The 130,272-nt window shown below is 34.5% G+C and overlaps 1 protein-coding gene across 1 annotated transcript; it reads left to right on the top strand.

Annotated features, from left to right (window-relative positions):
- Positions 1–28,964: 28,964 nt before the first annotated feature.
- On the top strand, positions 28,965–70,812 carry LOC129222467 (protein obstructor-E-like). Its single transcript, XM_054856981.1, has 5 exons — positions 28,965–29,102; positions 60,647–60,865; positions 63,457–63,642; positions 64,807–65,008; positions 70,648–70,812. Exons 1-5 carry the CDS (start codon positions 29,048–29,050, stop codon positions 70,664–70,666), a joined length of 681 nt encoding a protein of 226 aa, XP_054712956.1. The 5' UTR covers positions 28,965–29,047; the 3' UTR covers positions 70,667–70,812.
- The last annotated feature ends 59,460 nt before the right edge of the window (positions 70,813–130,272 follow it).

Genomic DNA, 130,272 nt, shown 5'->3' with positions numbered 1-130,272 from the left:
AGGGAAGGCCGGACTTTTCCTTTTCGGAAAAAAGCCGGATTTTGATCGCAACCAGTCATTGCGTGTAAAGCAACCAAGGCGGAACAAACGGTTTCTCCTAAATTCTAAAGTTCAGAGACATTGTTACATCTTAAAGATTTTCCAACGCCAACTTCCATCCAGGCCTTTATTTAAGAATTCAAAAACTTCATGTTAGCCAATATTATAACTAATACATCAGTATCTGAACATCGTAGGTGGACGTCATATGGAGGCTGCAGCTCTTCAAAACTTAGCAAAGATGGTAAATCATTTTTGTGTCGGATTCTTCGCGGTCTGGGGCACGATTGAATATGATCTACTATTTTTACAACTTTTCTGTTGATGGTTTCAAATCTATAACACTGTTTGTAGTTAATATACACAAATTTATCTTCAAAATAAATCGCTTTGTTATCTCGTTCCCAGTTTTTTAATAAATATTCTAGCAAATCTTCTTTAAAAGTAATATTTTTTAATTGATTCAAAAAGTCAGAGGGACGTGCTGCAGAGTCTCCTATCTGAATTTTTTGACCTCTGTGAGTTCCGCTTATTATATCGTCGCCTTAGAACAACAGTAAGATATCTTAGTGTTATTTCTGGGATTAGTTATCTTGCTGTTGCTCTGAGGCGACGATATGTTCCTTATCTTTTATGGAAGGAGACGGGGTACGTGTCGAAAACAATTACTACGAATACTGCAGAACATACTTAATAATTTTCTCAATATCATAGCATAAGATGATGGAATTTCTTTCATTAGATGTAATAAAAAGAATCCATCATGGATGAGAAATTTTGGTGGTTCAGAATTGATGTTTTTTTAAGCACTTTTATTACACTTGGCCTGATTGTCATGGAGTAATCTGAGGCTGTGCTTTTGCTTATATTTCAGCGAACTAGATCACTAAGAGACTTCTGGATTTTACTAAATGATTTGCTTAATCTTAAAATACAACTTAAGGCTGAAAATTTAAAATTCTGAAATAACATCATTATTTCGGTTAGGATGGGAAATAGCAAATTTAATGTAATTTCCCCATTAAATGTTTAAATATAAAATCCATTGTTACAAATTTTGTTGCCTTGCAAATGTAATGTTAATAGTAATCATAATGAAAATTTTGAATCAAGTCCTCTCTGGAGCAAGAATGAAATTTATTCACAGTCGTTGCTTTCTTAAAGTTTTTATCCTCATCTATGCACCTATGCCAATAATCGATAACGGGTCTAAGTAAAAAGACGTATTAGGATCTTTATCCCAAGTTACTTATATGTTGTGAACCATTCTTTTGCGTATACTCAGCAACTAGACCACTTACAGACTTCAGAATTTCATTAAATGATTTGTTTAACCTTAAGGTACAACTTAACGCTAAAAAATCAAATTCTAAAGTAAAATTTTGTTTGAAAATGAAAAACTTTCAAATAACAGATTTTTTTTAAAAAATTACTATGCACTTTTCATAATGCACTCAAAAGAACAAAATAATTTTTCTGGGTCAGAAAGGACTATTTAAGTATTCCTGTAGTTTTTAATTCTTTGAAGAAAAAAGATTTCACAAACGAAGAAAAGTGCGCTCAAGTCATTTTAAACCAAACTTTCCCATTAAGAAAAAAAAAATGCGTGTTTCAACACTCAAATTTATGATTGAAAGCTAGATAATGGTTAAAAACATTCTCTACATGACTAGAACCGCACTTTTCTTCGTTTTGTGGTGTCATTTTCTTGGAAATTTTAGAAAACTACAGGAATTCTTAAATTGTCCTTTCTGACCCAGAAAAGTTATTTTGTCCTTTTGAGTGCATTATGAAAAGTGCTTATTATTTTTTAAAAAATCTGTTATTTTCCAGTAAATGCAGTAAGGCAAATTTTTTTAGTTCTGCAGATGACTATTATCTGTTGACTCAATTTAACATATGCTAAAGAAATATAAACATCAGCAGCAATGCTATCGCCGCGAAGCACTGGATCAATTTTGCTCCAAAATGGGGGATGCGTCGGCTCCTCCACTATAGGGGCCTTACTCAGGCCCAGGCCCCAGACCCAAGGTTATTATAGGCGTGTCCTTCCCCTCTCCCCTCTTCTTTCTTCGCAGTAGATGAATAAACAGCTTTACTTCCCCATTTACGAAATGTATTTGAAAAGGTGGTGATTCAAAACTATTTTTGAAGAAGTTCAATATATATATATATATATATATATATATATATATATATATATATATATAATATATATATATATATATATAATATATATATAAATATATATATATATTTATATATATATATATATATATATATATATATATATATATAATATTTATATATATATGATAGAAAATTGTAATCATTAAAAAATAATAATAATTTAAAAAATTTCCTTTTATAAAGAATGAAAAGATAAAATAATCATACTTTTCCAACTACCTTATATTTTAATCAACGGTCTACCAAAGACTGCAACCTCTTAGTCACGGTAGGCTAAAAATTTTAGTGAAAATAGGATTTAAACTATTTATTAAAAAATAAATCAGCTTTTATTTATTTAAATTTCGGGACGATAAGCAAACTTTTTTGAGAGAGTGATAAGCAGCCCGATTAACGGTACATAGATGTACGAGGTCGACATTCCGTGGCGTCTATCATGCCTTTGCAACACAACACAACTGGTAGACTTTTGTTTTTATATTTTATACATTATAAACAATTATTTAAAAAGAATTTAGGCTTATATATTTAAGTCAAAATTGACTGATTTTTTTTCGCACCTTGCGTGGGTGGTAGACACGGCACGGCAACGCTTCGGACGCGGTAGACATATTTTTCGTTATGTTTATACGTAATCAATAATATTACCGAGTTTCAACCGTATATATATAAGACAATTTCACAAGTTTTTGCAACATATTGCAAAATTTTTTATTAATTATTGCAACGATATCTTTTTGGTAGACTCGCGTTTTCTTCTTTTAAGTAAACTAATCTAAGATTTTGAAAAATTCTGGTTTTATATAAATAATGTATTAAAAACTGTCGCTATCTCCCCTACTATTAGGTTATGAACGTTAAGGAGCAATCACCTTATACGGTATAGAGATAGACTAGGGTGCCGCGAAAGAATTGAAATTCACCAAAAGGGATGTCGCTGGTCAAAAAAGTTTGAGAACCCCTGCTGCTGAAAGACATATGTAGTTACCTTAGGTTAAACAACTGTGTGAAGTAGTAATAAAGTCTCCGCAGAGCCGAACTTTATGCATAATTTGATTAGTAAAGCTCCTTTCAAAAATTTTGTTGTGTCGCCACGCTCAGCGTTTTAATAGGGTTCCGTGAAACCCTAAGGTTTCGCCGAATGAAGAAAAAGGTTCTGCCACGAAGTAGTTATTACACAAAACTATTTTTTTTTTTTTTTTAATATGAGAAACAGGAAATTCATCAAAGTCCGATTACTATTAGCATTGGAGCTATATCATACAAATGTCTTTTAGAAAGAAATATCAACCAGAAGTTGCAAAATTCATTTCTTTGGCGATAGTTCAGGCCTCTATGTTCATGTTAGTTCTATTCAAAGCCGTTGGCCGCCTCATTCCTTTATCTATTTCAAAATTCAGCACTGGTTATAGTTTAAAAATATGGCTCATAAATAATAATTCTATTTTGTTAATCTGCTATTCGAGTTACATCAAAGCAAGAGCCCTCAAGTCTTTTAGTCTGTTTCATTGAAAAATATAAAATAGAACAAACTACGGTGACCAAATATTTTTCGTTTCAATCAAGCAAGCTCTTCGTTATTAAATTCCACCAAACAAAATCCTTCTAGAAGCAATGTTTTTGCATCGTTCCGGACATAAAATTCCGTACATTTGTTTTCAATGCCATATTTAAATTGGTAATATGAATTAACATCAAGAGTTTTAAAGGATGTTTTTTGCACCCCCCCCCCCCGTTGATCCCTTGTTTGTCATAATTACATGAAATTGTGTAGATTCGTTTCTGAAAAATGTATTTCTTCTTTCTTTTCAGTAAACTTAAGACGCGATTGTATTGGAAGTTTTTATGAGCTTCAACATGCTGGTAATAGCAACGTAAGAAATCATTACTAAAACTCCTAGGTGAGTGGTTTCCAAGCTTTTTATACCTACGTTCCCCGTTTTTAATGCAAAAATTATTTGTGCCCCCTTCCATTTTCGAAAAACAGTAGTTTTCCAACATCGCTTTTTTTTTTTGTTCAGAAGCTTATGGTAACTGGTGCGCGCCTCCTTACAATACTTCTATTCCTCCTTAGGGAGACTTGCCCCACACATTGGAAGCCACTGATTTAGTTAATACAGTCGAACTCGCTTGTAACGAGTGCGAAAAGGGACCAGGATATTTGCTCGGTATAAACGAATGCTCGTAAAAAATGAGTTCGTGAAAAAAAAAATAGTTATTTTTCCATTTTTTTAGTGCCGAAAAAGTTGGTTTTTTGCTTTGACTTGTCTTATTGTATCTTTTTTGTTGTTTTCAAGGAACGTATAGCATAGAGCCGCTATATAGACAGGCCGACGCATCAGCTTAAGTTTAGCCATTTTGGATCAGATTTTTCATTGTTCCACTGCTAGGGTTACCACAGCAAAGTTTCGAGTTTCGCCAAATTTGCCGAAAATAATACTTCATTTAATAAACAATTCATGTGATGCTGCTGCTAATAATCGCTCGCAGTGAACAATCACCAAACTCGATTACTCGCCAGAAAAGACAACAACTCAAACCCGCGCTCCGATCCAAAAAGGCTGATCTTAAGCTGATGCGGCGGCTCGTATATATAGGGGCCTTAGTATAGTCCGAAAAACCTCGTCATTTGCATCCGTGGCTTCAAAATAGTTTGAAGCTTTTCTGCACTTTAGAAGCCGCATTTGGTATGTCGAGGGCTGTTGTTTTCAGGATTTATGTCTTATTTATAACTTTCGGTTTAATTCAAAAGGTTTATGGAATTTTTCCAAAAATTGGGTAATGGCACCACTAACAGCCAAGGTTCCAGTAACAGACTGTCGTAAGTTTGGATTTAAGAAATAATAATTTTAGGCGGTAAAACTGATGTTGCTGCTACCCATGAATACGGTGCAACTATCTAGTGTTATCAGAGTGAATTTTATGAGTCAGTTGTTATTTTCAAGGCAATGGTGGAATGTTTTGAACAGCCACCACAAGGTCTGCCGGTGTTTCATGTTCATTTGAATTTAATAAGGTTTTAGATCTAAAAATAACGAACTTTTGCACATTTTGAAGAGAAAAGTGGAGTTCTGTTCTTTACCCATCCTTTCCTCATCCTGTCTGTTACTGGTTAGCATCAGATTTACCGGTGTCTGTTACTAAGGGTTGGACTTTTTTCAGAAATTGAGCGAATAAAAATAGAATTAACTAATGCAGAGGATCCAGAAGCAGCCAAACGTTCGATGAGATGCAGTTTCATGAGAGAAAAATAGTTTCAAAAGTCTGAATACATTAAAAAGCTCAGAAAATTGAATTAACCTGAGAGCGATGTCTTAAGCATGTCTGTTACTGGTGCCGTTACTTTAATATAATCTTTTCTGAGGTGGAAATCAGCAGAAATTTTATGAAATACAAAAATATTGCTCGCTTTAAGCGGGGTTTGCTCGTTAAAAGCGAGCTAGGTTCCCATAGACTTAACATTGTACCAACCAAATCTGTTTGATTTCCTCGCTAAATCAGAGCTCTCGTTAAATCAGGGGTCGTTATAAGCTAGTACGACTGTACCACTTGTGAAGTACACTCAGAGAGCACGTAGTTCAACTTCGTCCCCGAGCCTTGAGGTCCTTTTGGCTTAGAGGTTAAGAACTGGGTTACCACCACAAAGACCGGTGGATAAAATCCCGCTACAAACACAACGCTTACTCTGTCGTCCACATTCGTACGCCAAACCACTGGTAACCTTTAGCTAATAAAATCTATCTTGCATCTGAATCAGCAGTAAGTTTGTCAGCTGAGAAATTATTGAAAATTTTATTCATTCATTAAGCGAATTTACTCATATAGTTTAAATTTCCTTAAATACTGTGAATTATCTACGGGGGCAGACGCAATTTTCGATTGGCATACCTGTCATATGCAATTTTCCCGAAAATTAAAGGGGCTATGAAATTATTTGTTTGGATTATAACATGAACAATGCTTTTGTTTCAACTTGACCTTTTTTGTCATATTGTGTCTGAGATCAGCTGGAGAATTTTACGAAAATGAAAGGGATAAGTAAGGGATGGGAATTTAAACAAGGAACAAATAGAAAAACCAGCATGAAACATTTCATGAGGAAGAGGGGAGACGACAGTTTCTAAAATTCCTCCTTTGTCTAAAATTTTATAGCACAACCGTGTGGTCTCGCGGTTTGAGTGGCTCATCCAGACCCAAAGGCGAGCGGCTCGATTGTCGGGCGAGTTTTTGTCATAGGGTCTATAAATGATGTCACGCTTTGAGGAGGGAGGGGTTCGTAAAATTGTGACCGTGTGGGACAATCGAGAGGGAATGGGTACTAGTTAGATCTGTGACATTTTTTAAATTTCAATATGCTTAGAAAAAATACCGTGACATGTGACGAAGGGAGGGGAGGGTAAGGTGAAGTGTGATACTTCGTGACAAAGGGGAGAGGGGGGGGGGGGGAGAGTTGAAAAAAAGAAAAGAAAAAAAGAGTGACGTTATTTATTGACAGCCCTTAGGGGGAACCTTCCACTTCTCCCGTACTAGATGGTCATCCCAATGCTTCAAGCAGGGGTGCCCACCTAGGGGGGGGGGGGGTCATTGAAATTTTAAGAGGAGGGGTTTGAGGGGTATTTTTCTCTTTTTCAGGGGGGGTCTTCTTCACGATATTTAGGGTGGTGGGCCTTTGCTCTTAGGGGGGGGGGGCACTCCTGCTTTAAGCTAAAAAATTGAGAGACGTTAGAAAAACGAGATGATGTGTGCATCACATGACTTCCTTTTCTCCAATTTAATGTCATTTCCCCATTACTGGCAATTTTAATGTGATTCAATAGTTAACTCTATAACTATCACCAACAATGGCCAAAGTAAAACCAGATTAAAAAAAAAATCGCTAAATTTGTCGCCAAGTTGGCGACAAAACTTGGCGACCAAAAGACTGGTGATATATCGCCAAGTGTCGCCAATAATAACACCACTTGAGTTTACATCGAAACTAACAATGATTTCCCCTCAAAATGGGGCAAAAGATCCCTTTAGAAACACCCGAATGCAACCAAAAGGGGAAGTGCACAACTAGCCCCCACTAGGAGTCTACGTACCAAATTTCAACTTTCTAGGACTTACCGTTCTTGAGTTATGATACATACATACTCACATACGCACACACGAACATACATACGTCTGTACATACAGACGTCACGAGAAAATTCATTGTAATTAACTCGGAAATCGTCATTATGGATATTTCGCGTGTCTATACGTTCTTAGGCACTTATCCACGTGTGGTCGAGTCGAAAAAAAACTCAATATTCATTCGGGGGTGAGTAAAATGGAAATTAAGATCGATTTTTAAGTGAAATATTTTTTGCGAATACAATACTTCTTTTTTTGTAAAAGGAAGTAAAAAACGATGTAATGTTAGAGGATTTTGACTCTTGAGCCTTGATACACGAAAGAAACATTATTTCCGTCATCGACATTTTTTGGAGAAACGTTTTCTGAGAAAAAACTCTCGAATATTTTTCTATTAGTAAGTGGCTTTTGTGTCTTGTTAGGTCAGCCGATTCAGTTTAAAAGGTGAATTATGAGAAGACGCGTAACAGGTCAACTGTGAGGCTGAATTTCAAGTTTTTTTTTTTTTTTTTTTTTTTTGAGGAGGAAAAAGCAGCGTAGAATAGATTGCCCTCTTTGTTGGTGGGCGAGGTTCTGCATAAGAAATGAGGCAGTTGACGAAATGGGAATGATTCAAATTGGTAACAAAATTCAGCTTCGACAAATTATATGGAATTGAGAAAGACTATGGAGCGTTGTTTTTGTAACCATAGCAATATGATGCTCAATCTGATTTAATGTATTATCAAGGGTGTTTCAAAAAGAGTGACCCGATTTGAAATGCGTAAATTATGAAAACTATTGAAAATAAACACTTCAGATCAATTTTATAATACATGAATAATAATCAAGTTTTTTACATGCAAAATTACAGGTGCTCAGTCTGTCCACCTTTGGATGCACGGCATATATCTACACGGTACGAGTCAAATTCGTCCCAAACTTTTGTAACCATGTCTGCATCGACTGCTACACAAACAAACCTTGTCTTTAAATTGTTTATACCATCTTTTAATGCTCTTCAAGACAGAGGGTTCAACGCCAGAAAATTCTTGATGAAAATCACGCTGAACAGTTATTACGGACTCGCACTTAGCGAAGCGTAGAACACAATATGATTTTCGTTGTGTAATCGCCTTTTCCAAAAACTCTGAAATAGCGGGCGAAGAATTACAGTTAACGATAAATTGAATAAAAGAACAATTTCGTAACTTGCGGAAATTGTTTGATTGTTTTATCGTTTAAATGGATATGTTTGATGTCATTTTATTTACAACTAGCTGCGTCGCCCGGCTTTGCCCGGTCTACTTTGAAAATAAAAATAGTGTCAAGTGACGTATATTCAACAATCAGACTTAAATAAAAGAAAAAAAAAAAACCATCATGCAAAATTTCCCCTCCAAACAATGATGACAGATATTAAAATACTTTTAAGAAATTTAAAAGAGAAAAAATGGATTTAAAAAACGTAACCATGGAAACACAAAGTAAAATAAGTTTAAGAATTGAAAATGAGAAAGATGGAAATAAACAATGGATTCAAAAAGCTTACCGTGGAAACGGAAAATAAAATGGTTAAAAACTTGTATAGAGAACAGATTTTTGAACTTCATTTAATTCGCTTGTAACTTTCTTTAAAATAGAGATAGAGGGTTAAACTTTCGACCCTAGGTCGAGTAAGATCTGGAGTAAAAAAAGCAGCTCTATCCAATGGTGTCAAAAAGAAAAATTGGGACAATCCCTTCAATTTTTATTGATAGATTTAATGAAGAAAGTAGTGCCTAAATTTCAGCTAAGCATAAAATGTGCGAGCTAAAAACGCAAATTACTCCCGCCGTAATTAAATTAGAGCATTGAAACAAATTGCGTAGAACGCGAAAAATTCTACTCTTTCCAACGATATATAATATTAATATGTGCAAGTAATTTTTCACCCCCATAATTGGGAATTTATGAGAAAATTGGGCCTAAATTGGAATAAAAAAAGAATTATTCATCGAATTTTTTTCGAACTGGTCTGCAAACCTTTTCAGGACTTAAAGGAACAAACTGAAAATTTCACCAAAATCGGCCGGGTAGTTCTCCAGTTTTTGCGAGTTCAAACACACAGACGCTTTTGGGGACTTCATTTTATACTATGTAGAGAAGCAATACAATATAAATGGTCAATTAGTGTTCACATTTCAATTTTTCCATGTAAAACTTGCCATGAGCCCACATGAATAAATTGATGAGAGGTAAAAGCTTACATGTATGCTTTAAAAAATGGTGTACCAAGAAAATGGGTAACAAAAGAGTAACATACTACTCATTTGGATAGTTCATAATTTATTAAACTTGATAAGAAATAAATTTGAAGCACACTTTGCTTTGAAGTTTCATAGACTTATCTAATTACATTATTCAACACCAAAAATGCAACCGGTTAAAAAAAAAAAAAAAAAAAGCTCTTCCGAAATATTTTGCTTCGCTAAACACGGAAATCACCATAAAAAGTTGAGATTAGCTCTAGTTTTCAAGATACAGTGCCAACTAGGATAGTGAATTCTCACTAATGCTCTTTTTTCCTGGCAGATAGAAACACCCCCATGGGACTGACTGTCCTCTAAACTTCAACCTTTGGGTGGGATAGAAAATCTCACTACATGAAAAGCGAAATGGACTACCAGAAAGTTAAATTCTGGGAAGAGAAATGCCCAAAATCAGCCAAAATTTGGAGTTCTAGGTAGATCCACCCATTTCTGCTGCCATCCATGCTCATTCTGCTGGGAATAATGAAGAACTTCGGGAAAGCTGTGAACCAAGACAATTTTTCAATACCTTAGAGGGAAATTTCCTAGATATATTAAAGTAAAGGTGACGGAGAGAATTTTTAACGGCCCTTCAAATGCGTGCAATTAAGAAAATCAGTGTTTTTTTTTTTTAATTTTAAAAGCGACATATTGCTATGGGGGAAAAACAAAAAACATCCAATAAGCCTTTCAGGATATATTACAAGTATTTCTAAGCAGCAGAGAAGACTAGAACTAAAAATAGTTGGTCAAACAATCCCGGCGGAAGTTCTGTGATCATTGATGGATGGTGTGTCTCTAAAACTCTATTTTGTTCACTTCTTCCAAGATATTTTGTTTAAAAACTAAAGCTGTGAGCATGAGGAAAGATTTCCCCAAGACATCTTTACAATGGAACGCAGATATCACAGGGTCATTGGGCTGAGTTAATGCTCATCAAATGCTGCTGAACGATTACAAAAGATGGTCCTTCTTTGACGTACAGCAAAGAAAAGACGCAATAAGCCAAAAGCAACCACTGCTTTCCAAAAACTAAGCATTGTTTAATAAAACAGGACCCATTTAATAAAATTGAATGCATAGGATTTTTTCCCCTTCTTAACACTACCTTTAAATCAATGTGTAGTTGCTGTGCATCTTTCTCTAGTAGGCTTTTATATATCTTGAAAACAAGAAATAATTTTAAAAAAAATTCACTACCGTATTCGTTTTTCTCGACCAAAAATCAGTAGGAATTGTCTATTTAAAACCAGGATGCAGAAAAAAGTTATTTTTTGTTGACTATTTTCAAGGACTCTAGAAAAATTAAAATTAGTTAAGGAACTTGATTTGTACTTTCCAGTCCCTGATATTTTTGTACTTTATAAAGTTTAAAAGAAAAGAAAAACATATAAATTTCTCAGTACAACAACTTTTTTTTTTTTTCAATTACAAGAAGTGCAGAAAACGAAAAGGAGTAGATAGTGTAATTTTTTTTCGTGCTAAACAGATTGACAACATGCAGTAGAATTAAGGCGAAACCACGCAATGCAAAAGAATTTCCAAAATACTGCATTTAGAATAAATAAATAGCACGATAAGAAACGTGTAAGTCGCAAAAATTTATCTCAAGTAATAATATGTTATAGAAACGTAAGAACCATGGTTTTTACAATTTTGATGCAGGATGTAGCAAGAAGCTGAGTTTGACGGTTTTTTGGCATGATATTCCTCCCAACCCCCTCTTCCATTTGTGAGAAATTTGAAAATGTAAGGTTTGTAGTCACACTTTTCTAAGTTTTCGAGGTTTTCAAGCACTTGTCCTTTTTACAGTGACGACAAAGAACTTGGGGAAATTTCTTACGACTCAGAAGTCGCGAAGTTTTCAGCAAATTGCAAGACGCGGATTTAGATTGGATCAGTACTGATCTGTCTGACAGGTAAAGCATTCATTTGGTCTCCGAAAGCACTTCATGCTTAAAATTTATTTTCGTGCTTTATAATATGACAAATTTAAAGTGCTTCGAATTCCATTTACTCAAGTGAAATTATAACACGGAGTGTTTGAAAAGTCCTTCAGACATGTAAAGCAATCATAGAAAAGCAAAAATTGTCGTATGAATATGCGGTTTGCTCAAGAATACTTTTAGCCCAGTCAAAATAAAGGTTTCGTGTCGCAACTAATTTAGGGAAAGCTAACTTTTTGCAAGTTGTTAGTACATAAAGTATACATTAAAAAAATACAAAGTCCCGACCCCCACCCCTCTTGCTTCCCCCCCACCCCCTCTGAAACATTGTCAGAGCAGTACTATGATTATACGCTTCTCGTGTTGCAACTACTTAAGAGAAAGCTGAGTTTTGACAGGATGTTAGTACATAAAGTATTCTTGAAAAAAGTACAAAGTACCTACCCCCACCACTCTTTCTCCCCGCCACCCTCATCCCCTACGAAACACTGCAAGAACAGTACTATGATTGCGCGCTTTTCGTGTCGCAACTAATTACGAGAAAGCTGAATTTTGGCAGGATGTTAGTACGTACTGTATTCTTTAAAAAAGTACAAAGTCCCGACCCCCACCACTCTTGCTTCCCCCTCCACCCCCTCCGAAGCACTGCAAGAAAGTATTATGATTGCACGCTTTTCGTGTCGCAACTAATTAAGAGAAAGCTGAATTTTGGCAGGATGTTAGTACGTACTGTATTCTTTAAAAAAGTACAAAGTCCCGACCCCCACCACTCTTTCTCCCCCCCTCATCCCCTACGAAACACTGCAAGAACACTATGACTGCACGCTTTTCGTGTCGCAACTAATTAAGAGAAAGCTGAATTTTGGCAGGATGTTAGTACGTAATGTATTCTTTAAAAAAGTACAAAGTCCCGACCTCCACCCCTCTTGCTTTCCTCCCCACCCCCTCAGAAACATTGCAAGAGCAGTACTATGATTATGCCCTTTTCGTGTCGCAACTAATTTGGGGAAAGCGGATGTTTTTCAAGATGTTAGTACAAAAAGTATACACTACAATAAGACAAAGTCCCGACCCCCCTCTTTCTCCCCCCCTTTCCGAAACATTGCAAGAGCAATACTATGATTATAAGCTTTTCGTGTCCCAACTAAATAGGGGAAAGCTGATTTTTTTTCAAGATGTTAGTATACAAAGTATACACTAAAAAAGCACAAAGTCCCTACCCCTATTGCTCCCCCCCCCCGCCTCGTCCGAAACATTGCAAGAGGAGTATTATGATTATACGCTTACAGCTCGAAAACTAATGATGATACCAAAGTATTCCTTTGTTTATTTCACTTCTTACAATATTATAAACCAGTTGTGCCCAACCTACGGACCACGGGTCACACCCAGCCCATGAAACGGATCAGTGTGAACCGTTGTTTTGCGAAATGTTACAACTCGAAGACTATGTTGCAATTGGTTTCTGAAAAACAGGTTGCATTCAACAATAACAACAAAAAAAGGCATCAAGTTATTATAACTACAGTTTTTTTTTTATAAGGGGTCATCTAACAGTTTGTTGGCTTGGTCTGAAATATTGTTACAATGCATTCCACTACAGTGTTCACACATAGACGTACAATCGAACCCAGTTTTACGACAGCTACAGTTTGTAACATAATGTTTTACAGTTGCAAGATATGAGTAGGAGAATTTCACTTGGAGCAGAGGTAATTGTCATAGTCTTAGGAATCAGTCTGTTGCTTGAAATATATTTCCAAACCCATTCTTCTGCTGGTAATTGAAAACCTAACCAAGTTTGAATAAAAGTTTGTGAAAAGCAATAATCGCAAAAATGTCCCTAAAGTCCACTTTTGGTTTACCAAAACTTCCACCAACTTCAGACGTCACTCGTCAACATCTTTTTTAGGTTTCCACCAGAGTTTTAGGGTCAACACCAGATTCAAACTTGTTTAGGTTTTAAACGTCCCCCAGAAGAGTGGGGTTGGCATTATACTTCATGCAACAGACATTCCTAAGTTCATGAAGATTAACTCTGCTTCAAGTGAACTCTCCAGTTAATATCTTGCAATTGAAAACATTATGTACTTCAAACTGTATCTGTCGTAAAGCTAGGTTCGATTGCACGTCTATGTGTGGACACTGTAGTGGAATGCACTGTAACAATATTTCGGACCAAACCAACGAAATATTAGAAGATAGCCCCTTATATAAGACTTAAAAATGTAACCAAAAGTAATATTAAACGTTAATAATATCCGCTGCGAGAAAATAATCTCTGTTAAAATATATTGTTCCTGATTTATTTAAAGCTTAAATAATTCGCCAAGCATTAACATTATTTTGTAGATTATCGCCGACACAAACGAATTATAATCTTTTGTAACAAATAATTGCATTATGGTAGTAAAAACTTTAAGTAAACGTCATTACAGGGTTGATCCATTTCAGGAAAATGATTATTATCATATTATTAACTATAAATTTTGTTCAAACATTTCTTTCCAAGACGTAATGGTAAAAAGCTATTAATTTATTGAAGTTACTTTTTGGTTTTTGTTGTGAGTTTTCTGCATATGATTAAGTTGGTAAAATGGTGAAACTGAGCTATCTACATAAAAAGTGTATGTTTCAGAATTTGTGTATAACAGTGGTCCCCAACAATGTTTTCAGAAACCAATTTCCAAATATTTGGCTAACAATTTGTAACATAGTCATTGATAGTGCTCTTTGAGTTGTAACATTTCACAAAACAACGGGCAACACGGATCAGCTTCGCGGGCCGGATACGGCACCTGGGCCTTAGGCCCAGCACCACTGGTTTACAATATTGTTAGGAGTAAAATAAAAAAAGGAACATTCCAGTAACATCATAAATTTTCAAGCTGTACGTGTATAATCATAGTACTGAACTGATCAGTGTGAAATGTTTCGGAAGGGGGGGGGGGGGGAGTAGTAAGAGGGGTTGAAGTCGTGACTGTCAAGGTTTTAGTGTTCACTTTATATACTAACATCGTGCAAAAAATCGGCTTTATCTTAATTAGTTGCAAAAGGAAAAGCGTATAATCATAGTACTGCTCTTGATGGTCTAAGTGTTTTGGAGAGGGTGGAGAAGAAAGCAAGAGGGGTAGCTGTCGGGACTTTGTGTTTTTTAGTGTTTTCTTTATTTACTAACGTCCTGCCAAAATTCAGCTTTCTCTTAATTAGTTGCGACACGAAAAGAGTATAATCATAGTACTACTCTTTGCAGTGTTTCGGAGCAGGTGGGGAGGTGGGGGGTCGGGACTTTGTGGTTTTTTTAGTGCATACTTTATGTACTAACATCCTGCCAAAATTCAGCTTTCCCCTAATTAGTTGCGACACGAAAAGCGTATAATCATAGTACTACTCTTGCAATGTTTTGGAGGAGGTGGGGGAAAAGTAAGAGGGGTGGGGGTCTTTACTTTGTGGTTTTTTAGTGTATACTTTATGTACTAACATCCTGCCAAAATTCAGCTTTCCCCTAATTAGTTGCGACACGAAAAGCGTATAATCATAGTACTGCTCTTGCAATGTTTCGGAGGGGGTGGGGGGTGGGGGAGAAGTAAGAGAGGTGGTGGTCGGGACTTTGTATTTTTTTAGTATATACTTTATTTGTTAACATCCTGCAAAAATTCAGCTTTCATTAAATTAGTTGCGACAAAGCCTATTTTTTTACCTTCATTGACTGGGCTATTAACATATTCAGGATTTTTTTATGACATCGTGGAAAAAAGAAAAAGAAAGAAAAAAGGAAAGAAGAAAAGAAAAGAGAATAAGTAAAAAGAAAGGGAAAATGAAAGCGAAAAAGAAAACAGAAGAAGAAAAAAAAGAGAAAAGAGAAAAAGAAAAAAAAAAAGAGAAAATTTCTGAATGGGGTATTTCATTCAGCCAAAAGTAGTATTTTTAGTCACTTAAATTGATAGAATAAGCAAGAAAAAGAAAAAAAAAAAAAAAAAAACATGGACCCAGAATTTTTTTTTTCATTTTACCAACAGTTTTTTTTTAAATCAATTTTTTAAAATGTCCGATTTTGCAAACAAGGCGTGGTCTTGATGACGTCACAAATGGTGCTCTTTGGCGGATTTTGTACCGTGTTTCCACGTTATGATAATCAAGAAGCGAATTAAAATTGCGCTCTACGCTTGCTACCAACCATATCGTTGCCAATACACGTCAGTAAAGATGCGAATTAAATATTTTGCTCTGTGAATGGCAACACAGAAAGGCATTTCATCATTTGTGATGTCATCGGCAAAAATGTAAACAATAACGATTTAAGTAATTTTTTTAAAAAAATAAACTTAAACAAATTATTTTAAAAATGGTTAGATCCTATGTTTTTAAGCATGTTCTTTCAGAAAAAAAAATACTTTTAAAATTTTGGAAACGACCCCATTGTATTTTTAGGTTGCGCTGTACCTTCACAGTAAGAACAACAAATGTAATACGAGGTATATAGCAGTAAGTCACCGCCCTCTAAACCAGGACTAAGGCAGAACTAAACGCAATATACCAATTAGCCCAGTTATCACATCCTGAGACTGCAGTTTCATTCTTATTAGAACTCCTCAGGCAGAAATAGTAAATACCCGAGCTGGAGGAAGATGTCATCTCCATCATTTTATTAAACACTAGCGGTACCCGCACGGCTTTACCTGTAGTAGAAAATTGAAAGGTCATTTGGTTCACCTGTATATTTGCAAGTAATGGAGGATGATAGCTCTAAAATTTGCTATGTTAATTTGCTCGCCCATGTTACAGTAATTTGCTCGTACACGTTATGATACTTTGTTCGTCCACGTTATGGTAATTTGCTCATCCATGTTGTGATAATTTGCTCGATAAAATATTCTCAAAATTATAAAAGAAAAAGAGCAAAATCGAATTTTCGAAAAATCTTTTCGAGGTGCACACCCCCATGCTACAAACTAATTTTGTGCCAAATTTCATAAAAATTGGTCGAATGGTCTAGGTGCTATGAGCGTCACAGACATCCATACATAGATCCGGAGAGAAATCCAGACAGAGATCCAGACATTTAGCTTTATGATTAGTAAAGAAGATAAAGAACAATAATTGTTTTCCTTGAAATTGAAATACAAGTAGATCATTCTGATTGACGACTGCTGAAGTTCAGCAAATATTTTGTGTTGGGGATACATCGAAACATATATTTCGTTGCCATTATAATGCAATTTATGTGTATTTTCATAATATCAATGCGATGGGTGGGCTGGGCATACCTTTGAGCGTAAATTTTCTCGAATCGTAGTGACATTGAAATTGAAAAAATATCGATATTCTCAGTGCGGATGCTCAAAACCAAATGCGACGTTCTGTGCTGATTCTTATTTTCCAACATCGATTTTTTTTTTCTTTTTTTGTACAGATGTTTGGTAACAGCTGCGGGCTCCCAACAATTCTATGCAGATCTATTACAATATTTCTATCTCTCCCTAGGGATCACTCCCCACAAACTGGAAACCACTGATTTAGATATATCACTTGTGTTTTCTCCCGAGCCTTGAGATCCTTTTGGCTCAGTGGTAATGCACTGGGTTGCCATCACAAAGATACGTTGATCAAACCCCGCCACGGATCATGGCCCCACTAGATGGCTCTCACGCTTTCGGCCTTGTCAATTTATGACTTTTCTGTGTTAAACCGATGCAATTTATGATCTGCTTTGCATCCACCAATCAATGTCAATGTTTCAAAATTTGTTTATTTATGATTGGACGTCACCCGTTTTGACCGCAAGAGGCGCTGCCTCCACCAATCAATAGCAACGTAATGGAAACAGGGGTTCCCTGTAGCGCCCTCTTTGTTGCCATGAGTTTCAGCAATTGTCACGGAGTATAAAAATTAAGTTGGACCATGCATGGACACATCGCTCACACCCATCACGTCTACATCCGTACGCCACACATTGTGTAGTGATACTAAAACTTAAGAAATAATTCTTCTAAAAACTATTAAAAGTTAAATATTAACCTGGTTCAAAGCTATTCTGCCACGGGGAAGAACTTCGAACAATGTAAGGGATGTAGTGTGAAATAAATTCATTAAGTAAAACTAAACCAGTGGTTGGGAAAAACTCAGAGGCGTAACTTGGCCACGTAAAGTAGGGGGGCAAACTTTTTTTTCAAGGGAAATTTATTTGATTCATATTTTGCCATCCAACTAAAATGCTAAAAAAAATTTACTTTTTCAAAAAATAAATGAATTTAAGAAATCATACTTTTAACGCAATATACGTTGTTCAGTTTCAACAGAATAGAGCTACAGACAGTATTACGCACATACATCCGGAGAAGTATCACTCTTTCTCAAAAAATATGCTTATACTCTTTTGTTTGTTGTATTTATAGTTTACATGATCACTGCGGCGCCAAACAGTTTTGCTTACTTTTTATAATCATAAAGTACGGATATCGTTTCTAAGTTGCGTTGGTTTTAATTCGCGAATAATTCCATGGACTAATTAGAAAGTTCAAGGAATTCTGTACTTTGGAAATGTTTTTTCTTTCTTTCCGAAGTTGCTCTCCAGGATCCCAGGAATGAAAAATCTGTACAGTGTATACAATTTGCTATTAGTGACTTATGCCCTGAACCAAAGTAATATTCTACTTCAGTGACGCAACCAAAAAAAAAAAAAAAAGGGGGGGGGGAGGGGGGGCACATCGAAAAAGAAAAGAAAAATTTAGACCTTATAGCAGAGGGTGTGCGGGGATCTCCCCCGGAAAAATTTTGAAACTTTAAGTTTCAAAAATGCAATTTTAGACTTTCTTCGTTAATGTTAGGGTAATAAAAGGTACAGGGGTCTCAGCGGAATTTCCAGAACTTGAAGCTTTAAAAACGAGATTATAGGCCATATTTTATCAACGTTAGGGTAACGGATGGAGCTCAAGGACTGTCCCCGATCGATTTTTTTATAGGTTGAAATCAATTCCTCCTCCCCCTGCTTTCGACATTGAAGTTTAAAAACGCAATTTTAGACAAACGTTGAAGATTTTACGGGAAGGAGGTTTTGAAGCTCTTCCCTGATAAAATTTTCAAAATTATGGTGCTAAAAACTAAAGCAATGTTTCATAATCAGGGGCTATTCCACTTAAATTTTTTTTAAAGTATAGGATAATAAGTATTTTTTTAAAATAAAAACAAAACTGCTTATGGTATTGGAGGATGGCGGCATAGGGACCCTTGCCCGAATATTTTCTGAAATTCAAGTCTTAAAACGCGGTTGTAAGACTATTTTGTAATATTAGGGCCAGTAGTTTTTCGAAATTAAAACTCCAAAAATGTAATTTTAAGCGATTTTCGATGTTGTTCGGTAATTGGGGGCTTTCCCCTGGAAAATTCGCGAAATTGAAACCTGAAAATGAAATGTCAAGCGCTCCATAATGCTTCCGGTGTGTGTGGGGGGGGGGAGGGGGCTCTTCGGAGGGAGCAGCATTTTGATAACTTTCTTATTTTTCGACGAACTAGGAAAAACAAAAGAGAAAAAAAATAGAACAGAGTGGGGGGGGGGGGGGATTAGATGATCAGTTAACTGTTACTTTTGAATATTTTTTATTCAAATATTTATTTTTAAAAGAAATTAAGATTTTACCCTAACATTACTATTAATTTCTAAAAACTACTTTGCTTTCGAAAGACGTCTTCTCATCAATAATAAAGAATAGTTTTAAAAAGCATTCAACTCAAACATTCTATGGGGCTCGGGCTTTAAGCTTCCTTTCTGGTTCTACCACTGTTCTATTTTGACCCGTCCATTACATGGTTGGTTGTTCATTCATGTGAGCTAAGGATTAAAAGTAAATTTCGCTTTAAGAAAAACTTCGGAATTTTGCAGCAACATTTCCGTTCTTTCCCGAAAACACTCATTTTTTTTGGGCATGTAATCCTAGTTTACTACCTGAATTTAGTAAACTAGGATTACATGTCTATACTGCCGTGTGCAGGTAAACGGCAGTAACTGCAGATATGAGTTTTCGAGATATTTGGAGAAACGCGTTTTGGATTCAATACTAACAATAGGGAAACGTTGGATTTAGATGTCGTTTTCGCGCTTTTTTTTTCAGCGGAAACAAAAAAAGCGAGCTTGTACATTAAAGATAACGTACAATAGATGACAAAAATGCAAAAAAATGAAAAATGAAAAATTTGCAGTTACTGCCCTTTACCTGAACACGGCAGTATATGTATTGTGAGGGGAGGGGGAGATGTTCATCATCACTTTGGGATTAGGCGATCAGAGGTATACGGGCCTTTTCTGGGCTTCAGTTGCGCTGCCTTGGTCAGTTTAAAAACATATTAATTATAAATTGAAATTACTAATTGGTGGTTGAAGACAAGAATACATCTTTTGCATATAATTCATGACAATTGCACTGATAATATGCGAATTACATTTTATTATCGTTCGAAAATAAGGTATAGATCATTTGACAAACAGTTTTAAAAAAATCCTTTGCTTAGGAACGAGGGGGCAAAATAATACTTTGCCCATAGCTCAAAAAAAGTAGGGGGCACTTGCCCCCCTATGCCCCCCCTAGTTTACGCCAATGGAAAAACTACATTTTTTTTCTGTAGCGAACTACAACTCCTTTTTTTTTTAATGTAGCGACTACAAACTACTTTTGAAATGTAGTCCCTACTTCGCTACTTTTGAAAAAATAAATAAAGAAAAGAGCATACACACACACCGTTTGAGGATTGAACGAAAAAATTTGAAAAGTTGCTCAGATTAATAAATTAGCTCATTTGAACATGGAATATTTACTTAGAATTATTTTTTATTTCTTTCTTTTGTTTTTAAAACTATTTTTACGAATATTCGCTGCAAGAAAGGATTAAAAAGTTGAAAGGTTCAAATTTTTACAATTCGGCTATTTGAAAATGCAAATAGAAGCAGTCATAATTTGATTAAATTTTACATCGTACATCGGTATACATATACACAAAATTGATTAGATGAGGAAAACATACTTTAAACACAGGAGAAAAGCTTTAATTTTCTATATTGAGGTTAATTTCATAGGAACTTATATGTTGTAGGATTTAATTAATTAATTTTGAACTTCAAGCAAGGAGCTGGAGTCCACATTGAGGACACCATCCCCTTTCTCAAGCTGCTGAAAAAAATGTGTGTGTGTTCTTAAACTTAATTCAAAAGTAGTTTCTAGAAATCATTACAAACTACTATTTTTGGTTTGAACTACTCAATACTCTACTTTTTTTTAGAATGTATTGCGTTGCACTACGAACTACTAAAATGTAGCTACTACAGTAGCGTTGCTACTTGTAACGTGCTACTTCCAACTACTGACCTAAACGTAGGAAAACTCTCAGGTTATTCAATTTACAGCTTACCCTAAACGAATATGTCAAATACAACTAAAAAAACACATTTTAACAAATCCAAAGGAGTATTTACAAATAGTACTACGATAAATCAAATTTTCAAAAATCGGAATAAGTGCTCCCAAACAGCAACGCAGCGTACTAGACTCGTGAAGTTTCGACAAATAAAGGCTATTCTTGACCGCAACTGGAAAAATTATCACCGATGACGACAACTAGTGTAAGACCAGGAAAACTTAAGGGACGAAATTGGGGCACGGGGACGAAATATGGCTACTTTACTTACGTATATTTATTTATGTGTGTTTTAGTATAGGGTGTTTTAAAAAGAATGACTCGATTTTGAAAAATCATAACTATTCAGATTTTAATCCGTTTCATTAAATAAAGGTATCGTCAGAATGGGGAAAATTTCGAGTTTCACGGAGTTGCCGACAGTTTAAGCTATAATTTTTAAAGGAATGAATTTTTATCTATGAATAATTCTGTGTTTTGTTTAGTGCTATACTGCCGTGAGCAAGTAAAGGGCAGTAACTGCATTTTTTTCATTTTTTGGCATTTTTGTCATCTATTTTACGTTAGTAGCTTGCTTATTTGGTTTTCGCTGGGGAAAGGGGGGACATCTAATTCTAACATTTTACTATTCAAATATCTCAGAAAAACTCATTTCTGCAGATTCTGCTGGTTACCTGCCCACGGCAGTATTAGTGTAAGAACAGTGGCGGCTCGTGCCGTGAAAAAGTGCGGGGGCCAGATCATGGGTGCACTTGTCCCCCCCCCCCCCCCGGTTTTTGAAAAAAAAAGAATTAAAAAATTTTTTTTTAAAATTATTTTAACTTTCTTAAAATAAATATTTGTGTTAAAATATGTGTGTTAAATAGAGGAAATTAAATTTATTTTAAACTCTATTTTGTCATTATAGTACGCTAATTACTTGAAGACAAACAGTCAAGAAAAGAGCAAACTGTCTAACCTAGTGCAAATGAAGGCTTCTTTTTTTATTGTATGTCGTTTATTTTACATAGCCTGAACATTCAAGCTATGTAAAATAAACAGCATATAGGCAGTAGGGTGGGTCGATTTTAACTTTTTTTTGAAATCGAAAACGCCTGTGGTGGGAAAAGTTGTGTATTGGCATCAAATGCTCGCACGAAAAATTTTTTGGAAATCAAAATATATTTAGATCCCCCGCCATCCCCTTAAAGTTTGGCCAAATATGTAAAAACTGAAATTTTTTAAATTAAAAAAAAAATCTTATGTATAATATTTTTAATCGCCTGTGGTGGGAAAAGTTGTGTATTGACATCTAATGCTCACATAATTTTTTTTTGGTAATCAAAATATATTTAGATCCCTCACCAGTTCCTTGAAATTTCACCAAATATGGAAAAATTGACATTTATTTGTTATTTTTTATATTTCTCATGTTTGGTTTCTTAAATCACCCGTAGTGAAAATGATTGCCTAGTAACATTCTTCACTCATAAGTAATAATAATATTCAAACTACGCTCAACAGGTGAAATTTGGAATATTTTCATAATTTTTGAAATCTTAACGTTTTAAAGCAAAAATTTTATCCAACACTTTTTTTTTAATTTAAGCATTTTTTATACTTTATTTTTCTATAATAACACTATAGAATTCTTTAGGATTAAAACATAGGTATAAAAGATTAAAGTACTAGAAGTCCGTCGTCGCAGTTTTACAGCAGCTCTTCCTTCATTTTCCCGAAGTATTAGGGAAAAATGACTAAGAATTCACCTCGGAGTTTTTTGTAATAAAGAAGTTTTACACCTTATACATTGCTTTGTTCTCAAATTTTGGCATTAATTTTCAGGAAGCCAATGTACGTATAAAGCCATCATGGCGTGTTGCTCCACAAACAGATAAAGATGCTTCTGTCACCAACCTAACTGTTCTTTCTACCGCTTGTGTATGACATGGTAAATTCCACAACTCACTTTCAATAACGTCACCCGTTTCAGCTACTTTCTCAAGTTCCGCATTGGGTATATGTTTGGGGAGTGGAGGGTCTGTAAGGACACAATTTTGCCAATTTATCAATTCTGTATAGTCTTTTGTTTGAAAATTTAGAGGTGGAATGACAAAATCACGAACAGTTTTATTAGTAAAAGTTCGGGCCTTCAGGATTGTTCTGTAGCCTAATTTCCTTACTGAGGATCGCGTGCCTTTGATCATGGCTACACTGTAAAAAATCTCGGAAAACTCTCTGAATATACAAAAAAGCTTTCCGTAATACACAGATTCGTACACCCTCAGCAATTTTCTGCTTTTATCAAAAACCTTTCCCGTTTAGCAAGAAAGTAAGAGTCGACGCATGCGCAGCTCACACGGCAATTTTATAGTCCAGCACCAAATCCAAACTGAAATTTTCGAAAGCACGCAATGAAAACAAGTGCTGACTCATGTATGCGAAGTAACACTCATCAAGGGGATTAGTAGAAGTTTTGTTCCTCGCATGAATTCACTGAAGATAATTTTAAAGTCTTATATTTTCTTGCTTATGTATCGTCATGAGATTGAATTTGAAGCTATGTCACTTATTTTTAAGTACGAAGTGCAACTTCTCGACGCATGCTCGTGGAAGGAATACAAACTGAAATTAAAAACCAAATAACTGCAGAGAGGACGCCATGTAAATTCGTTGCGTCGCATAACTTGTGTAGGTAATTTACTTTTTTCTTGGATACTTTTCTTCTTTCTACCAAATGGGCAATTTTTGTTGGCAGAATTTTATTCTGTCATAAAAATCACCCTTTTGGTGACCAAAGCCTGCAAAAGACCACCACCGACGAATAGGTAAGTCGCTTTGCAACCCTATTACTTTAAAGAGATTGTTCATATAAATCTCGTTAAAAAAACTATTTTCCTCAGTATCATTTTTTCGTTGTGAACTATTGCAATTTGAAAATATTTTACATTACATAGAACACATATTTAAAGTGCAAGTGTGTCTAGTTTTATTCTGTAAAATTTATGAATTGAAGATTATAAAAAAACTTTAAATAAGTGTTATTGTGTACTTTGTTTTTATGTGTCAATCTCAGTTAATATTTGGCTGAACATTTATGTATCAAGCATTATGAATTAAATGTTATAATATGCAAATTGTCAGGTTTGATAGTTCGTCTTTAAGATTGCATGTTTTCATTCTCTTGTAAACAGTGTAGCTAGATTGTATGAAGTAAAAAAAAAAAAAAAAAACTATCTCTTGTAATTAGGAACATAGTGCTTCAGTATTATCCAAATGACGATATCTCTTTAAATATTTGCATTAGCGAAACGCTTTAAATTAGTTAAATGTGTATTAATTTCTTTAACAAATAGATACATATATGTATTTAAAAGTGTCTTCATTTTTTTCGTTTTACGAGCCTCAATTTTACAAAAAAAAAAAAAAAAAAAAAAAAAAACTTTATAAAATAATTTTGTATTTTTACACCATATTAAAGTATTTGACTTATAATTTATATGATACTTTGATTTATAATGTATATGATACTTTGATTTATAATTTATATTATACATGAAATATTTATCTCAGCAGAGCTTCATTAGTACGATTTATTTTAGTTGCAATGTACCTGCCCTTAAGGGAAAGAAGCTGCAAATATAACAAACAAGAATTATTTCTCAATAATATATTTTTGTATATATATGAAATACACAAGCAATGAATAGCAATGAGAAAAAGAAAATTAAAAGTAGCAATTATTAGAATAAAGTTGAAAGGTTGAATTCGGAGCTCATCATCCGTGGAAGATTCGATAAATATGGTCAAAAGACCAAAAGATATTAAACTATTTACTAAATAGAGAGTGTTTAAACTCTAATATATGCATTACATTGGGCCAAACGCACCATATGCTAAACTGTATGCAATAAACAAGAGCTTAAACCTAAAATTAAAAGTAGGGGTTTTTTACCTCGGCTAAATTAAGAAACAAGTCCCTATAATTTGTCTTCTTCAGGACAGTACCTACTGCATGCATACTAATTTAATGTAGGACAGTCATGAGGAATGAGTCAGTGGCAAAAATGGAACAGCTGCATTTACATGCCAAAGTAAAAAATAATATTATTTCATGTCATTGTTTTAAAAGTGATCATTTTTAAAAAACTATGTTATTAATATACAATGTACATATGGGGAGAAGACGAGGGGCGTTCACCACGCAGACTGTGCCATTGACATTTTCGGGGGGTTGCTTTTTCAAGGGGGGGGGGTGCTTCATAGCATTTTATGGGTGCACCATCACTCTTATGGTGGGGGGGGGGGATTCTCGTATATATGAAATGAAATAATCATGTAATAGAGTTCAATGTTTTAATAAATAAAATATATATTGCATTTTGCGCACACTGTAAAAATAAAATCAGTAACCTATTTGAATAAGTATTTATATTTGTGATGAGCTGGAAAAGGGCAATAACAGAAGAATCAACCCGAATGGTTCCAGCAGGGGGACTTGGTGTCATATTTAAATTCATCAATTTCTCTGTTGGTACTTTTTGGTACATTTTGTTCGTCAGAGAAATTGACTTGAGGTGAACGAATTCCGGAACGCGAAGGGTAGGTAAGTCGTGTCAAATTTTATCCGAAGATAAAAGCTATCAAGTTTGATACAAGATATGTTTTTAAGTTCTGCATTAAAAATACAATATGTTGATAGTTTTGTCTTGAAAATATTGAGAGAAAAACTGAAGTTTGAGATTGTTTAACAAACAATCCCCACTTTTCAGAAGGTACCCCCCCTCCAATTCCCCGACGATTTTGTGATTAGGAATGAAACTACTAGTTTATTTCATAATTTTTCAAAAATTTATAACTGTGCATCTGTTATGCTGTTAACCATGCTACTTGTCATTAGAAATTCAAAAAAAAAAAAAAAAAAAAAAAAAAATCCACGAATGATTCTAAAATTGCTTGTATTATTGCTCTTAGATATGAAAGAATTGAAGCTGATATGGTATGCAATACTATAATAAAGAATTATATTTTAGAAAAAATCACGGAAAAAGGATTCTGAAATTCTTGGAAACGTTTTTGAAAATTGTTTGGAGAATTTCGAAATACTCGGAAACGTTTTCGAAACTTTCATGAACCACAGCTGCACAGAATACTCAGAAACATTTCTGGAAATTACGGAAAGAGGATTCTGAAATACTCAGAAACGTTTCTGAAAATTACAGAAAGAGGATTCCGAAATACTCAGACACGTTTCTGGACATTACAGAAAGAGGATTCCGAAATACTCAGAAATGTTTCTGAAAATTACAGAAAGAGGATTCCGAAATACTCAGACACGTTTCTGGACATTACAGAAAGATGATTCCGAAATACTCAGAAACGTTTTTGAAACTTTCATGAACCACAGCTGCACGATATACTCAGAAACGTTTCCGGATTTTTTTTTTTACAGTGTGTACCAATTCTTCTACTCTGAGTTTTTCGTTACCTTTTCTATTTGGTTCATATATTCTTGGCTAAGTGCCAAGAACAGGCCGATTTGTCAGACTGGGGGTGGGTGATTTAAATAGTTTCATTATATCACAGAGAAGAAGAAAAATAAACATTCGGAGGAATCAAACCATCTGTCTCTTTGACAGTTAAAACTAAGCAGAAGGAGCAAAGAAAAAAGGCAAAACGTGCAATTTCAGACTCCCGGCAGGGGTGGTATATGTAATATGATATGACAATTATTTTGTTCACAACCAAAGGGTCTTACTATTTACACCACAGGTGATTTTAAAAAAAATACATAAGAAATGAAAAAAAGTTTCAAAAAAAGTCAATTTTTACATATGTAGCGAAACTTCAGGGACCTGGCAGAAGGTATAAATATATTTTAATCACCAAAAATTTTTTTTAAATGAACATTAGATGTCAATACACAACTTATCCCACCACAGGAGATTAAAAATATTATACATAAGATTTTTTTTAAAAAATTGAAAAATGTCAATTTTTACATATTTGGCCTAGCTTTAAGGGACTGGTGGGGGATCTAAATATATTTTGATTTCCAAAAAATTTTTTATGCGAGCATTTGATGCCAATACACAACTTTTCCCACCACAGGCCATTTCGATTTCAAAAAAAAGTCAAAATCGACCCACCCTAATAGGCAGGGTACGGGTCTCTGCGAATCCTGCTGTAAATATTGAGGTTCAATGCGTTGGTATTGAGGAAGAAAAAAGAACAGATAATCCGCGGCAGCGTATAATCCGTACCTCATTAATTTTACACTTTTTTAACACATAATCCGCGGATTATGCACAGGAAAAGACTACAATCCATTTTTTTAAAATTTCAAGAACGTACGCACAAAAAAGGGGGGAATAAATAAAAATATAAATTATTGTCTGAAAATAGTGAGGGGGCCCAGGCACCCTCCGGCCCCTCCTACGAGCCGCCACTGTGTAAGAAACATTTTCAGTGCTTTGTCTTGAATTTCCAACAATTTACGATCATTATAAAATTATACTGAGTTCATACACTTCATGCTTCAATTCATATACCACCGAAAAGGGACATCCGGCATGCCGGAAAAAAGTGAGGTTGACCAGCATGCCGGAAAATTTGAATTTTCCGGCATGCTGGATAATTTTAGGTTTATTTTGCAACAAAACAAAACTAGATTTCTGGATTCAGTTCCAATCAAAAATCTAACTACTAGAAATAAATAAATAAAAAAATCCCAAAAGTAAACTTCTTTCAAAAAAAAAAAACCGGGATTGCACATAATATGTGCTTGTTATTTATGGTAAGGTTATAAGAATTGGATTTAATAATTTGCCAATAAAGTAATCAATTCAGAAGCAATCATTGTTACTGCGATTTGTTCACAGTTTTTTCAAATAAATTATTTTAGGTCTATTTTAGAGAGGTAAGTTTAATTTTTATTTATTGAATAGGTATGGTAAATTCTTTAACTGCTTAAATGTTTGCTTACTTAGTTTTAATTTAATTTTTATAAAATTATCCGTTATTAAACAATATTTTTCTTGTTAAAATAACAAATGACATTGTTAGTAAGTATTTTTACAAAATTAAACTATTTATTTATACTAATAAGATATGTATCGAACTTATATTCATTTTTAAGCTGAGCATACATTTTTATAGTATTCCTATATTTTTGCCTAACCTCGATTTTTCCGGCATGCCAGAAAGGACCAAGCAAGTGATATTGAAAATCTGGTGACCCCCGAATTTTGTGGCATGCCAGATAATGCGGGGTAATATGCTAAAATCAGCACTTAAAAATAAAAGCAGTTGTGGGTCCATGTTGCGCCGGATGACTTGAATAAATGTCAGGGCCGGCTCTAGTAGTTCTGCCGTCCTAGGCGATATTGACAATTGCCGCTCCCCCCCCCCCATTGAATAATAATAATAAAATAAAATAATGATACTTTAAGAAAACAAAAATAATAGCAAAGTGTTTACTATTAAAGAGAGTTTCCAGTTAATTTTTAAACTGGGTTTTGCATATCCAAGCACTGATACACACTTTAAATTATATTTTTATTAACATTAAAGTAGTGCATCTTACGGCGCTGAAACAGATATTAATATTTTCAAATGATTTTTTAATCGCGCAATTTGCCGATTCTAAAAGTAAATTGAATTTCTAGTTTATTTCGAACTATGTTTTACATATCCAAGCACTGGTACACACTCTAAATTATTATTATTATTATTATTTTAGCATTAAAGCAGTGAATCTTATAGCGCTGAAACAGATATTCATAGTTAAAAATTTTTTTAAAAAAGAACAATTTCGAAATCTGCCGCCCTAGACGGCCGTCTAGGTCGCCTACCCTAAGAACCATGCCTGATAACTATGCAACGACTGTTCGAAATGACAACCGACGACCCAAGTAGGAAGTTCGGATACTAGACGGATGGGTTCGTTATAGCGCGAGTCGACTGTATAAAATAGCGATAAAAATCTCAAGCGAGACTGCTTGGCGACAAGCAGCGCCACCTTTGGAATAAGTAGTCGAAATCACTTTCTCGCTTTTCGTTTCGTTTGTGTGTGATCCCAGTAGCACATTTCTCCTAAACATGAATTACTTCACTTGTGGGATATTAGCTTTCTCGGTGTTCTCTGCGGTGATTGGTAAGTTTAAGGCCTTTCAAATTTCATTTTTTTCTTAAATGCTTCAATTAGATGCTTCCATGTGTTTCACACACACAAACTTTTATAGAAATCTTTATTAAACCGAATAAATTAATCTAGGAACTAGTTTAAAATTGATTAATATGTGTTATCATTTGATGGCACTGGAAGTTTGTGACGGTTTAATTTCATTACATCACTAGAATTGTACTGCCATTTAAATAAATGAGTAAAGTTTTAAAAATAAATATTAAAAATGTTTAATGTAGCGAAATTACATTTAAAGTAAAATTTGTAGCATCGATAGAGATAAAAATGTGAAGAATTATTTGACAGATTTATAAAAGATAAAGTATAAAGCTTAAGGGTACCTCAGTACCTCAAAAATGATGAAACGATCAAAAAATTTTTTATTGCTTCTTTCAAAACAAAAAACTATTCTGAACACAGGGAAAAAGTTTCATTGCTTTAGTTCAAATATTTAAAAAGTTATGAGTGGTTTTAGGCCCTGCTCCCTATGTGTTCTTATGCAAAAGAAAAACTTCAAATTGCTTTTTCTCGATGATGGTTTTTTCGTGTTCTCATGTCATTAGAATCCCTAAGGATTTTTTTCTATTGAAGGTACAGCTTTAAAGTAATACTTTTTGCAATTGAGATAACACATTTGACAAAACTGTGCATTGGTAAGCATTTTATAAATTACTCTAATGTTTAGAGCATGTTTAAACCTTTAAAAACCAAATTAAAAAAAAAAAAAAAACTTTGATTTTTTACATAATTAATCATAGAAAATTTTCTAATGAACTCATAAGCAAATGAATGCACAGATTTTTAGAGATGATTATAGTGATCGTTTTTCAAAAAACTTTTTTTTAATTAGTGCAAAAATAAAAAAATCTTAGGAATTTTAAGAAATTGAAATTTTTCTCAATTTTTTGAATTTACAAAAAAAGTAGGCAATATTTTTAAATTTTGAAAATAAATTATTGATTACGAAATAAGTATGCATGTTATGGTTTCAAAGAAATATAAAATTTATCTAAATCATAAAAAAAAAAAGTTTGAAAGGTACTGTGACCCCTTAAATAGTAAATGACAGTTATTAAGTTAATAATTTTCATTCAGTTCTCTAATTTTCAAATAAGAGTTGTCCCTCGAAAACTTTTGCTCAGTAAAAATAAGAATTCACAATTCTAACTGAATAATAATGAGCCATGGTGACATTTAAAAAATAAAGTTTATGAGCCATTGCATTAACTTTTATGACGTTTTTAAAGGCTATTTTAGAGTCCAGAATTCTTTTGATAAAGGTTTTTAATCTTTATCTTATTCCTGCAGCACGAATTAAAACTTTGTAGTTGTACTTTAGTTTGTAGTATATAAGAAGAAAGAACATAGGAATAAATAAAGTTATAAAACTGTTATAATAAAATGGATGGTTGAATAAAACAAAGTAACAAACAACCGGTTGTTCCTTTAAATACTTAAACTTTTAATTTCCCTCCTTTTAATGTCAAAAATGTGATATTTTTATTGGGCAGAAAGAAAAATTATTCTAATTAACAACGATACTTCCAGTTTTTTCCTGTCTTTTGTGAGGACCATAACCAATATAAATGATAAAGGAAATAATCTTATTCCCTTTCTCTAAACATTCTATCATAGATCACATGTAAGAACTTTAAAAAAAATCATCCTTGGATTGTCTTTCAACCATTCAGAATAACTGTTCTGACATTATTATGTAAAATTAAAGAAAAAATAAATAAAGAAAGAAAGAAAGAAAGAAAAATCGCGGCATTAAAATAAAAGACAATTTCTTATGACAGAAAAAAGGATAAAAAATCGCTTTAATTTTTGAAACATATGCTGGATAAATAAGTTGAAAAGTAACTTCTTTTGACCGGCGGTTGAACCTTACCTTAAGAACAAAAATAATAACCGTGACAAAAAAAAAAAGTGCGTAAGTGAAGAGAACCTAACCGTTCTAAATAAAAATATAAAAGATAACTATTAATTTTCCACTCTTTTGTATCTGTGTAATGGCGAATAAAGAAAATACATTCTTCACTTTTTTTTTCATGAAATTTAAAGTTGCCTGTCCTTGTATTTAGTGGAAAAAATGTCAACCAGACAAACTTCCTGCTTTATTAAAAGTAGAGATTATAAGCAATCGGTTCGCCAGACGTTTTGTACTGTTAAGTTAGGATTATTAGAGCAAGCTAGTGCTATGTACAGAATTTTCGGGGGCGGAGAGACGGGGGGGGGGGGGCATATGAGATTTTCTTCTCACCAAAACGATTCCAAAAATTGATTTGAAATAGAGCAGAGTTACAAAAGATATTTTTGCTAAAAGTAACCAAAAATGAAAGAGAGCAATAATAATAATTAAAGAAAGACAGGAAAAATAAATTGATTCAAAAACGTTTCATTCAGTTACTGTTCAACACCGCTGGACTACCCAAATCATTCAACCAAGATAGATATTAATTTCCGACTTAATAACTTTCTGGATCAAGAGCAACATAAATTTATTAGCTGTGAATTAAATAACAGAATCAAAATAAATATTTTAAACTGTCGTTTTGGCTGGCGCCAGTTCTGTAGTAGAGCAATGTTCGCGAAGTATTCCGCGTTCTCCGCTCTCACTGTGCGACCCAAATTCTTACTACAAATCTCTTAGCTCTCACGGCTGGATTAACACAAGGAGCATTTATGAATAAATGAAAAAAAAAAAAAAAAAAATCGTTATCTTTCAGCAATTTTTTTACACCCGATGGAGCGTTGTTTGGACAATGCGTATTGGATAGAAAGTATATGTATATAGGTAGTGGCGTACACAGCACCCCCGCTATTTCCGGCGCGGACGCTCTAAAAAAACATAACTATATTAAAATTATTAAACAAGAAGTTCTGTCTAGAACTAGACGAGCCTACTTTTTCGTATACCCATACTACTTTCTAGTATCTGATCAATATTCTCAAAAATAGCTAAAATCGCAAAATTTTTCAAACATATATTTTTTAATATTTTAAGCTGATTTCTAGGAATAAAATATTCCTTACTTTTCTTTAAAAAAAAACGAACAAATAAAATAGCAGCACCTTTTAAACAAAGCAGCTAATACACTTCTTTCCATTAAAAAAAAATCTTTAACAGCTTTAAAAACGAAAAAAAAAAATAAATAATAATAATAAGTTCATTAAAATAAATACCATAGACTAATAATAAGAGTAGACCGAGCTTTCTCATTCTTGCTGATAAAGAAAATTGGTTCATAGATGTATCATGTGACTAGTGGAAGGGCTTGGCGAAGACTTTGGCAGTATGGTTGCTAGATGGCAGCATTATCTATAGTTTGGAACTCGACATGTATTTTAAGACAATGTGTTTTCATAAAAAAAAACTTCCAGGTGCAGAGATTGAACTGTTTTTCTTTTAGTTATGCATTATTTTGACATTAGTAACAGTTTTTGATCAGTTTTCGGTAACTTTTATTTCATTTGGAGCTGTCAGCGTTGGCGTGAACGAAATGGCGTAAACGTTTTGCGTTAACGCAAAAATGTACTAATCGGTATCGTAAATTGAAACTGTAGGTAAAAATCTTACCGTTTGCAGATTCTTCTTGGTCGCTTGCATCTTTTATTGCTTAGAGAGTTATTGAAATTGATTAAAGAAAATGCACAATACTATCTAAACGAAAAACTCACTATATTAACAAAATATTTACAACTTAGAATAACAAATTTACAAATCGGACTCCATAAAAGATCATTCTTCCGTGTTCCATCAATTCTATTTATTTTATTTCGCGCTGGCATTGATCGTCTGCTACGATTAACGCCCGCTGTTGCTAGGATATCCACCAGTCACATGGTTTGGTTTATGAGCAGCAAAAGGGTTGCCATAGCTCGGTCTACTCTTATTATTAGTCTATGATAAATACATCATATAAAAAAAAAAATCGTTTCTTTTTCCCCTGTTTCCAAAAATAATTTTTTAAACGAATTAATGCACTTACCAAAATAAATAAAAACAATAAAATGTCAATTAAAAAAAAATTTTCATTGTCCAAAAAAAAAAAAAAAAATCGTCTGCGCATATCTTTAACATAAATGACTTCGAGTTTATTCGCCGAAAACTGAATACCTAAATTAAAACTTTAGCGTGAAAATAAAAACAAGTCATATCAACAATAATTATTTCAGAGTTAAAGCCACAGCAGCGGAGTCGGAGTCGGAGTCAATCTCATTTTAGGATAAAAGAGTCGGAGTCGAATATCAAAAAATCGGAGTCAGTCCTCCGTGTATAAATGTTTGCCAAAGCTACGAAGTCAGGGTCGAAGTCGAGGAGTCGGAGTCAGGTGCCCCTAAATTCTCGGAGTCGGAGTCGGGAGTAGGTCGTCAAGAGCTATTTCCAACAAAGTTTGTTTGAAGTAAATCCGCCTTTAAGTTCGGAATCTATATTGACTTTCAGTTTCCCCTTAGGCGCTAATGTTAAGAGATTTGAACAGTTCAAAATTGAACGAAAACTTGTTCAAATCAAAAAGATATTTTCGATACATGTTTTTCATCAAAAGCTTTTCCCTACAAAGTTTGTTTGGAGCCACTTCGCTTCTAAGTTCAAGATTTATTTTTGATTTGAATTTCCCCGTAGGCGCTAATGTTAAGTTTTTTTGAACTGTTCAAAATTGAACGAAAAATTGTTCAAATCAAAAAATGAATTATGGGAATGAGATGTCCCCGCCGGGATCTTTCTAACAAAAAAAAAATTGTTCGAATCGGACTATTCATTCAAAAGTTATTAGGGGGGGGGGGGACAGACATACATACAGACAGACAGACATTTTTCCCCATCTCAGTACTCTACTTTCCATTTTTTAGTTTTTCAATATTTAACTATTTTATTTATTTTTGACTTTTTTTTTCGGGATATTTTTAAGATGTATTAAGCCTTCTTTCATGCTTTTTTTCTTCTTCCTCTGATTTTTACTGGAAAAGTAGGCTAAAACATTCTTATGGAGTTAGGGAGGCGCACTTATAAATATTGCAGGAAGGGGGGGGGGGGTGCGCACCGAAGTCTATGTGCGTAACTGTATATAGGATAAATTACTTGTCGGCAAGTAATTTTCGTTGGGGAGTTCAGTTTTGACATTTTTATCAAGATCGTGAGAAAAAATCGTGGACTGGTGATGTTTTTTATTCTTCTTGTCTCATCTATCTTTCTGCCCCCCTCCCCATTTGAACTCCCTTGCATTTCGGATTGTTAATTACATGTGATTTTTTTAACGAAATAGTGGGGGTTTTATCTTTTTTCCCCTTGGGAGAATGAAAAACAACAAACTTTTGACTCGAAGATCGTTAAATACTTGTGAACAAATGTTGTGAACAACTGAGAGTTTATTTCTGTTTTACAAAATGTAATAATAATAATAATAAATGAATTAATAAACATGTGTAAATAAAACTTGTTGTGAAAGAACTGTAACAAAAATTATTTAAATGTTAAGAAGAAAATTAACTATTATAATCATACAGAAGTAATAAAAACTGCTGCAAAATCATAGAAAAGTAGAGAAATTAATCACAAAATTTAAGCAATGGATGTTATATAGATTTTTTTTTTTTTTGAGAAAGGAAATTTTTTTTAACCGTAGACGTGAAAAAATCTCTGAGGACGGGTCAAATTTTTCTTCGAACCACCGGTTAAAAATCGCTGTTCTTCAGTAATCATTAAAAATTTAAACTAGTCTAGCAATCACATCCAAAATACTCCCCCTGTGGCACGACAGCCCGTAACAGTCTATGCCCAACTCAGTTTTCTTGACCAGGGCTCTGAGGTACAAAACAGACGTTGCGCTTAGGTGGTCAGCCTAACGCGGAACCCCCAGTGTTTGTTTCCCAAGTACGCATGGTACTCCTTTTATTGATTTACTGAAGGGGTGAACGGTTGAGTCAACCATGCCCAACCCGGACCCGTTGCGTGGGAGCGCGAAGAGCTACCACTGAACCACTGGGCTTCCTTTCAAAATACTGGAAAAGGTAAGAAACGTTGCGCCTAAAGATATTATTGCTCACAAAAAATCATTTTTATGTAATTAATTTATGTAATTTAGACTTTAAAAACATTTTTGGCGGTCCTGTTTTTAAACTGAGGCCTGAACCTGGACCGCAGGCCGACAGTTGCCGACTGCTGATTTAGATATTTTACTAATATTTTGGTTCCATTGAGTTTGTCGTAATATTTGAAGACAAATTTTTGAAACCATTTTCATTAAATGAACCTGAATTCCATACCGGCACCAATAGCTCCAAAGGATATTTTTTGGAAATTACGTATTTTCTGCATTAATAAGTGTCAGTCAAGGGCGGATCCAGCTTCTGGTTTTGGAGGGGGTCCTTATCGGAAGGGCGGTCAAAATGCAATTTTCGGGCGCAAATAGGAGTCCGGTGCGAGTATTTTTCAATATTAGTACTACTCAAAACGCAGATTTGATCTATGTTTGGTTGCTTAAGAAAGAGTCATGACCTCCCCCCGCCCTTCTTTATTTGTGCTTGGTGTCTGCAGAAAACTTTCGCAACTCTCGTATTATGTTTTCATTTCTTTCCGAAATAATAATAATAATAATAATCAACAAAACAAATTGCTAAACTGCGTCTGAAATCTTTTGAAAATTCTCAGAAATCCTTCAAGAAACAGCAAACTTGCAACGTCTAGGTTGCGGTAAACTGATGAGGGAAAGATAGCTTTATGAAGATTAATAATATAACTTCTGACTGATTAAAGTGAAAAACAACGTAAATAAAGCACAAATATTGGAGTAGATACAGCATATAGCCATTTCAAGGCTGCAATGGAGCCTTGAAATGGCTATATGCTGTATCTACTCCAATATTTGTGCTTTATTTACGTTGTTTTTCACTTTAATCATATTGTAGCACAAAGCTTATATGATAACTAGCAGAAATACCCGGCGTTGCCTGGATTAGCAATAATTGTGAGAAACAATCGTTATTTGCATTTGTTTTCTGTTTTAAGTGAAAGAACTTAAAACACACCTTTTTGACGTGATTTAAAATCTAGCTTCTTCCTTACTCATAAAACTAAAGTAGCAGTAAGTAAAAAGAGCAAAATAGTATTCATTTAGAAACGAAAACACGAAATTTAAGCGTATACAAATGTTAAGAATTTCCGAAATATGAAATTAAACTTCACATTTTTAAAAAGATTTATCAGTTAATACTTATTTTTTTTTTTTTTACATTGAGCCTTACCTTCTCTGTATGTCTATTGAAGAACGAACTGTTTAAAAAAATGTAGCCGCACGCCCGTGATCCCCTTAAACTTGCTTTAGTTATTTTGGAAAATTTTAATTATTGTGGGTTCTTGGTGCGATTTAAAATATTACCGAATTTGCGGAAATCGTTTTGGGATACCTTGGGTAATGCTCCTCCTCCTTACTTTGTAAAACGGTATGTTACTAATTTTTGTTAAAGAGATATTGTCGCCATATGCTAAAATACTTTTGGTCACCATAAAATGGCACTAAACAATTTCATCCGTAATGTTTCCAAGATAAGTAGTAAAGTTTGGCGTTGGTTTGAATTTGTGCACAAAGTCACATTAATGGAAGTTTTTGTGCTGTTTGTGGATTTGCTTAATTTAGTTGCTGGATTATTTTACAGTAAAAAAAGTTTTTAAAGATTCTTTGATTGGCGATATTTTGTTTACATTCTGAAAGCTGACAAACATTATTACATAGTCTTTGGCTTCAAAAACCGCGACAATTGAAAAAACTGCCAAATGCATCCGCTACAGAAATCTTTCTACATAAATTTTGGCGAGGTTTCTGCTGTTAGATTGGATAATGATTAGGTGTCCAATCAGCACTAATAATAATAACAAAAAAACCCAGTAATTACAATTGAAGTTCCGTTTAAATGGAAAATAATCAGCAAAATCTAGTTATTATTAGCCAATCTTGTGAAAAAAAGTTACTTTAAGATTTGACTTGAGAAAAGCCTCGAACAGTCACACAAAACGCAAAAATATTGAACAGTACAACAATTCTAGCTATCAACTGAGAGTTGAGATGATACACTAAATAATGAATTGGGTTGAGGAGAGCCTTCGAACATGGAACAAAAAAAGCTCATATCTCGTTTTTCATACAACTTAGAACTTTCTAACAGATGCCATCTTCAGCAGAAAAATAAGCGCTTTCGATGGACACATAATTTTAATATGTGCACGTATTTTTTCACCGTCATATTGGGGCATTTATGCGAAAATTTGGAAAAATTAGAATAAAAAAGGAACTATTAATCTAATTTTTTTCGAACTGGTCTACAAACCTCCACAGTACCGAAAAGAACAAACGGTGAAAGTTTCAGCCAAATCTGCCGGGTAGTTTCTGAGATCTTAGAGAACAAATTTACCAAAGTCCACTTTTATATATATAGATTTTTTCATATAACTTCTGACTATGTCTGACTGAACTTGGATTCTACGGAAATCTCGCTCAATATCGGAACACACTGGATTTGACGTCTCATCTTTGGTGTAAAAAGCCACTTATATTAGTAATAAATAAATATCTTAAAACTAAAATGCGAACATAAATTAGCAAAGTAAAAAAAAAAAAAAAACAAGTGTGCAAATTTGTGCTTTGTTTAATGTTGTTAATTTGTGTTGATTTCATGTGTTTTTGTATTGGAGCATTAGTTTATTTATTGAGACAGATGGATCAGCTTTTTGATTGAGATTAGTTTTAAAAAACAGTTTTGGAAGTAATAGAAGAAGGGTTGGGGGAAAGAGCGGTGCGAAACTTTCACTTACTGACTTACAACTACTGGAGAGTGAGTTTTCATAAATAAAAACTAAATAACACCGATTTTGCATACTTTTAGCGCAAACTTTTGAATATCGACGAACAGCCTAGAGATATGCATAAAAAGGAGATGACGTGCAAGTCAGATATTACCGTATTTAATTTTAACTTCTTTATCAAATCAATTACTGGGAATAAAAATACTCAATTTGTTTTGTATATTTTTTGTTTAGTTAAAATGTTTTTGAAAAAGGGATTTATTAGATTTAAAAAAAAAAGGATAAAAACTTTTTTCTGTACCAAAATGTGAGTTAAATGAAAAAACAGCGTGAATAAATAAGCAAAAATTGTCAGAAAGTGCTATAGCTAGCTTTGAAATAGGTATTCAACGTTACAGCGGAGCCCTCTTAAGGTATCCGACTGCGTTCGAAGACAGTTTTTTGAAAAATAACCTGGACATTTTTTTAAATGTTATTTTTTAACTACATATGCTTCGAAACTATGAAAACAATGTAAAACCAAGCTTTTAAAATATTATTTTTAAAAAAAATGGACAAATTTGAAGAAAAATAGCGAAAAAACGTGTCTTACGTTAACAGCTATGGACAAAATTTGGTTCTAATCAGACACAAATCCTTGTAGTAATACATTTGCATGACAATTATGTGTGTTTTGCTCTAAAGGTTTTTGTTATTTTTCAAGAAAGTTCAGAAATATCGCCGAACAAAGTTCCTATACTACTATTTTTTCGTAAACAAACGCCTTTGTTTAAACTTATCCGCATGAAAATATTACTTAATAATGAAATTCAGCTTAGCTTTTAGAGAAAAACATCAAGCATACCCCAGAGAACTATCTCAGAAAATTTCACATCACTACTCGAATAACTTTTTGAGATATCATTCTTATAGCAGACAGCTTTCTTCAAAAATATCGTTCTTCATAAAACGCGTTCAAATGCAACTTCCGGTCAGGAGTTCAGTGTACGACTCTGTAATAATACAGCTATAACTTCAGTTCTAATTCACGTAGAGTAAAAATTAAGACAGTTTTGGAAAGCTAATGAATCAGACTACAAAATGAAATCATAAAAACAATCACGAATATTTCATCGAAAATGTCGATTTTAAGGCAGTCGGATAGAAAGTCGTGAGTCGACACTCCCGACGTTTTCGTTATGCGAGTATTTTTTGCACTGATGAAGCTGAAGGGGTATTACATTGTAGGGTTTTGCAGCAGCTGTTTCCAGCATTTTCTAGACAATCTTTGCTTTATTGGATTATTTAATGTTTTTTCATTTTCCTCAAAGACTTCGCTGCTAATGTATGATCTATAAAAGCTTAAAATAGCATTGGTAAACATAACACTCGAAAACTCGCAAATGTCAATCCACAATTTGTGTTCTGAGTACTACAGCTAGGTAACTACAGATTCGACAAAATAGAATGTTTCACTTCTGTGGCAAATTTTTGTTCGAAACACGACATAAATGTTTCTAACTACTAAATAGAATCTATAAATGGTAGTTTAAGAACATTTGAAACACCGGCGGGGCTCAACTTTTTTTTTACCCAATGCCGCACCTCATATAAAGCTGGTAAATTTCGTGGGCCAGAACACACACACACAAGGGACCACTTACCGCCGTAAACTGGGCCATAGGTTGTGCACCACTGAATTAAATCAAGTCTTCACATTCCCTAAAACTCGTGAAAAAACAGTTCACTTGTTCAGTTTTCTTTGTCCGAAGAAGTATGAAAAATAAATAAATAAATAAAATTGAACTTCACAGTTACCTTGTTGAAGTATTCACCCCATAAAGTTAACAAAATTTTCAAGATTTTCCACCCATTTTACAGAATTTCTGTGCGCACTGTACTTTCATTCATTTATTACAGGCACAGGTTATGAGAGCTCATAATACGAAAATTTGCCCGTGATCTAAATTGAAGAATGACGTTAATCTAATTCAATTCTTGAAACAGTTTTACGTAGGCGTTTATTGAGGAAAAAAAGTGATGATGGGGGGGAAAAAAAGCATAAAGAGAAGATAGGTTTTCTCTCGATTCCGAGCACCCAAAGTGGGAGGGGAAGATAAGATACCTTGACCTAAATTTATTCTAGCGTGTGATGATTTTCGTTTATCCTATGGACTAATATGTGGAAGGTCAATCAAGTTTTTTTTTCCTTTTGGAAAATGTATAACAAATAACAAATAAATAATAGTAATATATATTAGATTCATATTTACTTTTTCATTCGAGTCGTAATTTATTGTTAACAAAACTAAAATTTCATTGATGATTTTTTGTGTTGGCAGTCTATTTCGTACATGGTCTTTACATCTAGAAGCTCACACCTTTGAATTGAAAAAGGGGTTCCTTGAAACCCCGAAACACGTGTATTCTGAAATCTGTGTATTTGTGCTAAACAACGTTGGATATTTCCTGTTATTTCGTACATTGTCGGATCGGCAATGAGGCGGATTTAATTCTTTCTAAAAACAATCTATTTTACCTGCTTCTTGCTTTATAGGGGTTTAAAATGTTGACAAAAACGTTAATAAGGCGCATAACTCGCAAATAATCTCTATTCTCTGCAAAGGTAGCGCTTTATTGGTGGCGTTTTTGTCATTTTTATGTTCACAAAGATATTGTGTTTTTCCCTATGAGTAGTTTTAAAAAAAATTACATTCAATTTCTATAAGCAACAGTGATAAGTGACGGATTACTCAAAAAAGAAACCGATTGCACGGATATTGCATGAGGTAGCACGTGTTTTCTTATCTCTACATAGTATAAAATGAAGTCCCCAAAAAGCGTCTGTTTGTTTGAACTCGCAAAACTCGAGAACTACCCGGCCGATTTTGCTGAAATTTTCACAATTTGTTCCTTTAAGTCCTGAGAAGGTTTGCAGACCATTTCGAAAACAATTCGATGAATAGTTCTTATTTTATTCCAATTTAGGCCCAATTTTCACATAAATTCCCGAATATAGGGGTGAAAAATTACTCGCAAATAATAGTATTATATATCGTTGGAAAGGGAAGAATTTTCCGCGTTCTACGCAATTTGTTCCAATGCTCTAACTTAATTGCGGCGGGAGTTTTTTACGTTTTTAGCTCGAATTGTTTTAGGCTTAGCTGAAATTTAGGAACTACTTTCTTCATTAAATCCATCAATAAAAAATGAATGAATTGTCCTACAGTTTTCTTTTTGACAGCATTGGATAGAGCTGCTTGTTTTACTCCAGATCTAACTCGACCTATGGTCGGAAGTTTAACCCTCTATCTCCATTAGAAAAAAAGTTACAAGCGAATTAAATGAAGTTCAAAAATCTGTTCTCTATTCAAGTTTTTACCCATTTTATTTTGCGTTTCCACGGTAACGCTTTTTGAATCCATTGTTTATTTTCATCTTTCTCATTTTCAATTCTTAAACTTACTTTATTTTGTGTTTCCATGGTTACGCCTTTTAAATCCATCTTTCTCATTTTTTATTTAATTTCTTAAAACTATTTTAGTATCTGTCGTCATTGTTTGGCGAGAACATTTTGCATGATGGTTTTTTTTTCTTTCATTTAATCCTGGTTATTGAAGATACTTCACTTGACGCAATGATTTTTTTCAAGGTACACCGGGCAGAGCCGGGCAACGCAGCTAGTCCTAAATATAATATATGAAAAATATATGAAGTTTATATATTAACTTAAAATGAAGATAGTTATGAAATTATCACATCTAACTGGAAGCGGAAAAAGTGTAATATTTAAATTTTACTATCTGGAAGAAACACCTTATTTCATGCTTTAGTTCAACTTCATTGTCTTTCAGTGTCTCAAGTATGTTGTGTGTGTCTGTGTGTTTTTGCTTTGATGACTCATTAAAAAAATATAAGTGTCAAGAAGGCGGACAGCTAAAGCTAGTGAAACCTCCATATTGCGAGAATTTCAATCTTGGCCAACAGTGGCGGTTGTTGTCAAACATGTCTCAATTGCAAGGGCACCCCGCGACACAAGGGTCCCGAAAGGGATCTAAAACTGCACATAATTAAATTAATTAAATGCTTAGATTAGATAATCGGGCCCGCAAAATTCATTTTGACAGGCCTTCAAAAATGTGAATCCACTACTGTTGGTTAACACATATTAAATAATAATATTAAAGAAAAAAAAAAACTCTTGCATATTTGATCTGACATGAAAGAAATCTCCTAAAATCGAGGCTAAATAATGATACTTTTCTGCTATAAGGCCTTGAAAATGTGGACGGTTCCAAGTTGTGTTTTAACCCTTTCGTCTCCACTGGGACATATATCGCTCACTCCTATGACATTCTTGTGCTAAATTTCAAAGATACTATTTGAAGTATCTCAAAACATGTCCTTATTGTTGCTAATTGTTCTCCTTACAATACCGACAACAATGTGAATAGTGCGTTCTTGATTAAAAAATAAGAATGGAAAATGTTCTTTTCTTGAGTGCAATACTCTGTTTTTAGTACAAATAATACAATCTTTCACTAAACGACACAGATGTTTCATGCTTTATGGATCAAGCACATCCCAAGGTGTGACATTCTTGAAAAGAACATTCCGAAAATACTTGAAAATGCAAAATCGACACCTTTGCTCTCTAACGGGGAAATATAAAGTTATAGAAATGCAGGTCTTGCAGAAATATGCTACTCATTCATGGCAGTTCAAAAAAAAAAAAAAAAAAAAAAAAAAAAAAAAAAAAAAAAAAAAAAAAAGAGGGGGGGGGGGATAAACTCAAAATCGCTATTTTTTGATGTATGACGTTTTTGAAATGAGTGAGCAATATGTCCCACAGAAATTTCCAAAACACTCTATGTGATAAATAAGCTTAAAATTTAGTGGAGTGGATTTCCCACTGGTTTTCTGTGATTACACCGATAAATAAGTGTAACTTTTTAACGATAGATACCGATTTTACCTATTTTATTTTACCTACTAAAGCGCTAATCTTTTGAAAAAAAAAAAAAATGGTGTGGAAAGGGTTTAGTTGAGAAACGACACAAGGAGAGGGAGATCGTTACAAGAATTAAGACATCATGCCTTTTTATTGTAAGAATGTGTTTATTGAAAATAGGGTGACATTTGAAAAAAAAAAAAGGTAAGGCGAAGTCCTCATTAGCCACGTTCACAACACACTTTTCGACCACGTAAATCTCCGATCCAGCTCCGCAAAAAAAACCGATTGAAAAATTTTTCGTTTCAAAGACGGTAAAAAGAGGTTTCCCATTGTAACAGAGAAAGCGGTTTTTTACCCAGCATCCTTAGCGACTATACACAGCAAGTAGACGAACCTGGTTCGCGTAATGCATTCTGGGTAAAAACTCCACTTTCACTCCAAAATAGAGATGAGACGGGCTCAGCCCGAGCCCGGGCCCGAAGGGGGCTCGGGCGCTAGAACCGAAAATAGATTTCGGGATCGGGAGGGCTCGGGCTCAAGCACAGATATTCAATCGCCAATCTCCATGCAAATTCAAAGCAAATAAACATTTTCCTACTGTGAGAAAATGAAAGGAACATTTAAATCAGTTCAATCAATGTCAAACTTACCCCCCCCCCCAAAAAAAAAAAAAAATATATTAACGTTTATTTATAGTTTTTTTTTTTTTTTTTTTTTTTTTTGCGATTACTATTGCAATATGTCATACAGTAATGCATTTGAAATGGAGCATTTTAAGAAAATTTGGAAACTTCTCTCTGTTAATGAAGAACATTTGACGTAACATTTTTCATTAACAGAGAGATCATGTCAGACTGTAGAAGACTCAGTTTTTGATACAAGAAGTTTCCTTCGGGCTCGAGCGGGCTCGGATTTTGGTCCAAGACAATATCACTCGGGCTCGGGCAGGCTTGGGCGGGCTCGGTTACAAATTTTCAGGCTCGGGCGGGCCCGGGTTCTCAAAAAATGAGCCCCAACTCATCTCTACTCCAGAAGGTAGCAGGATGAGAAAAATTCCACATATACCCCGCAAATTGCCGGAATGCGGTGAAAAGCAGGTTTTTTCCGGGGTCGAAAGTGTCAATGGAAACGGCCCTATTGGGTCAAAGAGCTACAGAGGGTTCAAGATATTGAAAAAAGTGTGGCATCATTTATGGAGCACCTTATTGAGATTAAGTTTGCTTAAGGACTTTCATTTTTGATAAGGGGACTTGGTTCGCTTTGGTAATTTACCATTTATGATGATAAATTTCGCTCTGTTTTGAAAATTGCAATGCCAACGAATTTTTTCGCTTCGCTCTCCTTCCCCCATAGCATCAATTGCTTACATATTCTCAAGGACGGTAGGCTACTGGGCACGCCACCTTGAATATACGTCACTCTGGTCATGGTACCCTTAGATTTATTGATCCTAACAATACGACACAAAAAATGAAACCAATTTGCTGAGAATTAGTGCAGCAATTTCTGTTTATTTAATGAGCTCTGCGAGGTAAAAAGGTTATTAGGTTAGATAATTGCTGTTCGGACTAATTGCTTTCACTTCTCAATTTATTCATATTTTTCTCCTTTTTTTCAAACACAATCTTTGAGAAACGCTATCTTTAATCAGTCAGTACATATGCCCATTCACATGCTGCGAAGCAAATTGATCTTTCGTTGCAAAATCGAAAGTGAGCATATGTTAATAAGATAAATTCGTCTGTAGAAGATAAAATGCAGATTTGGATTAGAAAAAAATACATTTTAACAGATGTTTATTCTGATTATGGACATGCTGGGAGAGTTGTCACATTTGGTGGATTATCTCTTTTTTTTATCATTACTAATTGCTGTGATAACTATTGTACTCTACCATGATGATTACAATATGTTCGCGATCCACGAACATATTGTAATTTTGCCTTCTATATGTGAGCATAATTGAGTATTAATTTTTGTTATTTTTCAAGAGGAAAAAAATTCAATACTATATTTGAGGCATGTTCATTGGTTGACGTAGTGGTTAGGCTTTGACGCCTTTGACCATGGATCATCAACCCGCGATTCAATTGTTCAGTGGCTGGGCTTTTCAGGGGCTGAAAATCCTCAGTGCTTATATTGCATGATTATGCGGCATGTTCAAAATCTCTTGAGTGCCAGTTTGGCTAAGGCAGTCTCGGCTAAAGAAACTCCAAGCACAGTTTTACATCGTGAGAGCCTAGGTGCCTCCATCTGGAGGAAAATGGGGGTTAAACTTCTGTTGTGCCATTGGCATCCGCGTCAGAATAGTGTCGTGGGTATCATATCTGGGATATAGCAAGAGAGAAGCGCCATATGCAGTTCTATTGGAAGGGGGGGGGGGAGGTCTAATCATCATTAGACTTTTATAATATAGAAAAATAAGGAAGAAGGTCCCCTTTTCTCTTTATCATTAAAGTATAATGATGGTGTACCAGCAGCCAGTGTAATCAATGAAACGACATGACGTTGAATAAAGGCATTGTGCAACAATGTGGTTGTAACTTTTTTCTTTTTCAAAATAAAATTTTATAACTTTCAGTAAAATATTAACGAGTTTCAAAGGTTCACTAGTTTTTCCTTTTGCGGCTACTTCAAAGTTGAACTATTATTATAAATTTACTAGGGGTATCGCCCCCTGCTCACTATCGCTCACAAGCCCCCGGGAACTGCACACATTCTTATTCGGATCGCTTCTCGATCCGAACTCAGTAGCCTAACTAAGGGGGTCATAATCTCCCCTCCCCCCCACGAGACTCAAAATTATATATATGAACACGCATGAAAAGGCCAAAAATTGCGTTTTTTCAGCCTTTAATTTCGAAAAATTTCATATACCCCCTCCCCCCACGAAAAATGTTTCACTACGCCACTGTCCGAACTTGCCGCTCTCGTTCACAATTACCTAAAAAAGCATTATAGTTCAGTAGTTGCGAATTCACCAATATGCTCTTAATAACAATATATTTTGGACACTAAACATTTTCGTCCCTGCTAATATTGTTGGAATAAAGCGATAATTGCTCAAAATTTGCGATTGAGCCAAAATCTCAAGTATGAAAATAACTGCCGTCATTTATAGAGCCCAATTTAATTTCAAATGATTTTGTTGAACAAATGTAAAATTACTATGCCACATATTTGTGTAGCTGTGCCACCCCCGTATTATTTTAATCTAGCTCAAACTATAGCATTTGAACTATATTTCAGCCTTTGCTTAAAGTTTTAAACGTCGATTATGAAATAGAAGTTCATCCCGACGATTTCATTCTTCTAAATGTTAGTATTATACCTGGTGACAGTTCAATATTCTATAGTTAGATTAATTATCTAAACCCTAATTATTATAATCCATGTAGTGAGAATCGGCGTGTCAAGGCTAAATAACTTTCTCCTTTCTGGTTATCATGGTTACAGCACTATGAACTCCCCCCACGCTGCTTGCTGCTTCTGCTGCTTGACGCGGCGATTCTAAACACATGGACTAAAGTTTTAAGCAATATTTTTACATAAATTCTGCAATAGGTTTGAAAAAATACTCCAACATATTAAAATTATATATCAGTAGAAAGACCCGATTGAATTTGTTCTTTATGATATGAAATTTGTTCGAATTTTCCAAAGTTTAAAAAGGGCGTGAATTATACTTTTTTTAAACGAGTTTCAAGACAAAATGAAGGTGAGCCCACAAAAAGAAACTGCGGCTGGGGATGGCACATCATTGAGTATTTAAATGATTCAAGTCGATCTGATTTTGGACTAAAGAAGACGGTGCTTTTAAAATTCCTGAAGTCGGAGTCGGTCATTTCCCTTCCAATTCCGCAGTTCTGCCAGGACTGCGGAGTCGGAGTTGGACAGATTTTGGGGTAAAGGAGTCGGAGCTTTTTAATTTTTTGTATCGGAGTCGATTATTACCCTTTGAATCCGCATTTCAGCCTGGATTGTGGCGTTGGAGTCGGACTTTGAGGTAAAGGAGTCAGAGTTTTAAAAATTCCAAGAGGCTAGTTTGGAGTTACTCATTTCCCTTCCGATTCCGCAGTTCTGTCAGGGCTGCAGAGTCGGAGTCGGACTGATTATGAGGTGAAGGAGTCAGAGTCGGAGGCTTTAAAATTACAAGAGTCGGAGTCGGTCATTTTCCTTTCGAGTCCGCAGCCCTGGTTTTAGAGACATTCGTCCTTGGCGCTCTCTGAAGAATTTGTAGAAAACATTGGACTTTCGAAACGAACTCTCTGAAATGAATATCAGGCTGTAAACAAGAATTACTTTTAAGTTTGTTTTTCGGTCTCGATTTATTGAAAGCCTTAATTATATTCTTCTGGATAACAATACGTATGTTTTCATTGCAATGTTTCTGGCCCAGTTACCCATATTTTGTTTGAAAAGCGGACGTTTTTGATCATGACCTGGTTCCTGGTTATAGGTATCACTGACCTTGAATGTTTGTCAAGGAAATGAAACACTTTGAGTTTCATTGTTGAATATCAATTTTTGTTATTTGTTAATACTAGAAATATTTAGAACTAAACTGTCTGAACATCATTATCTCAAAGGTAAAATAAATTACATATATACAACGATAATGTCTTTCAGCATGATTACAATTAGATTGAACAAGTTTAATTCTGGAATTTTCCAACCCCAACTGGGTTGTTATGATTGAAAATCATTAGAATCAAACATAATTTGAAGTAAGGATGTGTCGTTCATGAACGAACGCGTCAAAAAGAACGAATGCTTAAAATGAACGGATTCGTTCGTTCACTTAAAAAATGAACGACCGTTCTTTTGAACGCTGATTAGTTTGGAACATTGTATTGATGCACTTGTGATAAAATCGCATTTTTTAAAAAAATTATTCATCTTCTAAGTCTTAATTCTCAATCAATATTAAATTTCCTTTTTCTCAGTGCAGTGCAATATATTCATTAGATTTTTTTTTTAACTTTCTGCTTTATTCACCATTTTTCTTTATTCGTTGCAGTTAATTTGCAATTTTCCAATGTATCCATTAGTAAAGCTTTGTGTAACTTGTTTGGGCTACTAACAAAATGTTTGGACATTCCACTTCCTGTCCCATGCACCTGCTAAAATCTTCTCACGCTTTCGGTGACTAAAATTATTTCTAATTTTATCAGTTTTCTGGCGACCCCTTTTGTCTTCTATAGTATCCCTATCAACTACCATCTGTATTGATTTGGCTTTGTTTTTAACTTGCTTGGTGACTTCCAAGTCGCTTATTTTACATTCAATATCCAAAGATTTTTAATAAGGATTATTACTGTCATTTTTTTCCCATTTAAAAAAAGTGTGTTTTTTTTCTGTTCTCATCGGTGCTGTGGTATAATTTTGAAGATCCCTAATATTTACGGTGAGACTTTTTTTTTTTAATGAAGTTATTTGGTACTCCTACTGAGCTAACAACACATTTTTGTTACTTTTTTTCGTTATACATGGTCTATTGGTAATACTACATGTATATGGTATACAGTGCTGTAGCTGGAAAAATTTAATAGCTTCACTTTTTGACATGCTGAAATGGAACCTTCTATTTTTGGAGTGGAAAGCATATCTTACCATTCGGCAATTAAGAAATAACATACAAAATGAACTATAATTGCTTTATACATCTTAACACGAATAAAGTTTTTTTGATTCATTTTCATTAGGCATATTTTCTTACTTTTAGACCATTTTAGTTATTTTCCTTCAAAGAATATTACTGATCTAATGAAACATTTCGAATGTCTGTGAGTATGTCGTGCACAGAGATAACCTGCAATTTTTTTTAAATGAACGCAGACTTTCAAACGAACGAGTTGAATGAACGGATCAAAAGAATGAACGATCTTCTATTGAACGGATCATTAAAAGGAACGACATTGCCAACCTCTAATTTGAAATTCATTGTGTATTTAAAATCTTAAAGAAAAGAGAAATAAAAAATTATATACTTTTGTATGATAATTTGGCTTCTAACCATGATGGAGGAAAGTAAAATTGCAAAACATAGACGTATTTAAATTTTATTTTAAGAAAAACTTAAATTCCGGCATTTTGCCTCTTTTGCTGTTCATAAAAGTTTACATATTTACATGACTGAGTCACATAAATAATATGTTACGTACTTCGGAAAAGAAGTTCAAACTATGGCGTTCGGAGTATTTTGTTTTCATTGTATTTTAGTATTATGAATGAAAAGTTAGCCAAATCTCACCTGTCTCAATGATAATGTAATCAAATTACACGAACTTTGGCTGTTTTTTTTTTCTTTTTTAAGCTATTTATTGGATTTCTCTTCTTTTATAGTAAAGTGATGTTAGATTTATAGTAAAGCGAGGAGTAACAGTACAAAAACAGTGAATGCAATAATTATAGTGATTTGAAATATATATATATATATAAAAAGAAAAGACTTTTTAAAAATGATGTAGAATGGCAGAGAAAAAATTTATATACTATTTCGATTCTGATTTTTACACTGAGAACGTTTAGCGTTTATTTGAAAATAATAAAACAATCAAACGAAATATTAAAAAAAAATCCTATTAACTTTTCCCCCTTTTATCATGATAATAAAATTTATTTAAAATACTATGCTTGAAAATTCGCTTGACTAAATCTTTAATGCGTATTTACAATTTTTAATTCGTAAAATACATTTGTAGAGGCATTAAGAATACCTCTAATTCAAAACAATAGAGTTTAACTGTTTTTTAAAAATATTTTTCCAATAAAGGAAAAAACATAATTTTTAAAAAAATGTAGCTCAAGCTTGAATGCGCCACCTTGCACTGATTTAAGAAATTAACTCAAAGAGATAAAACATTTCAATTTTGCTTGGACGAGGTTGATGTCTCATTGGACATGTTATATTCTACGTAATTGGGTCCTTCTTGGTTTTACCTCTTTCAGCCGCCATTAGTCGAAGACTGCAATTCTTCTAATTCACATTTGATATAAACTGTAGTAGGCACTTCTGTTTCTGGCCAATGACTGCTGAAAGAGATAAATCAAGAACTGGCAAATTATGTAAGATATGACCTGTTCCATAAGACATCTGCTTGAAATGTTTCTCTCTCAAGACTAATTTCTTAAATCACCGCAAGGTGGCGTATTCAGGCTCTAGAACTGTGAATAGTAAGTTTGAATTGCGAATGTTATTTTGTCTTAAAAATATTTCCATGCAAAATTTTGATACTTTTTTTTCTTCATTTGAATCAATAGAAACAGGAATCTTAAAACGTTCGGTTAATAATTACAGAAACAAATAAAGGGTTTTCTTCTGGTTCTTTTATGGACTTGAAGGATTACATTGTTAAATAGTTTATAGAATATGCTTGTGGAATGATTTTCACTTTGTTACTCTTATTTCATAAGCAGGATCAGAACTACTCAATACATTCTGTTTGCTTTAAAAAGTTCTTTGCCCTCGTAATATGGTTCAGTCTCTTTGAAGGCAAGTGCAAGAGATTAACCAGGCTGTGGTGCAACATTATCCTCATATATATAATAGCCAATGATCGAGTAACGCACTTGACGTCATCAACGTCATCAAGAAAGTCACACCCCGGCATGATAATTTAATAATATGCTTTGGTAATGTTTAACATGCAGGGAAAAGCTTTATTGTGGCAAGGCTTAACTGGATTCGGTAACTTAACTGTTTTACTGGTAAGAGTGTGTCATTTCAGGGGAATGAAAAAACGAAAAGTGGTCAACAATGAGCGCTATCTACTGGAGTTGAGGGTTAACCCACTGGAGTTAGGTTTAAAATTTACACTATAAAAAATTACAAAACAGACGATTGCTTCGTTCTAATGTGGAAGCAATCTTCACCCGTCATATCTTGACGGGCGATTTCTAGTTATTAGTAATAATAAATAAATTAATTAAATTAAATAAAAAAAATAAAATAAAGTAATTAACATTGTGGAAAAAAGGAAATTTCTACAATACTCAAGACAAACAATCTGCCTTTATATGTATTTTACAATGTGAGGATTTGGTACAGTTACCCCTGGCTTTTATAACTGTTAAAACTCTTCGGGACATTGAACTGATATGTTTCCCGTTGAGGATGCGTATTTCAAAACTATGTCGGCATACTTTAAATCAGGTGTTATATTAAGTATTAAACAAAAAAAATTTCAATTAAAAATATTAAAGTTAATGTACACACTTGAAATAATCAAGTTTTATTTTTTTTAAATAACGAAGCAAAAATTGATAACACTGAATTACAAAAAGATTGAAAAAAAAAAAGTTGCCATTTTCTTGTGAGGAAAAAGAAGAAAAAGCAGAACTTTTGATAAACGCAACAATATTAAATAAATAATTCAGTTTCATTCTATAAAAAGTTCATAGCAACCCTAATTAAAATAAATTAAGTATATCGATAAAACAAAGAAACTGGACTTTAGTGGAAATATATCCAACAACGTTGCCAACAGCGTAGATTGAAATAAACGACTCTCTTGGCAGGCGAAGTTTAAAATGCTTGATTAGCTAGAGAAGGGGGGGAAATGCGGTTCAAAGTTTGCTTTTGTTCTTTCGTAGTTGAAGTTACTAAACGAGAGGTGTTGAGAAGGAAGTTCATAAAAGAGCGGCCTCGATTAACAAGAGAGAGTGACCCAGTTTTCGACCAGATAGACGAGTGTCTACGTAACATGGCTTCTGGACATAAGTCCTCTTGACTTACCAGACAAGAAGCGTGACATGAATTCGACGAAGAGAAAGTGATATTAAGTGGTGGAAATTTGTTTAAAAAAAGAATTAAGTAAATGCATTAAAAGAAAATATAATTTACTTGGAAGCGTTGGTGAATTTCATGTTTCAACTGAATTTGCATTCAGTATTTTTTAATAAAAGTTCTTAAAATAGCTGAGTTCCGACAAAGCCAGATTTTAACGTAAGAAAAAAATACGTTAAAAAAAAAAAGTACTACAAGATTGTGAAGCGTTTTTGAAATTCTGCTCAAAGGGAATGTATCTTTAAAGAGACACAAGAATACACCCCGATGTATTGCGTTGTGGTAGTAGGTCATTGTATTTAGACATTGTTGCTAGGAAAATAGGTTCTAAATATATACGAGTAGTTGCATACTGGAATTGGGGTAACTTGTATCCATTTAATAAATTTCTACGTATTTGTAGTGAATTATTTTAGAAATTTTGATTAATCTTAGAATATAAACCTGAAGAATCGTGTCACTGTAGATGGGTTTTTTTCAGAGAGGGTTCTTTAATTTTTTCCCCACACAGAATTTCGACAGTTTATTTGACGTTGCAATTTCCCATTCGTTCCAAGCATAATATTCATTTCCATTTTTATGACCATCCATCTTTCCTCAAAGCATGCTTTAACAACAAAGGCATTTTTGAAACATAAATGAACGCATCTTGTTAGAATTCAGTCGGTATTTAAATCCCTGACCCCCCTCCTTCCCCCTGACTACGTCATTGGAAAGCATCATTACAAAAAAAAAAAAAAAAAAAAACCAAATTGAACAGCAAAGAAAAATAAATATTTTAAAAAGAAAGAAATTTATGTTAATGTCAAAAGTAATTGCGATGCATTGTTAATTAATTCGTCAAACAAAAACCTGTTCAAGCGAAAAATTAAATAAATGAGTGAATAAATAAATAGCAATAAGGCGAAAATATCCGTAAACCTGATAAAGAGAGAGAAAAAAAAATCAAGTTGTATTTTAAATTGCAGATTGTCTACATGCAATATTTTGTTAAGCAATTACATGAATCTCTTCCTAGTACTTGGTAAACCAAATTTTATAAGCATTTAAAGAATTTCGAGAAATGAATGTTGCAGGAAAATGCTTCTTTTCAAGCATAGCATCAATTTGAAAAACTTGAAACAGTATCAAAAGAAAAATAATGTATTCTTCGAAATATATTGCCTTAAAGAAGAATAATAAATAAAAAGTAAGTAAACATGAATCTTTAAATGAACTTCCAGGTTTAAGTTCAAAAGAAAATGACAGTGCTACTAACTGAAAAATTACTGTTCTTCAAATTAACTTTTCAAAAACACATTGAACAGTAGATATGAAGTCGCTGCATTTGTACCTCTTTAAAGCTCACACGTTCAATTTAGATTGTTTTTTTTTTTACACAAATAGCTTAAATTTGATTGAAAAATTTTTATCTATTGCACTACATCAATTATACAGGCATTGAAGAGCATGGATAACTTTTTTTTATTCCTCCGAACGCGCAATCGCAAGTCTGGCGAGTAGTTTACTTTTCCCTTCAGCGTCATGTCACTGTACAGAAGAAAGTTTTACAGTATACGCTGTTCTGTAAATCGGCGCAGCGCAGCGTTCCCAAACTTTCCAGCTTAGCGAAACACTATTGAAGTGCTCACTGTCCAAGCTTTAACGCGGCCATGTCGTCTATATACCATTATTTACAAGCTATAATGCTGTTGCAATGTTACAAATATTAATTTTAGAATTACCTTTTTTAGCCTTAACGTTTAATGTGATAATAAATTTGTTTTGTGTTGTTTGTTGTTATTAGCCGTTTGTAAATATTTAAGTTGAATGCTGATGGATGAAAAAAATATTAAGTTTAATCATTTATAAAAAAAAAAAATCTCCGAAACTAATTGGTATAACATGTATGCTTCATATATTGATTTTTTTAAACACACAAGTATCTGAAAAAAAAATGCTTTTTACACATAAAAGATTTAAAATTAAAAATTACTTAAAATTACATTTAAAAATAAAATTATTTAAAATTGATAAAAAAATATTTGGGAAAACAATGCTGGTTTTACTTTATAACGCAAGTACATGAAATATTTGTCACAGGCTTTCTTCGCAGCAATTGATACCACGTGCTTTAGTTAAAATGCTCTCGGGGCTCGCTTACTGATTAGCTGTCATTCATTTCATCATTCAAAACTACTTTCACATAGAAGATTATGATTTTCTGAATTCACTTTCAGAGGTAAAAAGAGTACAGAATTTGTCGAGATTGGCGTTCAGTAATAACAACAGTCTGTAGCAAAAAGTGCAACAGCGTATTTTGTTGCTGTTTGACATAGAAATGAAGTTGAGAGCAACATCATTTTTAAACTCTGGACGCATTAATATCCACAACCGTAGAAGGCAATGCAAATTGCTAAGATTCAATTTAAATAATCAAGTTACGCATAAACTGTTAAATAGCACTGCGAGGCAATTAAATAGCTTCAAAATGCTTCTGCCATAATTCTTATTGATTTTTATGTAAAATACTCCCCAGGATTCAAATAGGATTACCATTTCCCCTTCCCCCATTTCGTTACTTTTTAGAAATGGCATTCCCCACTTTTTACTTCCTTTCATAAAAAGGAAGTATTGCATTCGCAAAAAAATTTTCACTCAAAAATCGAACTTAATTTCCATTTTGCTCACCCCCGATGAATATTGAGTTTTTTTTTTCGACGCGACCACACATGCATACATACCTAAGAACGTATAGACGTCCAAAATATCCATTTTGACGATTCCTGAGTTAATTACAACGAGTTTTCTCGTGACTTCTGTATGTACGTATGTGCGTATATGCGTATGTATGTCGCATAACTCAAGAACGGTATGTCTTAGAAAGTTGAAATTTGGTACGTAGACCTCTAGTGGGGTCTAGTTGTGCACCTCCCCTTTTGGTTGCATTCGGGTGTTTCTAAAGGAGTCATTTGCACCTTTTTGGGGGGAAATCATTGTTAATATCAATGCAAACTCGAGTGGTGTTACAATTTAGCGGACACTTGGCGATATATCGCCAGTTTTTGGTCACCAAGTTTTATTGCCAATTTGGCGACAAATTTGGCTTTTTTTTTTTCCAAATCTGGTTTCAATTTGGCCACTGTTGGTGATACTTAGAGAGTTAACTATTGAATCACATTAAAATTGCAATAATGGGGAAATAACATTAAATTGGTGTAAAAGGAAGTCATGTGATGCACACATCAGCTGGTTTTTCTCAGTTTTTGGCAGTGTCATGGATAATATTTTTATTTGGAGGAGAAGGGAGCTTTATATTAGCCATTAACATTCTTCTGAGCGATTAGAAATGTGCAAAGTACAAAAGCCTGAATATTAGACCAAGGCGAGAGCGTCATGGGGTATTTCGCCTAAAATATTTCAAAACTCATCAGCGCCGATCTTTTTTTCTCTAGGGGCTCAACTGACAATTTTTTCACTTATTTTTTTGGCATAAAACCAGAGTATAGGTCTTATTCGTATGAGTCTCATGTCCTAAAAATAGTCATGTTAAAAAAAATCATGTTTTGTGTGTGTGTGTGTGTGTGTGTGTGTGTGTGTGTGTGTGTGTATGTGTGCGTGTGTGTATGTGTGCGTGTGTGTATGTGTGCGTGTGTGTATGTGTGCGTGTGTGTATGTGTGCGTGTGTGTATGTGTACGTGTGTGTGTGTAGTTGTGTATGTATGCGTGTGTGTGTGTAGGACATGGATGCAACCTGGAGACGGCTTTCGCTATAGGAGCAGCATCGTGAGGAGCCGGTCGACGGTGATGCTGGAGAGGGTGGCGGTGGGAAAATAAAACAGTCGTGATTGCTCAAAAACCCTGGAAATAGAGTAGGATCGCAGATCTTCAGTAAAAAACCTTCCCGTATTCATATTTCTGCTGATGCACCAGCTCCATTTTTTTTTTTTTTTTTATCACTTCTTGATATAGTGAATAAAATAATAGTTTAAAAAACTTAACAAAAACGCTTTAGTAGCAAAATGAACTAAAAAGTTAAAAATAATGTTTGGATGAAAAGTATATAAAGTAATTGACCAAACACTTAATTTTACTGTAATAAAAAAAAAGCGTGGGGGGCTGCCTATTTACATTTTTGCATGGATAACAAGTGGAAGAAATTTACGACAACTGATAAGATGCCCCTCATGCTTTTTGCTTCCTTTAAAAAACTAGTATGTTGTGGCCATCACGAAACTTTCTTCTATATTTTTCTTTTCCTTTTCTGATCCCTCCCCATGCTTGATAAGGAAGCAATATTCCCAACAAAAACAAAATTACACATGCAAAAACTTGAACAATGTCTGAATTATTGCAAAAGCAAAGCAAAGAGCGAAAATTGAAAGTTATTTTAAAAGCCTTTCTTGAATTAATTACAAACATTTATTTGTTAACAAACACAGGATGGCAACAATTAAAAATTTTAAATCATTGAGATAATTTTTCCGATCATTTCCATACAATTAAAATCACGAGAAATATGCAGACGACAGTCTATTACGATTTATCTTTCTTATTGTTGCAATTGTAAAGCTATTTTTATTCACAAAAAAAAAAAAAAAAAAAAACACCTCTTGGAGCGATTGGCGTCAAAATTGAACCAAAGCCGGTTTACATATGGATTCACATATATTCCAAATTTCAACCAGAACGTAGCATTACTTTTTGAGATAGGGCACTCACAATGGAAAAAAAGAACGGGTGATTGCGCTACCCCCTTTTTAGCTGTTGACACCAAAATAAAATCAGCTCCTATACCCACTAAGGGCTACTTGCCGATAAATTTTTCTTTCATTCCATTCATTATTTCTTGAGATACAGCAGTCACAATTGACGACAAAAAACGTTCTATAGCTCAACTCCCGTTTGAGTTATTGACACCAAAATTGAATCAGCACCTGTTTCTGTTAATGGCAACATATGGACCAAATTTTGTTTGATTCCGCCAGTTACTTCCTGAGGAATAGCAAGCACGCGTAACTCAAAAAACGACCCATTGCTCCACCCCCCTTGGAGGAATTCGCGCCAAAAACCAATGGGCACAAGTTCACATAGCGACACATATGTGTATCAAATTTCGTTCGATTTTATGGGGTAGTTTTTGCTGTAGAGCGGCCACAAAAAACTGGTCACACACAGACGTGACACACATACACACACACACACATACACACACACACACACACACACACACACACACACACACAGACATTTTCCAAAAATAGTCGAAATGGACTCAGCACACCTCAAAACGTTCGAATCCGTCAAAATTCGAAATTCGAAAATTTGCACGAATCCAATACTTTCTTCTATATATTAGATATAGAAGAAAGTAAAAAGGAAGTATTGTATTCGCGAAAACTTTTTCACTCAAAATTCGGCCTTAATTTCCGTTTTGCTCACCCCCGGATAAATGTTGAGTTATTTTTTCAACCCGACCACACGCAGATAAGTGCCTAAGAACGTATGAACACCCAAAATATCCATTTTGATATTCCCCGAGTTAATTACAACGACTTTACGCGTGACGTCCGTATGTACGTATGTATTAATATATGTGCGTATGTATGTCACATAACTCAAGAACGGTATGTCTTAGAAAGTTGAAAATTGGTACGTAAACTCCTAGTGGGGTCTAGTTGAGCGCTTCCCTTTTTGGTTTTATTCGGATGTTCCAAAAGGGGTCTTTTACACCTTTTTTGGGGGAAATCAATGTTACTTCGTCGTCAACTTGGCGACAAATTTGGCAATTTTTAATTTTTTTTTTAATCTGGTTTTAATTTGGCCATTGTTGGTGATATTTAGAGAGCTAACTATTGAATCACATTAAAATTGCCAATAATGGGGGAATAACATTACATTGGTGTAAAAGGAAGTCATGTGATGCACACATTAGCTCGTTTTCTATTACAGTAAAATTAAGTGTTTGGTCAATTACTTTATATACTTGTCATCCAAAGATTATTTTTAACTTTTTAGTTCATTTTGCTACTAAAGCGTGTTTTTTTAGTTTTTTTAAAACTATTATTTTATTTTTTATTTTTTGTTTGCTACAAAAGCGTGTTTTTTTAGTTTTTTAAACTATTATTTTATTTATTTTTATAATAGAATGTATCTTAGTATTCTATTGCATTATTTGCATCAGACATTTTGAATGCTTTCTGGTAAATTCATGTGCAAACGTTGTTACAATACACAGCTCTGATTTGTACGTTGTAAGTAATTCTAATAAGCCACTGGCTATTTGTCCAAAGGAAAGTTGGACCCACAAACATACAAGTTAACCTAATAAAAGCGTGTCAATTAGAATAAACTAATAACTTATCGTTAATAAATTAATTTGATTATAGAATATTGCATTGTCATCGAGTCTGAGGTTGCATTCCAAATTTTAAAAGAATCCAATCACAAAAAGTGCACGAAAATTGAGTTGCAAAATTATAAAATTAATTTCGGTGTAGACGGGATGAGAACGCACGCCCAATGATTCCCGGAGGTGGACGTCAGCGAAGATCTACGTCTTAAGCCGCTCGGCTACGAACGCTCATAAAGAGGTGGAATGTACTAACAGTTATAAGCCACTAGCTCTTAGTCCAATGGAGAGTTACTCTCAAACATACAAGTGAAGCTAATAAAAGCGTGTTAAAAACAACGGGAGCAGTGCACTCCGAAAAATATAAATATGCATTAACTCTATATCATACCTAAGATCATTCATAATCATAGTTATATCTGGAAATGTAATGCGGGAAGGTTCTTTACTGAAGGTCCGCAATGCGACTCCGACTACGCAAAATAATTTTTAAATATTTTTTTACATCGTGAAAATGTTTTCGGACACGGGACTAATAGGAGTTAGTTCTACACTCTAGTTTTAGGCCGAAAAATAAGCGAAAAAATTGTAAAACAAACCCGTAGAAAACAAAGATCAGTTTTGATGGTTTAAAAAATATTTTGGGAAGGAATACCCCCATGAGACTCTGACACGACTAAATGAGCTTTTGAACTTTGCACGTCTCTAGTCCAACAGAAGAGTGTTACTGACGAATATAGCGCATCTCCCTACCCCTCCAAGGCTATGAAGCTGTCGAAAAGTGGAAAAAAAGGAGGAGGGGGCATTTCTGTAAAAGTTGGACGTAATGGGGGGGGGGGATAACTGTGGTCATATTTGGATTCAGAGAGTCATTTTACATAAAAATGAGTAATAATTGTGTCAGAAGTATTTTGAAGATATTTTTGCCGCACAGTGTGTTATCTGTTTTCTGTAGGATCTTATTGGCTTTTAATAGTTATTTTATTTTTTCAACCTATATTCATTTTACCCAACTCTATCGGGTAAAATGATCATAACAAGCCTAAAAATGCAATAATAAGGTGCAGATTTTTTTTTTTTTTTTTTGCTTAAAAAAAAGCAAATGAAAAATAATTGCAGTTACTCTTAGTGTAATGTTAGATATCAGTGAAAAAATTCAAAAATTTTAAGTGGTTTTAAAAATTAAAGATAACTAAATTTTTGAAAACTTCACTCAACCTGTCTTTATAGACTTTTTGAAATTCGTACGTATAGTGTCCACATTTGTCGTACTGAGAAATCAATTTTAAAAATCTATTCTGGTAAAAATCGGTACCCAGCGAGACAGAGAGAAGGGAAGAACCTACATTGCTTCGCTGGACAACGGTTTTTACCAGGATAGTTGGAGGATAGTCACCCAGGATAGTCACTGGGTGGAAAAATATTCTAAAGTCAGTATTTTGGTGGGGAATTTTACTATTTCGTTTTGTAATAAAAGAATGTAAACACCTGGGGAGAGAGAGAAACTTGCGTGTAGAATCTTTCTTCATACGTTTAAAATTAATTTATACTCCCTCTGTCCCAAATTATTTGCTATATACTTTTGTACAGATTATTGATACTGATTGAACTTGATTTTGTTTGAACATTTTTTAGATATTTTAGGAAGGTACTCTGTCAGTCAACAGCACTTACTTACCAAGCACTCCTCCTTCTTTCCTTAAATCAGTACCAAATTAGTTTCAAAAATGCAGAGACACTCAAAAGCCACCCCTCATTTTGTAAGGAACTGCATCACCAGCTATACAGCACGATCAGTTTTCTTCCTATTGAATTCACGATTCATTAGGTAGATCTGTGATTCTCAATCTTTTCTCTACTGAGGGCCACTTGTTACCCTTCCGAATCCTTTGCGGACCACATGCGATGGAAATTATATTTTTACAACAATTATATTAGGTGAAATGGATGGAACCAAAAAAATTTTCTTCGATAAATTTAGTTACAACTATAAAATGATATAGATTAATTTTCACTAGCTGGTCGCGGACCACATGAAAATTGGTCGCGGATCCCATAGGTTGAGACTAACTGAAATAGAAGCCAGTTTTCTACTTTGGGCTGGAATTAGTAAGTGGAGGAAGCAAGTCCAATCATTGGCTTGGCAAGAACTGATCCAAAGATCCTAAGTCTCAAGTGACTCAACAATGACAAATGATTGGCACGTTTTGTGTGAAACAAGCGAAAGAAACCTGATTTCTTCCAATGCTTTAAAATCTATCACGTGACTTGGGGTCTTGGCTTCGTGAATGAAAGTCTTCACTCCCTCCATTCTATCTCTTCTCATTGGTTTTATACGATGACTGGTGGAAATGTCCTTACAAAATGGGGCGTGGCTTAAGAGTGTGCGATCCTAGGATTTTTTAAACTAATTTGGTGCTGATTAAAGGAAAAAAGGAGGAGGTGCTTGACTAGTAAATGTTGTTTATTGATAGCATAGTCTCCTGAAATTTCTGAAAAATGTTTCAATTGTTTCAATATTAAAGCGTACAGTCATCAATTTCAATACTTAGCACACAAGTATGAAGCAACTAATTTGAAGCCATTTTTTCGTTTTTTAACGTTGTGTTACTTTTGGTGACACAAACCTTGAACACATTTTTACTTCCCATAACTTTTACAGGGGCGCCGCAGTCGGAGTACGACGGGGGCTACGGGGGCTGTCCAGAGGAGGGCGTGTTCGGCTGGGAACACGAGACGGCGTGCGATCAGTACTACAAGTGCACGAACGGAACATACTCGCACGAGAAGTGCCCCAACGGACTGGTGTTTGACGACAAAAGTCCAGTTTACGATCTCTGCGGTTACTACTGGAGGACGGACTGCGGTGAAAAGACTGTCGGTAAGTCCTCTTTAAGATATTTCATCATGACGGGAATTGGAATTGTATTAAAAGTTTGGCGTTGACAATGCATGGCACAGGAATTACAGTACTTCTTGTGCGCATACTGAATAACACATAATGTCTCTAGATTTTAAAGAATTATTGTTGATACATAAAAACCGGTTCTTTACTGATTACGAGAACATCCCTTTCATTGGAACATTCCTTTTCGACAGCAGTAAAATTGTGGCTATCCGATTGCAGTCAAAAATAGCAAAAGTGGTCTGGGTTTGGAAGGTTTAACATCAGAAAGGAGAGGTCAGTTTTCGGCCAAAAATAGTGATTCTGTAGCAAAACTTACAAAGTATAAGCCCCAAAAACACTGATTTGGGCTATATTTGGTCACTTAAGGATGGGGGTGGGGGATCATGACCCCCTCCTCATCTGGATCAGCACCTGAAAAAGAGGGACATCTAATTAGACGTTGTGCAGGTCCTACGTAAGGAATGTCAACCTCTGTATTTAAGTTTTTGAGCTATGCTGAACGTATAAGCACATCTGAGCATGCACACATATGAATGTTTCTACGAAAAACCCGTTGAAACGAACTCGTGAATAATTAAATGAATTGTTTTAGTTTCCGATACGTTCGTACGTGCATAATGGAGGGCATACGTTACAAAAAATTATGTCAAAGGTGATTCACGGTTTGATTAAAAAGGAAATTTAGGTTGAAATTTTTGTGGCAAGTTTTTTTATGAGTACATTTTTATTTTGCTTCGTGCGCAGTACTGTAGTTGGGGGAAGGGGGGGGGGTAAATGGGGAAAACACCTTTTTATGAAGTCGATGAATTATTGGTATTATGGTTGATGAATTTGCTTTAGACCGAAAAAGGTCGGTTTAGATTACTTATACCTGATTTATATCGAAAAGCATTTATTTTATGAACAAAATTTGTTTGCGAGAAATTTGCTTTAAATTTGTAATATTTTTACAATAAAGAACCGGATATTTCGTTGAATGATATTAACCTCTTGATACAGCACTGTTGTGCAAGTTGGAGAAATCTCTCCTTGTATCCATATGACGCAAGTAACTTCTTATAACTTCTACCGAAAATAACTTCTAATTAAATACGTTTTCAATAATTTAAATGCGATTACATAAGGGTTATATCCCCTCCTTTTTTTTAAAATATTACTCAAAGCTCGACGAAAGTTACCTAACTCAAAAAGTGACTGATCCAGTGCTTCAGTTTTGAGCACAAACGGTTTGATACCAATTGGATAAATGCTTTCGAAAAATATGAGGGGTGAGGCTGAGGGGACAGATAGATCAATCGACATATAAAAGCAGTGAGAAGAGAAGGGATGTAAGTGGACATTTTCAAGTTTTTAGTAAAAGGCGTTTAAGGGGACGGTGGACCTTGAAAGCTTTTTCTTTTATTTATTAATTTTGAGATATGAAACTGGGCATAAAAGTTAGTAAGTTTATTAGCATGCAAAATATTAAACAAAAAAAAAAAATGCAACAAAATAAAAATTTAATTAAAATAAAAATTTTGAAAGTTAAAATAAAAATTTTAAAATGCTCCATGCGACTCAATTTTTGCTTCTTTCTCAAACAATTTGCATTTTATCAGAGAACGGAACATTGCCAAGAACTTTGGGTATCCATTAAAGGATTGGTCCATTATTAACTGCACAGTATTTTTTTTCGCGTAAAGCAATAGTTTTTGTTGCGAATATTACATGAAAATCAAAACTTAAATATTTTTAAGCAACATAAAAGGCTCTTAAACCTTAATGCATACCCAGTTTTATCAAACTACTACCAAAGTAGCATATTCTGAAATTTGAAGCATATCGAACAAAAATTAAGTCGCATGGAGCTTTTTTCAATCTGTGTCAGCATCGAATTTTCCAGTCCGAGATAAATGACGTTAAAGTCTAATTTCACCTACCTTTCATGATCTTCGTATTTTAATACCTCCCGAAAGATATTTTCACGATGATTAAATATTTGACATTAATACCAATGTAAGAATTTATTGAAACTTGGTTTACATGTTTGACACTTAGTTTTACTTAGTTTCTCGACTTTAATTACATGTTTTACAGCCATTTTAATCGAAAACACGCTCTGTTTACTTTTTTTTTAAACGCATATAACTTCGCGATAAAACATCAGATCAACAAGAGGTTTTTTTCATGCGATTCAGCACACTTCATATATTGTTACTTCTACGAAATAAAAAAAAATCATATTTTTGACCGATTTGAGCTATTTGGAAGGTTTACGGTCCCCTTAAAGATAAGGTCCTAGGTAGACTTTCATTGGATTTGTTTTTTCTAAATCATGCTGTACAGCAGCACCTACCAAGGCTACTAGTACAATGCCTTGCACCAACTCAAAAGAGAGGTTCTCCTACCATTTGTACAGGTTGTCTCGAAAATTTTAAAATTGGCACTTGCATCCCTTTGCCTCTCTCACTGTCTATCACATGTAAACTTTTTACTGTAATATTTTATTATTTGATTTACTTTGCGTTGCATCCCCTTCGGTTACACTAATGCAACTGATATTTATCAATGTTTGTATCTTTTAGAACCACCGATCAGCACTCCCGGATGCCCCTACCAATTCGGTATTTTCCCTTCAGACAGCTGCACCCACTACATTAAATGTGCCTGGGGTGAACCAAACGTCACAGACTGCGAAGAAGGTCTCGCCTACCAAGATGAGTCCCATTCCTGTGTTTGGCCTGATGAGGTTCCCGGATGTGACAGCGAGGGTAGATTCTAATTCTTTATTTTCAATTGCATCCAGTAGTTTATTGATTTTGATGTTTCAAAATCAATAACCAAAGCTTTCTGTCCTAAAACAGTAAAATAATATTTGAATAATAGTAGTACTAATAATAATGAAAACGTAACAATTCCACAAACTAATAGTAAAGTCGTTAATGCATTTTAAGCTCTTCCGATGTGAAAAAACTTAACGCGATCCGAGACACTAATGCGTCCATTTCCGCCTGATATAAACCGGAAGTTTGCCTTTCCCTACAATCCCTGGTCAGACAGTACGAAGTACAATACAGGGTGCATCAGTACAGCGTTTACAGACTTTCAGGGCAGATATAATACACCTAGACGATGGGAAATCACATAGCAATGCATGGTCGGAAGCGCTTTCCTGGCGCAATAGTGATGACACAAAGCACAAGAAAGACGGGACAGAAAACAGAAGATTAAGAGGAGAAAACATGTTTATTATTTTTAATACAGCAAAAATACTGGTTTTGTCTGGTGTACACGATAGATGTTACGTAAAACGAAGCATCAGATGACGGTGCATGCGCACACGCGGTTTTTGTTACAGCGGGAAGTCTGGAACACGCCCGGTATTTACGTTAACGTTCGATATTCAATGCGCTGGAGATGGAGGCACGCATCACGGCCCTGGGTGGTCGTAATTTTGAACACATACATTGATGATGATTGTTGGCTCCTTAATGTTCTTTTTTTTTCAGTTTTTTCGCTGTACTAAGGATAATAAACATGTTTTCTTCTCTTATTCGTGTCTTGTCTTTTTGGTGATTTGTGTTGTCACCACCGCGCCAGGAAAGCGTTTCCGACCATGCATTGCTATGTGATTTCCCATCGTCTACGTATATTCTATCTGCCCTGAAAGTCTGTAAACGCTGTACTGATATACACTGAATACCTCTAATTGTAAGCCCTTCATAAATTACGTAAGTACAAACCATTGGTACTTGATTATACTCAATTAACTGGAGCATCGATTAAAATATCATTAATTAGTGGTCATGATTAAAATTAATCAAAAAAATCAAAAGTGTCTCCGATGATCTGCGTAGACTGCATATTTGTTCTTAAGAAGAATTTTACTCTGTATTGTAGAGACCTCATACATTGTGACTTTATCTCTTTTCCAGCAATCGTCGGATTCAAGTGTCCAGATAAAATTACCGGAATGCCTGCCAAGTTCTACCCCTTCCCCAGGTACCCTCACCCCACTGATTGCCAGAAACTGATCGTCTGCGTCAATGAGAAACCAAGGCTCCTCAACTGCGGTTACGGCTCAGCTTTCAACCTCGATACCTATACATGTGATGCCATAGAAAACGTGCCAGACTGGTAAGTATAATTGTTTTCATTTTTGAACTGGTTCACACTGTGAAACCCCCTGCGCTACACTCCAGCGTCCCCCGTCCCTACCACTGCACGTGGTTTAACCGGTTTGTTAGAGTCCTGAAGTAAGCTCTATTTTTTTGATCCAGACCAGGAATAGAGCAACCCCTGATCCAGCTACCCCTTGACTTTAAATGGGAAACTGAAGGACTTTGTGACCACGAACACATTTAACGTGCCTCAGTCACCATTAGCGAACACGGAGGATATTTGACCGGCTGGCATTGAACCCGGGACCCTTTAGTTACGATTCTGACGCCATACCGGCCATGGCCTGACACAGATATGAAACACCGGGAGGGGGGGGGGAGCTACATTTTCCCTTCCGACCCTACTCTTCCAGCAATGAAATCCGTGTTAAGTGATTACTTTGCATTGCCGCGTGGCACAGGAAAAGTGTCTCTGCCTTGTCCAATTAAGACGATTCTACCTGAAGTGTATGGGCCAAGCAGGGGAAAAGGGAAAATAACGAGAGAATTTTGTTACTCTTGTTTTCTTCATTTCTATGTGTTATTGCTTCTAATTCGGCAAACTGGCATCCTTAATAACAAATAGATGCTCCTGTTTCTGCCTATAAACCAGATGTTCACCATCTATGTGGGTCTGTTTCTTTGAAACGAGGACAAATTTGTGGGAGTCATACTAGTTATCCGAATGCTTTTTAAGGTTTCAGAAGAGATAAGCGCGTGTACACATGCATGCGAGCTAGAATTAATACTGATTAAATATTTTAATGAATTTTTACACTTTTCTACATCTGTAAAATTCGTGTTTATAATGATATCTGAGATCAGAAATTGCAAAAAATAAAACAAATTGAAACGTGTAAAAGGGAAGAAAAAGGCAACAATATATATTTAACATTGCAGTTTTGAATACTTATACCTCTTTGGTTGGTGCGAATTGATGTTGCAAGCATAGTTTTGAAGGGATTCATAATAGAACTATCGGTAATGGTTAACATTGGCTCGATGGATATCTGGCATAATATCACCAATCTCGTCAAACTGACACTGGATTTGGCATTTCATTTTTGGCGTCAATATATTTTCCACCTCGGCGATAGATAACAAAAGTGGTCGCCGATTCGTGACGTTGTTTTAATTTGCATTGAATTTGACACTAATTTTCCACAAAAAATGAGAAAAAAATTATTTTGAAACACCTGATTTCAACCAAAAAGATTGCACAACAAGAGCCTATTCTAGCCCTACATTCGAAATGTTAACTTTCTAAGACTTACCTTTTTTGAGATACTATGTGACATACAAACGTACGTTCACGTGCACATACAGGCGCCAATAGAAAACTCATTGGAATAAAATTAGTGAAAATTCCTTTAGGGTTGATTAAAATGAAAATTTAATGCTGAATATTTAGTGAACATTTTTGCGTGAATTCAATACTTCCTTTCTACGAGGAAGTAGTATTAATTTGAAAGCATGATTACGACACAACCGAGCTCAGTGTCGGAAAAAAGACGAATAATATATTAACCTTTTAAACGCCGTAATTCAAATTTTGAATTTTTACTTTTAATTTTTTGCTTAAATGTCTCAATTTACCTCTAGTATAGCTAACCTAAACATGTTTTGGCGAAAAAAATTTCTAAATAGGGTTTTCAGGATGTTCCCATTTGGGAACATCGGCATTTGGAATGAAGTAAACGGGAGGATTGATCTTGAAACTTTATTACTTCGAAATGTGTGAAAAAATATGAATATTTTTGTTTATTTTACATACTATTATACTTTTCTCTTCTGAATGACACTTTTTCTTCCTTATTGTCCATGGTATTGGGGGAAGCAAGATGAACGGAGTCTTTTTTCACATTCAATGCTCGTTTTCGCACGTTCTTCTCACAAACCGTAAAACGTCTCTGAGTGAAGGGTACAATATAATGGTTATCTGTTTTTCTATTCAGAACAGGAAGGTGTGATTTAGGTTCAGGTCTGCTTGACACCTTCACTGAGAGTTAATATATCAGCTAGATGTTGCATATAATCCAGAAGAAGTATTTTCAAAAATACCTGCAGAAGATCCATTGCCTGAAGCTTGGGGAATTTTTCAGTCAATTTTTCGAGTTTTTTCCCCGGAAGATTTTCTTCAAACTTAGCATATTTTTTCCAACTGGGATAGGGTTCTTGTTTCCGCTTCTTTGCTTTTGGAGTCGAGCATGAGGTTGTGTTTCCCTTTTGATATCCTGAATTGTGAAGCTGATCATCTGAACTATTTGAACCTGTATCTTCATCGCTAAGCATCAAGTCAACATGGTCGCAGACATCTATAGGATAAACTTCATTTAAGGCTTCATCGTTTATGTGTTCTTCATCACTCAGATTCGCGTGTTTATCAGGTAGCAAAATACAAAAATCATGCTCGTGTTCGTCATCAAGTTCGCTGTAGGATAAGCTGTGGAAATAACCTAACGCAGCTTCTAACGTTAAAAACTTGCGAGGCATCTCTAGATTGCTGTTTATACGGAATGATAGTTCAAAAACACTAAATAGATTAAAACTACATTATTCTGAGTCTAAAAACAAAATCGTTGGTACGTATGAGACTCGCTAAAAAAAAAAAACAGGACGCACGTGAGCCGAGTAATGAAATGAAATGATGAAATGAGACTGGTCAAAGTTCATAAAAGGCTTTATAAGTAAAAAAATAAAAGGCATACAAGTTCATAAAAATATCTTTATCTACCCGTCAGTCACGAGATACATTTTAAAAGTGTGAAACACATACAATTCTTAGAAAGTGAGTAGGGTAGAAAACAAGAATTCCAACCCCGAAAACGCGATTTATTTATAATAGAGAGAGTGCATGAAGGCGGGTGTGAAGGTCATATTTACAATAGAATAATGGTGTGAAGAGCAAGCTGATTGCTAAAAAATGTATGTTCGTGAATGAAAGAACCGAACACGCGTATTCAACACAAAACAGATCTTCCACAACAAAATATTTGAAATAAAGAGGAATCACACTCAAATTCCGCGATTGACGAAAATCCCTCTAAAATACTATACTCTAAACGCCGATGTTCCCAAATGGGAACGTGTCGGTTCTTATGGAAATAACTCATAAGAAATAATAATTGGAAATATTTTGTCAAGTTGAAATAAAATATATGTCCTCTGGCCACTAAATAACGCCAATAAAATATTTCTTACATCTTTTTCTTTAAAAGCAGAGACAGAAAAACTTAGACAAATTCTAAGTTCAGAAATTCAGTAAATTTGACTTTAAATTAAAGGTTAAACGTACTTTAAAAATTAAGAACACCTAAAATAAATTAATACTGTTATGTGTCATTTCAGAAAATATGACAAGTCTACACAAATAATTAGGTTATTAAAAAAATTCACAAAAAATTGTTCCCATTTGGGAACATCGGCAGAGTTCTGTCAAGTTGTGATCCCCCAAGCGCCGTTGCACAACCGACGACAGTGAATAAGCGATTGGTGTTGTTGATTGCATACCTCCACACTGACACTTGTTACTATCAACGTCATGCTTTGAGCAATGTGCATACATTCTCTCATTTTGCCGTAGGCTAGATGAAAATGCCCATGTTCTATGGCAATTTTTGGCCGTCTTGAGACTTGCTATTGCCCCTCTGAGTAAAGTCCGATCTCTAACAAATGAGGCAGTGAGAAGCAAAGGGATGTAAGTGGCAAAATTAAAAATGTGGAGATAACCAGTACAATGGTTGGTGAATCTCTCCTCTGTCTTGGGGCAAGGTATAGTACTAGTAGCCCGAGTAAGTGCTGTTATACAGCATGATTTAGAAAAACTTTTGACTGAAAGCCTGCCAAGGACCTTATCTTTAAACGCATTTTTCTCAAAACTTGAAAATGTCCACTTACATCCCTTTGCTTCTCACAGCCTCAAATGACTCTTGTCAATCATTTGAGAAAACGAGTCCATTCCTTAAAATAGGTAGAGAAGGAAGAAATATTTCCAAGTTCAGCGACATTTTGGCGATATGAAAAAAAAAAAAAAACCTCCTAGTATATTTTCGTTATGGGATATTTTAGACCTGAAATGTTTAAGTTGCAACAATAACCGCATTGAGTTGGCGAAAAGGTAAAAATGACAAGCTTTGCATTCTTTATTGCAAGCTTACTCTCTCCAATATTCAATTGACATTAATTATAGGAGGCGTTGTTCTCTCTGGCCAATGGCTGTTGAAAGAAGAAAAACCAAAACCCACTCACTTACGTAGGATGTGACCTGTCCAATGAGACAACTGCCTTGACAGTACAAAATTTAAATGTTTTGCCTCTTTGGCTAATTTCTAAAATTCAAAGGTGACGTATTCAAGCTCTAGAACCAATACACACTTGCAAATTCCATTCTTCAACTTTCCTCTCCGTATCGCTCCTTCACGAAACTGGATACTTCTGAAACGAGGCGGAGCCAAGGGTCAACTCTTTGCTGTCAGACTTTACCGAGACTTTCAAAAATCTCCTTGTGTTAATTAGATCAGATGCCAAACTTGGTAACTTTTTTTATCATCAACTTAGGGGCTGTACATAAATCATGTCACTCTTTTTCTCCCCAACAAATTTGACCCTTTCCCCCTTCATCTTGTCTACTGTCCTCCCCTTGTCACACGTCACGTTGTTTTTCATAAGCTTATTGTGATAAAAAAAAATGTGTGATGTCACGCTTAAGCTTATTCTTACCCCTCCGTTCCCCTTGTCACAATCTCACAAACCACCTCTCTCCCTCAAAATGTGACATTATTTGTGGATGATCCCTCATTGATTTAGTTTTTAGTGTTTATTTTTCGTGTAATCTATTTTTTACTTTATTTTTGGAAAATTATAGTTTGCAAAACAAGTAACATCAACGAAATATCTATTTTGTGAATATTTTCTCCCCTTCTACCACTGTAGCTGCTTGTGGCACCTCGCCTTTGCAGATCTAGTACGATCATGTAATATGGCATCTAGTCTTCCATGTGCCACCATTAAGGCGCTGATGTCAATGGCACAATAGATTTTTAATGCCCTGTTCCTCACCAGATGGAGGCACCTTGACTCTCACAATGTAATATTGAACTGGGGTTTTAATTTACTCGTGAATACCTGAGCCAAATAGGCACTTAAGAGATTTTTAATTTGCCGAATTGCCCTGCGACACGGGCGATGATGGTTTTCTGCATCTCAAAAGTACACGCAACTGAACACCTGTGACGTTAAGTTCAGAACCTGCGAACAAAAGTGTATGCAGCCTCTACTACGCCTCCCAGCTGACTTCTATTAATATATAACTTTTAATGCTATCATTTAAAAAAAATGAGAGGAAAAATTTGTTTTGTCAAAATAAAAGTATGGCTTTCAGATTCAGTCACACATCTTACAAAGAAGGACGGGTGGTTCAATTTTTCAAGGGGACAGATAAATTTAGGCATTAACTATGAATATTTGATATTTTTATGGTACAAAGTTTTTATTCTCACTGCTTGAAGGAAAGATTTCTTATACATAATGATTTTAAAAGTAAAATTTATTTAATGCATTACGTTTTTTTTTTAAAATTATTTCATGCTTTGTTTTTTTTTTTTTTTCTCCTTACAGTAATAAATACTACAAATGATTCCAAAGCCCTGTTCCTGGTTTGGAAAAAATCAAGCAAAGAAGAGTGGAAAATATGTTTGAGATCGAATGTTTCTTCACGAAATGTTATGTTTGATATAATTTGTTGATATAATTGTTTTATAATTTTTAGAAATAAAATGTTTGAACATTTTTTCTTGTTTTGAATTTAGAACATCATATTTTTTTTAAATGAACACTGTTTGCGTCTTTTTTAAGGAGGTTACAATTGGCAACAGTATTGTTATGAAAGGTTGTTCGTACACGATCGTCTGAAGAAAATAATGAGTTTTTAGGATTTTAAATATTGATTATGAAAATTCTTTTAACTGTAAAACTGGAATTTGGTGTAAGTTTAACCAAAAGAAATGTGCCAATCAAGATGTTTTCTATCCAGAACTTATATTTAGGCAGTATAAACGTGCAAACAATGTAAGCTTTATTTTCTTTTGTTCTAAAATTTTTGGAAAAACTTATTCGAGTGATTATTTAGGTTAATAGCGCATTTTGAAGAATAGTGTTCTGTTAAAGGGTTGTCTTATTATTCTATTTTTTTCAAGAGTTCTAATTGAATGTAAATGTTTTGCCTTGATTAGCCGTTAATAGTCATGGAATAAACGGAATTTGTTTTAAGTACTCTTTTTATGATACATCCATTCGTTAAACTCTGAGTCACAATGTTTAAAAATTTTGAAACTGACTAATTAGCATATTTTTTACTTTATTTCAACCATAATGTACAGCTTCATTTGCGATCATTTTTTGTGACTTTTTTATATTGTTTAATATTTTGTTACAACAGTAAGGCTTTTCCTGGAAACTAACAAAACAGCTCGGATAATGGTTTTCATGTGTTTTTTCCAAAACATCGATCAAATTTATGTAGCAAAGGGTAGGTTTCAACATTTTATTTTAGACTATTTATGTCCATTTAGAATTTTTCTCTCTCATTTCAGATATATCATCTTACAAATATGGCGCTTTTCTGGTTATGCATAATCTATAATATCTTCATTTAATTTCTGACTAATAAATCACATTGCATTAATAGTTTTTAGGATAAGTTGAATAGCATTCGTAGATTTCGCTGTGAAATCATACACAAAACTAGTATGTTGTGGCCATCACGAAACTTTCTTCTATATTTTTCTTTTTTTTTTTCTGATCCCTCCCCATGCTTGACGAGGAAGCAATATTCCCAACAAAAACAAAATTACACATGCAAAAACTTGACTACCATCCCAATGTCTGAATTATTGCAAAAGCAAAGCAAAGAGCGAAAATTGAAAGTTATTTTAAAAGCCTTGCTTGAATTAATTACAAATATTTTATTTGTTAACAAACATAAGATGGCAACAGTTAAAAATTTTAAATCATTGAGATAATATTTCCGATCATTTCCATTCAATTAAAATCACGAGAAATACGCAGACGACAATCTATTACGATTTATCTTTCTTATTGTTGCATTAATAAAGCTATTTTTATTCAAAAAAAAAAAAAAAAATCAACACCTCTTGGAGCGATTGGCGTCAAAATTGAACCAAAGCCTGTTTACATATGGATTCACATATGTTCCAAATTTCAACCAGAACGTAGTGTGGGGCCGATTTTGACCTTCTGCCCCACATGCCTGGAAAGGGATATCTATCCCCTGAACCTTCATTCCGCTACAAACAGCCTCCCTCGCTTTTTTAAACGTCTTTTAGGTTAAGAAGAGTTGACCTTTTTGTCGCGGCGCGGCGGTACATTTTTCCCGTGCAGGAAATAAGTTCAGACCCCCGAGCAGTTGCATCTCATAAAATAGAGAGTTAGAAATAAACACATTTTGGCGGGAAAGTTTCCCTCCGCTTGTTTTGAGTAAGCGACACTTGGAATTTTCTGTGACACCCGCAGTGGGTCAAAAGGGGTTAGGTTCTTTCGGACATTTCAAACATTTCCCCCCTTTCCGAGTCATAGCTGTAGGATATAACTTCTGAAGTTCTGACATTTTCGAGCCCATAAAATAGAAGACTTGGGAATAACAAAATTCCATTCTGACACTTTGCGACACTCCGTACCCCATAAAGCATAGGGTTTTCCTGGAAGCTGGATCTCCAGATGTTGAACTATGATCCCCAGAGAATGTGCCCCGATCAGGGAACTTTATCCCCCAGTATAAAACAAGGAGTTAAGATTTTTCGAGAAGAAGAGATAGTTTCGGGAGGAGAAGAGATAGTTTTGGGAGAGAGAGGATAGAGTTTGGAGGATAGAAGAGCTTTCCCGAGCTCTGGGTGTTTCTCCGAGACGTCTTGTCCGGAGTCATGATAGAAACGAGTGCCTTTGGATTACTTCATTGATATGGGACTGAAATCTTGGTACGTACGATACTAGCTCCCACTTCCCACAACTTAATTTAAACCAGTAGATTAAAGTTTAATTCCTTTGGAGAGCAGAATCATGATGTACTTAATTATTGAAATCTTTAATGTTTTGAATATAAATATTTAACTCCTAACTAAATATCTAAGCTTAGTTTAGAACTGTATATGTACTATTTTATTTAATAAACTTTCATGGTGCAAAAATGAATCCAACTATTATTCCTACAGTCCAAAAGTCCACCAAATCATAACACAACGCATTGTACGAACTCCACTATGGGGTTTCGGCCCAGCAGTAAATGGTGCCGTGACCATTCCGAACGGTTATTGACGACGCGAAATTTATGTTAGTGAACGGCAGCAGTAAATGATGCCGTGACCATTCCGAACGGTTATTGACGACGCGAAATTTATGTTAGTGAACGGCAACAGTAAATGATGCCGTGCAAATTTGAATGTTTATTGATTACGCGATTTTTAATTTAGTCAAAGGCAACATTAAATGATACCGTGACTTTTTCTATTTCGCTAGAGAAATTACTTTGTTTGCATTCATTATAGTTGGATTCATCTTATCACTTTATACTTGTAATATTATATCACTTTTAAATAAGACTCAATTATTTTCTCGGATTTTAAATGGTGTCTATTTCTTTACGTAGTCATGTCTAAAAACAATTTAAGGCTCTTGAAATTTTTTTTGTTTGAATTTATACTTGCTGATTTTTTTGTGAAATGAAATTATTATTTATCGCTTTAATTTTTCTCTATTATGACGGATCGATATTGAAAATGTATTTTATTTGTGTTCTTTTGAGAAAATTTATTGCGTTATTATTTGTTTATTGAAATATTTTGCCAAAGAAAAAAAATTGTAATCATGCAAAATACAAACTCCGAAAATCCTCCCGCTGGTGCTAATTCCCTCCCCATTATTTCAAAACTAGCCACCTTTCAGTCCCTTATCCCACAATTCGATAACTCTTCTGCTGTCACACCCCGATATTTTGTACAATTAGTTGATAGTCTTACCACCGCATCCAATTGTTCCGATGAAGAGAAATTGTTTGTTATAAAATCACGAATCCGAGGTGACGCATTAAACCACTTGATAAACTGCCCGGATCTATCTTCTGAGCTTAATTATGATAATTTCAAAACTAAATTCTTAGATTTTTTTGAAATTAAATCCAGTTTAACATCACGACAACAGCTATTTTCATCGTGTAAAATGTACGAAAAGGAGCCAGCTAAGCACTTTGCTGCTAGGGTAGCAACCGCCACATTGAAATTTTTTGGCGACATCGCGTTAGAAAACGATGACGTTAAGAAAATTTATAATAACACAAAATTGTCCAAATTCATTGACGGCTTACGCCCAGAATTCAAACAATCAGTCTTAATGAAAAATCCCACGGAATTCCAGGAAGCGGTCGACTTCGTGGAATTACTACAGTTGAACAGAGTTGAAAATGAACACGCAGTAAATAACACAAAAACTCAGACAACAACCTCGCCGACTAACAGCGATTTTGCTACCATCCTGTCCGAACACGCGCGTGCCACGCACGAAATGATCTCATCCTTAACTAAAGATATCCAGGATTTAAAAATCTCTTCAAACTTTCGTGAATATCGAAATCAATATCAACCCAGAACAAATAACTTTAGAACTCCACCTAATTATAGGCAAAATTTTTCAGGCAATTACAGATCAGAAAATACACACGGGCAAAATAATTCCCGAAACTTCAGACCTCCACCCACATACGAACAAAACTATGCGCGACATTGCGAAATTTGCAATAGGACGAATCATTACACTAGCGAATGTTATTTCCGAAATCGCACAAGAAATGACATCCCCGTCCTCCCCCCGCAGAATCAGTTCTCCAGCAGATCCCCTTACAACAACTCTTATCTCCCGCGCCAAAGTTTCCATCCTCACTTTCAGTCCCAGACCGAGAATAACAGAGATCAGCAGTGCGCTTTTCCTCCATTTCACCCCTCTACAAATCATCGTCCTTTAAACTAGAAGTGGGGCTCGCAGGAACAAGAGAAAAAAATGAAACGGTTAGCGATCCCCAAACCGAGAAATATAAGCCGTTTCCATGCGTCTTGAATACCCAGAAAATTGACCCAAATATTTCAAATTTTTATTTACCCGTATTACTAATGAAATTTGCAGGCCTCGACACTGTTTGTCTTGCTGATAGTGGAGCTAGTGTCAGCCTCCTTGATGATTTCGTGTACAAGAAAATTAAAAATGATCCTTTAATTAAACCTGTTAGTAAGGACATTTTGATAAAAACCATTTCAGGCGAATCTTTAAAATTTGAGTGTTGTGTTTCCGTACCAATAACAATAGGTGATAAGCATTTTCGACACAATTTTTTTGTTACAAAAAATTTTCCGTCCCAATACAGGGCTATTTTGGGCTATGATTTTCTAAAATTACACAAATTTCACCTTAATTTTCACAATGACACGCTTGCATCCAATACTGTTTCAACGAGACTTTATGATGCTAATTCCACTTCATTTAATAATTTGCCTTCGTCCACAGCCACTCTCAGGAAAAAGCACACGCTGCAACCACATGAAACCAAAATTATTGATTTATCTGTCGATATCCCCGCTAAAGTAGGAGACGACATTTTGTTAACTCCAATTTTACGTAATCCGTTTTTAGAGTTACATTCAGCGGTTGCGAAAATTTCAAAGGATAAAACTGTTTCGGTTGTTATTTCAAACCTTTCTTCGGAGGAAATATCCCTCAACAAAAATACAAAAATGGCAAACATTAATTCGGACATTGAAATACGGGATATGAAAAAAATTAAACAACTAAGGAAGGATGAGTTTAAGGAATCGGATTTTAATTTATCGCATTTAGATAACGAAACAAAAACCAAACTTCTCCAACTGCTGTACAAATATGCAGATATTTTTAGTACCAGAATCTACACTATGGGCAGATCAAATATAGAAACTCCAAATCTACACGTAGACCCATGCAAATTACCTTCCACACGCCCTTATTCCGTACCCGAATCTCTTCGATCGGAATTAAAACGGCAATTGAATGAATTAGAAGAATGTGGGGTAATTGAACGTTCATCTTCTCATATAAGTTTCCCACTGATAATGATAAAGAAAAAAAATGAGAGTAATGACCCTGCAGAACAAAAATGGCGATTGGTTGTAGATTTTAGGGAACTGAACAAAAATTTGCGATACCAAAAACATAATTTACCTCTTATTCACACACTTTTGGAAAATTTGAAAGGTTCACAACTATACACATCACTCGATCTCTCAAACAGTTTTTGGCAAATACCTTTAAAACCCGAAGATAGGGACATGACTTCTTTTAGCACAATTTATGGCACATATCGTCATCGCTCTCTACCGCAAGGTATTAATGCCGCACCAGAAATTTTCCAAAGCTATTCCGACAAATTACTATCTCCAATTTCTGACCTCAATATTGCTAATTACATTGATGATTTTTGCTTAGGCGCCGATTCTGTTGATCAAATGCTTTTCAAATTAGATAAATTGTTCTCCCGACTTCGAGAATTCGGATTGACCCTTAATCCTCAAAAATGTCAGTGGATTTTACCTTCCATCAAATTTTTGGGACATCAACTGGACCAATATAGCATTTCCCCAACCGATGAAAATCTACGGAAAATACAAGATTTTCCTGTTCCAAACACTGTTCGCAAAGTACGCAGATGGATTGGATTAGTAAATTATTATCGGAAATTCATTCCACATTTTAGTGCTCTTACAGCTCCTTTAACTAATTTAATTCGAAAAGGATCCAAACTGAAATGGACTGAAGAAGCACAATCCGCCTTTGACAAATTAAAATTAAAATTGTCACAACCACCAATTTTGATTCACCCTGACTACAGCAAAACTTTCGTGCTTTCTACTGATGCGTCGGATAACTGCATATCTGCCATGCTAGGTCAGAGAGATAATAGTAACATCATCCACCCGATAGCATATTTTTCTCGTAAACTTACGCCTGCTCAACAGAAGTATCCCATTTTTGAAAAAGAATTCTTCGCTGTCAAAGAATCAGTTAAATCATTCAAGTACTACCTTTTCGGCCGTCCATTTATAATACGCTGCGACAATGAATCAGTTACAAAAGTCTCTAAATTAGAATCACCTGGTAACCGCGTTACACGTTGGCTTCTATATCTGTCAGAATTTATCTACCGCTTTGAACCCATTAAAGGAATAGACAATCAAGTAGCAGATATATTCTCCCGAGACTTTCATGTTAATAGTGTCTCCGTTGATTTCCCTACTAAAGAGCAAATTTCAATTGCTCAACGAGCTGATCAAGACCTTGCCCCCATTTTTGAAAAGCTAGAAAAAGGAGAGCTAGTAGATAAATATTTCATTCAAGACAAGACACTAATGCACATTAGACACATTCCACGGTCAGGTAATCAAACCCAAACCAACCAAATAGTAATTCCAGCAATATATAAGCCGCACGTTTTGTCCGTCGCCCATAGCCCCCATTTCGCACATAAAAAGACTTATGCTCGTCTACAGGATAAATTTTTTTGGAAAGGCATGAATACAGACTGCGAACATTTTGTACAAACTTGTAAAGAGTGTTTTTCATTTAAATCCCCAGCTCGCTACCCTCCCGTCCTTTTAGAAAGAGGTAAAACTTGTTCTCGCGTAATGGAATATGTCTCTTGTGATTTTTTAGGCCCGTTTGCAAGGACAAGGAAAGGCAATATTTATATTGTAACATTCTTAGACCACTTCACTAAATTTGTTAAATTATATGCCGTACCCGACCAACTTGCAACAACAACAGCGGAGAAATTTTTAGATTTTGCCTGTTTGTTTGGTTTTCCCCAATTTTTTCTCACCGATAAGGGCCCTAATTTCACCAGTCATCTTTTCAAAAATATCTGCTCCCGATTAGGAGTAACTAAACTGTTCACAACCGCGCAACACCCTGCCAGTAACGGAATGACAGAAGTCCTGAATAAAAATCTCAAAAAAACACTAAGCATTCTTTCCAGGGAAAATTCCCAATGGGACGACTATATAAACTATTATGAGCTTGCATACAATTCTAGCTATCACAGTGTCACAAAGGAGAAACCCAGCTTCCTGTTGTTAGGATACGATCTAGATTTTCCCAGCTTTGTCTTTGATGCCCCAGGGAGACCCTCCTATGCATCTTACGAAGATTTTGTCGCTAATAAGACCCGAAACCTCCAACTAGCATTCTCTAAAGTTTCCCAAAATCTTACTTCCGCCGCTGAGACGCAGGAAAATTACAGACTGAAATTTGCAAAATCACGCGAATTTTATCCAGGGCAATTGGTGTACCTTTATTCAAAAGACCTTGATCGAAAACAAAGCACGCCTAAACGCCGAAACTACTCAGGGCCTTTTCGCATACAAATAAAACATAACGCCGTCAATTACACCATACTCGACCCGAACAACGTCAGATCAAAGCCCCAAAAAGTACATGTCGATAGACTTATACCTTACGTAGACCGAACACCAGAATTGGAATATCTAAAACAGGTCATGCCGGAAGACCAACAAACAATGCCTAATGCAAATACAAATTTTGAAAAATCGCGTGCAATTTTTGAAGACGAAGAAAATAATGATGAAAATGTTCCGCTAGCTGTTTTACTTCAACTTTGGAATCAAACGTCTTCAAAAGAAATTCCTTTACGATCCGAAAGTTCAGAAAGCGGCTCCTTTTCCGACAGCACAGAAATTTCTGACCTCCCCCACCCCCAAGCGAGAGTCGAATCGGAACCCCTCCAGCAAACGCATAGGTACTATCTGCGATCAGCTGTTCGGGAGAGCACTGACCCCGCGTAGCTAAGAAACGAAAGCTCCTATTACGCATCTTTTCTCTCGAAAAAAAAGGAAAGAAAAAAAAATCTAATTCAAATGAGAACGAAAAAAAAAAAAAAAAAAAAAAGAAAATTTGAGAGAAAAAAAAATTCTGGGATTTTTTTATAAAAGAGGTTAATAAGAGAATAAAACAAATTATGGGTAAATGAATGTATAGAAAAAAAAAAAAGGAAAATGAATGAAAAAAAAAGAGAATAAAGAGTAGGAAAGTATGCAAATAAGGTGAAAAAAAAGAGGTTAGAAAGGAATTCGAACAAAAAAGTTAATAATGTGTAGGAAAAGTATAGGAATACAGAAAATCTGAGTGTAATAGGAACGAAAAGAAAAGGAATAAGAAACGATCTGAACGTGTTAGGAATAAGACGAAGGAAAGCTATAGGAATAAAGAATAGATAAAAGAGGTAATGAATTGAAGAAAAAAAAAGTTTATACAGTATGAGAAATGTAGGAATAAGGAAAGAATCAGAAAAATTATTGAAGTTAAGTGTAGGAAAAGTATTGAGATAAAGGAAGGAAGAGAAAGGATTTATAAATAAATAAACTTTCAAAAAAAATAAAGAGAGAAAGAATCTTTAAAAAAAAAGAAAAGATTGACATGAAGGAGAGAATAAAAAAGAAAAGGAATAGGACAGTTAAAAAGTACAGGAAACTGTGAAGATAAATAATGAATAGGATTGTGAAAGGAGTAAAACGTAGAAAAAAATTAACGAGAAAAAAGGACAGAGGAATGCAGGCAAATAAGGGAACCTTAAAAAGAAAGGTATAGCCACAAAGAAAATGGGAAAATATGACGATCATTCTAGATGTCGTCCAATTTATTTTTCCCTTTGTGTTTTCCCCACCCTTCATTCTTTCCCCCCCCCCCGTTAAGTTTCTGAATTATTCGGCTGTGTTGTTAACCAAAAACTGATCACTTTTGGTATGTTGTTAATTGCCTCATATTTTCGGTAACGTTCTTTCATTGAAGTTTTGTTTACTTTTTTTTTTAAATATATTTATTCTGCGTATCACAAAGTTTTGTGGGGCTTAGCAGAAAAAATTTAAGGAAAGGAGAAAAAAAAAATGAATTTTTTTTCTTTCCCTTATTAGTTAATTTTATGTTACTCCGACATTTCCCTTCCCTCCTATCACTTTGTAGTTTTCCTCTGAACTTGAACAGTCATAACTGTGCTATGAAAAAAAAAGAAAGGAAAAAAAAGATAAGGCACTTAGAGGTATGGACACCACGTACAATTTTTTTCCTACATTTGTTTCTTTACGTTTAAAATTTCTGTTCTCCAAATCTAGATATTATGCAGAATGATAACAGAACAAAAATATTATAGTCTAATATTTTGATATTTTATGAATTTATATGGAATTATAATTTAAAATTTTCTAGAAACTAGAAATTTTATTTAATTACTTTTATGTGTTTTGGGAGCTATTGGTATTTGTATGTATCAATGTTTTCTGTGTCCCTGAAGTATTTTATTTGGTTTTCCGTCGACGACGCCAAGCATTTCAGTCATTATGCTGTTTATAAGCTGGTGGCTATAGAAAGCCACTTATGAGACACAAATTGCGTACATGATTTGACGTCACTACAAAAGGAAAATTGAACCGCTACAGAGACTTTCCAACAAATTTTAATGGCTCCAACTTTCAAAGAAATCGTTGCAAGATTCCATTTGATATCTGTGCATCTGCAAAGTCAGCGCCTCTACAACGAGCAACGCATTTCTCGTGAAACTGGAAAGAAAATCATGACAGCGAATCGCCATTCCCGCATCATGACGTCCATTTTACCAGCCTCAACTCATATGCGGGAGTAAACAGCAAAGCGGCAATCCTGGGACATATCAAGTCAAAGACGGCTGCTGAAGGACCCCTCGTTCTTCTAGGAATCCCGAGTTCTCCTCATCGCTGCCATCCCCCCAGGGTCCCTTCACTGGAGAAAGGGAAACCGAAACTAACTCGCTGAGTTCTTCGCGCTCGTGTGTTCTGCGTTTTATGACATCTACATGAGCCTGAACTGCTCAAACCCAATATCTTGTTTGGTGGTTTCTAAACGTGAACCAGAGCATATCACGATGCGCGAATTTCGAGTCTCCAATATTTCCGTTTATGACTCTGTGCCGTTTACTAAAATCCTCCGCGTGTGCCATTCCATAAAATATTATGCTCTTGTAAGTTCACTTATCAAGATGAAGGATATCAGGATCTACAACATATAGTGTTATTTAATTGTTCGTCAACATGGAGGAGAAACTGCGATTTTTCCACAATGCAAAAGAAAAAAAATGTTTTCCACGTATGCAACGTAACGTTGTGTGTGTTTCACAATACAAAGGAAAACAGTGCTGTTTATATAAACATAAAGAGAAAAGTGCTTTACGTGTCGGATATTCGAAGCAAAGTGCGTATTGTGTGTATACGTGAGAAATACGTTTTCTCACTTTACGAGATACAAAGTTCTCTCACGAACTAGTTCCTACAAATACGGTGTTATGTGTGCGTGCCTTTAATTAATATGGGAAAAAAACTATAACCTTTTACTAACCTTCAGAGACTATGTTCACTCCATACACTTTACAGGAAGTGTAAAACAAACTCTGTGGTGTGTGTGCCTATCAACATGAAAAAAAAAACTATTACATCTTTTTCTTCACTTACAAATTTTTTTCTGTACATGTACTCTTTCTGCAAAAAAAAAAAAAAAAACTTTAAATTTTTTTCTTGTGATATGTGAATATCAGTCGATTACGGACATCCAGAAGAAACCAACGTGATTAAGATCCCAAATGTATTCTATACATGTATTAATGCATATTTCAGATTACATGCAAGATTTTTTTTTAATTATGGCTAAATTTGATGAAAATTTGAATGTATGATACGTCGCTCTTGTTATGATTATTATTCCATTACAATTCACTGTATATTTTATTTTATTTTTTTTTACATTACTGTAGTTTGTGTATATATGTTACCACAGAGAGAAAAAAAATACTTCACTCATTCTAACATTTTTTTTTTCTTTTCTCTGGTTTACACTTTGAACTTGAAATTTTTTTGAAAAATTATATTTTATGCATATTTATTTAATTAATAAGTTTGCCTTTACATCTGCTCTCCAGTTTTTCTTTTCCCGGAGGAGGGGCAGGATTGTGGGGCCGATTTTGACCTTCTGCCCCACATGCCTGGAAAGGGATATCTATCCCCTGAACCTTCATTCCGCTACAAACAGCCTCCCTCGCTTTTTTAAACGTCTTTTAGGTTAAGAAGAGTTGACCTTTTTGTCGCGGCGCGGCGGTACATTTTTCCCGTGCAGGAAATAAGTTCAGACCCCCGAGCAGTTGCATCTCATAAAATAGAGAGTTAGAAATAAACACATTTTGGCGGGAAAGTTTCCCTCCGCTTGTTTTGAGTAAGCGACACTTGGAATTTTCTGTGACACCCGCAGTGGGTCAAAAGGGGTTAGGTTCTTTCGGACATTTCAAACATTTCCCCCCTTTCCGAGTCATAGCTGTAGGATATAACTTCTGAAGTTCTGACATTTTCGAGCCCATAAAATAGAAGACTTGGGAATAACAAAATTCCATTCTGACACTTTGCGACACTCCGTACCCCATAAAGCATAGGGTTTTCCTGGAAGCTGGATCTCCAGATGTTGAACTATGATCCCCAGAGAATGTGCCCCGATCAGGGAACTTTATCCCCCAGTATAAAACAAGGAGTTAAGATTTTTCGAGAAGAAGAGATAGTTTCGGGAGGAGAAGAGATAGTTTTGGGAGAGAGAGGATAGAGTTTGGAGGATAGAAGAGCTTTCCCGAGCTCTGGGTGTTTCTCCGAGACGTCTTGTCCGGAGTCATGATAGAAACGAGTGCCTTTGGATTACTTCATTGATATGGGACTGAAATCTTGGTACGTACCATACTAGCTCCCACTTCCCACAACTTAATTTAAACCAGTAGATTAAAGTTTAATTCCTTTGGAGAGCAGAATCATGATGTACTTAATTATTGAAATCTTTAATGTTTTGAATATAAATATTTAACTCCTAACTAAATATCTAAGCTTAGTTTAGAACTGTATATGTACTATTTTATTTAATAAACTTTCATGGTGCAAAAATGAATCCAACTATTATTCCTACAGTCCAAAAGTCCACCAAATCATAACACAACGCATTGTACGAACTCCACTATGGGGTTTCGGCCCAGCAGTAGCATTACTTCTTGAGATAGGGCACTCACAATGGAAAAAAAGAACGGGCGATTGCGCTACCCCCTTTTTAGCTGTTGACACCAAAATAAAATCAGCTCTTATACCCACTAAGGACTACTTGCCGATAAATTTTTCTTTCATTCTGTTCATTATTTCTTGAGATACAGCAGTCACAATTGACGACAAAAAAACGTTCTATAGCTCAACCCCCGTTTGAGCTATTGACACCAAAATTGAATCAGGACCTGTACCTGTTAGGGACAACATATGGACCAAATTTTGTTTGATTCCGCCAGTTACTTCCTGGGGAATAGCAGTCACGTAAAACTCAAAAAACGTCCCATTGCTCCACCCCCCTTGGAGGAATTCGCGCCAAAAACCAATGGGCACAAGTTCACATAGGGGCACATATGTGTACCAAATTTCGTTCGATTTCATGCGGTAGTTTTTGCTGTAGAGCGGCCACAAAAAACTGGTCACACACAGACGTGACACACACACACACATACACACACACACATACATACACACACACAGACAGACAGACATTTTCCAAAAATAGTCGAAATGGACTCAGCACACCTCAAAACGTTCGAATCCGTCAAAATTCGAAATTCAAAAAGTTGCACGAATCCAATACTTTCTTCTATGTATTAGATATAGAAGAAAGTAAAAAAGCACTTTATATTAAGCCGTAATTTGGGGGATCGTGATAGAGGATCGATTTCCTTTCCAGAGTTTGGAAACTCTTTTAAAAATGCATTCCCCCCCCCCTCTCTACGAAAAGCATTGAGTATATATAAACTCCTCCACCCCCCCCCCCCAAAAAAAAAGAACTTTGAGATTTGCCAATCTGATCATGGTGCCATAAGTAAAATACTCTGAAATAACTGCTTTGACAAGAAATCCATTCCAATTATAAACTTTTTAATGTGCCATCTTTTATGTGTAAAATTAAATAAACTCTTTCTAGTAAATTAAATGCAATGGTATTTTTACATATTTTATTCAGGACTCAGTTTTGCATTCAAATCAACAAAAGGAAGGGTAACAACTAAAATAACCATGTAAACAGTAGCAGTTTACTGCTTAATTAAAAACAGTTTCCAAGTAGGCCAGTCATTTCAAATTCTTCCAGGGAGGATGTATACTCAATGCAATTTTTATCAGAAAATAGTGCATATCCACTAACCTGTAAAAACAGTAATTTTTCAAGACCGATGGGTGGAGGGAGCTACTGCCCCCCCCCCCAAGTAACGGGTCTGTTTCCAAGTCCCCCACACCAGTTCATTGTTCTGCAATTATGAGTTGTGAGTTATTTTGCATGTGGTCGTAGCGAATATTCAATACGGATATTTGACAATATCCTCCATTTTACGTTAAAATAATTTATACAATGAAATCCCATTGTAACAAATATCCGTTTCAGAGAAACAAATTTTCCGTCACGAATAATTGCAGTTACAGTTCTTGAATTTTCTTACAATGAATTTCCCGTTACAATGACGAAAATTTGCGTTCTTTAGAAGTTTATTGTAACGGAGTTTCACTGTTTGATTTTCAGAGTATCACTGGGCGAATTTAACAAAAATGTTTGTCGTACTTTTTTAATACTATTTCAAAGGAAACTGATAAATTACAACAACGATTCTAAGTTAAAGCAGTGTAAAATTTATAAATGGGGTTTCACTCTACATTTTATTTGAATCAGATTGTATAATAACAACTGAAATTGAAGCGACACGAAATTTCGCAGTGATTTTCACTATTATGGCATTTTGAATTGTTGAATTTGCTTTTATTACAGTAACACTTGAATCTTGCACGAAAATTATTTAAACCTTGAATGCATGGGCGCCCATATGCAAAATTTTAAGGGGGGGGGGAGGGAGCTCAGATATCCCCCCTCCCATAGTTTAGCAGAATATTTTCTCCATGAAAACTGATTTCAGTACAGATTAGAGTTATTAAAATTCAACCATTTTAATAACTTATTCATTAATGGCTGGCGAAGAAATATTTTTACATTTTTGCAAAAAAAAAGTACAAAAAGTAAGAAAGTTCTAAAATCTCAGGGGGGGCCTTGAGCCCCATCTTGCTCCCCTATATGAGCACCCATGCATGAATGTGTTTTACATTCTTGTCAGTTTTTAGTAAAATATACAGTTCAGCTAGTACAGCACAGCAAAGCATCGTTTATACGTCCCTCGATTACACGTCTTTTACACTTGTACAATGTGAACGTCACTAGTCGTTCTTTATTCCTTTTAATTCAAAAGTGTTTAGTTTCTTCATCGCAAGTCGTTTTTCTTTTCTTAAAGTTCAAAAATTTTCTGCTTGACTATCTCTCTCGGTTTCTATGAAGGGGTGAAACCTCTCAGATATAGAAGGTCAACTAAAGGAAAGTTTTATCTAAATGTCTGTATGTACCGCACAATATAATTACACTAATACTGGAAATATGAAGAGTGTACTTGCAAAAATAGGTCTCTTCAATTTAGATTTTTGTGAAAATGCTTTATTTTCAGTTTTGTCAGTGCAGTACTAAAGTAAGCCAACAACTTGAGACAACCAGAGAGTTTCAGAATGGTTCTCTAAGAGGTTTAAGCAAAACAGGAAAAGTCATAGTACTGTCCGACCACGGATTGTATGTTAAAGGCAAACATCCGGTTTACAGCCGGAAATGGACGTATCTATTAGTTTTTAGGGATGTCAGCATTTGCAGATGTATGTTAGCCTATAAACTAAGCACAGTCCCATTCAAATGAGCGGAACACGCGCATCAAATTTTTACTTTTCCCCTTCATTCAGATAGACTCGTCTTAATTGGACGTTTGCCAATTCCATACAATCCGTGGTTGGACAGTAACTCATATATTTTTGTAGGGAAATGTATTCAAATTTTCCCTTGTAGTTCCTTTTATTTTGGAGATACCTACTTTTGCAACTACATGCGTCGTATAAGGTAGGTGCGGGTATTAAGGCCTGTCGGGTAATAAGGCCTAAACAGCGAAAATATAATTTAAAATGGTTGTGGCCGCTCAAAAACGCTATCGTAGATAGTTTACACTCCCAGATGGCACCTCAAACTGGTCGCAACGCCATGCTCAGTTGTTTTGACCAGCGAGCCCAGATTCATTTTCACGGAACGCTTGTAAGACACGAATAATAAAAAATCGTCAGATTGAAATGTAAGTAATTTTTGTAATATCATACTTTTATGCATAGTTTTGCGCTACAGTTATCTGTCGTGAATGCTTCTATCGATATTTCATGTCTGAGGGAAATAATATGATCGAATTATTGTACTTTTTTGTATTTTTTTAAATTCGACGTCAGCGGCTAATAAGGCCTACGAAAGTTGACCGTAGGCCTTATTATACTCCTTTTTTTGTAACGTAGTTTTTCAGCTGTGCATCTTATTTTGAACCTTTCTCAACATGGTATGAGTGTTTATTAGTAATTGCGGCTGTTTACGACTTGGTTCATTCTTATTTTAGTGCCTACATCACGATGCCCCCCAAACGAGCACTGTGGTCTGATAATGACTTAGTGTCGGCTGTCCAAGCAGTAAGAAGAGGTATGCTGAGCTCATATAAAGCAGCTGTGAGGTATAATGTTCCCAGGAGAACCATTAGAAACCATCTCCAGACCGGAAGTTTGAAAAAAACACTTGGTAGAAAATCTATTCTCAGTGATGACCAGGAAGCTGATCTTGTCATCAGAATTTTGAGGTTTGCTGAAGTAGGGTTGCCTGTGACACCACGTATTCTCCGACGCTTGGTTTATAAATTTTGTGAGCTTAATAACATAAAGCATAATTTTAGTAAACTTGCTAAAGTTGCTGGTAAAGATTGGTTTAAAGCATTTATGAAAAGACACCCGGAAATATCTAGACGAAAAGCTCAATTTATGAACCCGGCCAGAGCTCAAAAGCTTAACAAATTTATCGTTAATGATCACTTTAACAGACTGAATGAAATTTATGATAATCTGGACTTGAGAAGTCATCCTGAAAGAATATACAACATGGATGAGAAAGGCTGCCGTCTCACAGTTCACCACCAGCAGACTGTTTTGGCAAAGAAGGGGACTAAAAGAGTGCATTTACAGTCTTCGGAACACGCCGAAAGTGTCACAATAGCTGGATGTGTAAATGCAGTTGGTACTGCTATACCACCAATGATAATATTTAAAGGCAAACGGTTGAAGGCAGAATTATATGATAATTTGCCACCGGGTTCTTTGGTAGAAAAATCTACAAAGGGTTACATGACTAATGAACTTTTTACAGAATTTCTAAAACACCTATCTAGATTTAAAAGTGCAGGAAAGTCCCTTTGAATATTTGATGGAGCGGCTTGTCACCTAGACTTAACAATCGTTGAAGTCGCCGATTCTCTCGATATATCATTATACTGTTTACCTTCAAACACCACTCATGAACTCCAACCCCTTGATAAAGCCGTCTATCGATCATTTGAACACCACTGGGATGCAGAAGTTTTATCATTTATGGAACAAAACCCAGACAAAAAGCTCACAAGGCACGGTTTAATGTTATTCTTTCAAATGTCTGGTCTAAATGCATGACACATAGTAACATTACAAGCGGCTTTAAAGCCACTGGTTTGTATCCATTGAATCCACAGGCTATTTCAGAAACAGCTTTTGCTCCGTCTGTATTAACAGAAATTCCAGCTCCCGAAGCTGACAAATTTCAAGAAAAAAATTCGCAACCTCGCACCTCCCTCACGCCAATAACCCCAAGGCCTTCCACATCGACAGCACAAGATGAAATAATTAACAGTACCCCAAACAAACCTCCTGGAGCGACGTACGGCATGGTTTACGGTTCTAGTTCGGACGATGAAGAGGACAATGTACCACTAGCTCCACTAAAAAAAAGGCATTTCAGGAGCTTATGCGTACTCCAGTGAAAAATACTGAAAAAACATCAGTTTTAAGAAGAAAATCTATTAATTATGGAGGAATTAAAGTCACCAAAGAACTGTTTGATGAATATAGAAAAGAGAAAAAAGCAAAAAATGACGTCAACCCTCAAAGAAAGACGATAAAAAAAATACCAAAAAAAACGATGCTAGTTGGTACTGTCACGCTTGTGAGGAGGATAAAATGATTGACATGAGGCCCTGTTCAAAATGCAACAGGTGGTATCATGAGCAATGCGTCGGTTTGACAGCCGATGACAAAGATATTTTTGAGTGCCCTGACGGCTGTTTTTTTTTTTTTTTTTGGTATTTTGAAGATTTTCAGCATGAGTAATGCTTAAGGATATTACAAATGATCTCAATTACCAATGTTAATAGCTTATTTTGATTATTTACGAGTGTTAAAATATTAGGCCTTATTACCCTACCGTAGTATAATAAGGCCTAATTGCAAGGTTTTTTTAAATAATTAATTTTATGTTTGTTTTCGGCAAGAAAGGCCGTTTTTTGGTATTTTCGTGTAGTAATTGAATGGTACTTTAATTAAATTTGCAATTTGCTGATTCGGATCCTTTTCTTCCCATTTTATTCCAAATCTCCCTTAGGTAGGCCTTATTACCCGCACCTACCTTACATCAAAAATAAGTATTTAGGATATAGGTCTAATTCAGTGGTTCCCAATATTTTTGGGGCGGTTGTCCCCCTCTACAGGTTGACTGACACCGACCGCAACCCCCTTCCTCATTTGAAAAATCCATAAGTTACAACTTGATCGATATTATTGAAAATATCAATGGCTAATTTTAATTTTTAGAAAAATGTACATAGTAAAGAAGTTTTGTTCTATCACTCTTAAATTTAAAACGTTAAGAAATAAAAGTACTTTTTTACGCTTTTTAAATTTACTTTATTTTTCAAAACAAACTGATAGGTATTTGAAGCAAAACACTTTACAAAGATCATTGACGTGCTTTTCAAAAACAGAAATACACTTACATGAAAGTATTTTTCAAATCTAGGGGAATTAAAAACACTGGCCCATAAAATTAAAAAGAAAAAAAATGAAAATTTGAAAATTCATAAACTGGGCGATTAATGATAAAATAAATCTTACCAAATTGTTCCTTTGGCAAGAAACCCCCATACGTTAGGTTTAGTCACCTATACGTTAGGAATCACTGGGTTTACTATTGTTGTTAGAATTTTGTGTGGAACAAGTGTCAAAATGGCCTTCCACATTTGAAGTGCACCAGTTACATCTGCTGCAACAGAAAGAATTTTCAACGTTTTAGATTCAGTCAAAGAAAAAAAAAAAAGCTGAGAAGGCGGCTAAGCTCACATATCTTATAATTGGAAGCTTCTGCATCGAGACGGTGAGATAAAACGAAAGAAAAAAGAGCTAAATGAATGAAAAATACTACAAAACTAGTATGTTGTGGCCATCACGAAACTTTCTTCTATATATTTCTTATAATTCTAATCCCTCCCCATGCTTAATGAGGAAGCAATATTCCCAACAAAAACAAAATTACACATGCCAAAACTTGACGACCATCCCAATTCCTGATTTATCTCCAAAGCAAAGAATGAAAATTGAAAATTATTTTAAAAACCTTGCTTAAAATAATTACAAACATTTATTTGTTGACAAAAACAAGATGGCAACAGTTTGAGATAATATTTCCGATCATTTCCATGCATAGACTAATAATAAGAATAGACCGAGCTATGGCAACCCTTTTGCTGCTCATAAACTAACCCATGTGACTGGTGGATATCCTAGCAACAGAGGGCGTTGATCGTAGCAGACGATCAACGCACGCGAGAAATAAAATAAATAGAATTGATGGAACACGGGAGAATGATCTTTTATGGAGTCCAATTTGTAAATTTGTTACTCTAAGTTGTAAATATTTTGTCAATATAGTGAGTTTTTCGTTTAGATAGTACTGTGCATTTTCTTTAGTCAATTTCAATAACTCTATAAGCAATTAAAGATGCAAGTGCCCAAAAAGCATCGGCAAACGGTAAGATTTTTACCTACAATTTCAATTTAAGCTATCGATTAGTACATTTTTGCGTTAACGCAAAACCTTTACGCCATTACGTTTACGCCAACGCTGACGTAGCAGTTTCAAATGAAATAAAAGTTACTGAAAACTGTGATCAAAAACTAATTACTAAGGTCAAAATAATGCATAACTAAAAGAAAAACAGTTCAATCTCTGCACCTGGGGAAAAATTATAATGAAAACACATTACATCTTAAAATACATGTCGAGTGCCAAACTATAGATAATGTTGCCATATAGCAACCATGCTGCCAAAGTTTTCGACAAGCCTCCCACTAGTCACATGATGTATCCATGAACCAATTTTTTCATCAGCAAGTCTGGGAAAGCTCGGTCTACTCTTATTATTAGTCTATGTTTCCATGCAATTAAAATCACGAGATATACGCAGACGACAGTCTATTACGATTTATCTTTCTTGTTGTTGCAATTATAAAGCTATTTTTATTCACACAAATAAAAAAAATTATATTAATTTGAATTTTTGGCATCTTAAATTCAAATTATGTTTTTCGCAATTACGAGCGTGTGTGTGTATGAATGCGCGAGCGTGTTTGTGTAGGCGCATGTGCGTTTGTGTAGGCACATTTGTGTGCGTGTGTATGTATGTATGCATGTGTGTGCGTGTTATGTATGCAGTGCTGTGTGTGTACGCACGCATGCAGGGGCGGCTCGTCACTATGGGCCGGGTGGGCCAGGCCCACCCAGAAAAATTGTACACAACTAAAATAGATCATGTAAAAATAACGTTTAGTATTTCGCTAAAAATTTTTTAAAAAACAACAAACAAACAACGAATTGGAGACATGAAAAACATTTTAAATCTCTAACACTCTGCATATCGCTTCTAAAAAGTTTTCCATCTGTTAGCGTTTGCGCTTCCAAGCTCTGAGAATGATTCTTGGGGCTTCGACTGGTTTGCCCCAGGACTACCCCTGCCACACCTCCGCTCCTAACCAATCACGACGATTCAACCAGACACCAAAACGGCAAGTCCGCACCACCCCGATTCCATCTGTATGGGCTCCAGCTCCCTAGCCCTCTGAAAAATAGCTTCCAATAGCAGCAGAAGGGCAATAGCAGGTGGGGAAGGATTTGACACACGTCGCTTGTACGAAACAACAGCTCGGAAAAGGGCAAATATTGGCTAGCCCACTGAATGAAAGAAAGTGCTCTTATATTTTTCCACCGTCCTTCTTTTGTATTTGCGTATAATCTTAAACGGCTGCTAATATCTGGAACTGGCATTTACCATTTTATGGGTTCCTCCCGATTCTACCGCATCGCATCACATGCATAATTTTTTTTATTTATTTTTCTGTTTGGAACTAATATGATCGGAATTTTTGAATGAAGAGTTTGTTTTCGAATAGTTGGTTTTGAGTGTGAAAAGTTCTGAATTGGTCCGAAACTTTTACAAAAAAACTTTAATTGGGCGAGATCTATTCAATATTCTTTTTTGTTCTGATATGTGGCTGAAGTAATAGTATTAATCGTGTAATAGGTCTTATCGATATGTGTTTTCTATTCTGTAGTACTCTAAGGCGGAAAAATCCTAAATTATTTCAATTTGATCCGGTACATCGCTTTAAGTCCTTAAAGGCATAGGGCCACATAACCTTAAAAATGACCAAACTATTCGATTTTTTTTAATTGTTTATTTTAAAACTTCAGATTGTTTCAAACTTTATGAAGAGAGTTTCAACGCTCTAGTTTAATTATTTAAAAATTTATTAACTTTAGGTCACTCACACTAGGTGCGCTTTTTCTCGATTTCGAACTGTTTTTGAGCAATCATAAATTGCTTATTGTTTTCACTTGACCGTTGAATGACGTGTCCCTTTGATTTTATTTTGCTATTCTTATACCGTCGGCCCCGCTTAAACGAATACCATCGGTTCCAAGAAATATTCGATTAAGCGGGAAAATTTTATTTATCTTTCCTGGATGACAACTTTTGCTTAAAACGTAATAATAAATCAATATCTAACAAAATCTGCAATAAGGAAGCAACTGCAATAGGACTATCTTATATTGTTCAGCATTACTAACTGCAGTCCTCTCCATTGTATCTGTATAAATATTACTGAGAAAACTTTATACAGCGAGCCCACCCACTAAAATAAGGCACGAGCCGCCACTGCACGCATGTGTGTGTAGGCGTTCATGTGTGTGTATGTAGGCATATGTGTTTGTGTCTGTGTGCAGGCATGAGTGTGTGTACGTGTGTGTGTAGGAGTGTGTGTTTGTGTCTGTGCGCAGGCATGAATGTGTGTATGTGTCTGTAGGCGTGTTTGTGTATGCGTGTGTGTGTAGGATATGGACGCAACCTGGAGACGGTTTTCGCTAGAGGAGCAGCATCGTGAGGCCGATCGACGCGACGGTGGTGCTGGCGGGAAAAGAAAATGATAGGAATTCAAAACAGTCAAATAAGAACAATAGGCAATCGTGATTGCTCAAAAAAAAAATCAGCCCCCCATGGAGTGATTGGCGCCAAAATTGAACCAACGCCTGTTTACATATGGATTTGTATTTATTTCAAATTTCATCCAGAACGTAGCATTACTTCTTGATATATGGCACTCACAATGAAAAAAAATGAACGTTCGATTGCGCCACCCCCTTTTCAGCTGCTGACGCCAAAATACAATCATTTCTTATACCCTCTAAGAGCTACTTAACGATAAATTTTTGTTTGATTACGTTCATTATTTCTTGAGATACAACAGTCACAATTAATGACAAAAAAAAAAAAGTTCCATAGCTCTACCCCCGTTTGAGCTATTGACACCAAAATTGAATCACGACCTGTACCTGTTAGGGGCAACATATGGATCAAATTTTGCTTGATTCCACCTGTTACTTCTTGGGGAATAGCAGGCACGCAAAACTCAATAAACGTCCCATTGCCCCACCCCCCTTAGAGGGATTCGCGCCAAAAACCAATAAGCACAAGTTCACATAGGGGCACATATGTGTACCAAATTTCGTTTGATTTCATGCGGTAGCTTTTGTTGTAGAGCGGCCACAAAAAACTGGTCGCACACATACGTGACACACACACAGACATTTTCCAACTAGTATGTTGTGGCCATCACGAAACTTTCTTCTATATATATTTTTTTTTCTGATCCCTCCCAATGCTTGATGAGGAAGCAATATTCCCAACAAAAACAAAATTACACATGCAAAAACTTGACGACCATCCCAATGTCTGAATTACTGCAAAAGCAAAGCAAAGAGTGAAAATTGAAAGTTATTTTAAAAGCCTTGCTTGAATTAATTCCAACTATTTAATTTGTTAACAAACATAAGGCGGCAACAGTTAAAAATTTTAAATCATTGAGATAATATTTCCATAGACTAATAATAAGAGTAGACCGAGCTATGGCAACCCTTTTGCTGCTCATAAACCAAACCATGTGACTGGTGGGTATCCTAGCAACAGCGGGCGTTAATCGTAGCAGACGATCAACGCCAACGCGAAATAAAATAAATAGAATTGATGGAACACGGAAGAATGATCTTTTATGGAGTCCGATTTGTAAATTTGTTATTCTAAGTTGTAAATATTTTGTTAATATAGTGAGTTTTTCGTTTAGATAGTATTGTGCATTTTCTTTAGTCAATTTCAATAACTCTCTAAGCAATAAAAGATGCAATCGACCAAGAAGAATCAGCAAACAGTAAGATTTTTACCTACAGTTTCAATTTAAGATACCGATTAGTACATTTTTGCGTTAACGCAAAACGTTTGCGCCATTTCGTTCAAGCCAACGCTGACAGCTCCAAATGAAATAAAAGTTACCGAAAACTGATCAAAAACTATTACTAATGTCAAGATAATGCATAACTAAAAGAAAAACAGTTCAATCTCTGCACCTGGAAGTTTTTTTTAATGAAAACACATTGTCTTAAAATACATGTCGAGTGTCAAACTATAGATAATGCTGCCATCTAGCAACCATGCTGCCAAAGTCTTCGCCAAGCCCTTCCACTAGTCACATGATACATCTATGAACCAATTTTCTTCATCAGCAAAAATGAGAAAGCTCGGTCTACTCTTATTATTAGTCTATGAATATTTCCGATCATTTCCATACAATTAAAATCACGAGAAATAAGCAGACGACAATCAATTACGATTTATCTTTCTTATTGTTGCATTAATAAAGCTATTTTTATTCGCCAAAAAAGAAAAAAAAATTTGAATTTTGTCATCTTGATTTCAAATTATGTTTTTCGCAATCACGAGTGTGTGTGTTTATATGTAAGCGTGTGTTTGTGTGTGGGGGGTACGTGTGTGTGTAGGCATGAGTGTTTGGGTAGTTGTGTGTATGTGTGTGTGTGTTCGTGTGTTTGTGTATGTGTGTAGGTGTAGGTATGTGTGTGTAGGTGCGTGTATGTATGCGCTTGTGTGTAGGACATGGATGCAACCTGGAGACGGCTTTCGCTATAGGAGCAGCATCGTGAGGAGCCAGCCGGTCCACGGTGATGGTGCGGAGGGTGGCGGTGGGAAAAATCAAAGGAACGTCAAAAACAGTCAAATAAAAGCAATAAGCAATCGTGATTGCTCAAAAAAAAAAAAAAAAAAAAAAAAAATCAACACCTCTTGGAGCGATTGGCGTCAAAATTGAACCGAAGCCTGTTTACATATGGATTCACATATATTCCAAATTTCAACCAGAACGTAGCATTACTTCTTGAGATAGGGCACTCACAATGGAAAAAAATTTGCACGAATCCAATACTTTCTTCTATATATTAGATATAGAAGAAAGTAAAAAAACGGGTGATTGCGCTACCCCCTTTTTAGCTGTTGACACCAAAATAAAATCAGCTCTTATACCCACTAAGGGCTACTTGCCGATAAATTTTTCTTTCATTCCGTTCATTATTTCTTGAGATACAGCAGTCACAATTGACGACAAAAAACGTTCTATAGCTCAACCTCCGTTTGCGTTATTGACACCAAAATTGAATCAGCACCTGTTCCTGTTAATGGCAACATATGGACCAAATTTTGTTTGATTCCGCCAGTTACTTCCTGAGGAATAGTAAGCACGCGCAACTCAAAAAACGTCCCATTGCTCCACCCCCCTTGGTGGAATTCGCGCCAAAAACCAATGGGCACAAGTTCACATAGCGGCACATATGTGTACCAAATTTCGTTCGATTTCATGCGGTAATTTTTGCTGTAGAGCGGCCACAAAAAACTGGTCACACACAGACGTGACACACATAAACACACATACACACACATACACACAGACAGACAGACATTTTCCAAAAATAGTCGAAATGGACTCAGTACACCTCAAAACGTTCGAATCCGTCAAAATTCGAAATTCGAAAATTTGCACGAATCCAATACTTTCTTCTATATATTAGATATAGAAGAAAGTAAAAATGGTCGAAATGAGCTGAGCACACCTCAAAACGTTTGAATCCTTCGAAATTCGAAAATTTGCACTAATCCAATACTTTCTTCTAAATATTAGATATAGAAAAAAGTAAAAAAAAAAAAAAAAAAAAATTAACCATCGTTTACAAGTGACGATTGCCTTAGCCTTAAAACGGCTAATTTGTGAAATCCAGATAACAATTCAAACTCAAATTCTGTCCACATATGAATCTGTTATATTTGAGTGATTCAGAGTACTATTGGTAAAACCACATCCGGAGATCTAAAGCAATTGCAACTAGTATATTGTGACCATCACGAAATTTTCTTCTACATTTTTCTTTTTTTTCTGATCCCTCCCCATGCTTGACGAGGAAGCAATATTCCCAACAAAAACAAAATTAGGGTAGACCGACCAGTGAGTGAACACCACCCAGTGAATGAACAGCGCGTCATTTAAAAAAAAAATAACCTTCGAAATTTTTTTTTCTTAATAAATTCACTACAAAAGCGTTCTTTATTGATATTCTAAGCTATCTGACACCTGATTGGTTACTTTGGATTCGTATTTTTTTCCTGAAAAAAGTTTGAAATTTTTACTGCCGTGAATCGTTCTTTCTCTCTTTCAAAATAATAAGGCTGGTTTCGTGCTAGCAATTATTTTGATACATATTATTTTTATCAATGAATTTTATTTTTTAACTCTACGAAAGAAAAATTAAGTATACATATTTAAGCTATGGATTTAAATTGTTTCAGTCAATGCAGAATGCGTAGATTTTCAGGTAGAGGGGTGTTCAGTCACTGGGTACGAAAAATTGCGAAAACCCAGTGAATGAACAATGGCAAAATTAATTTTGATTTAAAAAGAAATTTGAAGTTTCTTTGAGATATTTTCATTTTCGTACTTTTTGGTAACGCAGATTGTTTTATATGCTTATTTATTTATGTATTTCATTATATATTTTATAATTTCTTTATTTTTGTCTTTGCAAACGATGCACTTTTTACTGAGTTTTATCTTTAATCTATCTATATCTCTATCTGTATATTAACCCACCTACCTACAGCTATCTTTCTATATCTTTATCTCTCTTGATAGATAGACAGGTAGATAGAGAGATAGAGAAATAGAAATATATATACAAAGAGAGAATAAACAGGTAGCTATGCATATATGTTTGTATATAGATAGATAGATAAATAGGTAGAGGAAGATATAGAGATAGATATATAAAAAATAAGAGGTAAATAGATATATAGGTAGATAAATATAGAGATAGAATAGGTAGGTAGATAGGTAGATCGATAGATTTATTGACGGATAAATAGATAGGTAGTGATTAATAGATAGATAGGTAGATAGATAGACAGGTAAAAAAGCAGGTAGATAGATAGATAAATAGACTGATTAGGAAAATGGATTGGTAGATATATTTAGATGTACAGACAGATAAATAGGTAGATAGTTAGGTAGATAGACAGATTGATAGAAAGATAAGTAGATAGATAAGTAGATAAGTAAGCTATTCGATCGATTAGTAAATAGATAGATAGATAGATAAGTAGATATAGATAGAAAAATAGATAAGTACATTGATAAATAGGTAAATAGACATAGAGATAGATAGATAAGTAAATACATCGATAGATAGATATATAGATAGATAAGTAGATAAGTATATAGATTAGTAGATCGATAAGTTGATAGATAGATAGATAAGTAGATACATAGATAGATATATAGATAGATAGATTGATATATAGATGGATAGATAAGTAGATAGATATATAGATAAGTAGATAAATTGATAGATAGATGGATAGATAGATAAGTGGATATATAGATAAGTAGATAGATAGATAGAAAAATAGATAGAAAGGTATATTTGTCAAAGTTGTATTATTGTTTATATATATTTCTTTATTATTGTTTGGCAACACTAAGTAGTTTTTGAACTTTTACAATGGCGATCATCTAGTAAGTTGGAATAAAGTTTCGCTAATAATATCTTCGCCTTTTCATTTTTATAGTTCACAGTTTACTCTGCTAAGTAGATACATAACCTAAATATGTTAATTAAAGTCATTAGGTTATGTAAAATTTATCAATATTGATAGATGGATAGAGATATAAAAAGATAGATATAGATAGATAGATATAGATAGTTATATAAATAGATAGATAGATAGATAGATAGATAGATATAGTTATATAAATAGATAGATAGATAAATATATATTGATAGTTATATAGATAGATAGATAGATCGCAAAGAAACTTAGTTTCATTTTGAATCAAAATTTATCATGTTCACTCACTGGACCAATTTGTGTTCATTTACTGGTTCGAGGTGTTCATTCACTGGATCGTTGTGCCATTTTTTCTTTAAACACCTAAAAATGTCGGAAGCAGTAGGGGCATTCCAAGGTATTTTTGACATTATGTAGAGTCCGTAACGTGACCTTTTTTTGCCATAACTTTTTAATTTACCGTTTGATTTGCAAATTATTTTAATTTGAGCTGGCGTGTTGGTAGGAAAAGATCAAAATAAAATAATATGCTAATCAAACAGTAAATTAAAAAGTTATGGCAAAAAAGGTCACGTTACGGACTCTACATAAATGTCAAAAATACCTTGGAATGACCCAGTACCATTTACGTTGCCACGTTAGAGATATTTACATAGATCAATTAAAATGTTTTAACTATCACGATCTGTATTCGGAACTCCAGCGCTCGAATACGCTACCTTGCGGTGATTTACAAAACTGCAAATGAAACTAAAACATTGCCACGTTGCGTTCCACGTGTGTCTGTTGACGTAAACACAGGCAGTTTGTTCTGAGTATTTATTAACGCAATCGATGTGTCTTAGTTTGCTTTCAGCTACAGAAATTAATTCGTCCCTTAGTAGTATTCTCGAGCTTCTCAAAATAATGTTAGTTTTCATTATTTCCTTAATAATTGGTAAAAGCGAAAATTCTGGATTAACAAACTTGAATAACGTTATACAAGGTAAAAAATTTTATTGTTTTGTATGAATTTGTAAGAATATGGGGTTTTTTTTAATCTTAAATTAATTAAACTTACCATATTTTACAGTAGCATTTAGTTGGAATGGACAGTATGCAAAATATTTTCTTGAATATATTATCGTAGAACAAAATGAATAACCGAGAAAGAATTTACTTTATTCCTTTTATTCTCAGCTGAAAGGTTTCGCCAAATTTGTTTAGGGTTATAGTTTTAGTATAGTGCGAGCAAAGTAGCCTTGGCGAGATTTCGCGTTCTTAGTTAAACCATTTTTACTTTCTTCTATATCTAATATATAGAAGAAAGTATTGGATTCGTGCAAATTTTCGAATTTCGAATTTTGACGGATTCGAACGTTTTGAGGTGTGCTGAATCCATTTCGACCATTTTTACTTTCTTCTATATCTAATATATAGAAGAAAGTATTGGATTCGTGCAAATTTTCGAATTTCGAATTTTGACGGATTCGAACGTTTTGAGGTGTGCTGAGTCCATTTCGACCATTTTTGGAAAATGTCTGTCTGTCTGTGTGTGTGTATGTATGTGTGTGTGTGTGTGTGTGTGTGTGTGTGTGTGTATGTATGTGTGTCACGTCTGTGTGTGACCAGTTTTTTGTGGCCGCTCTACAACAAAAACTACCGCATGAAATCGAACGAAATTTAGTACACATATGCGCCCCTATGTGAACTTGTGCCCATTAGTTTTTGGCGCGAATTCCTCCAAGGGGGGTGGAGCAATGGGACGTTTTTCGAGTTACGCGTGCTTGCTATTCCTCAGGAAGTTACTGGCGGAATCAAACAAAATTTGGTCCATATGTTGGTATTAACAGGAATAGGTGCTGATTCAATTTTGATGTCAATAACTCAAACGGGGGTTGAGCTATAGAACGTTTTTTGTCGTCAATTGTGACTGCTGTATCTCAAGAAATAATGAACGGAATGAAAGAAAAATTTATCGGCAAGTAGCCCTTAGTGGGTATAAGAACTGATTTTATTTTTGTGTCAACAGCTAAAAAGGGGGCAGCGCAATCACCCGTTCTTTTTTTCCATTTTGAGTGCCCTATCTCAAGAAGTAATGCTACGTTCTGGTTGAAATTTAGAATATATGTGAATCCATATGTAAACAGGCTTTGGTTCTATTTTGACGCCGATCGCTTCAAGAGGTGTTGATTTTTTTTTTTTTTTTTTTGCGAATAAAAATATTTTTATTAATGCAACAATAAGAAAGATAAATCGTAATAGATTGTCGTCTGCGTATTTCTCGTGATTTTAATTAAATGGAAATGATAGGAAATATTATCTCAATGATTTAAAATTTTTAACTGTTGCCATCTTATGTTTGTTAACAAATAAAATATTTGTAATTCATTCAAGCAAGGCTTTTAAAATAACTTTCAATTTTCGCTCTTTGCTTTGCTTTTGCAATAATTCAGACATTGGGTCAAGTTTTTGCATGTGTAATTTTGTTTTTGTTGGGAATATTGCTTCCTCGTCAAGCATGGGGAGGGATCAGAAAAAAAAAGAAAAAGAAAAATATAGAAGAAAGTTTCGTGATGGCCACAACATACTAGTTAATTTTTATCATGAGTGGAAGAAAATGGTAGTAAGATTACCGAATTCGATAAATGAAAAGAAATAATGGTCAATCAACTGAAAAGAAAACTACCACCATATATCCGTGAGTATTTTGTTGATGATTTGCATAACATGACACAATTAAATCGTAACTCAGAAATTAGAAAAATCGAAACAGAAAATTTTTAAATTAACCGATTCGGGAATTCGAGAGACATAACTCGATGACAAATGGAAAACAATAAGCGCTAGCCAAGCAAGGCAAAAAAGTATCATCTTCTTTCGATAACAATTTGTAATGTCATATTGAATTTTCTAGCATTAATTGTTATTCTTGTCAGGCCACAATTATTATTTAGTTTTATCAAGAATTGATAAATATCAAATTCAACATCGTGGAAATAGCTGCTTAGAACTACGAACTACGTAGTTTGCATTAATCTTTGACATTTAGTAATGCTTCTTGAATTCTCATTTCTTTCTACGTGGTCCAGAATATCCACAAGACTTTGAAAATTAATTTAAAAAGAATAAAGCGAAAAAATCATACGTACGAACAAAAATCACAACACTTTTAGCATTTTCTTCGTTACCATGTGCGTTTGTTTTAGTTTTTAAGTCCGCCATTAGGGGGACAGTGACTTCAGTGCCCCCTATAGTTCGTTGGAGTTGCGAATAGGATAGAATTTAAAATTACTAAGATTTTTAAAAAATGAAATTGTGCTTAACTGTTCATTCACTGGTCGGTCTACGCTACACATGCAAAAACTTGACGACCATCCCAATGTCTGAATTATTTCAAAAGTAAAGCAAAGAGCGAAAATTGAAAGCTATTTTAAAAGCCTTGCTTGAATTAATTACAAATATTTTATTTGTTGACAAACATAAGATGGCAACAGTTAAAAATTTTAAATCATTGAGATGATATTTCCGATCATTTCCATACAATTAAAATCACCAGAAATACGCAGACGACAATCTATTACGATTTATCTTAATTATTGTTGCATTAATAAAGCTATTTTTATTAAAAAAAAAAAAAAAAATCAACACCTCTTGGCGTCAAAATCGAACAAAAGCCTGTTTACATATGGATTCACATATATTCCAAATTTCAACCAGAACGTAGCATTACTTCTTGAGATAGGGCACTCACAATGGAAGAAAAGAACGGGCGAATGCGCTACCCCCCTTTTTAGCTGTTGACACCAAAAGAAAATCAGCTCTTATACCCACTAAGGGCTACTTGCCGATAAATTTTTCTTTCATTCCGTTCATTATTTCTTGAGATACAGCAGTCACAATTGTCGACAAAAAACGTTCTATAGCTCAACCCCCCTGTTAATGGCAACATATGGACCAAATTTTGTTTGATTCCGCCAGTTACTTCCTGAGGAATAGCAAGCACGCGTAACTCAAAAAACATCCCATTGTTCTACTCCTCCCCTAGGAGGAATTCGCGCCAAAAACCAATGGGCACAAGTTCACATAGGGGCACATATGTATACCAAATTTCGTACGATTTCATGCGGTAGTTTTTGCTGTAAAGCGGCCACAAAAAACTGGTTACACACAGACGTGACACACGGACACACATACACACACACACACGCATACACACATACACAGAGACAGACATTTTCCAAAAATAGTCGAAATGGACTCAGCACACCTCAAAACGTTCGAATCCTTCGAAATTCGAAAATTTGCAAGTATCCAATACTTTCTTCTATATATTAGACTAGCATTCCCGTACCCTGCATTGCTCGGGTAATGGAATTAGCAGGGGTTAACAGTGCTTGGTGCACCTAGTTTCGAAAATCCCCCATAATAATTACTTATTACCTATAACTTTTTCTAATTTGGGGAGGATCCCGGGGCCCCTGGACTCCTTACATATATGCCTTTGTCCTTAACCGATCTTTAACTGTTATTAACGATCCTTTTAAAGTATTGATTATCTTTGCAAACACAGGCCATCCACATTTTATTGATATACCTATGTTTAAGCAAGAACTTCTTTGTATACAACACTTTTAGTTTTTTTTTTCTGGTGCTAAAATTATTAAGCTGCTTGATGAACTTACTTTGGAGCAAGCTACATAACATTGGCTGTGGGAAAAAAAGTCTTCTCTTAAATCGGTCCCTGCTACTTTTAATGTCTGTCCTTGTGACTTATTAATGGTTATTGCAAAGCAAACTTTAACAGGAAACTGCACTCTTCTAAATTCAAAAGGATAGTCCGCCTGTGATGATGTTCCTAAAAATTTCGTTTCTAGTTTTGAAAAAATGAAAGCAAAAGACAGAAACATTATGATTTGACTTGAGAAAAGCCTCGAAGAACCACGTGAGAAACAAAAACAATATCAAATTTATAGTTCGCTATCGACCAAAAGTTGATATGAAGTAATAATGATTTGAATGGAAGAAAGCCTTCGAAAATAAGGGATTTGAATTCAATGACAGGTTTTAATTTCGCAGAAATTAAGAGGTTTTAATTAATTTCTCCCGAACTAATTGAGATTTCGAAAAATCCTTTCTTAGTGGTTACTTTCGTAATCATGCGGACATGCCTGCCTAATTTCAAGTCTGAAGCTTCAGCGGTTTCGGCTGTGCGTTGATATATATATATATGTTATCTCAAGACATTGATTTTTACTTTCTTCTATATCTAATATATAGAAGAAAGTATTGGATTCGTGCAAATTTTCGAATTTCGAATTTTGACGGATTCGAACGTTTTGAGGTGTGCTGAGTCCATTTCGACCATTTTTGGAAAATGTCTGTGTGTGTGTGTGTGTGTGTGTGTGTGTGTGTGTGTATGTATGTATGTATGTATGTGTGTGTGTGTGTATGTATGTGTGTCACGTCTGTGTGTGACCAGTTTTTTGTGGCCGCTCTACAACAAAAACTACCGCATGAAATCGAACGAAATTTAGTACACATATGTGCCCCTATGTGAATTTGTGCCCATTAGTTTTTGGCGCGAATTCCTCCAAGGGGGGTGGAGCAATGGGACGTTTTTCGAGTTACGCGTGCTTGCTATTCCTCAGGAAGCTACTGGCGGAATCAAACAAAATTTGGTCCATATGTTGGTATTAACAGGAACAGGTGCTGATTCAATTTTGGTGTCAATAACTCAAACGGGGGTTGAGCTGTAGAACGTTTTTTGTCGTCAATTGTGACTGCTGTATCTCAAGAAATAATGAACGGAATGAAAGAAAAATTTATCGGCAAGCAGCCCTTAGTGGGTATAAGAACTGATTTTATTTTTGTGTCAACAGCTAAAAGGGGGGGTAGCGCAATCACCCGTTCTTTTTTTCCATTTTGAGTGCCCTATCTCAAGAAGTAATGCTACGTTCTGGTTGAAATTTGGAATATATGTGAATCCATATGTAAACAGGCTTTGGTTCTATTTTGACGCCGATCGCTACAAGAGGTGTTGATTTTTTTTTTTTTTTTGCGAATAAAAATAGCTTTATTAATGCAACAATAAGAAAGATAAATCGTAATAGATTGTCGTCTGCGTATTTCTCGTGATTTTAATTGTATGGAAATGATCGGAAATATTATCTCAATGATTTAAAATTTTGAACTGTTGCCATCTTATGTTTGTTAACAAATAAAATATTTGTAATTCATTCAAGCAAGGCTTTTAAAATAACTTTCAATTTTCGCTCTTTGCTTTGCTTTTGCAATAATTCAGACATTGGGATAGTCGTCAAGTTTTTGCATGTGTAATTTTGTTTTTGTTGGGAATATTGCTTCCTCGTCAAGCATGGGGAGGGATCAGAAAAAAAAGAAAAATATAGAAGAAAGTTTCGTGATGGCCACAACATACTAGTTATATATTAAGATGTATCAGGATCAGGAATTTTTGTCTTTTAAAACGAGTGCCTAATAGGAAAATTTTGAGCAATTTTCTTTTGTGCGATTTGTTTTAATGCTATCTACCGCACATAAAATAAGCCCCCCCCCCCCCCCCCAACATTCCTCCTCGTTGGAAATAATCATCAAGTCTCAAAAATTTACATGGAATTTTTATTAAGTTTTCACAGTAACTACTCAATACAGGTGTCCCTCTTATAACACGGTTAATTCGTTCCGTGTAGTATCGAAACCGTGTTATACGAGACTTTTTTTAAAATAACATTTTCATTTATTTTTAATTCTGATTATGTATGTGCATGAGAAAAATCAGGTGAAGATGTATCGGGTTATATCGAAACCGTGCTCCGTTTTATATCAAAACCGTGTTATACGAGACTTAGAAATAATGTAAATCAAGTTATGTGTACCGTGTTGTATCGAAACCAAATTTCATAAAAACAAATTAAAATATTAGAGACATTAGCAAAAATTAACAGAATGTATTGAACAAAAATGAGACTCCATCTTTTATAAATATAACATTCGTATTGTATCAAAACCATGAAGCTTTAAACTCAACGTTTCGTATACGTGTAATATTGAAACCGTGTTGTAGAAGTACCGTCTTATACGAGGGACGCCTGTATATGAACACCAAATATAAAACCTTGTGGTCGTAAGATTAAAATTATGCTTTCAAAATATTAAAAGAAAAATATGTAGGATTGCTTTGACAGAATGCATTTAAGAATTTTAAACTTCAAAATGCTGCAGTTTAATAGATAAACATTTTTTCTAAAGTTCCGATTCAGATAAATAATCCTTTCCTGAAATAAATTGAAGAAGTTTCAACATTTCACAAAATTGCGTTTTAAAGTTGACAGATGTCGCCACTAGCGTAACATTTAAATTGGTAAAAATGAACAGAAATAAAATTCTAAGAAAAATAAAGAGCTAATAAGAGACCGGGGGAGGATAGGGGGGGGGATTGAGCCTAGAAGGTTGAGAGGTTTGATTTTTTTCTTGCTACAATATTTATATTTTTCAGAGAAATTGTGATTTTAAATATGAAAGCAACATTTTTAATTGTATTTTTTGTTACCAGAATAATTTTTAAGTTTGGAAATTAAACGTTTTCAATTTCTTTTTATGTTCACAAATTGACAGCGACTCCCAGCTTTTCTCTTTTTTGTACTTGATTTATTCGAATCAGTGCAAGATCTAAGGGAAGGGGGGAGGCTTTGCCTCGGGAGACAACTAATGGTGGGCGTCAACTTCACCCAATTGACGAGTTTTTTCGTTGAAATTCAATATAAAAACTTAAAAAAAGATGGGTAAGAAATATTTTCCCCTGCTCGGAAAAATAGTAGATCCGGCACGGGTCGTAATCAAAAATGAAAGTTTATCAATAATAATGCGTAGTTAACCGTAATAATAATAAAAATTCTTTTCAGCATGCTTTTTTTGGAGTTTAAAATATGATACACTTAAAACAAAACTTCATCCTGAAAAAGGATGCATGGCATGACTTTTTCACAATTCCTTTGGTAAATAGGAAATTCGGTATATAAAATAAAGGACTTGAATTTGACTGTCAGAAGATCGCATAGATGTAAACTGTGGATTTAAACACGTGTACATTTACCAACTTACTATTCCATATTATGTTGTTAACTCTATAATTATGTTTTTAATGTTTTTTCCCCCAAAGGAGTCATTAATTTGACGCAAAGCTCTTAGCAGGAAAAGTTACAATAAAAAATTCGAGTTTGATTTCTGTAAAAGTTGTTTCTCTCCAAGTACAGTGTCGATGCAGAGAAACCAACTACTGTTGATGCGAACGTAACCTGTCATCGTCGCAATGCTGCGATAAGGATCTGCGTAGCCTGCACAATGCTGCAGGATTAGGTTTGCCTTGACTATACAATGTAAAGCAATGTTCGGCAACCTCAGTTCTCTACTAGGGCTGCCAATGCGGGGTTTTCTGCCCAAGAACTGGGGGGGGGGGGGGGGTAATAGAGATATTGTAATCTAAGAATTTTGATTGAAACTCTTGGGTTTTGGGTTCTATTCCGAAAAAGATACATTTACAATACTAGCTGCAACACCCGGCTTTGCACGGTCTTCCTCGAAAAACAAAAAAATTGTGTCAAGTGTTCTGTTCAACAATCATGCTTAAATATTATTTAAAAAAAAACACACACACACACACAATGCAAAATTTCCCGCCAGAATAATGACGCATATTTAAAAAAGAACTCCATTTAAATTTGGACATTAGCCCCTAAAAATTCCCATCCGAATGAGAAAACTTCGTAAATAAATTTTACATTCTCCTAAAAATCACAATAGTCGAATGACTAAGGAGAAATGTTGCAAAAAGGGTCATTAGAATAAAGGCAAGGGTCCCAAAATAGTGTCAACAGTCCCTGTAAATCCTCATTAGAATTATGACGACAGTCCCCCAAAATTCCCAGTACAATCTCGACGATCCTTACTTTGACCCCCAAAAAATCCTTACTTGAGTAGGGACGACAGATTTTAAAAATTCTCATCAGCGTTAGGAGAGCAGTCCCTAAAAATCTCTATTAGAAAGAGGACAGTAATCCCCGAAACTCTTCATAAGAAAATTTCCTATTCCTTTAAAACTTAACATCTGGTAAGAGTTCAGTGTTCTATAATCAGATTAGTTAATCGTCACCTAAGAAATTAGTTTTTTCCAATTTAAGCAAAATTTTTGCATGAATCCCTTGGAGTGAAAAAATACTCACAATAGCTATTAATAATATACATCAATAAAATATCCTGATTTTTCTGCTTGAGATATAAAATTTGTTTGAGCTTTCCAAGATAATTAGAACGTGAATTATATATTTTCAAACTAATTTTAGTGAACCTTCAATTAAAAACAGCGGTAATTGTTGAATGCGGTTAATGTTAAACAATAACTTTATTCTTCGACAGTAAATTTCATTGATTTGATTGGCTGCTGCAATGCCATCATCAAATTTTTATTACATCCTCATCCTCAAATATATAACAGCGAATGATCGAGTAACGCTCCTGGCTTCATCAGCATTGGAACTCACTTCACGGCATGATAATTTGATAATGTTTTTTGGTAATGTTTGACATGCAGGGAAATGCTTTATTTTGACGAGGCTGAACTGGATCCGGTCACTTAACTGTTTTACTGGTAACACAGTCATTTTAGGAAAGTGAAGAAACCAAAAAGTGATGAACAATAAGCGCTATCTACTGGAGTTTAGGGTTAATCCACTGGAGTTGGAGTTAAAATTTCAGCTAACAAAATATCACCAAACAGACAATGTCTTCAATCAAGAGTAGAAGTAATTTTCACCTGTCATACCTTGACGGGCGATTTTCTAGTAGTAAGATAAATATGAACGCAATTAAATATGTGCACTAGGAAGCTCTGTGGTGGTTCACTTCAGATTATTAAGTATTTTAGTCATGTCTGAACTAAAGGATAACTGAGCGAACGGGTAAGAACAAACAAAAAATAGGCGAATAGAGAAATAAAACAATCGAACAATGAAAGTTCCAAATTTTACAACGCCCGGTATTTTTTTTTTTTTTTTTTTTTTTTTTTTCAAAGCTGAAACGGCGAGTAAGGCTGCATGACACAAGATTTTTCTATGTCAACACGCTTTATGAAGGCGGAATTTTTAGCATCGTTTCACGTTCCATGGAGTTCGAAAACCCCGAATAACACGAGGTAAAGCAACACTTGGCCTGAAATACGAGTAAAATTGAAATCTTTCTCTATCGGGGAACTCGACGGCCGCCAATGCAACGCCAAGTATCCAAAAAATGAAAGTTGTCTCGGAAGGAATTTTATTGATTCTAGAGTTTTGTTGAAAATTCCTATGTTCTGCTGTTAACGGAAGAGTGTTGAATCTCATTAATATACTAGGGTGGTTCAAAAAAAAAACTTTTTTTCAGCTAGAGTCTAGGACACCCTCTATTGTTTTTAGTCTTAATAATAGTATTATGCAGTAAAAGTTTTAGTTAAAAAAGTTACGATGAAAACAGCAAATTTCATGTAATTTCCCCATTAAATGAATAAATGTAAAACCCATTGTTATACAAAAATTCGTTGCCTTACAACAGCAATGTTAATAGTAATCATAATGAAAATTTTGAATCACGGCTTTTCTGGAGAAAGCATGACATTTATTGCTTTCTTAGGAATTGTATCCTCATCTTTATACATAAATGGCTACTTCCGTATGCATGTAATGGGTAAGATTCAAAACTACTGGACCGATATTAACCATTTTTTCACAATAGACAGCTACATTAGCAGGAAGCAACATAAGGCTATAATTTATTTCTAAAACACTCAGTTTAAAAAAGTTATGATGGAAAACAGTACATTTCATGTAATTTCCCCATTAAATGAATAAATATAAAACCCAATGTTACAAAAATTCGTTGACTTATAACAGCAATATTAATAGTTATCATATTAAACATTTTGAATCAAGGCTTCTCTGGAACAAGCATGAAATTTATTGCTTTCTTAGGATTTTTATCCTCATCTATGCTAATAATCGATAACGGAACGAAGTATAAAGACAATTGATTTTGGCAACAGTTGGAATACAGGAAGTCTTTATTGTCAAAAATTACACAGGCCTGCAAAATTCGTGTCACGAAAAAGTGATTGTATGGTATTGAGTGACTTTTATTCTATTGGATGCGCTGATTTCAAGTATGAAATCAAATTTTCTCAATCATAAAGATGTTTTCACCAATTGGGCTTTAACATATAGGCAGAAAAACCTATTTTTTCCTATTCTGAGAGAAAGAGTCTTTTCAAAATATGTGTAATGTTACAAATTCTGTTGATAGTAATTTTTTTGTGATTAATTTGTCTAAATTTGGCGTTTACTAAATTATCTGTCATCTAAAATTATTGTAGTAACGTAACCTGTAAATAGTTTCCTGTAATGAATATACAGCCCCTATACAATCGATTGAAGTATAGGGTCCCCCTATTTTTTTCATTGATAAAATTTGTGAATGAAAAGAAATAAGAAAGTGTGGAACGGTGTAGCATTTTCTGGAATAGTTGAGAGATCTCTTTCGGTGTGTACAAAACGCCGTTACGCATGATAAAAAGTTTAGTTTCGATTGAGAATTTGTACTGCGAGTGTATTAGCTCTGTTTATTGCGAGCCATTTCGCTGTGTTGTTTTTCGTATTTGGAAGTAAATACGTGTATAACCGTTGAGTTTACGGTGTTGTGTGATATTTGCTTAATTGCTGATGATTAATTTAGCAGTTGTTGACGCTCTTTCCTGTACATAGTATAAATAAATTTCCTGTGTTTTTAATCAAGAACTGTGTCGTCATTTCAAGAAAGTTGGAAGTCGCACCGGATCCGTTACAGTAAGTTTATTACTTACACTTACAAACGAGTTTATGCATCAAACATACAATTAGAAATCAATTACTAAATGTATATATTAATTTCATAGAAATAAGAACATAGTAATAATTAATCATAACGCTTCAATTCTAACGGAAGGCAATCTTTTCAACTGGCACTGTTTCTGCAGTACAAGACTACGTAATAATGTTTCTCGGCTTTCATTTCACCATTTAACCAAAATATGGGTCATTCCATACGAAATGAGCAAAAGTCACAAAAAAGTAGTGACCGCGTGGTAACAGATTTCTATGAAATTTGGTATACAGGTTCCTTTTATGCCTACATAAAAATATCTAAAATATTTTGGCTTAATATTTTTTATTTTAATAGTTACATGCGATTGAAAATTGGTCAAATTGAACATCATTCTCATAAATGCTAAATGTTGCATTTTTGAAGGCTTGTATTTCATTAATTATTTAATCAAAACATAAAAGTTATGTATTGTTCTAATTTATGGATTAGGGCAATTCATCTGATATGAGTAAAATTTTCAAAATTATTAAAGTTAACTTTTAACCGAGTTTAAAAACTGAAACTCTTTCAGTTTTCTCATAATTAAGCATTTTATTTTTTAATCTAATTCTTTAACGAATGTATTAGCTCTGCTGAAATTAATACCCAATAACGTGCTAAGTATCATAAAAGAAATATCTTAATTTGTATTTTAATTTGTATTTTAAGTCTTTTGTCTTCAAAATCAGTTTTAAACTTAGTGAAATTTTGTAAAATAATGATGTTCTCCTTCTCATAGACAGAAAAATTTAAATGAGAGAAAATTCAAACAACTTTAAAATTTTGCAAGAATATAAACAGTATTTCTACTATTTGCTTGAAGAGACTTGAAATTGGTTTTCGATTTCTAAGCTTAAAATAGAATTCAGAACAATAGCATTTTCTTTGTGTTTTATTGAAATCACAAGCATTCAAAGAACTAGATAAACGACTAAATGGTGCAAACGCAAGTATATTTATTTCATATAACGCAAGTATCTAACATTTATTTCAATTTTTAAAAATGTACTGGTATAATACGAATTTTATTAAAAATAATTCCGGATAAAATTTATATCTCAAGTAATAATAACTTCAACAAATGCATCAAAAGAAAGGTTTTTTTTTCATTCTTTGCTCTCCACAGAAAAATCTTTCGACCTGGCTAAATACTTGTGGCTCATTTTTCATAAGAAAATCCAGTTGAAGACATTAATAGTACTTCCATTAATATATTATTCGAATAGTTTCAAACATCATCTAGGTCATGTGTACTACTGTAACGGTCCATGTGGATTCAGTAACTTAATAAGAAAATCACTTATCTGAAAAGATATCGATGCAAAAAATTAATGTGTAGAAAAACATTACCTAGCCACAAATAGTTGCTATATATATGTAACAAACAAATGAAATTATTGATGTTGGATTTAGGCCTGATCTCTAAACTCTTTCTCTTCAAACATATGCTCCTTTTACTGATAATTGACATGAATCTGAAACAAGGAATTTAGGTGTTCAATTGTTAATTGAGATGAAACGATGATAATTTCATATCTCCAAAACAGCTATGGGTGCTTCCATAAATTGTTATTGAGCCTAACTGTCAAGATTGATAAGTTTTACTCATGAGACAAAAAGGAAAAAAACAAGAATTATTTGTGATTGTAGCACGCAGAAGGAGAAAATATCTTGCAGTTATTATAGGATTATTGTATGTAGTATGCATACTTGTTCTGACGGATAATAGTTTGATAGTTTTATCAATATGCCACAATATGCATTTTTGTCCTTGATAGTAAAAAGAAAAGTGATCTGCTTTCCATTGAAAATTAGTTCCACTGTGTGGCAAATGTTGTTTAACTGGCAATTTTTATTCTAGAAAGAAAAGCTATCACTAAAATAGACGAGTTTCGCTACCAAAAGAATCCCTTAATTAATTTCGAAGAATGTCACAGCAGGACGCTTGAAATAAATGGGTGTATTTCGTCAAATATAAATATTCATGGATAAAACAAATTTCCTCAAACTCATAGCCCAATTTCAAATGCTATTGAGAATTAGACAAGATGGTACTCTTTCTTAATCTTTAAGCTCAATGTGTTCTTTTAATCAAGCTGACATGATAGGTTTTCTAGAAACTTTAGAGTTTTTTTTTTTTTCCCTATACCAAGGGTGGAGAGGAAAATTCAACTTTTAGTGGCACATTTATATTTAACTATGCATACTGGACTATTATGTACTTAACCATAATTAGGGAAACATCTCAGCAAGTACTTCATAAACATGCTTTTGAGAAAATGAAACACGAAAGAAATGGTTAGTTTTGCTAAACTTACAATAAAAAGAACTAACTAATGAAATTTCACCTTAGTTCAAGTTACTGTAGTAACAAAAATACGCTGATTCCAATGGTTTAAATTTAGTATTAGCTAAAAGACACTTCAATATGTTACGTAAAAAAAATGAGTAAATTAAGGCTATTCTCTCATGTTCAAATATCTAAAGTAGAGGAAAAAATGAAAATTTCGGAAATTTTTATTTTTTTGAAGTACGATTACATCATCAAGGAATTTAAAAACAAGTACTAAATTGGAGCAGATAGTTAGTTATAGTTAGTTTTTCAATCTGAATCATTTTTGCTGCTATTTTTTTTCATAAAAGAGCTAGAAGAGTGATTTGAAATCCGAAGTAAATTGGCAAGTTTTCGATATTTGTTAATATCTCAGATTCAAAAAAAGCTCGGAATAAATTTTACTTTCCTCTTTCCTAATAGAGATTTGTTTATAGAATGTAGATATATTATTTTTTAAAGTCTAAAATAATCCGCTAACTAAATTAGGCAAATCAATAAACAGCACAAAAATTTCCATTAGTTTGTCTTTGTTCACAATTTCAAAACTGGCTAAGTTCTGCTACTTATTTCGGAAGAAAATATTTAGCATAATTTTATGATCACGAAAAATATCTCAGTATTTGGCGACAATATCTCTTAGACAGTTTTTCAAAGTAGGGAGGGGGAGCATTATGTAAGGTATCCCAAAACGATTACCGCAAATTTGGTATCATTTTAAATCGCACCAAGAACCCACAATAACTGAAATTTCCCAAAACAACTAAAGCAAGTACAATGGGATTACGGGCGGCTACATTTTGTAAAACCGTTTGTGTTTCAATGGCCGTATAGAAAAAGTTTTAGATTATGTTCAAAAAAAAAAAAAAAAAAAAAACTGATCAATCTTTATAAACAAGTAAAATTTCATGTTTTGGAAATGTTTCATATTTCTTTGCATAAATGTCGTTCTTTCGCTTTTTCTCTCTTTCGGTCTTTATACTTATTGCTGTTTTACTTTTATGGGTGAATCACATCAAAGCGGGATGTTTTGAGTTCTTTCAATCAAAACAGAAAACGAATGAAATTAGCGATTGTTTCTCACAATTATTACTGATCCAGGCAACGCCGGGTATTTTTGCTAGTGTTGCATAAAATATCTCCGTGGGCTCGAGCTTGCTTATTAGTAAACCAAAATGCAGTTCATTGCAAATTGTTTTCAATCTCAGGAGCTTGGATCCAGAAACAGGGGAAAATTTTATGTTTGCAATGCTAAATGGATTGTTTCCAAAATTTTAAAAGTAATTTTTTTTTTTTGAAAAAGCATGCTTAAAAACATAGGATCTGACCATTGTTTAAATAATTTGAGTACGTTTAATATTTTTAAAAAATTACTTTAATCGGTGCGCTTTCATTGTTTATTACGCTACTGCCAGTGACATCACATATGAAGAAATGCGATTCACTGTTGCCATTCGCAGAACGTAATATTTAATTTACTTCTTTATTCATGTGTACTGGCAATGATAGGGTTGATAGCAAGCGTAGAGCGCAATTTATTTAATTCGCTTCTTGATTATCATAACATGGAATCGCGGCAGACACATGCGCCAAAAGTACATCATTTGTGACGTCATCAAGACCACGCCTTGTTTGAAAAATCGGACATTAAAAAAAAATTAACTGTTGGGAAAATGAAAGTATTTTCTGGGTCCATTTTATTTTATTTTATTTTTTGCCTATTCTATCAATTTCAGTGACTAAAAGTAGTACTTTTGACTGAAGGAAACAACACCATTCTACGTAAAATCAAAATGCATTCGTGAAAAACAAAATAAAACTTAAACCATATACATATAATCAAATTGCGCTAAAATGATGGTCTGACTGTACTTTAATCAGAGCATTTTTCATGAAGCCATTTCGCCAAACACAACGAAAACTTCGTGAGATTTAAAGACACATTTTTGAGATTGTCCAACGTGTTATTTCAATCCTCCGTCAAAGGAAACTAAGTGTACACAAGCTGCATCACGGATGATATTTTCAATATGTGTTTTCGATTTTCGTGCGGACAAAGGACGGAAATGTTGCATTAAAAGTTTCTCCAGTTTTTTCCGCTCATTGTTCACCAAGTTATGTTCTTGTAAGCAAGACATTAAGCAGCAAAATGACCCACAAGTCCAAATGTTTAAAAGGTAATCACCGATAGATGAAAGACAGGGCAGTTTTCGTATTCGATATTGACATCCATTTAGTATCGAGTAATGCTTGTTTTTAAGATTTTTGCTTCGGCATTCAACCAGGGTTTCCCGAATTCGGGTTTTTCGCAAGGTCTCGGGTTTTCAATAGAGGTCTTGGGTTCTTGAGATTTCGTTTGAAATTCTTAAGTTTATAGTTCATTGCTTAAAAGATACATTTATTGAATATTCTGATGATAAAACATAATGTTTTCGCCAAAAAAATTTTAACTAAAAAAAATAAACCTTTGAGAAATAATGTGTACGATTAATGTATTTTTTTATGTTTTTTTTTTCTTTTTATCTTTCTAATACAATTTGTTGTATTGCCTCCTCCTTGGAAAAATAAACTGTGGGTCCCCTGCGTATGATGGCTTTGAAATTTCAGAGCTTTAAAACGAATCATTCGTACTTTTTATCAAATTATTTCTATTTTTGACAGAGATTGCTTCTTCAGCTCTTATTCGCGTGACTTACTTGTGTGCCTTTGCCACCCCTCACTGGTCATGTCTAGTTCTTTAAAAATCTATAGTTTTACATACGGCACTCAGGCAACATAAATGACTCGACTCAAAAAAAAAAGTAATCGAGAAAATCAAGGTTTTACGCCAATACAACTTTTAACTGATTTATTTTCAAATACTACAGTGTGTACAAAATATTTATGGTACGTTTATTCTGTTTGGTTTTTGTAGTCTAAATGAATAGTGCATATAGTGCTTCTCAGGATAGTTGATGCTAATCCTTGGACGAGTTCAAACCAAATCGATTGAAAACAAGAGAAGTTGGGTTTCAAGGTTGCCTGGTTTAAACCAAGTGTTTTTTTTTAACCATGTGGGGTTTTTTTTTTTTTAAAAATGGTATTTTTGAAAAATTTAATCATTTACCCCCAAACGTTTTCATACAATTTATATATTATTGCAAAGAGTAAAATCTCATTAATGCAAAGTAACTAGCAAAGCTTTATAGATGAATTACAGATGTAATAAATTTAGAAACTTATATTTTTTTAAAAAAATGCAAGTTTGCTAAATAGTTTTTTTTTTTTAATCTAAGGAGCTTTTCTATTAGGTACATAAATTTACAAGGCAGACCAACTAAGTGTTTCTAAAATTACATGGAAAAAAATCCAAGTAGCTCTTTTATAATTTTTAATTATCACTATTTTGCATTTCAAAGTAGTCCAAAAAGCATATTTCAACCAAAATTTCACATGCAGCCTAATTTGCTTGATTACTTAAGATTTATTGAGATAGATTGTGTACCATTGAAGTGATGCATAGTGTAAAAATATCTTAACGCTACAATATTTAAATGACAAGAGAAAAAAAATAACTGAAGTCCAAGAACACTTAGAGTAGGCATAAAATTGCGCTTATACCTGCAGACTTTTTGCATCCACGATAGACGATGGAGTCAGCGCAATAGAAGAAAATATATAAAATTATGAAAATAGAAAATATATATGTAACTCAGTGCTCTTATTTAAAAAAAATTATAATGCCAAATTTTCACCTTTCAAAGAACTTTCTTTTTATCCCAATATAATAAAAGAAGTCTTAATTGTATGAAAGGTGGAAGAATCAGTAAACATTAATTTTTATGACATTCTTCATTATTAAAACATGTTAAAAGAGTATTTTCATACTGAGGCTTTTAACTAAAATGTTTTTTTTTTCTTTGAATAAAAAAATTCCTAAATGCCTTAAACGAGGAAAAATAATGTTTACAATATAAAACATAATGATTTTCTTAAAACCTACTTGTCCTGTTTCTATAATTGTTGTCACTGATACATTATGTAAATTAATTACATGATTTGTAACTATTTTAAAAATCTTTAAACAAAGTATGCGTTGATCTTTTGATTTTTAAAGTTGTGTATTGTACATCAGACATGTGATTCATTTGTAGATACTGTGAATTACTTTCCAATTTTAAAAATGCGTGATTTTAATTTTACTTTTATTTTTTTATTTATCGTAGATAGCTATGATGGTGAGGAAATCAATTTACAAGAATTTATTCTTGGTTACTTGTAATTAATAATTTCTGCACTATCAGGCCCATTTACGTATTGTATTTTACATAATAGTTAAAGATTTTCAAACAATATTCTTCTATAGAAATTTCTACGTATGAGGAAATGAAAGTACATGATTTTACTCTTCATTATTTAATTAATTACAAAGAGATTCGGTACAAATATGTATATTAAACATTCCTTAACAATTAATTCATTAAGTCTTCATGATTTTCCTAAAATAAAAATGTTTTTCTACAAATACTGTTTAAACCAAATAAACCTGGGTTAAACCAAAAAAACCTGGTTTAACCAAAAAAAAAACCTTTTTTTTCGGGGGGGGGGTACCAATCCTGCTTGGTTTGCTGTAATCAAGCGTCAACGAAACAAATATTTTTCGTGAAGCAGTGTAGCTTGTTTCCAACAAGATATAAATTTAAATTAAAAGCAGGCGCCTAACTCCCCGATAAAGTGCACGTTGTGGCTTGCGTTTACTGCCCCCCTCATTTTCTAAAAGTTCGATGTTTTTGACTCGTCCACCGAGCACCAACAATGCTGATCCACACTTTACTTAAAGGTTCGAAAATAATTCTTCCTTATGGGGTTGTTTCCTTCAGACAAAATTACTACTTTTAGTCACTGAAGTTTTTAGAATAAGCAAAAAAATAAATAAATAAATAAATAAATAAATAAAATAAAATAATAATAACATGGAGCGAAAAAACTTTCATTTTTCCAACGCTTAATTTTTAATTAATTTTTTTAAATGTCTGATTTTTAAAATAAGGCGTGGTCTTTATGACGTCACAAGTGATGTACTTTGGCGCATCTGTCTACCGCGTTTTCACGTTATGATAATCAAGAAGCGAATTAAATATTGCGCTCTACGCTTGCTATAAACCATATCGTTGCCAACACATGTGAGTAAAGAAGAGAATTAAAAATTGTGTTTTGGGATGAATGGCATCAGTGAATGGCATTTCATCATTTGTGATGTCATCGGCTGAATCATAAAGAATGAAAGCGCACCGAAAAAAATATTTTTTTTTAAAAATATTAAACTTAGCCAAATTATTTAAAAAATAATCAGATCCTATGTTTTTTAACATGCTCTTTCAGAAAAAAATAGTTTTAAAATTTCGGAAACGACCCCATTACCGAATTTTAGTGATGTGTCACTATTGATTATATCGTTTATACGCCACTGACTACCAGTTCTGTGCACTAACTTAGTGCGAGTTTTATGGCAAGAAAGAGCATTAATTAAACTAAATCAGTATTTAGTAAGTTGCTTCAAAGTTTTGAATTGTGTTATTGCTGTTGCTGGAGTGCGATATGTTTATAGAGAATTCGCAACTTTTTGCTAGTTACAATTCTACAGTCATGACCTGTTTCACATGTCCCGTTACTTTTCCAGCTAGCAATCTTTCATTGAGAAATGTTTAATTCGTGAGTCACTGATCCGATATCCGTCAATCACAGATTCAAGATGACTTTTTTTTTTTGAGCAATCACGAATTGCTTATTGTTTTCACTTGACCTTTGAATGACGTCAGCGTCCTTTTATTTTTATTTTTCTATCCTTATAATACGGACGTTCATGTACCTCGGAATCCAATTATATATGATCGACCTTCTTGACTTTACACAATCCTTTTTACACGAAAACAGTATCTAGCACACAACATCCAGCACATAACAGCATCCAGCCCCTGGCATTCAGTTGAATTTTGCCGTCTTGAATTCAAATTATGGTTGCAATAAAAGCCATTAGTAGAAACAAGAAACCCAACAAGTTTCTTGTTTCGTTTTCGCAATCACGAAACCTATCGCAGCTCATGATTGCGAAAAGCACTATTTGAATTCAAGATCTCAAAACTCAATTTTTTTGAGTAATCACGAATTTCTTATTGCTTTCATTTGACTGTTGAATGATGTCTTTTGATTTTTCCCCGCCTTCCTCTGCAGCACCACCGTCGACCGGTCCCTCCCGACGATGCGCCTCTAGCGAGCAAAGTTTCCAGGTTGCGTCCATATCCTACACACACGAGTACATACACACTTCACACGCACGCATACATACACAAACAAGCCTACATACACATACACGCCTACACACGCATGAACGCTTACATACACGCGCGTTCATATACTACACATACACACACTCGATACTCACACGCTCGTGATTGCGAAAAATATAATTCAAATTCAAAATACCAAAAATTAATTTTTTTCAAATTATTTTTTTTTTAATCACCTGCAAAAGTCGGTGAAACTATGGACCAACTGTGGATGGTGAGCTTTCCCAGATTGCACGGCGTTACCCAACCTCGGGACGAAGACCATTCACCTTTGGTAAAAGTACTAAAGTGCCTAATAATATTTATGACTTGTGTGTGCAAAGTTGACCTACAATGTATTGCTCCTCTTATCTGAGAGAAATTCATGTCGCTGTGTAACTTGATTCTGGGCAGGGGAAAGTAGGAAGTAGCGAAAAGAAAGGAAAGGAAATGTAAGTGAACAGGGCGTAGACAAAGCGGGCCATTAGCAAAGAGAAAGGCCGGGAAAAAATGAACTAAATTACAGCGGCCGATCTCTAAATTTGAGACGTAATGATGTTTGGAGAGAAGAGAAGTGGGAGTGGTTCTGACACCTGCGGGGAAAGTGAAGGGGCGCTTACATGTAAGCTTTTGTCTTTCTGGTGGCAACCTCACCCTCTTTTTGGCCGCTGACCCAAAAGTTATTGAGAACGCAATAAAACGACTTTTGGGTTTTCAATTACCTTCTCTAACATCAAATGTTGTTTAGTGTTTATAATTCTGCTTCACACTGTGCAACAAAGGCAATTAACCTTGTGGGGGGAAAGTGAGAGAGAAAGGGGAAAAAAAAATTGCTTATTTCTTCTCCTCCCCGCACAACGTGCGAATTGTTTTAAATGTAATTGTTCAAACTGAATAGAACAAAAACATATGCAAAAACATTAGAAATATTCATCAGGATCCAACTTAAGATTTTTGCAAGCATCAACCAGAACAAAGTCTTTTGTAGAAAATTATCTCGTGTTTAATTTATCTTGTGCAGCTTCAGAAAAAACCTAAGTTAAAAAACTTCTTCATTGAAGGCTTGCACTATTTACAGATGAGATAACATTATGAACAATTTAAACATTCAGAGCTATGAAACACAAATTAAGAGCAAGTGGCCGAAACTATCGGAAAATCAAGTACACTACAGCTGAGCTGCTGAAAACAATCAAAAATGGTTTGAGTTGAAAAAGGAAAGAAAGAAGAATGAGGCAAAGTTCCGAGAGTTTATATAGGGAAACGTGGGGCAAAGTGAAAAAGTTGAAAACTTATACCTTTTTCAAAGTGAACAAATTGGAAATTTGTTTTGAAAATTGCAGTATATAGAGAAAGAATAATGTGTTTAGATAATAAAACTAGCATTGAAACAAATGAAAAATTATCATATAAGCTTTGTGCTACAATATGATTAAGGTGAAAAAACAACGTAAATAAAGCACAAATATTCGAGAAAATGCAGCATATAGCTATTTCAAGGCTACAATGGAGCCTCTTCATCAGTGCAAAAAGCTCACCAACACAACCAGAAGTTGCGAGAGAACAGACAAAAAAGAAAAAAAAAAAAACAGGTGGACACCGGTATTTATACCAAAGAGAGCCAACCAATAAGAAAACAGGAACATGACAACAAACAACCAATCAGCGAACAGCATGTACGCTCCGGGCTCAAAGCAAGGCAAGAGACAACCAATCAGAAGCCAGGAGACAAAAAGAGTGCGAGACACCAAAGAAACAGGAAAGGCAATTATAGAAATTGCTTCCAAATATCATGAAAAAATGGAGTGCTGGAAAAATCATTGACAAGAGAATGAGAATTTTTCCAAATATGGTAAGCTTCCCAGAAATCGAGGTCATAAACCGAAGAACATTTACAAATAATCTTTGCAGATGAAAAATCAAAACAGTGACCAGAAGTCCAGCAATGCTGAGCGATGGAAGAACGAGCAAGTTCTTTATGCTTAACATAGTTTTCGTGCTCTTTCAGACGGTGCTTGAGAGCACGTTTAGTCTGTCGGGACAGACTGGTTGGCTTTCTTTGGTATAAATACCGGTGTCCACCTGTTTTTTTTTTTTTTTTTTTTTTTTTGTCTGTTCTCTCGCAACTTCTGGTTGTGTTGGTGAGCTTGTTGCACTGATGAAGAGGCTCCATTGTAGCCTTGAAATAGCTATATGCTGCATTTTCTCGAATATTTGTGCTTTATTTACGTTGTTTTTCACCTTAATCATAGCATTGAAACATTTTTTACTTTTGACAATAAATTTACTGTACCTTAAGAAAAAGAGTTGAAAATTTTAATTTTCCCCATGTTTTTCCTGGGGCATAGTTTCCGAAGCATTCGTACTCGAAGAGAAAATTTTCTGATTTCAATGCAACCGCAGGATACTATAGATAGACTAATGCAATGTGTAGTAAAGCAACGAAATAAATTGAAATTTACGCTTCTACTTTGTTAAAATATATTATTCAATTCGGATTTGAACTCACGTCCTTCCCTTTATCAGCACGACGCTCTATCCGGGATAATTTGTTTTCATTTTATGCTATGATTGATGGATGCTATTCATTGAAGTAATGTGCAATAAAAAACAAAAAAAAATTATTTTTTTGACCAAAAAAAAAAAAGCAATTTTTAGACACTGGGTCTATTTTTCTTCGTTATCTGACACGAGCTTCAGAATAGGGGGTAAATTACGGAATTTGTTAAAGGAATAAGGACGATTTCGCTTTGCGACAGAAAAACAGGCCAGTGAAATAACATATCGAGTTTTTTAAAAATAAATAAATAATGCATAGGTGAGTATAATGCGGGGGCCAGCGGGCTGGATCAGACTGGTTTAGATCAGTGATTCTAAACCTTTTCTCTTCTGAGGACCACCTGGTACTCTTCTGAATCCTAAGCGAATCACATACGATGGAAATAATATTTTCACAACTATTACATTAGGTGAAATGAGATTAATCCAAAAGGTTTTTTTTTAAATAATTGCAACAATAAAAATGAGAAAGATTGGTTTTCTCTGACCACATGAAAATTGTCGGCTGACCACAGGTTGGGAATCACTGGTTTAGATGACAATTCATGAAATATGCGGACGTCTGAAGCAGAAAAAATAAATTTTTAATCACTTTGGAAGCCACGAAACTGCTCCATCAGCTCTCTTTAAAAAGTTTAAAAAACGGACATGCTAACACATAAAAACTTTTCCAATGAAGGGAAGAAAAAAAAAACGCATTTCCAAGCGCCGGTCATTAGACCGATTAATTAAGAGGGATTCATTCATTTAAAGGAGCTGCCTCGTTAGCAAACACACGTCCCACGATCCATCCATCACCTGTCTCGTGGCCTGCGCGCGAAAGAGTTGATCGCGTAACCAGGTGGCCCCGATTAGGCCCCAAAACAAAGGCAGGGCCCGGGGCCGGGTCGTTCAACTCGAACGGCGACCCACATTTCCAGAACTCTCCTCTCTCCCGAGAGAAGTTTCGCTTTCTCTCTCTATTGCGCTCGCTATAAAATGAGGGGAGAACGAGGAGTAGTCATCGCATCTCGCGCGGGTGTTCGCTAATGAGGCATAATTGTTTTAATGAACGAATCCTTTCTATCTTCGCACTTTTATCAGTTATCTGACTTTTTAAGTCTTTAGCACGGTGACTGCCAAAGCTGTTGACTTTTGAGTGGCAGAATTAAATTCTATTTTAATCACACCATAGAGTAACGATATCAGTAACAAACATGCATAAGACATCACTCTCAGGTTAACTCAATTTTCTGAGCCTTTTAATGTAGTTAGACTTTTCGAACTATTTTTCTCCCACGCAACTACATCTCATCTAACGTTTGGCTGCTTCTGGATCCTCTGAATTAGTTCATTCTTTTTTTATTCACTCAATTTCGAAAAAAATGTCCGACCCCTTTAGTAACAGACACATAATAATATCAATAAAATAATAATAATAGTAAAGTGCTTAAATTTAAAGCGACTTTTTAGTTAAGTTCCAAACTGGGTTTTGCATATTCAAGCACTGGTACACACGCTTTAAATTAAAGTAATGCATCTTATGGCACTGAAACAGATATTAATATTTTCGAAAAACTTTTAAATCACGCAATTTGCCGCATCTAAAATTAAATTGAATTTCATGTTAAATTCCGAACTTCGTTTTGCATATCCAAGGACTGGTACACTCTTTTTTTTTTAAGCAGCATTGAAGCAGTGAATCTTATGGTGCTGAAAAAAAAAAAAATCATACATAAAAAAATGATTCAATTTCGAAATTTGCTGTCCCTAAAATCTGCCGTCTTAGGTCGTCGCCTACCCCATGACCCGAGTCTGTATGTGACTTGGGATCTTTGCCTCACTTCTTTTTTTCTTTCTTTCTTTTTTCTTACAAGCAATTACAGTTTTAGTTTCAAAAATTAAACTAACAGCAGGCAGATTCATTCAAGCATACACGAATACATGTTGTTCTATCTCGGAGCAAGTGTTTTTTCTCTGTATGTTTTCTTACTTAAAATATAGCTCCGTTCTTTTCGATTGAAATAATGAATCGTTTTCCTTTAATTATAGCTGCATTGTCCTTATACAAGCGGTTGTTTTTTTTATGCAACGCTGTCATCCTACTCAACTAGATCCAACACTATCAGACTAGATAAGCATAAGAAATAGCATTTCTTATGTTTATCTAGGTCATTTCTCTGTTTACTTTCTGTTATGTGTTTGTTGTGCTCGGGTGATCGAATCTATACTATCCGATTTAGGCAGAAGAGTGTGGCTTCCGTTTTGACGAGCACCACTGGGATGGAAGTCCGACATAGCACTTATCTCAAACAATAAACGATAGAAGAAAACATCATCTAACGAAATATCGATGATTTTAATACAGATTCTTCTTCTTCCTCCAGGAGCCGAACGAGCTAACCCAAGATTCGTACCCACTGAGGCGTACATCTGTAATTGGAACTTGGAAGGCTCAGAGTCTACAACAGATTTCAAGGGCCTCAGCCACCATTAGCGTACACGGAGTGTTTACTTTCTTACAGTTAATGGGGAAATATAATTTAGTGTCACGAGATTGCATATTTTTCTTCATGGCCGAACTATATTAAAAATTTAGCAGGAAAAAGGCGTCTTGTGGGTAACAATGATGGCCTCATAATATATAATAGCGAATGATCGAGTAACGCTGACATCATCAACAACGAAACTTGCGCCACGGCATGATAATTTGATAATACACTTTTTGGAAATATTTTACATGAAGGGAAATGCTTTATTTCGACAAGACTGAAATAGATACGGTAACTTATTTACTGCTTTACTGGTAAAATTGTCATTTTAGGAGAATGAAGAAACGAAAAAGTGGTTCGCAATGAATGCTATCTACTGGAGTTTAGGGTTGATTCGCGGGAGTTAGGGTTAAAATTTCAGTTCTCAAAATATCACCAAACTGGCAATTGATTTGTTCAAGTGTAGAAGTAATTTTCATCCGTCATACCTTGACGGGAGATTTTTTTTAGTAATATTAGAACAGACTAACAATAGCTTTCACTGAGTTCAAGAACTAAGGGAATGTCTGAGATCCTCCAAAGCTGAAATAAAAATTAAAAAGAAAATTAATAGAGTTGTAAAAGAGCAAAGCTAAGAATTATGTGATCTGTCCCTCTGTATGATTAAGCTTTTTAGGCTTTTTTGGAGAATGACAGGGCCGCCGAGAGTTAGGCGGGGCCTTTGTCAGTTTGGTAGCCAGACAAACTAATAGAACATTTATACTACTCTGATTCGGAGCCGGTCCCTTGGTTTCCGACTAGGCTGATATGGCTTCACGTCGGTCCTGGTAGGAGTATTTTGTTACACAGCAAAAAACCCTCAAGAAAGGTAAACATTTATGATAAATTTTTTTAAAAACATTGTTTGCAACTATCATGAAACACACAAGTTTATTTCTATCGTTTTAATTTCTACAAAATGTTGGGTAGATCATCACATTGCAATTTTCCGTTTTGTGAAATAAATATCCCGCTGTTTTCTTATAAATAATTCATTCATGTCTGGATAAACTTTTTTTTTTGAATATTTAGTGTAAATGCATGTAAAGCTTTTGAAGATAGCTTGTCTATTACTGGGAATAAAGAGCATTGCGAAGAAAGCCAATAACATTAAAACTACTCGTCTAGACAAAATATTAGGGTTACCGGAAAGTAATTTCTTTTTTTTTTTTTAAGTTTTTATTTTTAATTGTTTTAATTCGTTTAGTGTATTTACCCTAGTTGTTAGCAGCCTTTTGCCATCTGGTATGCAAATTATCAATATCAAATTTGATTTTGGTTTAGAAAAGAAGAAAAGCATCTTATATAAAAGCAATTTTGCACCTCACAGCCAGACTAACGTAAGTCCAAAAATTACGATTTTCCGTTTTTAGTACACCTTGTATAGAATTTTATTCCGCATCGAGTCGTTTGAACGTAATCCTTGAAAATATCCTTTGTAATAATTTACCAGTGTTAAAATAGCGTGAGTTGTCCAATCCTTTGTACGCACCAAGCGACTGTTTTTCCACTCTCCTGTAAAGTAGCGATTAATGTGACTTAAGATTAAGATTAGCGATTAATGGGCAATAACACTTCAAACTAAATCCACAAGTTTTTGCGCCGTTTACCTCACCTCTATTTCAACAAATGGAATCGTTAAACCCGTCGAGCAGCGGAGTTCAACTTGCCAGAATTACAGTACGTTAGTCTGGCTCTGAGGTACAGAATTAGGAGGAGCGTTTATTTTCTGTGCACGTTTCGATTTTATATTTCAGTTTCAACTTTTTTCTTCGACATTTTCTGAGTTTATCGTGTAATAGTTTTTTTTTTTTTTTTAGAAACACTGCGGCGGTCAGCAGAGACCTGGAGCAGTACCCCGGAGTCGGAGTGCTCAGGAGCTATGTTCTTCCTTCAGCTGAAATTTTCCCCTGCTGTAGAGTTCCTTTAGTTTTTCAATAACCATTGATTTTTTCCTTTAGTCTTTTAAATGGACACGAAAATTTAGCTAGTACCTAGTGGCCAATAGATACTTTTAAGTTAGTAACAGTTAGATGCGATTTCGAATTTGCACAATCGTAAATACAGGGGGGCTCTCTAAAACGAATAAAGACAGTCCAAAACTGCTTTGTAGACTTCAGTTTCAAGAAATTACTGGGAAGACCGCAGTCTGGCTTTTTGTGCCCAAATATTTATACTTATACCCCCCGTCCTCTTGTTTGTGTGCTCATATTTCAATAATGACATGCGTAAAAAAACTTATTCCTGCTACGAAACGAATTCCAAATTTTCTATATCCCTTGAGCAAAATGAATAAACTAGTATGTTGTGGCCATCACGAAACTTTCTTTTATATATTTTTTTTTCTGATCCCTCCCCATGCTTGACGAGGAAGCAATATTCCCAACAAAAACAAAATTACACATGCAAAAACTTGACGACCATCCCAATGTCTGAATTATTGCAAAAGCAAAGCAAAGAGCGAAAATTGAAAGTTATTTTAAAAGCCTTGCTTGAATTAATTACAAATATTTTATTTGTTAACAAACATAAGATGGCAACAGTTAAAATTTTTAAATCATTGAGATAATATTTCCGATCATTTCCATACATTTCGGGGGAAAAAGTATAAAACTTAAAAATATATGTAGGAAGCGAAAAAAAAAACTTATTTAAAAAAAGAAGAACTTTAGTTGAAATTTACTTTGAAGAGCCTTCGGCTAACCATTATGGTACTCCCGTTAGAGGAAGCCACATCTCTCGTACATCCACGCAACCATCTTCTGCGCCAAAATAAAGCCATGTCCCCAACCGGGGAACTTTCAACATACCACACCAGACGATAAGGGGCAGGGCCCCAGGTGCCTCAAGCAACGAACTTATATTTCCGTGGCATTTCCATACAATTAAAATCAGGAGAAATACGCAGACGACAATCTATTACTTTTTATCTTTCTTATTCGCAACTCCAGAGCTCGAATACGCTACCTTGCGGATATTTACAAAACTGCCGAAAAAACTAAAACATTGCGTTCCACGTATTCATTTTGGGCAAAACAAACAGTTTGTTATGTGTATTTTTTTTTTATTTATGTAACTCATCATTTGGAATCGTCATCCGCAACAGCGTAACATCAAAAATATCTGATATAAACTGTGAGTACAAATTTTATTTATCTTGTTCTGAGTGAATTTGAATAAATATCAGTTTTTCAATTCGATGAAAAAAAGCGGACTTAACAACATTGACTGGACACTAGGGCCATGCTGAAAAATTACTCTTTTCCTTAACCTAATTCCACATAAATGATTTAAATAACCTTTGTTACTACAGCCTCCAACTGAAATGGACAGTGTGCAAACAAATTTTCTTGAAAATATTTATTGCAGAACAGATTGAAAAATCCAGAAAGAACGTTAAGAATTTGAACAATAAAAAATAAAAGTTTGGAATTTTTATCGCTAAAATGTCGCGCCAACTTTACTTTATTGCTCTGCAAAAGCTATCATTATCGGCGGAAGAGTTTCGCCAAAAATCTGTTTATAATGTTATGGTTTTAGTATTGTGTGAAAGAATAATGTATCTTGACAAGATTTCGCATATCAGTTAAATCATGTCCATGACAAATGAATTAAATGTATGAGGATTTCTTTTGATATCCAATCATATAGTCATAGAAATAAATTATCCAGTGCTAAATGTTACTCTTGACAGTATGTCACGTAAGTGCACTATGTCACAAAAATGTCAACAAATGCCGGAAATGTCACGAAACTGGACATAATGTGCTAATGTATAGAAAAAAACGGTACAAAATGAAAATGCTGTTCGAAGCGAACCAAAAATGTATGAATTCTGAATTCAACATCGTGAAAATGGCTGCTTCGGAACAACTTACTGGGTGTTCTGCAATAATTTTTTACTTTCGTAATACTTTTTTGTTTCTAATCTCTTTCTACATGGATCAGAATAACCAAAAGACTTCGAAAAATCTTTTCAAATGAATAAAGAACAAAAATTTCTGTCATTTCCTAAGTTTAGAAGCAATTTATACATTACAGCGTGCGTTTGTTTTAGTTTTTTCATCCGCCATTAGACAGTGACTGCAGCGCCCCCTATAGTTTGTTGGAATTGCGAATTGTTGCATTAATAAAGCTATTTTTATTCGCAAAAAAAAAAAAAAAAAAAAAAAAATCAACACCTCTTGGAGCGATTGGCGTCAAAATTGAACCGAAGCATGTTTACATATGGATTCACATATATTCCAAATTTCAACCAGAACGTAGAATTACTTCTTGAGATAGGGCACTCACAATGGAAAAAAAGAACGGGTGATTGCGCTACCCCCTTTTTAGCTGTTGACACCAAAATAAAATCAGCTCTTATACCCACTAAGGGCTATTTGCTGATAAATTTTTCTTTCATTCCGTTCATTATTTCTTGAGATACATCAGTCACAATTGACGACAAAAAACGTTCTAAAGCTCAACCCCCGTTTGAGTTATTGACACCAAAATTGAATCAGCACCTGTTCCTGTTAATGGCAACATATGGACCAAATTTTGTTTGATTCCGCCAGTTACTTCCTGAGGAATAGCAAGCACGTGTAGCTCAAAAAACGTCCCATTGCTCCACCCCCTTGGAGGAATTCGCTCCAAAAACCAATGAGCACAAGTACACATAACGGCACATATGTGTACCAAATTTCGTTCGATTTCATGCGGTAGTTTTTGCTGTAGAGCGGCCACAAAAAACTGGTCACACACAGACGTGACACACATACACACAGACAGACAGACATTTTCCAAAAATAGTCGAAATGGACTCAGTATACCTCAAAACGTTCGAATCCGTCAAAATTCGAAATTCGAAAATTTGCACGAATCCAATGCTCTCTTCTATATCTTTACTAATATTATAAAGAGAGAGGGCGGATTTTTGTGTGTTTATATGTTCGAAGTAATCTCCGGAACCACTGCACCTATTTGAAAAATTCTTTCACTATATAAAAGGTGCTTTCTTACTGAGTAACATAGGCTATAATTCGAAAAAAATCCGATAAATAGTTCTTTTTTTTATTCAAATTTAGGCCTAAATTTCACGTAAATTGCCTATTATTGGCTATTAAATGGGTGAAAAATCACTTGCACATATTAATATTATATATCGTTGAAAAGGGTAGAATTTTCTGCGTTCTAAACAATTTATTTCAATGCTCTAACTTAATTACGGTGGGAGTAATTTGCGTTTTTAGCTCGAACTTTTTTATGCTTAGCTGACATTTAGTCACTACTTTCTTCATTAAATCTATCAATAAAAAGTGAAGGAATTGTCCCACAGTTTTCTTTTTGACAGCATTGGAAAAAGCGAGATTTTTTACTCCAGATCTTTCTCGACCTATGGTCGAAAAAATTAGCTTCTATCTTCAAAGGAAAAAAAGTTACAAGCGTTTATAAATCAATTTCGAAATACGTCATTTTGATTCAGGTTTTAAACCATTTTATTTTCGCGTTTCCATGGTTACGCTTTTAAAATCCATCTTTCGCATTTTAATTTCTTAAAAATATTTTAATATCTGTCGTCATTGTTTGGAAGGGTAATATTTCATGGTGTTTTTTTTTCTTTTATTTAAGTTATTCTTTAAGTTATTAAGTTATTCTTTTAATTAATTGTTGAATATATGTCATTTGACACAATTTTTGTTAGCAAGTTAGATAGGGCTAAGCCGGGCACCGAGCTCTTATTATGTAAAGATTTGAAAGCTACTGTTAATGTGATTTTATACCTTTTTGTTTTTTTGGCGAAACATTTATTATTGCCAAAGAAAAAACATCCGCTTCACTCGCAAAAGGGTTGGGTTCCGGTAGAGTGGTCGCTTGGCACGTTAGGCGCTGAGCAGTTCAGTCTAGCATTATTGTTTTAAGGCAACCATTAATGTACTTCAGTGTTTTGGCGATTTGTTTTAAAAGGAAAGAACCTTTTGATTTGTTTCCATCCGAGTGAAATGTACGACATTTTCTTCTTTTTTTCTGGCGACGATTTTTGAATGTTCCACGGGATGTCTCTCCCCCCCCCCCTCCCCGATGTTTTTTTAGACGGATGGATTATGATAGCGTTGTTGCTGGGCAAGTTTGGCGATAAACAATAGAGCCGCGGAATTATTTTTACATTTGAAAGATATTATTTGATGTCTTTTTTTTTTTTTTTGTTTATTTGGCGAAAAATTTTAAATTGCAGTAAAAACCGCTTCACTCGCTAAATAGAATTTTAAAGCAACTGTAAATCTAATTTAATGATTTGACGAAAAGGTTTAAATTCCAAAGGAACTTAAATAGTTTTTTTTTTTTTTTTTGAAAAGGTGTGTACGCATTTTATACAAAGAAAAACGATCATTTCACATCAGAAGGGGAGGGGGGCGTCAGTTTTTTTTATTCAACGGACTTCCATTAAATTTTTAGCACGGGCATCGCTGTGCGGGTACTACTAGTATTAGATATAGAAGAAAGTAATAAAACGAAACGATATTAAAAACAAAACTAATAGATTTTACTAACAAGCAATGCTCATTTACGAAATGTTAAAATTTCAAAAAACAAGAGTCAGTTTTTTTCTTCTTTTAAATGGAAGTGTTTCATTGGAAAAAACTTTGTTGACTGAAAAAAAAACCCCTTCAATAATAATAAAAATAATAATAATAATAATAAAGCTTTCAAGGTGATTCTTTCAAACGTACCGCTTCAATTGATACCGAAGAAAAAATTCTTGAAATCTTGTTCTTTAAAACATAAAAACATTGTTTTTCCAGCTTTACTTGTCAATATAAAAAAAAAAAAAAAAACAAATGGCCTCATTCTCAAAAATATCCACATCTTGATTCAAGAGCAGATTTTAAAGCACTATGAATATATATCGAGTAATATTCCTTTATGTTGTCTACAAACTTAACCGAACGACAATAATGAAATGAATTTTACAGTGTCACAACTCCAAGGCTCTATTTTTAAAACTGTTATAAAAAGTTACGGTAGAATTAGAAC

The sequence above is a fragment of the Uloborus diversus genome, chromosome 5 (genome assembly GCF_026930045.1).
Source record: "Uloborus diversus isolate 005 chromosome 5, Udiv.v.3.1, whole genome shotgun sequence".
Lineage (NCBI taxonomy): Eukaryota > Metazoa > Arthropoda > Arachnida > Araneae > Uloboridae > Uloborus > Uloborus diversus.
The sequence above is the reverse complement of the archived record's forward strand: the minus strand, read 5'-3'. Positions and strand labels throughout refer to the sequence as shown.

Coding starts and splice junctions, on each gene's coding strand:
- LOC129222467 (XM_054856981.1), top strand. CDS start 29,048: ATGAATTACTTCACTTGTGGGATATTAGCTTTCTCGGTGTTCTCTGCG. Junction 60,866..63,456: donor CTGCGGTGAAAAGACTGTCG/GTAAGTCCTCTT, acceptor TGTATCTTTTAG/AACCACCGATCAGCACTCCC. Junction 63,643..64,806: donor TCCCGGATGTGACAGCGAGG/GTAGATTCTAAT, acceptor TCTCTTTTCCAG/CAATCGTCGGATTCAAGTGT.